The sequence below is a fragment of the Hemiscyllium ocellatum genome, chromosome 23, assembly GCF_020745735.1.
Source record: "Hemiscyllium ocellatum isolate sHemOce1 chromosome 23, sHemOce1.pat.X.cur, whole genome shotgun sequence".
NCBI classification, from domain to species: Eukaryota; Metazoa; Chordata; class Chondrichthyes; order Orectolobiformes; family Hemiscylliidae; genus Hemiscyllium; species Hemiscyllium ocellatum.
Window position 1 is genome coordinate 57,239,572 of NC_083423.1, and position 126,114 is coordinate 57,365,685.

The following is a 126,114-nucleotide window of genomic DNA, read 5'->3' on the forward strand; positions in this document are numbered from 1 at the left end:
CAGTGACTAAAAGCTTCATATGAACATGAGAACAAGGAACAAGAGTAGGCCACCATTTAATAAGTTCATAAATGATCTGATTTTAATCTCAACTCTACATTCCTAGGTATCCCCAATAATCTTTCATCCCCTTGGTCATCAAGAATCTATTGACCCATGCCTTAACCTTACTCTATTCAACCAAACCCATTCTTCCATCACAGACTTTGAATAGACATCCTTCCATCCAAGCTTTCTCACATGGTATTTATGGACACAGTCACAACGTATAACCCTTGGCAACTCCACTGGGTACTGTTCCTGCAGTACATTCCTTTTCCCCAATGACTGCTGAGCAGGAGAGCTGCCAGCCGCTTGGCTAGCAGCTCTTAGTAGACAGGATCCCTGCCCTTGAAGTCCTGATCCCAGGAAGGATCTACTGGTGGCCTGACTGGCATCTGATTTAGGCGACTTGCCCTGAAAGAGGCTGAATCTACAGCCAGAAGACAAGCACTACTAACCCCACAAAACACTGCAGATAACCTCCTGGAACAATCTTATCAGCAGTTGCTGTAAAATAATTTCTCATAAGTGAGTAGAATTAAGAAGACCTACTAATATATGGTGAAAAACCGGTTCTGGATTTATAGCCAAAGTGTTGCACCAAGTGTCATTATTGGCTTCACTTTATAAAAGGCCATGATTTCTGATTGTTGAATATTTGGAATAAAAATATTTTTTGAGCGTAGTTACGATACTCTGGTCAGCATTTCAGTTGTTGAAAATAAGCTAATCTGACGTCTGAAACATCAAAAGCTTTTCCGCACAGAAGACTGCAGCGGATACAGCAGCAAGTCACACTTTGCCAATTTCACTTAAACCCAAGGATGTCCAAAGGGAAGAGGATGGCTGACTGAATCCCCAGCATTGTTCCTTTGTTATTGATGCTTTGTTCCATTCTTTTGTGTGGCAATATAGAAAAGGATGAGGAAGTTCAAAGTTAAACTGGAAATTAAGGGAGGATCTTGTTAATGGACTCAACAAGGGAATAAAAAAAAGGAAAGAAATTATCGTTGTAAATTATACCAGCAGGAACTATTGTATAACAGTCCAATTTTCACTCATATGATTATATTAAGAGAGAAAATACAACTGTGCGTCACCACAGCTGGCACTTAATATTTTTGCCTGCATATAAATGAAAAATACATTTTAGGAAAGCTGTATCAGCGAAATTGTATTAACTCTGACCCTACAATTACACAGAAGTTTATATACAGGGTTTATGTTAATAGTATTCATTAACTGTGTTATCCAAAGAACTGCTAGGTCAAAATACAAATCAATTCAGCTGGAAGTGGTCATAACACTGAGTCAGGCAATTCAGAAAAGAGGCCATTCAGCCCATTGCACTTATGAGAGACTTACTGTATCCAAATAATCCCTTTCTTTCCCCATACCCCTGTAAATTATTCTTTCCAGGCATCAAGATGATATTGATTAAACTGCACTAAACATTTCTGCATTTTTACTTTACATTTCAGTGATTAAAACAAATTCTGTGTCTGAAACTGCATTGAAAGATACCTGAAATTAAATTTTTAATTTAAAATGTATTTTTTTTATCTATTAAATATTTTTTATTCTGCTCTTAGATATGGTTGCTGTTCAAGTCTGAATTTATCACTCATCCCATTGGCTTTGAGGAGGAAGTGATGAGCTACCTTCTTAAATACAACAGTATTTAGTAGGTGTGGATTATTAGTGAAGAATTGACTATTTCACTGTTCTTTTGCCACATTGTTTGAAAATATTGTTCAAAAACAAAGTAGGAATAAAGCAAAACAAAATATTGTGGCCCACCCAGATTAGTCGTGCTGAAATATCTATTGTGGACCTGAGTTTTAGAATGTATCTACTCTCCACCCTACCTCCAATCCTGTATCCTTCCTCTCCTTCCTTAATCAAGAACACATCCGTTTCCTTCTCAAATTGTCCAACTGCCTTTGTGAAAACTTCTGCAAAAACTATGACAAGGCCTAACCTCAACTTACACTCAGCTCACTGACTCACCAAAGCCATGCAGCTGATTCTGGTTCTCTGTAAAATCCTTTCCATATCTTAATCTAGCTTTCTTGTTTTTTTTGAAATAGCCTCTCATCAAAAAGAAGAATTAAAGCCATTTGGGTCCTTCCACCAAACCCTCAGAATGTATGAGGTGAGTTTTAACTCCATGGAATGGGTGGGTTGAAACAAGTAGCCAGTTAAAATAAATAATTTTTAAATCATGATCACAGTTCAGATGCAACAAGCTCATTTCCAGGTTCAGCTGAGGTACATTGATGCCTGTGTGTGCTACTTACTGAATTTGGAGTTTTAAGCAAGTAGATAAATCATTATTGGTAACAATTGGTTGTGCTTATCTGGAGTTAATGTGAATTGGGGGGAACACTTCTGGTTGGACTCATATCTGGCACATAGAAATATGGTTGTAGTTGTTAGAAATCAGTCATCTCAGCTCCAGGATATCTGTGCTGCAGCTCCTCAGGATAGTGTCCAAGGCTAAACCATCTTCAGCTGTTCATCAGTGACATTCCCTTCATCATAAGGTCAGAATTGAGGATATTTGCCAATGATTGCACAATGTTCAGTACCCACTCATGTCTCCTCAGATGCTGAAGCAGTCCATGTTCAAATACATCAATACCCAGTTTTGGGCTGATAAATGGCAAATAACATTGATGCCATACAAGCACCAGTCAATGACTGTCTCCAACAAGAGAGATGGTAACCACCTCCCCTTGACATATGATGGCATCAATATCACCGAATTCCCCACTGTCAATATCCTGAGGCTTACCATTGACCAAAAACTCAACTGGACCCACCATTTCAATATGGTGTCCTCGAGAGCAGGTCAGGGGCTGGGAATACTGCAATGAGTAACTTATCTCCTCACTCCCAGAACCTCCACCATCTACAAGGCACAAGTCAGGAATCTGATGGAATATTCCCCACTTGCCTGGATAAGTAGAGCTCCAACACACTTGAGAAGCTTAACACCATCCAGACAAAACAGCCTGCTTGATTGGCACAACATCCACTCACTCCAGCAGCAATGTTTAGTATCAGCAGAGTATACCATTGACAAGAAACACTGCAGACATACAGCAAGAGGTTGCTTAGACAAGGGCAGCAAATACATAGAAACACCATCACCTGCAATTTTCCTTCCAACCCACTCACCATCCCGAGTTAGAAATATATTGTCATTCCTTCAGTGCTTTTGGTTAAAATCTTGGAATTTTTTCCCTAATAACATTGTTGGTCTACCTACAGCATGTGGACTGCAGCAGTTCATGATCACCATCTCCTCACGGGCAACTTTTTGTTTCGATTGGGAAAGCATTTCCATTTAACTCAATTTTAAATACTTTCTTAACAACAAGATTTAGTTTACATCTGTCTAGCAGTTTCAGTATCTCCATTTAAAGAATACTACTTCCCTTCACTACTTATTTTCCAGTTCTCCAATAAAGAATGGGAGATCACACATCTGGATTCATAGTTCAAACTCCCCAATGTCGTAATGTAGGTAAGTTTTCATGGCATTGTTCGAAATACTCTCCACAAATGAATTGTGTTTCTGCAAGGTCAGAAAAAGGCATTGGCTGTTTAGGGCTGAGATGAAATATTGCTTCATTGTGATGGGCATGATGCTTTGGAATTCCCTGTCCCAGCAGGCCAAGGATACTCAGTCAATGAGAATATTCAAGATCAAGATCAATGTATTGTTGAATACAAAGGGAATCCAAGGTTTTGGTAGTAGGGCAAGAAACTGGGCCATTGCACAATTCTTTCAATGATCTTATTGAATGGTGGAATAATCCTGTTTCTGTTTCACATGTTCTTATTACTGGTTTGTTCAGCAAGTCACCCATTCTCACATCTGAAAGCCTTGATTGAATCTGATCCAACTATACTCTCAGTGCCTTCCCAAACCTAAACACTCAGAGTGAGAATGTTCTCATGTCACTGTTGTTTCTTTTGCCAATGACCTCAAATCTGAAACAAAAACAGAGAATGCTGGAGAAACTCAGCAGGTCTGGCAACATCCATGGAGAGAGAGACTGAGTTAATGTTTCAACTTTAAAACTTTAAATTTGAGTCCTTGGGTTCTCAATCTCCACTACTGATGGCGAGTCATGCAAGGCCATGAGTCAAATACTGAAAAATAGGTTGTGGATGTAGATTTGCTTGCTGAGCTGGAAGGTTCATTTTCAGATATTTCGTCACCATACTAGGTAACACCTTCAGTGAACCTACGAATGAAGCATTGGTGGTGTAGCCCAATTTCTATTTATATGTTTCAGTTTTCTTGGATTGGTGATGTCATTTCCTGTAGTGACATAATTTCCCTATGGTGATATCATTTCCTATTTGTTTTCTCAGAGGGTGGTAGTTGGGATCCAAGTCAGTGTGTTTGTTGATAGAGTTCCGGTTGGAATGCCATGCTTCTAGGAATTCTCAACACACTAAAACAGCAGCTAATGAACTTGAAAGACCTTATACAGACAACAAGCAAAACTAATGTCATCTACAAAATGCCTTGCACGAACTGTAACAAACACTATATTGGACAAACAAGCAGAAACTAGCCACACCAGGATACATGAACACCAACTAGCCACAAAACGACCCACTTTCACTAGTATCCTTACATACAGATAAGGAAGGACACCACTTAGACTGGGACACTACACCCATCCTAGGACAAGCCAAACAGAGACACACACGAGTCATAGAGCTATAGAAATGTACAGCACGGAAACAGATCCTTCGGTCCAACTCATCCATGACGACCAGATATCCCAACCCAATCTAGTCACACCTGCCAGCACCTGGCCTATGTCCCTCCAAACCCTTCCTATTCATATACCCATCCAGATGCCTTTTACATGTTGCAATTGTACCAGCCTCCATACAGCTCAAGCCATACATGTACCACTCTACGTAAAAAAGTTGCCCCTTAGGTCTCTTTTACATCTTTCCCCTCTTCCCCTAAACCTATACCTTGTAGTTCTGGACTCCCCCACCCCAGGGAAAAGACATTGTCTATTTATCCTACTAATGCCTCTCATGATTTTATAAAACTCTATAAGGTCACCCCTCAGCCTCCTACCGTCCAGGGAAAACAGCCCTAGCCTATTCAACCTTTCCCTATAGCTCAAACCCTCTGACCCTGGCAACATCCTTGTAAATCGTTTGCAGAAGAGAATTCCAACATTTAACCACATTGTTTGAGAAAGATTTCCTAAGTTCTCTCCCAAAAGATCTGACTCAATTATTTCAGATCTCCTTAACCTAGACTCCAGAACCAGCAGAAATAAAATCTCTCCAAAAAACCTTCAGTTCGCCTAAATATCATGAAATCTTTGATGAAACCCCCACTTAACTTTCGCAATTCCTGGGAATGCAACCTTATTTGTTTAATCTCTCCTCCCCTAAGGCTTGGATTTTCTCTGAGTTAAGATGACTCAGGAACACTTAAGAGATAAGAGGGAGGTCCCAATTTGAGGAGTTTTGTTCCCATTCCAGGCTTTCCAATTTTTTTTCCTTATAATTTGTAAGGGGTTTGACAGACCAGGCTATGCCTCTCCACTCATCCTATGGCTCCACATGACCCTCTGCCAAACTATCATACTTCCATGCCTATCCACCCACCATACACTGTGTAAAAGAAGCTTATAATGACAGCTGGATGTGTAAGAAAACACTTTAAAGTAATAACTGGTTGAGAACTTCCCATGAAGCTACCAGTGAAAGTGTTAATCTTCCAGACTCTAAAGGTTCATTAGTTGAAATTGCAGGTAGATGGACCTTTTACCCTTGTGTAAATCAACTTGGTGAAACTGGTAAGAGATTAGTCAACCAGAAATGTCACTCCAGCTGAAGTCTAGGGGTTTTGAGATTGTATTGATCAATTGTAATTGATGTCTGGGCAATCAACCAAAGATTTATTAAATATTGCAGGTGAGATAGTGAGGAACTCTATTGATAAAATTCTCAGGAAAGGGCTGGAATATTTTCCTAGCACTGGCTATGTCTTTTTCAGACTTTGACCATGAGCAGATAAAACATTTAGTCCTACGTTGTGGTTCTGTTCGCCGAGCTGGGAGTTTTTTTTTGCAACAAAAACTCCCAGCTTGGCGAACAGAACCACAACAACGAGCACCCGAGCTACAAATCTTCTCACAAACTTTGAATTTAGTGCTATGTAATGTGAAGCAAGAGGTAGAGCTGGTAAGTGGATGAAGCTACTGACCATTAAGCACAAGGCACAGATCATTTTCCACAGTTAAGAATGACAGAGACTGAGGAGCAATTGGGAGGAAGCAGGACAATTTTTGGTTCCATGATAACACAGGAGGAGAGTCCTTGTCCTGGCTGACAAGCACATATTTGGAAATGACCTGAAGATGGTGAAGGCTTAAATAGCTGTTGAATCTTCTGGCCAGACATGAATTAATAAAGGACTCTGGTTCTCTAACTCTTGTCTAGAGTAATGGTTGTGTGGAGCCAGACCTCTGTACCATGCTGCATTAGTCTTTCTCATCATCACTGAATTGTTTAAACCTAATCAGCTGCTGGAGAACATTGTGTCTTTTAGTAATCGTTTTCTGGGCAACATGATATCTTGAAGCATTGCTTCTGAGAAAGACAAGATCTAAAACCTTACCAGAAAAATTAATGAGGATGTGATCTAGGAAAGGGATCAGAAATAAGACATGAATAGGTCAAAGAAATCTCTTTGTTACCAAACCTAGGAAAGAGTTCCAAGATCCATTCTCAAAACTTTATAACCTCATGGAGCGGTCCAGTAGAATGGTTTACATAAAAGAATGACTACATTTGCCAACGTCATGATCTGTCATCAACCTATATACACTACAGGTAGTCAGATCAACTCTACCAGTATAACTTGGAGTGTTTTGCAAGTTCACATAACCAACTATCTGACATGTATCCTCTTTCTGTTACCATAGGCAACATGAGCATTAGTGAAGTTAGTGACTGTTCTAAACTTAGACAAAACACATAAGCTGTACCCAGAAGTGACTTCATGTTTGTTGTTTAGGTTATTTTAATTTAAAATTAGTTTTAAGGGGGATAAATTGTAGAGTTCAGTTATTCTATGTTTGGACTCTTGCTGTTGCTAAGCTCCACCCATATTGATGCTACGTCCTGATTTTCTGAGCCAAGATTCTTTCTTACAATTGTCCTTATGCCATCCTTTACTTATAGGAATATCCTTCATTCTTTGTCAGCCAGCCTGTCTTTTCAAAATCATGGGTATTTTGAATCCTTGGTCACCTTGTAACCAAGTCTGTGTACTAGCAATTAAACCTAGTTATTTATCTCTATTTGTGTCACTAGCCCACTGCAGATGTTTCATAAATTCAGCTAGAGCATCTTCAATTTAGTTTACCACTATTTTAAGAACGGATCTTATTCACTGAGTTATTATTATTGTTAGTCACTTCTTGTTTTCCTCTGCTTGTCCTTATCTGCATCTATATACTGTCCATTGCATTGACATTTTTTTAAAAATTGGGTTTCTAGTTTTTCCCTGAACCATCCTCCATACTCCTCTGTTAAAGTAAAGCCCTGCCCACTGTTCAGGACAGTGGTCTCAAATTGCTTTAGTCAAGTCCATTCCAGTGGAACAATTCCCTCTTTTCTCAGTACAGGTGCCAGTTTCCCATGAACCTAGACTCTCCTTCCCATATCTTCCTTTGAATCACACATTTAATTCTCTAATCTGCTTGCCCTGGTGCCATTTGATGTGTAGTTCATTATAATCCATAGACTTGATTTGACTTGATTATAGTTTGGAAGGATGAGAGGTGAACAGATTGAAATGTACAAAATTTGGGATCATGGATCAAGTGGTATCTCCGCAGCAAGAGCCACTGGCTTCTGAAAATGAACTTGTTCAGTGTACTGTCAGAGTTTATCTGATCTTCCACTTCCTTGGGTCCGATGCCTGTATAAGCTCAAGGATCATGTCACTATGGAAAGAGTTTGCTTCCAGGTGTGAAGATAAAAATTCCTGTCGATTTTTCCTGATTACAGCCTCTATTCAGATGGGATTACTGGTTTCCCTGAGTCCATTTCTGGATAACCCTCACTATGGGCATAACATCCTCCATCCACTCTTTTCTACATCAGTGGATTGTTGGCAAGCACATGAGCCTAAAGCTCCCCAGTGCTTTGTCCATGGCAACACCAACCAATCAGCACCCCATTTCTTCCTGTGGTTTAAATTATTGTGATAGGTTTGAAATTTTGCGGTCTTGTGTTTGTCCTGATGGGTGTAATGTGTCTCCTTCCAGTGAACATCACTACCTGTCCAATAACTAAGGCAGAGAACATCCAACATAAATTCCTTAATTGGGGCTGTTAATTCAGACAATCAGGGAGCCATGGCTGACAGATATAAACAAGAATTTATGTTGTTTTTTTGATATAATAACGGTGGGATTTGAGGTTTGTTCTCTTCCCTGGGAACTGGTTGTATGGTGGGGTTTGGGGATCCGGCCTAGCTGCCCCTTTCCCCTGTAAATTTCTGTTTCTTGTAGACTGATATTCAGTGTTAACTGTTTGTAATTTGTACTGTTAATAAAATGTTTAAAATTAACACAGTGGGGGGAATATATAACCAGGAGTGTCAGAGGTTCTGTTCACTCTGAGAGCTGAATCTAGGGAGCTGGATCAATGGCAAGGACTCTCCATGTGTAAATATAGGACGACTTGGTGGCTGGCTACCAACCACTGTGGAGTTATTGCAGTGATGATGAGAGTGGAATTAATGATGATGCAACCATGCAAAAGTGCCTAATAGCAGAAACCCTACTGGACATCAAACCCACACTACAACTGGCTTTGTCATTGGGAAATGCAGCAAGTGAAGTATATGAGTTGCAGAGCATTCCGATGGAAATGGACACCCTCACCAGCCCAACAGAGGTTGGGGAACACCACTTGAGTGAAGGTAATTGCACAGCCTCAAGACACATCTGAGCGGAGGGACTCTGGACATCCCTCGACAAAACCAAGTCTTGGCCAAATGTTTAAAATTTTCTTAAGGATCCAGACCGGCAAGCCATTGTAGTTGCTGTCAGTGTGCTGACTCAACACAGCAGAAGGGTCCCACTAAATTGAATGAAAGAACTCATTGACTGGTATCCTGGAGAGTGCACCGCCTGGAGTGTCTACCGACATCTGGTTTGGAACAGTTAAATTGTTTAGCAACATCCAAATCAGAACCAATCGAAATAAACATCTGGTTAAATGGTCACCCAATTCCAATGGAGGTCAATACTGGTACAGCCATTTCAGTGATCGCAGAACCAGTCTTAAACAAAATTCACTCTGGGTTCCAATCCTTAATGTGCGCAAACCCTCGGCTAGACTCAATCTATTGGGGAGCCTTTACAGATTAAAGGTACAACTTCAGTTGTGGTCTGTTATGAAAAGCAGTTACCACTGATTGTAGTAAAAAGCTCATGCCCAAGCTTGATGGGGCCAAATTGGCTGAAAAAGATTCACTTAGATTGACTTTACATTCTTTGATTAAAAAATGACTGCCTGAGTGAAGTCCTAATTCAATATCTGGATAGGTCGAGGGCCTATCAAAGGAGCCAAGGCCACCTTGCATGTTAACCAGCAAGCAATTCCTTGATTCTGCAAAGCCTGCCCAGTGCTATTTGCCCTACAGAAAAAGAAGAGTTAAAAATCAGAAGGCTAGAAAGTGAAGGAATCATCAAACCAGTCCATTTTGCAGAATGGGCAGCACAAGCCTGATGGGTCAAATAATCTTTTTGGGGATTTTAAACAAACAGTAAGTCACTTTTTGCAGCTGGATAAACAGCCATACCCCACATAGAGGATTTATATGCAAAGCTGGCAGGAGGGCTGGCCTTCACAAAGCTGGACGTAAGCCATGCGTACCTGCAATTTGCGGTTAGATGTGGATTCCCAGAAATATGCTACAGTTAATACCCATTCGGGTTTGTACTGCCAAGTCTGTCATTTGGAGTATCACTAGCCTGTGCAATTTTTCAGCAGATGATGGAGAACATTTTATAAGTCCACCCCAGGTTGCCGTTTAAGTAGATGATGTGCTAATAACAGAAGACCAATAAGGAGCACTTAGATAACTTGGACATAGTCCTTAGATGTTCCTCTCAGGTGGGCACACACCTTCGAAGGGAAGAATGTGTGCTCCAGGCACTCAAGTAACCTTGGGTGACAGAGTTGACAAGACCGGGTTACACTTGTTGGAAGATAAAGTGAGGGTGATCAAAGGTGCCCCAGATCAGGACTGGAGCTTAGGTTTTTCCTTGGGCTGGTGAACTGTTATGGAAACTTCATGCATAACCTGGTCTCCATCTGGCACCTTAGCATCAACTCTTAAAAAAGAGTCGGCCTTTGAAGTGATTGTGAAGCCAAGCCATTGCTTTCAGAGAACAGCTATCATCCTCTAAAAAGTTGGCACATTATGACCCCAAGCAAGACCTGGTATTGACATGCAATGCCTCCCCATACTGCGTTGGGTTGGTATTAACTCATAGGGGGCCCAATAGAGAGAAACACCTGTATCAAGGTCTTTGGCTAATCCAGAGCATAAGCGTGCCCAGATAGAGAGGAAGGTTTAGCGGCCAAATTTGAAGCCAGGAAGTTTCACCCATACCTTTACAGATTTACATTTATAATAATAATGGACCACAAACCTCTGCTAGGTTTACTTAGAGATTCAGGTCAAATTCAGTGGTGGGCTCTAATACTGAGTGTGTATAATTACATGTTGGAGCACTGCCCAGGAGATCAAGTAATGAATGCGGTTGCATTAAGCTACCACATGCTAGCAGATACACTACTGGTAGTACCATCACTGGAAGAATTCATTATGGTTTTACATTTTCTGGACACACTTCCACTCACAGCAGACAATATCAGACTTTGGATGCAGAAAGATCCAATCCTTGGTAAAACTGAAATAGCCGATGGTGTTGAGGGCAACCAAAGGGCTATCACAACCAGAACTGAAACCTTTTGGTTGCATAGAGACCAGACCACAGTAGAGGAGGGCATATTATTATGGGGAGTAAGAGTGATTATCCCGAGCAAAGGTTGCTGCCAGATAATGGCTGAACTCATCCAGGGTCATACAGGAGTTTTCAAAATGAAGATGTTGGCGAGAAGTTATGTCTGTTGGCCAGAATTTGATGCATATCATTGCTGCATTGGTGGAGCAGTGCCAAAATGCCAACAAGGACAAACAATTACTGCCAGCAGCTCCCCTACATTCACGGGAATGGCCGGGTAAACCCTAGACTTGGTTACACGTCAACTATGCAAGTCCTTTCATGGGCTCAATGAGTTTAGTCATTGTGGACATCCACTCAAAGTGGCTGAATGTGCATAGAGTACATTCATTAAACACAGGGATGACAATATAAATACTGTTAACATCTTTTGCAATAGACAGACTCCTAAAAGGGTTGGTCACAGATAACAGGCCATTGTTTACCATCAGGGAATTTGAGTATTTCCTAAGTTCGGATGGTATTCATCATATAACGATAGCTCCATACTTCCCTTAATCCAATGGCCAGGCATAAAGAGCAGTCAAACTTTGAAGGCTGTCTTAAAGAAACAGCCTACAGCTTCAGTCGATACCAGACTGTCTCGGTTCCCTCACGCAATTACAGGGATAACTCCAGCAGAGTTGTAAATGGGGAGAAGACTCAGCACCAGGTTTAATCGGATAGCCCTGGACTTTTTGGGACGGGGGCATGGAAGGATGAAATAGCATCAGGAGTGTCAATGCTGGATACAAGATTCCACTGAGTGAGAGAGACTGTTCACTTCAGGGGATGAAGTTTGGTGTGGGAACCATGGGAATTGCCCTACATGGGTAAGAGAGATGGTCAGCTTGAAGTCAGGTCCAGTAACGCATGAAGTTCAGGTAGATGTGGTGGATGGGAAAAATTTCTGGCTGTAACAGCTGCTCCTTTCTTTTGAGGTATTTTAGGTGTCGGAGGTAATTTCCTTGAATTCCAGGAGCAGCAATTACTGTTTTAGATGCTGTTGCATTGTTTTGGAACTTTGGGGGAAAAAAGTCAAAATAACAGCAGTTTTAAAAGGGAGAAGAACAGACAAAGGAAGCACATGGTGTGGTCAGTGCAGGAGAGAGAGAGAGAGAGAGAGAGAACCTGCAAGGTTTGCTGATTTTGAATTCATGTATCGCTGGACACCAGAGTGTGTCTTGGAAAATTAACAAACAGTGAATTTTACAACTAACCTTGGAGGAACCTGTTTGGGCGAAGTTCACAACACAGAATCAGATAAGTTAATCGTTGTTTTAAGTGTGTCCAATAGAAAGGCTGCAGTAGCGAGTAGAGTGGGTTCTTTGCTGAAAATGAGTTGCTGGAAAAGCGCAGCAGGTCAGGCAGCATCGAAGGAGCACCAACCCAACCTCCACTCCCGGCACCTTCCCCTGCAACCGCAAGAAATGCAAAACTTGCGCCCATGCCTCCCCCTTTACTTCCCTCCAAGGCCCCAAGGGATCCTTCCATATCTGCCACAAATTCACCTGCACCTCCACACACATCATTTACTGCATCCGCTGCACCTGATGTGGCCTCCTGTATATTGGGGAGACAGGCCGCCTACTTGCGGAACATTTCAGACAACACCTCTGGGACACCTGGACCAACCAACCCAACCACCCCATGGCTCAACACTTCAACTCCCCCTCCCACTCCACCAACGACATGCAGGTCCTTGGACTCCTCCATCGCCAGACCATAGCAACATGACGGCTTGAGGGAGCGCCTCATCTTCTGTCTAGGAACCCTCCAACCACAAGGGATGAATTCAGATTTCTCCAGTTTCCTCATTTCCCCTCTCCTCACCTTGTCTCAGTCAAATCCCTTGAACTCAGCACCGCCTTCCTAACCTGCAATCTTCTTCCTGACCTCTCCGCCCCACCTCCACTCCGGCCTATCACCCTCACCTTGACCTCCTTCCACCTATCGCATTTCCAACCCCCCTAGCCCAAGTCCCTCCTTCCTACCTTTTATCTTAGCCTGCTGGACACACTTTCCTCATTCCTGAAGAAGTGCTCATGCCCGAAATGTCGATTCTCCTGCTCCTTGGATGCTGCCTGACCTGCTGCACTTTTCCAGCAACACATTTTCAGCTCTGATCTTCAGCATCTGCAGTCCTCACTTTCTCCTCGAAGAGTGGGTTCTTTCTTGATTATATGTTTTTGGAGATAAGTCTCTTGATTAAACTTAAAATATAAGCCATAACTATTAATTTAACCTGGGGCAGTGTTTTGTAGAGGAATAAGACGGTATTATTTTCTGGGTCTATAAATTGTGAAGGAGCAAAAATGGCCTTTGCAGTGATATGTACTTCTTCTCAGATGTGGGAGTTTAAAGAGAGTTTAAGGGTTACTGTGGATTATATCTGCCATAAATGCTTTTAAATGTGAATCTTATGGATTGAATGGATGGGTTGGAGAGACAGTTAGAAGTGATGAGGAATTTGCAACAGCAACAGTATGTGATGGATGGCAGTTATAGGAAGGGGGGAAAGTCTCAGATACAGTAACATAGATGGGTTAACTCCAGGAAGGGTGAGAGAGGTCGGCACCTAGGGCAGGAGTCTTTTGTGGATATACCCATTTCAAACAGATATTCTGTTTTGGAAAATGTAGGGGGTGATGGATTCTCAGGGGAATGTAGCACGAACAGCCAAGTTTCTGGTATTGAGACTGGCTCTAATGCAACAAGGGGTATGTTGGCTTCCAAGAGATCAATTGTGTTAGGGGATTCTGTAGTCCGAGGTACAGACAGATGTTTCTGTGGCCAGCAGAGAAAAAACAGCATGGTGTGTTGTTTCCCTGGTGCCAGGATCAAGGATGTCTCAGAGAGGGTGCAGAATGTTCTCATGGGGTAGAGGGGTCAGCAAGAAGTCATTGTCCACATTGGAACCAACGATATAGGAAGGGAAAAGGTTGAGATTCTGAAGGGAGATTTCAGAGAGTTAGGCAGATATTTAAAAAAGGAGGTCCTCAAGGGTAGTAATATCTGGATTACTCCCAGCGCTACGAGCTAGTGAGGGCAGGAATAGAAGGATAGAGCAGATGAATGCATTGCTCAGGAGCTGGTGTATGGGAGAAGGATTCATATTTTTGGATCATTGGAATCTCTTTTGGGGTAGAAATGACCTGCATAAGAAGGACGGATTGCACCTAAATTGGAAGAGGATTAATATACTGGCAGGGAGATTTGGTAGGGCTGCTCAGGAGGATTTAAACTAGTAAGGTGGTGGGTGGGACCCAGGGAACTAGTGAGGAAAGAGATCAATCTGAGACTGGTACAGTTGAGAACAGAAGTGAGTCAAACAGTCAGGGCAGGCAGGGACAAGGTAGGAATAACAAATTAAACTGCATTTATTTCAATGCAAGGGGCCTAATAGGGAAGGCAGATGAACTCAGGGCATGGTTTGGAACATGGGACTGGGATATCATAGCAATTACAGAAACATGGCTCAGGGATGGGCAGGACTGGCAGCTGAATGTTCCAGGATACAAATGCTACAGGAAGGATAGAAAGGGAGGCAAGAGAGAAGGGGGAGTGGCATTTTTGATAAGGGATAGCATTACAGCTGAACTGAGGGAAATACATCCAGGGAAGTTATTTGGGTGGAACTGAGAAATAAGAAAGGGATGATCACCTTATTGGGATTGTAATATAGGCCCCCTAATAGTCGGAAATTGAGAAACAAACTTGTAAGGAGATCTCAGCAATCTGTAAGAATAATAGGGTAGTTATGGTCGGGGATTTTAACTTTCCAAACATCGACGCCAAAGTGTGAAAGGTTTAGATGGAGAGGAATTTCTTAAGTGCGTACAAGACAATTTTCTGATTCAGTATTTGGATGTACCTACTAGAGAAGGTGCAAAACTTGACCTACTCTTGGGAAATAAGGCAGGGCAGATGACTGAGGTGTCAGTGGGGGAGCACTTTGGGGCCAGCAACCATAATTCTATTAGCTTTAAAATAATGATGGAAAAGGATAGACCAGATCTAAAAGTTGAAGTTCTAAATTAAAGAGAGGCCAATTTTAATGGTATTGGGCAAGAACTTTCGAAAGCTGATTGGAGGCAGATGTTCGCAGGCAAAGGGACGGCTGGAAAATGGGAAGCCTTCAGAAATGAGATAACAAGAATCCAGAGAAAGTATATTCCTGTCAGGGTGAAAGGAAAGGCTGGTAGGTATAGGGAATGCTGAATGCTGTTAGGTAAATCAGGAGGGCAAAAAGGGGACATGATATAGATTTGGCAAATAGAATTCAGGAGAATCCAAAGGGTAACTAGGGAGAGAATAGGGCTCCTCAAAGATCAGGAAGGCGGCGTTTGTGTGGAGCCTCAGAAAGTGGGGGAGATACTAAATTAATATTTTATATCAGTATTTATTGTGGAAAGGGATATGGAAGATTTAGATATAAGGAACATGTCCAGATTACAGAGGAGGAAGTGCTGGATGTCTTGAAACAGGAAAAGGTGGATAAATCCCCAGGACCTGATCAAATGTACCCAAGAACTCTGTGGGAAGCTAGAGAAGGGATTGCTGGGTCTCTTGCTGGGATATTTGTATCATTGATAGTCACAGGTGAGATGCCGGAAGACTGGAGGTTGGCAAACATGGTGCTACTGTTTAAGAAGGGCTGTAAAGACAAGCCAGGGAACTATAGACCACTGAGCCTGACCTTGTTGGTGGGCAAGTTGGAGGGAATCCTGAGGGACTGGATGTACATGTATTTGGAAAGGCAAGGACTGATTAGAGATAGTCAGCATGGCTTTGTGTGTGGGAAATCATGTCTCACAAACTTGATTGGGTTTTTTGAAAAAGTAACAAAGAGGATTGATGAGGGCAGAGCAGTAGATGTGATCTATATGGACTTCAGTAAGGCGTTCGACAAGGTTCCCCGTGGGAGACTAATTGGCAAGGTTAGATCTCATGGAATACAGTGAGAACTAGCCATTTGGATACAGAACTGGCTCAAAGGTAGAAGACAGAGGGTGGTGGTGGAGGGTTGTTTTACAGACAGGAGGCCTGTGACCAGTGGAGTGCCACAAGGATTGGTGCTGGGTCCTCTATGTTTTGTCATTTATATAAGTGATTTGGATGCGAGCATGAGAGGTATAATTATTAAGTTTGCAGATGACACCAAAATTGGAGGTGTAATGGACAGCGAAGAGGGTTACCTCAGGTTACAACAGGATCTTGACCAGATGGGCCAATGGGCTGAGAAGTGGCAGATGGAGTTTAATTCAGATAAAAGCGAGGTGCTGCATTTTGGGAAAGTAAATCTTAGCAGGATTTATACACTTAATGGTAAAATCCTAGGGAGTGTTGCTGAACAAAGAGACCTTGGAGTGCAGGTTCATAGCTCCTTGAAAGTGGAGTCGCAGGTAGATAGGATAGTGAAGAAGGTGTTTGGGATGCTTTCCTTTATTGGTCAGAGTATTGAGTACAGGAGTTGGGAGGACATGTTGTGGCTGTACAGGACATTGGTTACCAATATGTAAATATTGAGTGCAGTTCTGGTCTCCTTCCTATCATAGAGATGTTGTGAAACTTGAAAAGGTTCAGAAAAGATTTGCAAGGATGTTGCCAGGGTTGGAGAGGCTGAACAGGCCTCTGTTCTCCCTGGAGTGTTGGAGGCTGAGGGGTGACCTTATAGAAATTTACAAAATTATGAGGGGCACGGATAGGGTAAATAGGCAAAGTCTTTTTCCTGGGTTCGGAGAGTCCAGACTAGAGGGCATAGGTTTAGGGTGAGAGGGGAAACATATAAAAGAGACCTAAGCGGCAACTTTTTCACGCAGAGGGTGGTACGTGTATGGAATGAGCTGCCAGAGGATGTGGTGGAGGCTGGTACAATTGCAAAATTTAAGAGGCATTTGGATGGATATATGAATAGGAAAGGTTTGGAGGGATATGGGCCAGGTGCTGGCAGGTAGGACTAGATTGGGTTGGGATATCTGATCGGCATGGACGGGTTGGACCAAAAGGTCTGTTTCCATGCTGTACATCTCTATGACTCTATGGCTCTATATGACAGTTGCAAACTTGCAAATGGAGCAAACCATGCCCAGGTCCTTAACTTCCTTTTTGACAGTTCCAGAACCCCTGAGTTCTCCCTTCCCATCAAGTATTGAAGATAACCTGGAGTCTGAGATGGACATGTCACCACCTCAATGTCTTTGCCACCTGAAGAGAAGAATGAATTTCTTCTGAGAAACGAAAGGTGAGCTACTGTGTGTTACAGGCTGCCTGTATCAGAGGCAGTGCTACAGGAACTGAAAATGTGTTGCTGGAAAAGTGCAGCAGATCAGGCACCATCCAAGGAGTAGGAGAATCAACATTTCGGGCATGAGCCCTTCTTCATCGATTCTCCTGCTCCTTGGATGCTGCCTGACCTGCTGCGCTTTTCCAGCAACACATTTTCAGCTCTGATCTCCAGCATCTGCAGTCCTCACTTTCTCCTAGCAGTGCTCGAGGAACCGACCTCATGATAAAACACCCCAGGAAGACCTACAAAACAAAACTGGTCTGTGTCCTCAGACTTAGAGAGGGAGGGATATGTTGATTGTAGTCAGTCAGGTGGAACTCAAAAGAATGAGTTCCCTGATTGGACCAGATTAACAGCCCCAATCAAGGAGTCTGAGCTGACAGATATAAACAAGAGTGTCAGAGCTTCCATTCACTGACAGCTTGCTCTGAGGAAACCGGACCAATGTCAAGGACTCTCCACGTGTAAATATAGGGTACTGACCTCTGTAGAGTTATTTCAGCTACTCTAACTGCCTCCCTACCCAACCTGACTGAAGTGAAGGCATTAAACTGAGCTAACTGCTTCATTCAGTGCCCTTAGCCAAATACAGTGTCAGAATCCAATTGCTAATGGTGCCACACATTCTTTTGGAAGTGAGTACTGCATGGAGGGTAGGTTTGAGAGCTGTACAGGAGAGGTCATTCCATTGAGGATCTAGCATGAATGGTCCCATCAAAGAGGTTCTGAAACCAATCCACCTCCAGATTCCCTGGCTTTTTATAGCCTGTGTGGCTTCTACATGGACTTGATGTGAGAGGTTTCTGGCCCCTGACTGACAAGTCACTCCTCCCTTTCAGTCCTATTCCCCAGATTTTTATACAGTTCTGTGCAGGAGAGGCTGCTGCTTTACAGAACATCTCCTAGTATTGGATAAGGTGACCATCCATGGGTTCAAATGATGTACAGTCAAAGGGGTCTGGTCTGTGGCCTTGGAGGCACATAGTGATTACCAACAGTGTAGTGAGGCTTTCTCTAACTAGTGGATACTGGAGCAATAAGTTCTTTTTTGTTCTTTTCTGTGTCTAGGCCAGCATTTGTTGTCCTTTCCTGTTTGCCTTTGAACTGACTGGCTTTCTAGGTCAGTTCAGAGGTCAGTTAAGGGTCATCACATTGCTGTGCGTTTGGAATCATATGTAGGGTAAGATGGCAGATCTCCTTCCCTAAAAGACATTAGTGAACCTGATGGGTTGTTATGACAGTCGATGATAGTTTCATGGCCACTGCTACAAAGCCTATTTTCAATTATAGAAAGAATTAAGTTCCACCATCTGCCATGGCCTCAGAGCTTTAGCCTGGGCCCCTAGATTACTAGTCCAGTGACATTACCACTACATTGCCATCATCCCAAAAATCAAATTTCAATTTAATTAACATTTCCAATATTTTATTTACAAAATTTGTCTTCTTACTATGGTGAAATTTTATGGGATTATTTGCTTTCTTTCTCCCTAATCTTCAAGCACAGTAAGCTGTTTCACATACTCCCCCAATCTTTCATTGTGGATTGGAAGGAATAGGGTTTGGCTGGTTACAAAAGGAGAAAAATCTCGTGTATCATCAGTTGTGTCTTGTGATGCAGTGATAGTGTCCCTACCACTGGAACAGAAAGCTCATGTTCATGTCCCACTGGTCTAGAAGTGTGTTATAACAGGTTGGTTTAAAAGAAATCTTTTATTGTCATTGCACACATCACCTCCAACATTGGGGAAGATGACAATTTGGACACCAGTTGTACATGTGTTGAGCAGTGTCTTGTGCGTCCAACATATTTTGCTGCTGTGTTGTTGGTTCCAGATTTCTACTTGCTGAAAGCCTCTGCATTGAATATATTTTCACAGTCAGATGCAGGAGATGTAGGCAAGGGTCACTACCCAGACTCTAAGTCCACCCTGCATCCTCCAAACCCCAGCTCACTTAGCATCTCAAATGTTCACTTCAAATCAGTGCTTTTACCAAACTCTGAGAGAGAAAAATGCAGATGAAAATAATTTGCCCTGATTAAAATCCCTGAAGCTATGGTCCACAAACTCTTCCTCCCACAAATAGCCTCATTAGGAAAAGAAGATGGAATAAAGCATTTCATCTAACTTTAAATGCATAATAAGGCTTCGGTTGAACAAGCTACGGTTCCCTTCTTTTGTTTGAAAATAATGTTTGATGTAAAATGTGATAAACCTGTTTTGATCATAGTATTTTCCATGGTTCACAATATCAGTTGTAGACAGTAACATTGCTCACAGGAACATTCCTATAGATCGTACAACAGGGGTTAAAATATCAATTTATTAACCATTTGTGAATTTTTAAACATGTACTTTTTGGAATATGTGGGGACAGACAGGAAAGTCCTGTTGAGGGATCATAGTTGTAACAAGTGCACAAGGAAAGAATGAAAAATGGATGTGATGAAAGAAATAAGAAACCAACACAGAACTGATGTTTGGACTCATACCAGAGGATCCACCTTAGATCATGATACTGAATCATTTGTTTCTACATTTGACTAGCCTCCTCAGCTAGAAAATATCAGGATGATAAACCAGAAGATCCCCATAACAGGAGTATGGTCCTTCTGAAAAAAAAGGTCAGACCAGGCTCGAAATGTTAACTCTGTTTCTCCCTGCACAGATGCTGCCAGACCTGCTGAACTTCCCCATGTTCTGTTTTTTCAGATTTCCAGTATTCACAGTATTTTGCTTTCAAGTGACCCCATCTACATCAGTCCAAGAATACAACTAACATTCTTTGTGTTTTAACACTGACTGATTAAGGGCAATAGTATAAGTAATAGCACAAGATGGAAATTCAGCATCACAGCATATAAATGATTGACAAGCAAAGTTGATGGGAGATCTGTCAGAATAGGTTCAAAGCAATAACTGGGGAACAATGGGCTTGGTGTATTATCACTAGACTATTAATCCACAGAGGAGAAAGTGAGGACTGCAGATGCTGGAGATCAGAGCTGAAAATGTGTTGCTGGAAAAGCACAGCAGGTCAATCAGCATCCAAGGAGCAGGAGAATCAACGTTTCAGGCATAAGCCCTTCTTCAGGTGGTTGACTTTTAACTTGCCCTGAAGGCAGTTTGAAATGGATGATAAATGCTGACTAAGCTAGTGATACCCTCATCCTGTGAATGAGAAAAAAGCCTTAAACTTTCTGCCAGCACATGCCATCCATAATGAAGGAGTACTTACCATCTCCTCTCCAACAGAGCTATCCCTAGACCTCCAGTGTGATTTTAACCCTGACCCTAAACCATGAAGGTGTCACTGGACAGTAACACTATCAGATAAAATTGATACTCAGCCATATCTAGAAATATAGGAAGACACCTAGAGCCTGTTTCCAGGTGTGGAAGGGTGAATACATGGGGAGGTTGAAGGAGACAACCTCAGAGTGTCCAGGACTGAGATGTCTGAAGGCATAATCACCATTGAGGGACCAAAGGAGGGGAGTGGGGAGGGGGCCAAGAAGCAGAATTGGAGCAGTGAAGAGTTCGAGAAGGTTATAGGGATGGAGAAAGTCACAGAGACACAGAGGACTGAGGTCATGGAAGGATTTTTAACTATTATAAATCTAAAACTGAGGTGTTGCTACATTGGGAACCCATGCATATTCTGGGTGCGCCTGGAGACTGTTTTAGCTGGTATTGTTGGCTGATCCAGGTGCCCAAGGGGTTAAAGGAAACCTGGTAGAATTCAGCGAAGGCCGTCTGCCCGCTGAGAGGCACCAGGAGTCTCTTCTCAATCTGTGTGTATTCACACGGGGGGTAGCAGTGTAGACAGAGCACGTTATACTGTCTGGCCCTTGTGTCAATCTGTAGTGAGAGAGGAACATCAGGCTGGTATTTAACTCATTTAACTCCTCCCTTGTGATGTTAGGCTTGAGTGGTAAAAGTACTGACGTCAAGTGGAGGTGGGAGTGCTGAGTGTGGACACAGGGCAGAGAGGAGGAGAAGGGGAAAGACTTGTTTACACAGACTGCAAAGAGCCTGGGGAATAATGCGGAAAGGAAGTAATCCGGAGCTCTTGTCTGACTGATCCAGCTTCCTGCTCAGCAGGATCCAGTTACAGCAGCGGAACATTTCAGACCCGTGTGAGCATGGAAAAAAGGAGCAGTTTGCATCGGTGATCGTATCGAAGGGGGCAACGGATCCACAGATATTAGCAAAGGGCTGCAAGTGTCGGGTATGTGAGCACTGACTGTTACCCCGGTCAAGCCTGTTACAATGGGGAGCAAGGGGCCGGATGGCCTGAATAAAGTTACAGCGGTGAGCAGGCTGACTGTCTGGGCGAGTGGCTCACTCTCTCTCAAAGTTTCGCCTGGGCCTGGAGAAGTAGAGGCAGAGTGAGACGGAACAGGGACAGCTTTACTTTCCCCAAATGAGCCTTACAAATGTAAAGGGGAGCCCCAGTGACAGTGTGAGGAGTGTCTGTGGCATGAGTCAGACACGGGCAGTGTGTGAATGCGGGGAAATGATGAATATTGGGGAGGGGGTGGGGGGAGTGAAGTTTAAAGTGTTTGTGGGGTCGAGGGTTGTGTGAGGGGTTTCAAGGGTGTGTGTGTGTGTGTGTGTGTGTGTGAGGGGGTTGAAGGGGTATGTGGGTTTTTGAGAGGGGACGAGTGTGTGGGGTTGAGGGGCTGTGTGGGGTTGAGGGGGTGGATGTGGAAGGGGGTTGAAGGGGTGGGTGTGGAAGGGGGTTGAAGGGGTACGTGGATGTTGGACGTGTGTGGGTGGGTGTTGAGGGTGTGTGTGGGAAGGGGTTGAAGGGGTATGTGAGTGTTTGAGAGAAGAGGTGTATGTGGTTGAAGGGGCATGTGCGTGAGGCTGTAGGGCTATGTGGGGGTGTGTTTGGGAATGTGTGGTAATTTGGGGATGTGAAAGTGGGGGGTTGGGGGTGGGTGTGTGGTGGGTGGATTCGGGTGTGTGTGTGTGGTAGTGTTCGGGGGTGAGTGTTTGGGGGGTGTGGGGTTCAGGATGTGTGTGTGTGGGGGGGGCAAGGGGTTCCCAGAGTGTGTGTGAGAGTGTATATATGTTGGGGCTGTTAGTGGGTTTGAGGGGCTGTGCAGGTTTGAAGGGGTGGTGTGAGGTGGAGGTGGTGCAGAGCTGGTGGATGTGTGTGCTGGGATCAATGTGGGATGAGGGGTGGCTTCAGGGTTTACTGGGTGTGTGGAGTTGACGTGGTGTAGGGCTGAAGGTGATTCAGGGTGAGGGGAATTGCAGGCTGGGATGTCTGCGGGATGAGGGGTGGATACAGTGTGAGGGGAGACTGCTTTCTGCAGTACTCCTTGCCTGTCTAGAAACAGCAATGGCTTAATTGCTTTGAGCTTCCGGTTTAAAACTGGCAGCAAGTAACATACTGGGAGTGAGTCACTGGTGGAAACAAAGACTCTCTTGGTCTCCAAGTTGCAAGGGGCAGTGAGGTTAACTCTTTGCTTGCCAGCTCGTGTCTGCTGCCCAGGGGCAGTAGTTGGGGTAAGATGGGGGTGGGGGAGAAGACGAGGTTTGTGGGTGAGTTTGATGAAGTTTAGAGTCTGTATGTAATGAAACGCTCTGCGCAGGATATGAGTGGCATTCCCTGAATTTTCCATTTGCTGCAGCAGAAAGAGTGATTTAGTCATGATTTAGCAATGTCTGCACACATAACACCTAAATCTCAATAAAGTCTTTCCGCTCTGCAAGACTGTACTGTTCTGTATGGTCATTGGAGAATGTGTGTATACGAAAATAAATGATGCTGGGCTTCCCCCAGGTCTCAGTTTATTATTTATGAAAGGTTGAGAACTACCAGATCCAGACTGGGTTTGTATGGCCTGAAACTTGGAGGAAGCCATTCAGCCTGTCCAGCCTATTCCAGCAATTCTATCAAATACACAAATTATGTCCTGTCTATCCTTGATCATCTCTTACCCCTCGCTTAGGAAAGATCTGTCCACCTTTGCCTTAAAAATCTTCAAAGTCTCTGCTTCTATATCTTTTCACGAAGAGAGTCCCAAAGACTCACGACTCCCTGTGGTGGAAAAAAATTCACCGAATCTTCATCCTAAATGGTGACCATTTATTTTTGAACAGTGACCTCTAGTTCCAAATTCTCCCATAAGATGAACCACCTTCTTCACATCAACTCTGCCAAGACCCCTCAGAATCTTCTAAGGTCCAATTAAGTCACTTCACTTTCCTAAATGCCAGCAGATCCAAGTCCTGTTTGTCCAGCCCTTTCACATAAGGCGACCTTCCCATTTCAAGTAGTAGTTGAGTAAACTTTCTCTGACCCTCCAGGTCCCCCTACATTTTAGACGTCTACAATCTCTCACTAGTTAGATAATATAGTACTTTCTGCCAAAATGGAGACTCTTTTTTGTTTCTTTTTGCAGCTAGTCCAGGGATAGTCCCCTTCTCCTCTGACACCTTCGAGGAGGAGAGTCTCTGCACAGGTGCGCACACTCTCACTGATCCAGCCCAAGTCAAGGGAAAACACCCGAGTGGTCCAGTGACAAGCAGTGCCCTTCACATCAAAAAAAATGGAGACTCTTATATTTTCTCACATTATACTTCATTTGCCAGAATTTTGTCCACTCACTTAAACTACTTATGTCAATTTATACCCGCCTTCTGTTCTCTTCACAGCTTACATTTTCACATATCTTTATATCATCATTATCAAAGCCCATTTAAGAGAGAGATGAAGATTTTTTTTCTCTCAGAAGATTGTTAGTCTTTGGGACTCCCTTCCTCAAAAGGCAATTATGCAGAATCTTGAAAATATTTTTAAGACGAGATTAGATAGATTCTTGATGACCAAGGGGATGAAAGATTATCGGTGATGTGTAGGAACATAGAGTTGAGGTTAAAATCAGATCAGCCGTGATCTTATTGGTTGGCAGGGCAGACTTGAAGGGCCGAGTGACCTACTCTAATTCCTTGTTCCTTTTTTGTATGTTTATAAACTTAGCAATCATACCTTTGGTCCCCTTTGTCCAAGTCATTCATATAAATTAATTCATTAATCAGGCCCTAGCACTGATCCTGTGGCAATCTTGATTACATTTAATTCTACACCCACAACAATGTAGTTCACTTTTAACTGTCCTGTGAGGCTCTTCGTTCAGGGGCAATTTGGGATGGGCAATAAAGACTGGCCTAGCCAGTGATGCCCACACCTCATGACAGAAAAACAGAGACTTGTATTTGCACTTAATCAACTTGTTCATACATATTCTGACACATTATGCAAGATCAGTCTTATGCCAGCCTTTAATTCTGAAGGGGTTCATGTGGTGCAATGGTAGAGTTCCTACCTCTTGAATCAGTCTGGGTTCAAGTCCCACTTGCTTCAAATGTGTCATAACAAGTGTCTGTACAAGTTTACCATCATCTTGCCACTGTACTTTAAGCCCCTATTAATAAAGCTGAGGACATTGTATACTTCATTAACTGCGCTCTCCACCTGTCTGTCACCTTCAGTGATCTTTGCACGTACAGATGCATAAAATCACTGCACTACCCATCATTCTGCACCAACTCTCCGAAGAGCATCCCACCAAATCCCACCCAATCCAAAACGCTGCTAATCCACCTCACCTGTACATCCCTGAACACTATGGACAATTTAGCATGGCCAATCCACCTAACGTGCACATACTTGGACTGTGGGATGAAACTGGAGCACCCGTAGGAAACTCACGCAGACACGGGGAGAATGTGAAAACTCCACCCAGACAATCACCTAAGGCTGGAATTGATCATGGGTCCATGGAGCTATGAGGCAGCATGCCAACATGCAGGTTCCTATGCCTCCTTTAGAACTGTACCCCCAGTTTGTACTGTCTTTACATTTTCTGCTGACCAAAGTGCATCATCTCAGATTTCTTTGTTTTGACCTTCATCTGTCATCTATCCCCCCAACTCCACCAACTTGTCAATATCCTGTTAGATTTCCACACTTTACAATTTACAATTGTAAACTCACAGTTTACAATTCTTCCAAGTTTTGTGTCAGCTTTGAACTCTTGTCCCCTGCAAACTGAGGTCAAGATCATCAATGTACACCAGAAAAAGCAAGTGTCCCAATGCCAACCCAATGTCAGCTTCATCTAACATGTAGAAACTTATGGGTTAGGAATAGAAGTCGACCACTCAGCCCCTCAAGCCTGTTCTACCATTCAATAATATAATTGATCTGATTGTAACCTCATCTTGGCTTTTCTGTCTACGCTTCATAACCTTTCAACCTCTTGCTTATTAAGAATCTATTCACCTCAGTCTTGTAAATCCCCTCAAAAGATAATGAAGACCACGTATTCGAACATTTTTAAGGTCTCATGAATTTTATGAGAAAACAAAACCTAGAGTGGCACGGTTGCTCAGTGGTTAGCACTGCTGCCTCACAGTGACAAGGACTGGGTTTGATACCAGCCTAGGGCAACGGTCTGTGTGGAGTTTACATGTTCTCCCCGTGTCTGTGTGGATTTTGTCTGGGTGCTCCGGTTTCCTCCCACAGTCCAGAGATGTGCAGGTTAGATGAATTGGCCATGCTAAATTGCCCATTGTGTTCAAGGATGTGTAAGTTAGGTGCATTAGGTATGGGAAATGTAGAGTAATAGGGTAGGGGAATGGGACTAGGTGGGAACTCTTCAGAGGTTTGATATGGACTTGTTGGGCTGAATGGCCTGTTCTATGAGAATTCTGTGATTCTAAGGCAAAACTTATTTCTGTTTCAGTGAGAAGCATCTTACTTTGAAACTGTAGTCCTAGCTCTAGATTCTCCCACAGAAGAAAACTCCCTTTTCCCCACCTACCAACAAATCATCTGTTACTCTACTTAACCCAGTGTCCATCCATTGTGAACCTCTGAACTGTTTCCAATGCGTTTGTCATAACATGTGGGAGTAGAAATAGGCCATTCGGCCCATTGAATCTCATCCACCATTCAATGAAATTGTGGCTGATTTGATAATCCTCAACTCCACTTTCCTGTGAGACCATTTATGTCCATCATTAAGTCAGGAACCCATACTATGCACAATACCCCAGTTGTGGTCTATCACTGTCTTGTATAACAGATGCATAACCTCCCTACTTTTGTATTCAAACCCTTTTTGAATAAACAACAACATTTTTTTAGCTTTTTAAGTTACATGCTGGACCTTTTGTGGTTTATGCAGTAGGACACCGAACTCCCTCTGCATCTCACAGGTCTGTAATCCCTCAGTGCTTAGATACTGTAATTTCTCCCCCATCCTGCCAAAGTGGAGACTTTCACATTTGCCAGCATTGTTCTTCATTTTCCAAAATTTTGTCCATTACAAATTTGTCAATTTGTAGCCTCATTATATTATCTTCACAGCTTACGTTTCTGTCTAACTTTGTGTCATCAGCAAATTTTAGTGGTTGTACCTTCAGTCCCCTCATCCAGGGTTTTTATATAAACTGTAAATTGCTACCCCAACTTGTGCCTATCATTATACCTTGTCAAATCAAAAAAATACCCATTTATTCCTATTCTCTGCTTTCTGTTAGCCAGCTAATCTTCTACCATGTCAATATCTTACTCCCAGCACCATGAGCTTTTATTTTCTGCAATAATCTTTGACATAGCATTTTATCAAATGTTTTCTGGAAATCCAAGTACAATTCATCCACAGTTTCCATTCATCCATAGCATATTTTGCTTCCTCGAAGAAGTTCAATACATTGTTTAAACATGATATTTTCTTTCACCAAATCATGTTGACTCTGCCTAGATTCCTTGAACTTTTCTAAGTGCCCTTTCTGAATACTTTTAATAACAACTTCTGGCATCTTCCCTATGACAGAAGCTAACTGGCCTGTAGTTTTCTGCTTTTTCTGCCCTTTCTCACTTTTTGAACACATTTGCTATGTTCCAATCCAAAGGAACCTTCCCTGAATTGAGGGATATTCGCAAAATTAAAACCAACATAACAACAATGTCAGTTTCCATCTCTTGTAAGACCCTGAGTTGAAGTCCACCAGGATCCGGGAATTGTCGTCCACTAGCTCCAATAATTACTTAGTGCTGCTTCCCTGGTAATTTTCCTGACTTCCTTTCTCCCTTCCATTTCCTGATTTAAAGCTATTTGGTTTAATCCTTTACAGTGAAGATTTATCAATTCAGCCATTCACCTGTAGGACCGATGCTTACTTTGTTAACTCTTCTTTCTTTAAATATCTATAGAAACTCTATGTTTTTATAATTCTGGCTAGCTTGATCTCACTCTAATTTTTGCTACCTTCTTAATCTTTTAATCTTATCATCACAACATGAGCGATTTGGTACCTTTCTCAGTAGCTCATTGTCATTTCCATAGGCTGTTCTCTGATCTTTACCAAGGAATTGGAGAGTATTTATTAAATACTAATAGGATTCTGCGGTGTGACAGGAGATGTGTTTTCATGATGAGCAACAAATGTTAATTGCATACTGAAACTGAGCAGTATTAAGTTACTGGAACATTTAAGTTGGAAAGAAAGAGAGATTTTGCATTTATAATGTACCATTCTTGTCCTCATGATATTCCAAAGCGTCACCAAGCAAATGAAGTATATTTGAGGTGTAGTCAGTGTAATGTGGGAAACATAAATTGATGTAGAGCAATTCAGAAGGGTTGCAGTCTTTACTCCAGAGTGGATCTCGTCCCACTTGTTCAGCCTCCAGTCCCTGCAGTGCTGCTCACCTTGGGCAGGCTCAGCTGTCTGTGTCACGCACAATTTTACCAAACAGCTGGTCTCTCCACATTGACCTTTCCTGTTGTGTCCGTGCAGTCATGAGCTCCCAGAGAATCTGGGCTCCCAATTCAACATGCCCATGGGGGAACCCTGCAAAAGCAAACTCTTACTTTCTGCTTGGCAAGACCACATAAGTTGCAATGGGATAATGACAAGACCATGTTTTTGAGAGAGAAAATAATGCTGGGACACTATTAAAATAAATTTACATAATAAATACTGCGCTTACTCAGGGAAGACCATCACAGTGCTCAGTAACCTGTTTAGTGATGCCTAGTTTGGGTTCCGCCAAGGCCACACTGACCTCATTACAGCCTTGGTTCAAATATGGCCAAAATAGCTGAATTCCAGATAGTGACAGCCCTTGACATCAACATCCTATTTGACCGAGTCTAGTATTAAGGAGCCCCAGCAAAACTGGAGTCAATGGGAGTTGGGAGAAAGCTCTCCACTGGTTGGAGTCATACCTGGTAGGAAGATGTTTATTGTTGTTGGCGGTCTGTCATCTCAGCTGCAGGATATCATTGCAGGAGTTCCTCAGGGTAGTGAACGAGGCTCACCAATCTTAAGCTGCTTTATCAATGACCTTCCCTCCATCATAAGGTCCGAAGTGGTGGTGTTAGCTAATGACTGAACAATGTTTACACCATTCACAACTCCTCAGATACTGAAGTAGTCCATTCAGCAAGATCTGGAACAATATCCAGGTTTGGGCTGACAAGTAGCAAATGGCATTCATGCCAGACAGTCAACCATTGCCCACTGTCACTTCAAGGTTACTATCACTGAATTCCCCCACCAGTGACATTTTGGGGGTTACCATTGACCATGAACTCAACTGGACTTGCTCCTGCAACAAGTAACTCACCTCCTGACTTGCCAAAACCTGTCCACCATCTACAAGACACAAGTTCAGGACTGTGATGGAATACTCTGCACTTGTCTAGATGGGTGCAGCACCAACAACACTCAAGATGTTTGACACTATTCTAGGACAAAGCAGCCTATTTGATTGGCACCACAACACAAACAACCACTCCCTCCACCACCAACACTGAGTAGTATCAGTGTATACTATCTCCAAGATGCACTGCAGAAATTTACCAAAGCTCCTTCGACAGCACCTTACAAATCCATAATCACTTCCATCTACAAGACGAGGGAAGCAGATATATAGAAATGTTACTTGAAAGTTCCCCTCTAAGCCACTTACCATCTTGACTTAAAAATATGTCACTGTTCTGAAACTGTCACTAGAACTCCCTCCCCAAGGGTACTATAGGTCAACCTGCAGCACATGGACTGCAGCGGTCCAAGAAGACAGCTCACCACCATTTTTTCAAGGGCAACAAGGGATGATCAATAAATGCTAATCTAGCCAGCAATACCCACAAATGATTTTTAAAAAAATGTTCTTGTGCAACTGGGATTTAGAGTGTAATTAGGTTTGGCTCTGTTTTTGCAGCCATTAGTGTTGTTAAATGATGATTTAGCCCATACTAGTTAACTCTGTGTTAAACATCACCCAGTGAGGCTCAGGAGCCCCACTCTGGTGTGGCAGTCTCTGCTGCATTTGCAGAGGAAGAGCACGATTCCGGTTCAGTGCAAGGGGGTTTGAAAAATGTCAGTATTGCTCTGATAGAGTCATTCCAAACTGCTGAAATGCAAATTAACTAATCTGAACAAGAAATAGCATGAGTGTTATTGAAGGATTTGATCATGGAAATTGTAAAAACATGAAATACTGCAATTTACTTTTCACAAAATTATTGTCTGTCACTTTCCTCTGCGATGTTGTGAAGTATAATGAGAGGAAGTCCACAGTTAGACACTTTCACAGTTTATTGAGTTATTGAGCATGCTACAATCTGCAGGAAGTGCCTTCAGGAAGCTACTACCTAAATCCTGTGAGTGACAAAAACATGCAAAGAAATCAAAAATTCGTAAACAATTGTGGATCACAATGATTTTTTTCCTTAGAAGAACATTTAGTTGTCAAAAATTATTTTATTAATCCTTTCCATTTTTAAAAAAACCCTAAATTACAAATGTAATTAGGGCAGCATAAAAATATAATTGAATAATTCAGTCCAAATGTATTCAGTGGTTTAGCCAAATTTACAAGTATTGGTGGCACATATCCATATCTCTCTGGAATATTGTAAATCTTAAGTCTGTATGCATTTCTATCAACTTTTCTGATTATAAATACTTGTGTTACATATATGAAGGAAATTTCCTATGTCACATTGTGATTACATTTTCCTGGAAATGGTGCTGCTGCAGTCCTACTGAGTGCTGAGATTGGGCTGGTCTTCCTATGTGTAACATGAGAGAAGGTTAATTAATAATATTGGATGAGGCATTATTGACAACATGTTGATAATTCAGCAATGGTAAGCACACTCTACTAATGATCGTAAAAGTGGAAATATTGGAAGTATGGATTTGAGGGATCTCTGGGTAAAACATTAATTTGATTTTGGGGTAAAAAATGAGGTCTGCAGATGCTGGAGATCACAGTTGAAAATGCGTTGCTGGTTAAAGCACAGCAGGTCAGGCAGCATCCAAGGAACAGGAAATTCAACGTTTCGAGCATAAGCCCTTCATCAGGAATGAGGAGAGGGTGGCAGGCAGGTTAAGATAAAAGGTAGGGAGGAGGGACTTGGGGGAGGGGTGATGGAGATGTGATAGGTGGAAGGAGGTCAAGGTGAGGGTGATAGGCCGGAGTGGGGTGGGGGCGGAGAGGTTAGGAAGAAGATTGCAGGTTAGGAGGGCGGTGCTGAGTTGAGGGAACCGACTGAGACAAGGTGGGGGGAGGGGAAATGAGGAAACTGGAGAAATCCGAGTTCATCCCTTGTGGTTGGAGGGTTCCCAGGCGGAAGATGAGGCGTTCTTCCTCCAACCGTCGTGTTGTTATGTTTTGCCGGTGGAGGAGTCCAAGGACCTGCATGTCCTCGGTGGAGTGTGAGGGAGAGTTAAAGTGTTGAGCCACGGGGTGGTTGGGTTGGTTGGTCCGGGCGTCCCTGAGGTGTTCTCTGAAGCGTTCCGCAAGTAAGCGGCCCGTCTCCCCAATGTAGAGGAGGCCACATCAGGTGCAGCGGATAATTTGATTTTGCACATTTCAGATTTCCAGCATGTCCTGTTTGTTCTTTTTAGCATTTCCTGTAGGATGCACTATGCACTTTTTAAATGTTATAACTATAACCTTGTGATTATATGGAGCAAAGTCTCACACCTGTTAGCAAACTGTGCAGTTTAGTCAAAAAGAAATTGTCCAGAATCCACAGACTAATCCAGTTCATTGTAGCAGAGTCTCTCAGAAATGATCAGCTGTTCACACCCTTGTCTAAACTTCATTTACTATTACCCCCCTTGCCCCTGTTCTGCTCTTGGAGACTTTAGGAATCTATCACTTCATTCATCTCATAATGAAAGAGGGTTAAGAGGAAACACAGATACCTAAAACATTGTACAGAAGGAAGGAAGATTTGCACAACATAATATACTGTACAGTTATATTGTGGGACCAGAACTGTTATATTTGTGACTTACTGGTGGTGTTGACTTTTATTTGACAACCCTCCTGTGAAGCACTTTAGTATATAGCTAAAGTGTCATTGGTGCTGTATAAATGTATGTTGTGGTTGTTGTTTTTGGATACTGGCTACATTGTGCCTCTGGGGTTTGGGTATCATATCATAGCCAGTAATACCAGTGTTTTACTCTGCCCTCTTGTGGCAGGAGGAAGCTCTGCCAGCACATACAGCCACGCTAAATAAATATTTCAAAAAATGCTAAACAAATATTTCAAGAGCAGGACTTCTCCTCTGAAAATATTCAAAGTGACTGAGATCCAAACTATGAAATGTCCAGCAGGGACAGATCCAATATTCTCGCCAGTCTTTAGAATTCTGCTCACTGCAAACGTGGATTCACTTCTGTGACCGAACCTTTGTGCCTTTACACTGGCTGGAGGTGGGAGTTTGCTATAAGATTAACAGTTATTCTTGAATTAAAACTTAATGGATCAGAAAACAGGGGAAGTGCCCACTGCAGTCTGGTCGATCCTTGAAGATAGCAGATCTCACACTGTATATTTAAACCTGAAATAATATATATATTTACCAATAGACATACATAATTATAAAGAAACAGAAAAAGTGAGCAGTTACTGATGCTACAGACTCTTGAAAATAATCAGTTCACATGAGGGTAAAGTACTTTTGAAGCTTTTTCTTATACTGTTGCTTGGCAAGACTTTAAGAGGAAATGGTTTTTTGTAGACTTCCTGATTGTATGAAAGTGTATAGGGCAATGGGAGCACTTTGACTTGGCATAACAATCTTGAACGTGTGAGTAACACTCTTGTAATGTCCCTATCCTAGAATTGTGCTGTTACAGGTTGGCTTAAAAATGATATGTTTTGTGTGATAGAGAATCAGAGGCCTCTTTTATATCTCTCTCGGTAACCTCTATCGAAGTAAAACTGGTGAAAGAAATTACATGGGCTGTTTGTATGTTCTTACTTGTTTTACATTATCTCACAAAGGTGAGATTCACCCAACATCATTTGACAGATTCCAAGGGTCAATTCCAGAAACTGACTGGTTGATGACTGAACTAAGGATGTCAGCAATGCACTAACGAAGCTATCGGAAGGAAGAGGTCTCGATCAGTGCAGCAGTTCCTATATGTTGAATAGGCAGCATCTCAATTGACCCTAGGTTTCACATTGAGCAGTTCCAGAAAGGAGGAACTGTCATTTCTGTAGCACCCTTCAACTGCAATACAACAAGATTCATTTTATATAGCTTTATTAATATGATCAATATGAGGGAAGATTTAACATCACACTGTGTAAAATGATGTTAAGGCAGATGGCTAGTATTTTTCGCCGTAGAGGAAGTTTTCACGAACTTGAAGAAGGGAGTTAGAGATAAAGAGGAAAGGGGTTTCTGGTAGTTCCCCAATGGTGGGAGATTAAAATGAGAGATTCTCAAGAGATCGGTGTTTAAAAAGTGCAGATATATCCCTAAAGAGTATAGAACCTGAGGACATTATGGAGCAAGGAGGGGTGAAGCCATGTAAGGATTTGAAAACAAGGGTGAGAATTTTAAATTCGAAGCATTTTGTGACCAGCAACCAGTGTAAATCAGTGAGTACAGGGGGGATTGTGAGGAGGATGCAGAAATGTTTCAATGAGATTTGGACAAGTTATAAGGTGGGTAAATTCCTGGCAGATGAGTATAATGTTTGGTAATTCACTTCGGGAGCAAATCAGGAAGGCAGATTATTACGTGAAGGGTGACAGGTTGGGAAAGGGGGAGCTGCACTGAGAATCTGCTTGGCCTTGTACACCAGTTGCTGTAAGTAAGCATGCAGGTGCAGCAGGTGAAGAAGAAAATTAATGGTATGCTGACCTATATATATATCAAGAGGATTCAAGTAGAGGAGCAGGCATGTTTTGCTGTACTTGTACAGTGCCTTGGTGAGACCACATTTGGTCTCCCTAGCTGAGGAAGGATGTTCTGGCTATGGAGGGAGAGCAACAAAGATGACAGGACTGATATATGAAGAGAGACTGGATCAGTTAGGATGATAAAGAGTTCATAAGAACTGAGGGGGGAATCTCATAGAAATCTATAAAATTCCAACAGCATGAGACAAGGTAAACACAAGAAGGATATTTCCAATGACCAGGGAGTCTAGAACCAAGGGTCACAGTCAAAGGATATAGAGTAGGCCACTTAGGACTGAGAAGAGGAGAATTGATTTCGTCCAGAGAGTAGAGGAATTCCACTAGTCGACTACTAATTTGAAAATGCCTCTGCTTCTGTCCTCCCTTCCAAGTTGTACATTGAGCCTGTCTGTCTGCGTTTCTTCGACTAAAATGCATTACTTCACATTTCTCTGCATTGAAATTGATCTGCCATGTGTCTGCCCATTTGGCCAACTTGTCCCTTTGAAGTTGCTCAGCATCATCCTCATAATTCCCTGTTCTCCCTAGCTTTGGCCTCAATATCCATCTCCCAATTTTTTTATATAAATCAGGAAAAGCAAGAGTCCCAACACTGATTCCTGGGGAAACACCACTTTCAACTCGACTCTAATCTGAGGAATGCCCACCTATACCTACCCTCTGTTTCCTGTCTTCTAGCCAACTTCTAATTTATGCTGCCAAAGACCCATCAATCCCAAACATTTTAATATGCTAACCAAGCTGCCATATGGAACTATATGGATTGCTTTCTGCAAGTCCGAATATACAACATTCATAGCATTATTACCATCATTCACTGCCTCTGTCACTTGGTCATAGTGCTGAATTAATTTATCAGACATGACTTGCCCTTGACAAAGTCTTGTTGGCTGTCTAGTATTAACTTACTTTTCCTCTGTGTATATTCACCTTATTTTCCCATTTATGGCCTCCATTTGTTTTCCCATTATTAATATCAAGCGGCCTGGCAACTTCTCTACCTGGAGAGCTGCCAGCCTTTTTAGCACCTCTTGATCTATTGCTGTACTGCTCAGTTGCTTAATACACACATTTTCAACCAAGCCATTGTCACCATCTTCTAATTTGATAGACAGAAGCAAAATAATGATTTAGTAGTTCTGCTGTGCTCTTTGTTTCAGTGAGCAGCTTACTCTGCTTGATCCTTATGGGCCACACTCTATCATTCACTAATCGTTTACTATTAATATGTTTGAAGAATGTTTTCCTATTTGGTTTAGTGCAGCCTGCCATCCTTTCCTCCTGCTACCTCTTAGCTTTCCTTTTTCTTGCTTTAGCCTCCCCCCTGCATTTGAGATACTCTTCCTGATTTCTTTTGCTATTATTTTTTCAGAGGCATCGTATGATTCCCTTTTTTCTTCCTTATTTTCTCATCAATATCCTTAATCATCCAGGGTATTCTAGGGATCCCCAATTTTATTTCTAATGGGTATGTACCTAGCTTGTGCTCTATTCATCTCTGTTTTGAAATTCTCCTTATTTTTCATCTCTGTTTTATCCACCAAAATGCATTTCCAATCAATCTGCTCCAGTTCAAATTAAGAGCCCTAAAATCTGCCCTTTTTGCTAACCAATCTACTATCCATGCTAAATATTTTACTCCCATGATCCTTTTTCACGTGTACTAATCTTTTGTGTGGTATCTTTATAGAATACAGTTTGTAAATCCAACTATGATACATTTACTTTTTAAAATGTACCCGTGGAATGTGGGGATTGCTGGTTGACCAGCATTTATTGCCTAGTTGCCTTTGTGAAGGTGGTAGCTGCATTCTTGAACCACTGCAATCCATGTGCAGTAGGTTGACCCACAATGCCCTTCGGGAGGGAATTCTAGGATTTTAACTTGGTAACACTGGAGGACATAACCTCAGTCATGTCCTTCTCCTTGGTGAATACCGTTACAAAGTACTCATTAAGGATCTCTCCCACTTCTTGTGGCTCCACACACGACTTCCCTGTTTTGTCCTTGAGTGGGCCTATTCTTTCTCTTGCTACCTTCTTTGAATAAAGCATAAAAAGCTTTGTGATTCTCCTTGACCCTATTTACGAAAGACATTTCTTAGCCCTTTGAAACTTCTTAAGTTCCCTCCTAATTTCTCTGTATTTCTCAAGGGCTTCATCAGTTTGTAGCTACCCAGACCTCTCGTATGCTTCCTTTTTCCTTTTGACTATGCTTACAATTTTCCTTGACATCCATGGTTCCTGAATCCTGCCATTCCTATCCTTTAGTTTTGCAGGGACATGCATGTCCTGCACTTTAATCAACTGGTCTGTAAAAGCCTCCCACATGCCAGAAGTAGATTTGCCCTCAAATAACTGTTTCCAGTCCTGTCTAATTTGGATGTAATTGGCCCTTGCCTAATTAAGCACCCTCACCCAAGGGCCACTCTTGTCTTTGTCCATAATGACTCGAAATCTTATAGAATTATGGTCATTAAGCTCAAAATGCTCTCCTACTGAAACATCAATCACCTGTCCTGGCTAATTCCCTAATACCAAGTCTAGTATGGTCTCCTCTCTGGTTGGATTGTCAACATACTGTCTCAAAATGTCCTCCTGGACACATCTAACAAATTGTTCTCCATCTGAGCCCCTGGCTCTCAGGGAGTTCCAGTCAATATGAGGAAAGTAGAAGTCACCCACCACAACTACCCTACTTTTTTCACACCTTCTGACTATGTATCTGCTGCTTTGTCACCTAAGGGCTGTTGGGAGGTCTATAGAAAACTCCCAACGTTGTGATTTCACCCTTTTCTATTCCTGAGCTCCACCCAATATGCCTCATTGCATGATCCCTCTGATATATCCTCCCTCAATGCAGCTGTGATGTGATCCTTAATCTGCAATGCAACTTCCCCCACCCCTTTTGTTTCCCTTTCTGTCCCATCTAAAACAGTGATATATGGAATGGTGAGCTGCCAGTCATGTTCCTACTTTAACCATATCCTAGAGCTGAGGTGACTGCCCTCTGACAACCTCAACCATCTTCCTTTATGTCAGGTATGATGCCAACCAAAGGGAGAATTTGTCCCCGACTCCCATTGATTCTTATTTTGCCTTGACTCTTTAATACCACACTTAGTTGAAAGTAGACTTGATGTCAAGGGCTGTCATTCTCACCTCCCCTCTGGACTTCAGCTGTTGTCCATGTTTGAACCAAAGCTGTAATGTGGTCAGGAACTGAGTGGCTCTGGCAGAACCCAAATTGGGTATCACTGGGCAGGTGCAGCAGGATAGCACTGTTGTCTAATTATGTCCTCAAAAGACTCAAACAAATTTGTCAAATCGGGATTTCCTTTTTGTCCAACCATATTGACATTATCTGATCATGCAATGCTTTTTGAAGTTCATTGTTAAAGTTTCATTAATAAAATGGATGGTAACAACAAAAGCAAACACTTGCTCAATGATTGATTTCAGGCTATCTGGCCTATAATTGCCCACTTATTCTCTCCCTCTTTGTTTCCTACTATTTGTTTACTGTCATGCTTTTTAGTCTGTACCAGTTCTCCTGTATGCCTATCTGATTGGCTTTAAGCTTAAGATTATTGTATATGATTGGATAATGTCATTTTCAAAATGTGGACGTCAGTTATATTATGATCACTTTCCCAGTGAATCTGTTTTTATGAAATTATCAATTAACATTGCCTCAATTCACAATATTACATCTAAAATAGCTTTATCTCAAATAGTTCCACAATGCATTGTTTGAGGAAACTGTCGTGGAAGCATCCTCATCTTTCACACAGTCTTTGCCAATTTGATTGGTCCAGTCTAAGTGAGGATTAAAGTCACCCATAATTAATACATTGCTTCTGTTATAAGAGCCAATATTTTTGTTTAATACTCTGTCTAGCATGATAATTACTTCTATGGGGATTGAAACTACTCACCCACATTTTCTGATCCTTGCTACTCCTAATCCCCACCCATACTGATTCTACTCCTTAATTTTCTGAGCCGAGATTCTTTCTTACTATCCCAAACTCTCTTTCCATTCTACCTGTTGTTTGGAAATGTTTTCTGCTCTGGAATATTTCCCATTTTGGTGACCTTGTAACTCTCCATAATGGCAATTGGATCTAAGCCATTTATCTTTCTTTTTGCCACTGGTCCATCTATCTTCTCGCAAAGGCTTTGTGAATTCAGATAAAGTGCCTTCTATTGTTTTTTTAAACTACTGTTCCCTGAATAGATCTAACTGTCTGCCCCACCTGGTGTCTTTACTGACATCAGTATACTTTTCTGTTATCTTAACATTTATCTTTGGATTTCAAAAGCTCCTTTTGCCTGAACTCATCTTCCATTATGTTAGTTTGAACCATTTTTCTCTACTCTTGACTGCTGGTGCACTGCTAGCTTTGTACACTGTGTCCCTTACTATCACATTCTGGTTATCTATACCCACGTCATTACCATTACCGCCTTTCTGTATCTATTCCCTGCAGTACTTAGTTTGAAACCCTCACTTTAGCCCTCATTGTATTATTCCTCAGAGCATTGCATCTAGTACAGTTTAGGTATGAATTGAAACCTATTTTCCCCACACTAACCTTTGAAGAATACATTTGATTCTAGTTAAAAATCACAACACCAGGTTATAGTCCTACAGGTTTAATTGGAAGCACACTAGCTTTCAGAGCGACGCTCCTTCATCAGGTGATAGTGGAGGGCTCAATCCTGACACAGAATTTATAGCAAAAATTTACAGTGTGATGTAACTGAAATTATACATTGAAAAATTGATTGTCTGTTAAGCCTTTCATCTGTTAGAATAGAGTGATAGTTTCACTTTTTTCATGTTTAAATCACAAAACCTTTTTTTTAAAAAGGTTGCATTCTCGGGTTAGCTGTTAACAATGGTGATAGCTAGACAATATGCTGAAGGTGTTGGCCCCCTGTGTTCTCTGTCTATGACCTGATGTTTAGATTGATTCTAATCTAAAAAGTGAGAAAACGGAGTTTTACATAAATTCATGCAGTTTTTGAGCTCAGAGTTCTACATGAATGCATGCAGTTTTTGAGCAAAGTACAATATAACACTGCAAGTACAAATTCACCCCACAAAATATGTGCGCGCATGTGGGTCTTTGTCTGTGTGTCTATCTGAGTTGGGGGTTAAGAGTGTGAGAAAGTGTGTGTGTAGTGAGTGCAGAGTGTCTTAAGTCTGTGAGGAGGTGCATGTGGGAGTGTGTGTGTATGCGCGTCTTTGTGTATGTGTGTATAGGAGTGTGTGTGTGTGTAGGTGTATGTTTGTGTATGTGTATAGTGCAATGGTAGTCACCTGTAATGTGACATGAACCCAAGGTCCCGGTTGAGGCCCTCCCTATTGGTACCGAACTTAGCTATCAGCCTTTGCTCGGCCACTTTTCTCTGCTGCCTGTCCCAAAGTCCACCTTGGAGGATGGTCACCCGAAGGTCCGAGGCTGAATGTCCTGGACCACTGAAGTGTTCCCCAACTGGGAGGGAACCCTCCTGCGTGTTGATCGTTGTGCGGTGCCCATTCATCCGTTGTTGTAGCCATTGCTCGGTTTCCCCAATGTACCATGCCTACGTGGATTGTACAGGGGATCTCCAGCTTCTGTCACGACACTATGGATTTCTTACAGAAACTCAGCACCCACGGACCAGTCGAACCGGGAACATTCCTCGTCACAATGGACGTTTCCGCACTCTACACCAGCATCCCCCACAACGATGGCATCGTGGCAACAGCCTCAGTACTCAACACCAACAACTGCCAATCTCCAAACACCATCCTCCAACTCATCCACTTTATCCTTGATCATGCCTTCACCTTTGACAACCAGTTCTTCATCCAGACACATGGAACAGCCATGGGGACCAAATTTGCACCCCAATATGCCAACAGTTTTGTGCCCAGGTTCGAACAAGATTTCTTCTCTATGCAGGGTCTCCAACCAACATTGTACACCATGTACATTGACGACATTTTTTTCCTCTGGACCCATGGCGAGGAGTCACTGATAAAACTACACAGTGACATCAACAAGTTTCATCCCACCATCAAACTCACCATGGACTACTCTCGACTGTCTGTCTCATTCTTGGACATATGCGTCTCCATAGCACCTCAGCACCACACTCTATCGCAAACCCACAGACAACCTCACAATGCTACACTTCTCCAGCTTCCACCCAAAACATATTAAAACAGCCATTCCCTATGGACAAGCCCTACGCATACACTGGATCTGCTCAGATGAGGAGGAACGTGATGGATACCTGGAAGTACTCAAGGTTGCCCTCACAAGAATGGGATACGATGCTCAACTCATCGACCGCTAGTTCCGACGTGCCACAGCAAGGAACCGTAATGACCTCCCCAGGAGACAGACACGTGCTGCAACCGACAGGGTACCCTTCATTGTTCAGTACTTCCCAGGGGCTGAAAAATTACGCCATGTTCTTCGTGACCTGCAACACATTATCAATGAGGATGAGCACCTCACCAAGACCTTCCCCACACCTCCACTGCTTGCCTTTAAACAACTGCCAAGCTTCAAACAGATTGTTGTTCGTAGCAAGCTGCCCGGCTCTCAGGACAACTCAATACAACCCTGTCACGGTGGACACTGCAAGGCGTGTCAGAGTGTGGACATAGATACCACCATTATGCATTCGGGACACCTCCCACCTTGTACATGGCAGGTACTCATGTGACTCAACCAACGTTGTCTATCTCATACGTTGCAGGCAAGGATGCCCTGAGGCAAGGTACATTGGGGAAACCGAGCAAAGACTACGACAATGGATGAATGGACACCGCACAACAATCAACAGACAGGAGGGTTCCCTCCCAGTTGGGGAACACTTCAGTGGTCTAGGACATTCAGCATAGGACCTTCGGGTGACTATCCTCCAAGGTGGACTTTGGGACAGGCAGCAGAGAAAAGTGGCCGAGCAAAGGCTGATAGCTAAGTTCGGTACCCATAGGGAGGGCCTCAACTGGGCCCTTGGGTTCATGTCACATTACAGGTGACCACCATTGCACTATACACACACACAGATACTCCTACACGCACACGCACACGCACACACGCACTCCTATACACACATACATATGGACACACATGCGCACACAGACACCCACACACACTCCCACACTCACACATGCACCCTTTCACAGACTTAAAACTCTCTGCACTCACTACACACACACATACATATACACTTTCTCACACTCAGAACCTCCAACCCAGATAGACACACAGACAAAGACCCCCATGCACACACACATTTTGTGGGGTGAATTTGTACTTGCAGGGTTACATTGTACTTTGCTCAAAAACTGCATGAATTTATGTAAAACTCCATTATCTCACTTTTTAGATTAGAATCAATCTAAACATGGCATAGACAGAGAACACAGGGGGCCAACACCTTCAGCATATTGTCTAGCTATCACCATTGTTAACAGCTAACCCGAGAATGCGACTTTTTAATAAAAAAAGCTTTCATGTGTAAATCGCAAAAAAGTGAAACTATCACTATATTCTAACAGATGAAAGGCTTAACAGACAATCAATTTTTCAATGTATAATTTCAGTTACATCACACTAAATTTTTGCTATAAATGCTGTTAGGATTGAGCCCTCCACTATCACCTGATGAAGGAACGTTGCTCTGAAAGCTTGTGTGCTTCCAATTAAACCTGTTGGACTATAACCTGGTGTTGTGTGATTTTTAACTTTGTACACCCCAATCCAACACTGGCATCTCCAAATTTTGATTCTAGTGGTATTTGCCAATTTACTAATAGCTCAGATAGTAATCCAGAGAATATCATCACTGTTCTGCTTTTTAATCTGCCCCTAGCAGCAGATATTCCTTCAGCAGGACTTCCTTGTTAATAGAACATAGAACATAGAAAAATACAGTGCAGTACAGGCCCTTTGGCCCTCGCTGTTGCGCTGATCCAAGCCCACCTAACCTACACTAGCCCACTATCCTCCATATGCCAATCCAATGTCCGTTTAAATGCCCATAAAGAGGGAGAGTCCACCACTGCTACTGGCAGGGCATTCCATGAACTCACGACTCGCTGAGTAAAGAATGTACCCCTAACATCTGTCCTATACCTACCACCCCTTAATTTAAAGCTATGCGCCCTCGTAATAGCTGACTCCATACGTGGAATAAGGTGCTCATTGTCAACCCTATGTAAACCCCTAATCATCTTGTACGCCTCTATCAAGTCACCCCCAATCCTTCTTTTCTCCAATGAAAACAGCCCGAAGTGCCTCAGCCTTTCCTCATACGATCTTCCTACCATACCAGACAACATCCTGGTAAACCTCCTCTGCACCGGTTCCAGTGCCTCCACATCCTTCCTATAGTATGGCGACCAAAACTGCACACAATACTCCAGATGCGGCCGCACCAGAGTCTTATACAACCGCAACATGACCTCAGGACTCCGGAACTCAATTCCTCTACCAATAAAAGCCAGTACGCCATATGCTTTCTTCACAGCACTATTTACCTGGGTGGCAACTTTCAGAGATCTGTGTACATGGACACCAAGATCCCTCTGTTCATCCACACTACCAAGTATCCGACCATTAGCCCAGTACTCCATCTTCTTGTTACTCTTACCAAAGTGAATCACTTCACACTTAGCTACATTGAACTCCATTTGCCACCTTTCTGCCCAGCTCTGCAGCCTACCTATATCCTGCTGTAACCTGCCACATCCTTCCTCACTGTCAACAACTCTACCAACTTTCGTATCATCTACAAACTTGCTCACCCAACCTTCTAGCCCCTCCTCCAGGTCATTTATAAAAATGACAAACAGCAATGGTCCCAAAACAGATCCTTGGGGAACACCGCTAGTAACTGCACTCCAAAATGAACCTTTACCATTAACTACTACCCTCTGTCTTCTTCCAGCCAATCAATTCCTAATCCAAACCTCTAAAACACCCTCAATGCCATGCCTTCATATTTTTTGTAGTAGCCTACCATGGGGAACCTTACCAAACGCCTTACTAAAATCCATATAAACCACATCTACCCTCTTTACCCTCGTCCACCTCCTTAGTCACCTTCTCAAAGAATTTAATAAGGTTTGTGAGGCCCGACCTGCCCTTCACAAAATCATGCTGACTATCCTTGATCACATTATTACTATCCAGATGTTCATAAATTCTATCCCTTACAATTCTCTCTAAGACTTTGCCCACAACAGAGGTGAGACTCACCGGCCTATAGTTACTAGGGTTATCCCTACTGCCCTGGTTGAACAAGGGACCCACATTTGCTATCCTCTAGTCTTCTGGCACTATTCCTGTAGACAACGAGGACAATAAAAATCAAGGCCAATGGCTCTGCAATCTCCTCCCTTGCTTCCCAGAGAATCCTAGGATAAATGTCATCTGGCCCAGGGGACGTATCTATTTTCACCCTTTCCAGAATTTCCAACACCTCTTCCCTACATACCTCAAAGCCATCCATTCTAATTAATTGTAACTCAATATTCACATTGGCAACAATGTCCTGTTCCTGAGTGAATACTGACGAAAAGTATTCATTCAGTGTCTCCCCAATCTCTTCAGCTTCCACGCACAACTTCCCACTACTATCCTTGACTGGACCTATTCCTACCCTAGTCATTCTTTTATTCCTGACATACCTATAGAAAGCCTTTGGGTTTTCCCTAATCCTACCAGCCAAGGACTTTTCATGTCCCCTCCTTGCTGTTCTTAGCTCTCTCTTTAGATCCTTCTTGGTACCTTATAACTCTCAATCGCCCCAATTGAACCTTCACACCTCATCTTTACATAGGTCGCCCTCTTCCCTTTCACAAGGGATTCCAATTCCTTATTAAACCACGGCTCCCTCATACGACCCTTGCCTCCCTGCCTGACAGGTACATACTTATCAAGGACACTCAATAGCTGCTCATTGAACAAGCTCCACATATTGATTGTGCTCTTCCCTTGAAGCCTACTTTTCCAAGCCACGCATCCTAAGTCATGCCTCACCGCATCATAATTTCCCTGCCCCCAGCTATAACTCTTGCCCTGCAGTGCACACTTATCCCTCTCCATCACTAGAGTAAAAGTCACCGAATTGTGGTCACTGTCCCCAAAGTGCTCACCTACCTCCAATTCTATATTATACGCCCGAAACGTCGAATTTCCTGTTCCTTGGATGCTGCCTGACCTGCTGCGCTTTAACCAGCAACACATTTTCAGCTCTGATCTCCAGCATCTGCAGACCTCATTTTTTTACCTCCAATTCTAACACCTGGTCTGGTTCGTTACCTAGAACCAAATCCAGTATGGCCTCACCTCTTGTTGGCCTGTCTACATATTGTGTCAGGAAACCCTCCTGCACACATTGGACAAACACCGACCCATCTAACGTACTCGAGCTATAATCCTACCAATGCCATTGATATCCACGTGGACCATGAAGTCAGATCCTTTCACTCCTCCATGTTTCTCCACAGCAAGATGTCCTTAACTCTGGCACTGGGCAGACAACACAATTTTCAGGCCTTGTGCTCTCAGCTGCAGAGAGTAGGATTTATGCCAATAATGACATTGCCCTGATACAACCACATTTCATATTATTCATCCCACTTGAATGACTTCCTGTACCATGGTCGGTTTTCTTATTCTCTCTGCAGTCCCTACTCTTGTCCACACAAGCCGCAAAACCTCAGCTTCTTAAGACAGTTGAAAAGGCTAAGGTTCCACCATCGTTACCTTCTGGATTCCCATAGCCCATGGTAATCGCTGCCACTCTCTCTTGTTCCTGACCACAGTTGAATTTAGAAGTACCTGACCTGATATATGTGACTAGCTCCTGCAACTAAGTGTCCAGACTTTTCCCTTCTCTGAAGCTTAGACTCCAGCTTATCAACTCCGAGCTGAAATTGTCCAGGCCGATGATATTTAATGTCGACATGGTTGTCACAGATCATAATGGTGTCCAGCAGTGCCCACCTGCTACAATTGCAACACATCACCTACCCTGGGACTAGATTGGGTTGGGATATCTGGTTGACGTGGACAGGTTGGACTGAAAGGTCTGTTTCCATGCTATACATCTCGATGACTCTAATGAGATTCAAGTTTAGATATATTATAGGAACATAAAAAAAGCAGAGTAGGCCATTTGGCCCTTCAAGCTTTCCCTGCCATCCAATAAAATCATGGCTGATCTGCCACAGGCCTGCACTCCTCTCTCATGCCAGCTCAACTACCTGATATTTCAATAGTCTACTGGTGTTCCTCTTTAAACATATTCCATGATTTCCCCCTCTACAACTCTCTGCGATAGGGAATGCCAGGCATTCGCTCCCCTCAGGGAGAAGAAACTCCTTCACAGCAGTTTTAGAAGAGTGTTATTCTGTAACTATGTTCCTGAGATGGCGATCTTCCCACTAATGGAACCATCCTCTCAATATCGAGCCTGTCAAGCCCCCTCAGAATCTTGTACGTTCCAATAAGATCGGTCCTCATTCTTGTAAACTCTCACGAATAAACACCCAATTTGTTTAGCTCTTTTTGATTAATCAACCCTTTCATCCCAGGAATGAGTTGAGTGAATAGTCTCTTCTGAACCACTTCCAATGCCAGTACATTTTTAAAATTTAAATACAGGGACAAAAACTGTGTACAGTTACTTCAGGTGAAGCCTCACCAATACCCTATAAACTTGTAACAGGACTTTGCTATTTCTAAATTCGAATCCCCTGAGAAAAGTCAAAATTCCATTACTTTCTTAATTACATGCTACACCTACATGCTAACTTCATTCATTATTTGCTGTTTTTTGGAGTGTCTCTCTTTAAATAATGATATAAGTGACTGAACAATTTAATGTATAAATTTAATGCAATAGGTATATCTCCCCATTACCAGGTTTAGAGGGTTAAACTTTCAAACTTGCTGATCGAATTTTGCTGACCTTGAGCTTTCACCAGTTTCTGGAGACTGAATGAAAGCACAGCAGGTGATGCCTCCTTTCCCCAATTTAGCCTTTGTTCATCCATTGGATGATGACGTGAATAGAAATGAATGCAAGGTGTGTGGGGGCTAAACAAGAAAGCTGTACTAAAAAGGTCATAATCTCCAGATTATTACCTGAGCCACAACCAGGTGCTCCAGTTTCCTTCCACAGTCCAAAGATGTGCGGGTCAGGTGAATTGGCCATGCTAAATTGCCCGTCGTGTTAGGTAAGGGGTAAATGTAGGGGTATGGGTGGGTTGCGCTTCGGCGGGTCGGTGTGGACTTGTTGGGCTAAAGGGCCTGTTTCCACACTGTAAGTAATCTAATCTAATCTAATTGGCATAGGGTCAACAAGATTAAAGAGGTAAACATATGGCTCATAGATTGATGTGGGAGAATTTATAGTGATTGGCACCAGTACTGGGGAAAGAGGGAACTGTTTCAGTGGACTCCATATGTATCATGCTGGGACCAGAATCCTGGTGAATTGCAATAACCAGGGCTGTGGAAAAGACTTTAAATTAAATAGTGAGGGGATTGGGGAGGAGCAGTTGCATGGACAGTTATGGAAAAATTTAAAGGTGGAAAGTGGGCAGGCTTAGCAGAGATTATTAAAAAGTTTCCAGAAAAGGTAATAGGACAGAGAATCTTGAAAGAATCAGCAATCTAGGTCCAGGCACAGCAGATAAAAGGACAGTTATGAGAAAGGGGCGGGGGGGGGTCAGTCAATGCAGGATTGAAGGTGTTGTACTCACATGCATGCAGTATATGAAACAAAGTAAACGAGTTGGCAGCGCAGCTTGACATTGGCTGATATGATGTGAGCATCACAGATTTGTAGCTGTAAGGTGATCAAAGAATAGGCATCCTAACGAGAGGGCAGGCAGATAGACCGGTTTTGGGGGGGGGGAGGGGGGGGTTTGCCTTTGTTGATAAGAAATTTAATAAAATTAAATGTTAAGCAAGAAGTAATATAGAGTTGGAAGGTGTAGAATTTGTGCAGGTAGATTTGAGGAATCGAAAAGGGGAAAAGGATACTAATGGGAATGATATACAGGCCTCCTATCAGTGGTCAGGACACATGGGGAAGAATATAACTTGAGAGATAGAAGAGGCATATGTCAAGAAAAAGCACAAAAATCAGGTTGAGAATGAATATTAAGAAAAGGAATTCCTGGAATATCTATGTGATGGTGTTTTGGAACAGTTTGTGGTACAGCTCACAAGGGACAGGCATATCTGGGTTTGGTAGTATGGTGTCATGAGACAGACTTTATTACAGAGCTTAAGATCAAGGAACCGTTAGGGGGCCAGTGACCATAATATGATAGAATTCACCCTGTAGTTTGAGAGGGAGAAGCTGGAATCTGTTGCTCCCGATGCAGTCTCCTCTACAGTGGGGAGACTGGATGCCTCCTAGCAGAGCGCTTTAGGGAACGTCTCTTGGACATCCGCATCAATCAACCACACCGCCCTGTGGCCCAACATTTCAACTCCCCCTCCCACTCAGCCGAGGACATGGAGGTCCTGGGCCTCCTTCACCGCCGCCCCCTCACCACCCGACACCTGGAGGAAGAACGTCTCATCTTCCGCCTCGGAACACTTCAACCTCAGGGAATCAATGTGGAATTCACCAGTTTCCTCATTTCCCCTTCCCCCACCACACCCCATCCACCAAACTTCCAGCTCAGCACAGTCCCCATGACTTGTCCTACCTGCCTATCTTCCTTCCCACCTATCCACTCCACCCTCCACCCTCCTCTCTGACCTATCACCTTCATCCCCACACCCATTCATCTATTGTACTATATTCTACTTTCTCCTCACCCCCACCCTCCTCTCATTTATCTCTCCACCCTGCAGGCACTCTGCCTCTATTCCTGATGAAGGGCTTTTGCCCGAAACGTCGATTTTCCTGCTCCTGAGATGCTGCCTGAACTGCTGTGCTTTTCCAGCACCACTCTAATCAAGAATCTGGTTTCCAGCATCTTGTTTTTACCTAATCATATGTAACAGCATTACAATTGAATAAAGACACGAGGGAGGAGCTGGCCAGAGTTGATCGGGAGGCGGGTCTAATTTGGGGCAGTGGAGCAGCAATGGCAGGGGTTTCTGGGGATAAATCGAGGGAGGCAGTGGGCTTGTGGTTTTATTGCTGGACTGTTAATTCTGGAGACCCAGGTAATGTTTCGGGGACCTGGGTTCAAATCCCACCATGGCAGATATGGAATTTGAATTCATTGAAAATCTGGAATTAAGAGTATAATGCTGACAAAGAAACCATTGTCAATTGTTGGAAAAAGCCATCTGGTTCACTAATATCCCTTTAAGGAAGGTAACTGCCAACCTTACCTGGTCTGGCTTACATGTGACTCCAGGTTCCTAGTAATGTAGGTGACTCATAACTGCCCTCTGGGCAATGAGGGATGGGCAATAAGTGCTAACCCAGCCAGTGTCACCCTCATCCTGTGAATGAATAACAAAAACAATCTGGAGGCACAATAGAAATTCATCCCAAGGAAGAAGCAATGTACTGAGGGGAGGATAAGGCAACTGTGGCCGACGAGGAGTCAGGGCCAGCGTAAAAGTGAAAGACAAAGCAGACAATGTGGTGGAGGTTAGTGGGAAGCTCGAGGTTTGGGAAGCCTTTAAACAGCAGCAGAGGACAGCTTAAAATAAAGACAATCAAGGTGGAAAAGATGAAATATGAGAGTCAGCCAGCTAGTCATATAGAAGAAGATTATAAGGGATTTTTAGATACCTAAAAGATAAAAGAGAGATGAGTGGATATTGGACTTCTGGAAAATAAGGGTGGAGTAGTAGTATTGGGAAATAAATAAGTAGTGGAGGAACTGAATTAGCATCAGTTTCACAGTGAAAGACACGAGTAGGATACCAGAACTTTGAGAGTCAGGGGCAGTGGTGCGTGTGGTAGCCAGCACAAAGGAGAAGGTGCTGGCGAAGCTGACAGGTCTGAAGGTGGATGAATCACCTGAGCTGGAGGCACTACCTCGTAGAAATCTGAAGCAGAGAGCAGAGAAAATTGTAGAAGTGGTGATCTTTCAGGAATCACTAGTCAGGGAGGGTGCCAGAGGACTGGAAAATGACTAATGTAACACCCCTGTTTAAGAAAGGACTGAGGCAGAAGGCAGGAAATTGTTGGCTTAGTTAGCCTGATCTTGGTTGTTGGTAAGATTTTAGGGTCAATTTTTAAGGCTGAGATTGCGGGGTACTTAGAAGTGTATTGTAGAATAAGACTGAGTCAGCACAGCTTCTTCATCAAGGAGAAATCATGCCTTACAAATCTTCGAGAATTCTTTGAGGAGAAAATGAGCAAGTTTAGACAAAGGTGAGCCAGTGGACTTGATCTATTTGGATTTCCAAAAGGCTTCTGACAGGGTATTGCACAGGAAGCTGCTAAATAAGATAAGAGCCCATGGTGTTAGGGGCAATGTACTGGCATAGATAGAGGATTGGCTCTCTGGCAGAAGGCAAAGAGTGGGGATAAAGGGGACTTTTTCAGGATGGCAATTGGTGAATAGTGGAGTTCCGCAGGAGTTAGTGTTGGGACCTCAATGGTTCACGTTGTACATTAACGATCTGAATTAAAGAACTGGCATTGCCCAAAAAGAGGGCATTGTTGCTAAGCTTCCAGAAGACTCAAAGATAGTGGAGGGAGAGGTAGTGTTGGTGGTATATGAAAGTGGGGAGGCTGCAGAAAGACTTGGATAGGACAGTGGGCAAAAAGAGTGGATGGAGAAAGTGTGAGGTTATGTACTTTGGTAGGAAGAATAGAGGTGTGAAGTATTTTCTAATTGGGAAAAAGTTTTGGAAATCTGAAACACAAAGGGACTTAGAGTCACAGTTCAGGATTCTCTTTGGGTTAGTATACAGGTTCACTAGTCAGTTAGGAAGACAAATGCAATGTCACCATTCATTTCAGGAGAGCTAGAATACAAGAGCAGCAATGTATTGTTGAAGATGTGTAAGGTTCTGGCCAGACCACATTTGGAATATTGTGAGCAGTTTTAGGCCTCATAGCTAAGGAAGGAAGTGCTGGCATTGGAGGAGGTTCGGAGGAGGTTGACCAGAATGATTCCAGCAATAAAGGGCTTGGCTTATGAGGAGTAGGTGAGGACTCTGGGTCTGTAGTCAGTGGAGTTTGGAAGGATATGGGAGGGATCTGATTGAAACTTACAGAATACTGAGAGGCCTGGATAGAGTGGATGTGGAGAAAATGTTTCCATTAGTAGGAAAGACTAGGACCTGAGGGCATAGCCTGAGGGTGACCCTTTAGAACTGGGATAAGGAGAAATTTCTTCAGCCAGAGAGAGGCGACCCTGTGGAACAATGCCACAGAGGGCTGTGGAAGCCAAGTTATTGAGTATATATGAGACAGAGATAGATAGATTCTTGATTGCTAAGGAGTTCAAAGTATTATGGGGAGAAGGAAGGAGAACGAGGTTGAGAAGCATGTCAGCCATGATTGAATGGTGGACCAGACTTGATGGGTTGAATGACCTATTATGCAGCTATATCTTATAGTCGTATGGATTGGCACTAGACACTAGGACGGGGCAAAATAACTCCTTCTGCACCATAACAACTTTATGATTCTGTGGTTGATTTTTGTCATTTGTACTCTTTGCTTGGGGTGTAGACTTTGCAGCTCAGGATTGTCTCATCTACAAAACTAGAGACACAGGCTGGATCCCAAAATTACTTTGGGATATACTTCCAAAATACAGAATGGGATTGTATCAGCAGTAGGGGAGAGGGAGATTGGAAGCACAGTACTCTGGAGGAGTTCACAAGCATGGCCTGTATTTAATCATTATTTATAGTTGGGCCATTCTGCTTCAAGCTCTACCCAATCTGATTGTTTTGAGTTTACAGTCTAATCCGTTGGTTGTCCGGTGTCTTTACTGTAGGCTTGAACTATAGTATGAAGTGACCTGAATAACAAGGAGGATTTAGATATTCAAGGGAGCATATGGGCCATGTCAGACTTTTACCTTCACGGTGAGAGAGTGAGGCTCAGGCACTATTGTGGTCAGAGAGTCAGGCTCAGACAACATTGTTATACTTTAGGATCAGTTTTTGTTTTTGCAATGTAATATTATTTGTGAGGGTAAAATTTTAATGCAAAGTTAGATGTCCAACCCCTTTTTACACGCTCGCACATGCGCACACACACATACAATCTTGTAATTGGTGCAGGTTGAAAATCCTGCTTTCCCTGGGAGGTAGTTGGTACCTGACTGAGGCCAGAGGTGAAAGTCTACACCCGAGGCTCAGATCATCATGGGACGTCACTAGGAGTTGCAGGTTGTCTTGTTTAAAATCAGGCTATTCAAATAGAATGATTTATCAAGCATCAGCATCGCAGCCTCTGACTTTTCCACTCCTTCTTAAAATGCATACAGACACATCAGAATTAGGAACAGGAGTAATCCCTTCAGCTCTTTGCGCCTGCTCTGCTATTTAATATGATCATGACTCGTCATCAAAAACCGAGCCCTGTTACCACTTTCTCCCCATACCCTTTGGCCATAAGAATTATATGTAACTCCTTGATTGGTCTCAACAATTTTCAATGGCAGCAAAATCTTCACATTCCTTCCCACAGCCCAAATACATTATCTCCTTGGGAGTTGCCATGGTGACCTACTGCCCACTCACACACTGCCTCATTTTAGGCTAGTTTGAGGCAAATCTGGTCCAATTTTCCCAGCCAATGTACCCAGTCCTTCTGTCTTATTACAAGGAATCAGTATTGTTTCTGACTTTTCAGAACCATTATTTACGAGCTTTTAAATTTCAGAGCTGATTTTTATCCCAACAATACGGCTCAAATCACAGCATTCAACTCTACTTTGAATGTTATTTTGTTTCTCATTCCAGTTTTAGGCAGTCACACATTAGGTGTGGCAGAGTCAAACTTCTTTGTAAGTGTCCAAGGGGATCAATTTTTAAAAAAATGAAATCCTCTGTAAAGGGAAATCTGACAGGATGGGGTGGGAGGTGGATTTTGTAGCTTTTGAAGATCCAACCAGATTTTCCACCTCAGGAATTTAATTGGACAAATAGATAGGGGAGGGTGCTGTGTGCTGGGAGTGCCTTCATCTGCTCAGCAACTTCCCAAATGTGTTGTAAACCCCCTCCCTACCCAGTCTCAGGACATCTCTGTATGTAATGACAGAAGAAGGTGCCGGTTCCTGCACTTATAGCTTTGCTCAATAAGGACCCAATTAAGTGCTAAGCTTTTAAAAAGCCTATTTTACGGAAACATTTTTTACTTTGTGCATTAGTGGCCAAAATTAGCAGACTGAGGGGTGTCCCTGGTTTAGCTGATATACATTGGTACGATTAGGATTACACTTTGTCGAGCATGGTAGATTTGATGCAAGTGAGGCATTTTCTGCACTATGATCAAATTTCAATCTGTATGAACCCTTGTGTTCACTCCATCAACTTGTCACTAGCAAAAGGAAATGAGATGACGCTGTTTCTGCATTCAGGGACTCAGTGACCTCATCCATTCAGCAGTGTACTTCATATTGTAAGATGTTCCTTTTACCTTGGAGGAACTAAATGTACAAACGTTAAGAGGCAAAATCAGCAAGACAGTGGTAGGCAATGCAGTTCCTACCTTACATTCAGGTTGCAGTTATGGTTTCAGCAATTGAACCCCAAATATCAGACTCTATTCATCTGTCTCTGGCCTTCTGGACAATACAAATCATAACTTGCATTTACTTTTCACATACTGTTGGCATCCCTCAATGCTCACAGCACTGGTGTCGACACCCCTCCAATCTTATCCATGTAACACTGCATTTCCCATGGCTAATCCACCTAGCCTGCACATCCCTGGGCCCTACAGCATTGCCAGTCCACCTCACCTGTACGTCTTTGGACAGGGGCAGGAAACCGGATCACCTGGAAGGAAACCCACGCAGACACAATGAGAATGTACAAACTCCACACAGTCGTCTGTCCCTAGCACTACTGAGCCACCAGGTGCTGGTAATGTTTGGTGATGTTGCCCATTTTAGGCAGTGATTTTATTCCTCCCTGCAAAATATTAAGATAAACCATCCCTTTTACTAAAAGTGAATTCCATGGAAGAATTTCATGAGCTTAAATTAATATTTGCACTTGAAGATATAAATGTTTTTGTCTGTAAAGACATCAACACGAGCTTTAACAGGAAGAATCCGAGATTTAGAACCATGAAGAATGGTGCTCTCAATAGAATTGATACAAAATAAGTGTTTTGCTTTTAGTGGATTCAAACATTCATTTTAACCTTTATTTTCTATTTTGAATTAATTCATCGACAGTTGTGGGAATGGATTTTGCAAGAATGTTAGCCTGTATTGTTAAGATCATGAACGATCTGTTCCACGTGCCCATGTACCATGATAACCTTTGATTCTCCAGTCTGGCAAGAATCGATCTTCCTTTATCTTAAAAACATTTATTGACCCTCCTTGTGCTGCCTTTTAATACATAAAATTCCAAAGTGACAAAACTGTCTAAATGAAAAAAAAAATTCCCCTCATCTCTGTCCTGAAATATCCAGGTTTGGGCTGACAAGTGGAAAGTAGCATGTGAAGCATCTCCACTAAGAAAGAATTGAAACATAGTCCTTTGGCGTTCAATGGTGTTACCATCACTGAATTCCCCACTATGAATATCCAACAGGTTACCATTAACTGAACTGGACTAGCTATATAAATATAGTGACTACAAGAGCAAGTCAGAGGCTAGGAACACTATTCTGGATTAGTGGTGCTGGAAGAGCGCAGCAGTTCAGGCAGCATCCGAGGAGCAGTAAAATCGACGTTTGGGCAAAAGCCCTTCATCAGGAATCAGTCTAGGAACACTACACTACTCACCCATCTGATTCCCCTAAGCCTGTCCACCCATTTGCAAGGTAAACGTCCGGAGTGTATTGGGGTACTCCCCACTTGTGTGAATGAGTGAACCTGCAATAAGACTCAAGAAGCTTGACATTATCCAGGAAAAAAACCATTTGATCAACCACCTACAACATTCAGTGCCTCTATCATTACTGCATAGTAGCAGCAGTGTGTACATCTCCAAGATGCAGTGGAGAAGGTCAGTAACTCTTCAGCAGCATTGTCCATAAGATGTAGGAACTGAAGTAGGCCATCCAATCCATTGAGTCTGCTCTTTCCTACCTTTTTCTTATAATTCTTGTTTTCCCTTATTAGTTAAAAACCTGCCATTCAAACCTGTGGCACTTCCATTTAGAAGGACAAGGTCAGCTGATACCACTAACTGCAAATTCTCCTCCAAGACACTCATCATCCTAACTTGGAAATATAGAACGTAGAGTATTACAGCGCAGTACAGGGGCATTAGCCCTCGATGTTGCACCTACCTGTGGAACTAATATGAAGCTACACTATTCCATTTTCATCCATATGTTTTTCTAATGACCGTTCCAATGCCCTTAAAGTTGGCAAGTCTGCTATTGTTGCAGGCAATGCGTTCCACGCCACTACTACTCTGAGTAAAGAAACTACCTCTGACATCTGTCCTACATCCACCACCCCTCAATTTAATCTTCCCTTGTGCTAGTCATCCCCATCTGAGGAAAAAGGCTCTGGCTGTTCACCCTGTCTAAACTTTTGATATCTTATTTGTCTGAATTACGTCACCTCTCAATCTTCTCTCTAATGAAAACAAATTTCAAGTCCTTCAGCCTTTCCTCATAAGACTTCCCCTCCATACCAGGCAGTATCGTAGTAAATCTCCTCTGAACCCTTTCCAAAGCTTCCATATCCTTCCTACAATGCAGTGACCAGAGTTGTATACAATACTCTAAGTGCGGCCACACCAGCTCCAGCATGACCTCTACCAATAAAAACAATAACACACCATATGCCGCCTTAACAACCCTATCAATCTGGGTGGCAACTTTCATTGAACTATGTACATGGACACAGAGATCTCTCTGCTCATCTACACCACCAGGAATCTTACCATTAGCCCAGTACTCTGCATTCTTGTTGCTCCTTCCGAAGTGAAGTACCTCACACTTTTACACATTAAATTCCATTTGCCACCTATCAGCCCAGCTTTGATGCTTATCGATGTCCCTCTGTAACCTGCAACATCCTTCTGCACTATCGTCAACTCACCGACCTTAGTGTCATCCGCAAAACTGCTAACCTATCCTTCTATGCCCTAATCCATGGCACTTATAAAAATTACAAACTACAGTGGCCCCAAAACCAATCCTTGCGATACACCACAGGTAACTGAACTCCAGAATGAATATTTCCCATCAACCACCACCCTCTGTCTTCTTTCAGCTAGCCAATTTCTGATCCGAACCACTAAATCACCCTCAATCCCATGTCTCTGTATTTTGTGCAATAGCCTACCGTGGGGAACTTTATCAAACACCTTACTGAAATCCATATATGCCACATCAATTGCTTTACCCTCATCCACCTGTTTGTTCACCCTCTCAAAGAACTCAATAAGGTTTGTGAGGCATGACCTACCCTTCACAAAACCGTGTTGACTATCTCTAATCAACTTATTCCTTTCTAGATAATTATAAATCTTATCTCTTATAATCTTTTCCAACACTTTACCCATAACCATAGTAAGGCACATTGGTCTGTAATTACCAGGGTTGTCTCTACTCCCATTCTTGGCCAAGGAGACAACATTTGCTAACCTCCAGTCTTCTCGCACTATCCCTGTAGACAATGACGACATAAAGATCAAAGCCAAAGGCTCAGCAATCTCCACCCTGGCTTCCCAGAAAATCCTAGGATAAATCCCATCCAGCCCAGGGGACTTACCTATTTTCACACTTTTCAGAATTGCTAACACCTTCTCCTTGTGAACCTCAATCCTGTCTAGTCTAGTAGTCTGTATCTCCGTATTCTCCTTAACAACATTGTCTTTTTCCAGTGTGAATATTGAAGAAAAATATTCATTTCATGCATTTCACACCTCCCCTATCTCCTTGGACTCCACGCACACATTCCCACTACTGTCCTTGATTGGCCCTAACCTTTCTCTACTCATTCTTTTATTCCTGATATACCTTTAGAAAGCTTTATGATTTTCCTTGATCCTACATGCCAATGACTTCTCATGTCCCCTCCTGACTCTTCTTAGTTCTCTCTTTTGGTCTTTCCTGGCTAACGTGTAATTCTCAAGCACCCTAACTGAGCCTTCACGTCTCATCCTAACATAAGTCTTCTTCTTCCTCTTGACAAGAGATTCAACTTCTTTAATAAACCGCAGCTCCCTTTCTCTACCACTTCCTCCCTGCCTGACAGGTACATACTTATCAAGGACCCACAGTAGCTGTTCCTTGAATAAGCTCCACATTTAATTGTGCACATCCCCTGCAGTTTCCTTCCCCATCCTATGTATCCTAAATCTCGCCTACTTGCACCATAATTGCCTTTCTCCCTGTGGGATATACCTATCCCTTTCTATCACTAAAGTAAACATAACCGAATTGTAGTCACTATCACCAAAGTGCTCACCTACCTTCAAATCTAACACCTGGTCGGGTTCATTAGCCAGTACCAAATCCAATGTGGCCTTTCCCCTTGTTGACCTTTTTACATACTGCATCAGGAAACCATCCTGCACACATTAGGCAAAAACTGACCTATCTAAAGAACTCGAACAATAGTATTTTCAGTCAATACTTGGTAAGTTAAAGTCCACATAACAACTGTCTTGTTACTCTTGCTCCTATCCAGAATTATCTTTGCCTTCCTCCCTCTACATCTCTGGAACGATTTGGAGGCCTATAGAAAACTCCCTTCCTCTCCTTTCCTGTTTCTAACCTCAGCCCATACTACCTCAGTAGACAAGTCCTCAATCATCCTTTCTGCGACTGTAATACTGCCCTTGACTGACAATGCCACACCTCCCCCTCTTTTACCATCTTCTCTGTTCTTACGGAAACATCTAAATCCCAGAACCTGCAACAACATTCCTGTCCCTGCTCTATCCATGTCTCTGAAATGGCTACAACATCGAAGTCCCAGGTACCAACCCCTGCTGCACGTTGACCCACCTTATTCTGGAACCTTGCGGTGTTGGAGTGGCCACACATCAAACCACCTTCCTGCTTGCCGGCGAACTCTTGCGACCTTGAAACCATATTTCTGACCTCGTTATTCTCAACCTCCTGGACACTGGAACTACAATTTCCCCCCCCCCCCACCACGCTGAATTAGTTTAAACCCTTCTAAATGGCATTAGCAAATTCCACCCCCCCCCACCCAGGATATTGGTATCCCTCTGGTTCAGGTGTAGACCATCCTGTTCGTAGAGGTCCCACCTACCCCAGAATGAGCCCCAATTATCTAGGTATCTGAAACCTTCCTTCCTGTACCATTCCTATCGGTATTCCTTCACTGCTGCTGGGTCAGAATCCTGAAACTGCCTTCCTAAGGGCACTGTGGGTCTACCTACAGCACATGATCGCAGCAATTCAAGAAGGCAGATCATTACCATCTTCTCAAGGGCAACTAGGATGGGCAATAAATGCTGGCCAGCCAGCCAGTGATGCCCATGTTCCATGAATAAATTAAAAAAGAAAAATACCCACTCTTCTTCCGTTAACTAGGGCACCATTCCATGACCTTTTGTGTTTATTGAGCCCTGAATGGCCCAGCTCCAATTTTAAAATTATGGTCCCCTTTTCTGGACCTCCCCAACCAGTGATAAAATGTTCTCTAGCGTTTATACGCAAGTGAATATAAGCCTGGCCTGCAACCTCTCCCACCATTTTCCCAGATATTATAGACTACTGCATAGAATACAGCACTATCTTTCTTCAGGTGCATACTTAAAAGTGCATTTACCTCAGATGGGGTTTAATTGAAACTGTACGCATGAATCTAAGTTCCACTTCTTTGTATTTCAGGCCTTTTGGAAGAAAGGCCAACAGTCTTTTAAAATTATTTTTATATTGTCCACTTCTAATGATTTCAATTCCCGGATCTCTGCTTCCCCACAGCCCTGAGCCTCTGACTATTTAAGGAAAGCATTGAATTCCCTTTCTTAGCTCCAAAGAGATAATCTTGTACTTCCCCACATTGAACTCTCCCTGTCAGTGTTTGACATATTTGCTTAATTCTGGTAGCTCAGTGGTTAGCGCTGCTGCCTCACAGTGCCAGGGATCCGGGTTCAATTCCAGCCTCGGGTGACTGTCTGTGTGGAGTTTGCACATTCTCCCTGTGTCTGCGTGGGTTTCCTCCAACAGTCCAAAGACGTGCAGGTCAAGTGAATTGGCCATGTTAAATTGCCCACAGTGTTAGGTGCATTAGTCAGAGGGACATGGATCTTGGTGGGCTATTCTTCGGCGTGTCGGTGTGGACTTGTTGGGCCGAAGGACCTGTTTCCATATTGTAGGGGATCTAATCTAATCTAATCTAATCTAATCTCTGTTCGGTTTCACACAGTTTACTTTTACCCTAGCCCACCTTCAGCAGAAAAGTTGGACATATTGCTGCTTTTTCTTTCAGCAGTCATTAATGAATTGTTAGTATGGATGCTGGAAGATGTGCTGTTGGTTTGAGTAGTATTGTTTTATTCTGAGTTTATGTTCTAGCAGTGAACTAACCTGTACCAACCAATTGGTCAGCTCCAATTCCACGCAGTCTTGTTTTTGCTAAAATATCTCTTACATACGGATAACATTCCTAGGCATTCCACCAATAGAGTCTTAGAGATACACAACACAGAAACTGACTCTTTTTTCCAACTCGTCCATGCCGATCAGATATCCTAAATAAATCTAGTCCCATTTGCCAGGATTTGGCCCATATCCCTCAAAATCCTTCCCAATCATTCTACCCATCCAGATGTTTTTTCAATGGTGTAATTGTACCAGCCTCTGCCACTTCCTCTGGCAGCTCATTCCATGCACGCATCACCCTCTGCTGAAAGTTGCCCCTTAGGTCCCTTTTTAAATCTTTCCCCTCTCACCTTAAACCTAAACAGTCTAGTTTTGGACACCCCCACCCCAGGGAAAAGACCTTGCCTATTTACCCTAATCATGCTCCTCATGATTTTATAAATCTCCATCAGGTCACTCCTCTGTCTCTGAAGCTCCAGGGAAAATAGTCCCAGTCTATTCAGCCTCTCTCTCTATAGCTTAAAGCTTCCAACCCTGGCAACATCCTTGTAAATCTTTCTTGAACGCTTTCAAGTTTGACAACATCCTTCCTATTGCAGGGAGACCAGAATTGCATGCAATATTCCAATAGTGGCCTAACCAATGTCCTGTACAGCTGCAACATGACTCCCAACTCCCATTCAGTGCACTGACCAGTAAAAGAAAGTATTCCAAAAGCTTTCTTCACTATCCTATCTACCTATGACTCCACTTTCAAGGAACTGTGAAACTGCACTCCAAGATCTCTCTGTCCAGCAACACTCACTAGGGCCTTACTAAAAGTCTGTAAGTCCTGCCATGATTTGCCTTTCCAGAGTGGAGCACCTCACATTTATCTAAACCTTCTTCGCTGTCTAGTACGCCTCCAATTTTGGTGTCATCTGCAAACTTAGTAACCAATCCTCCTTTATTTACATCCAAATCATTTATAGAAATGACAAAAACAGTGGACCCAGCACTGATCCTTGTAGCCCACCTCTGGTCTCAGGCCTCCAGTCTGAAAAGCAACCCTCCACCACCACCACCCTCTGTCTTCTATCTTCGAGCCAGTTCTGTATCCAAATAGCTAATTCTCCCTTTATTTCCATGTAATCTAACATTGCTAACCAGACTCCCATGAGGAACCTTGTTGAATGCCTCGAAGATAACGTTCACCACCCTGCCCTCATCAACCCTCTTTGTTACTTCTTCAAAAAACTCAATCATGTTTGTGAGACATAAGTTCCCATGAACAAAACCATGTTGACTATCCCTCATCAGTCCTTGCCTTTCCAAATCCTGTCCCTCAGGATTCCCTCCAACATCTCGACCACCACTGATGTCAGGCTCACTGGTCTATAGTCCAGTCCCTTACCATCCTTCTTAAATAGTGGCACCACGTTAGCCAACTTCCAGTCTTCCGTCACCTCGCCTGTGGCTATCGATGATGCAAATATCTCAGTAAGGGGCCCAGCAATCTTTTCTCTAGCTTCCCACAGAGTTCTAGGGTACACCTGATCAGGCCCCAGGGATTTGTCCACCTTAATGCATTTAGAGACATCCACCGCCTCCTCTCTAATATGGACGTTTTCAAAATGTGGCTATTTATTTCCCACGTTCTCCATCTTCCATATCCTTCTTCACATAAATACTAATGCAGAATACTCATTTAGTATCCCCCATCTCCTGTGGTTGCACACATAGTGGCCTTGCTGATCTTTAAGGGGCCCAATTCTCTCCAGCTAGTCACCTTTTTGTCATTAATGTATTTGCAGAATCCCTTTGAATTTTCCTTAACCCTATTTGCCAAAGCTATTTTATGTCCCCTTTCTGCCCTCTTGATTTCTCTCTTAAGTATACTCCTACTGCTTTTATGCTCTTTTAGTGAATAACTTAATTTCTGATGTATGCTTTTTTTATTCTTGACCAAAATCTCAATTTCTCTAGTCATCCAGCATTCTCTACACCTACCAGCCTTGCCCTTCATCCTAACAGGAATATACTGTCTCCGGACTCTCTATCTTAATTTTGAAGGCTTCCTGTTTTCCAGCCGTCCTTTTACCTGGGGACATCCGCCCCAGTCAACTTTTGAAAGGTCTTGCCTAATACCGTCAAAATTGGCCTTCCTCCAATTGAGAGCTTTAACTTTCAGATCCAGTCTATCTTTTTCCATCACTATTTTAAAACTAATAGAATTATAGTCACTGGCCCCAAAGTGCTCCCCCACTGGCACCTCAGTCACCTGCCATTCATTATTTCCCAAGATTAGGTCAAGTTTTGTGCCTTCTCGAGCAGGTACATCCACATACTGAATCAGAAAATCTTCTTGTACACACCTAACAAATTCCTCTCCATCTAAGCCCTTAACACAATGGCAGTCCCAGTCTCAGTTTGGAAAGTTAAAATCCCCAACCATAACTACCCCTATTATTCTTACAGATAACTGAGATATCTTTACAAATCCCACCCAAGTAACTTCACTGGACATATTCCCAGGAATATCCTCTCTAAATGCAGCCATAATGTTAACCCTTATCAAAAAAGCCACCTCTCCTCCTCTCTTGCTCCCTTTCTATTTCTATAGATCTATACTCGGGAACATTAAGCTGCCAGTTCTGTCCATCCCTGAGCCATGTCGCTGTAATTGCTATGATATCCCAGTCCCATGTTCCTGACCATGCCCTGAGTTCAATGTTCCTTGTTAGTTACTTCCTCAAAAATATCAAGTCATTTCATTAGACATCACTCTGCAAATCCATGTTGTCCCACTGATCAGTTCATATTTATTGAAATGCTTCCCCAATAACAAATTTAACTAACTTCCCAAAAACAGACTACTAATCAACCTATTGTTTCTTGGTTTCTCTCTCTGATCTTTCCTAAATAATGAAGTCTAATTAGCAAGCTCCCCATCCAGGGGAGATTGTTTCCAAATTCAATGAGTTTTGAAAGATCGCGATGATGAATCAACAATTTCTTTTTTTATTACTTTGGGATTGAAACATAGATTTTTGGAGTTTTGTCTACATTTAATCTCATTATATTTATTACTGTTTAATTTTCATTGAATCCAGTCTGTTCCTCCCCTCAGTTTATTTTTCATTTTCTTTGTAAACATGCTATTTTATCCTGAGTGGTCTCCTGCGAAGATTGATGCAGAATTATTATTAAGCAAGACTGCAGTTCCCTGCATCCAGTTACAATATCACTGTCTATTATTAGGGGGCCCAATTGCTCTTAGCCATTCACTGTTAATAGATTTGGAAAACGATTGAGTGCCGTTCCTGATATCCCTTGCATTTGATTTCTGGTATACTTTCTGTAACTCTTCCCATTTTCTTTGTATCTCTTTCCTGTCTTTGTTTTTATCCTGTCCATGGAATCTGTCTGTCTTGTTTCTTTTAAAAGCCCTTTCTTTTAATTTAACACTGATTCTTCTCTTTTTGGCCAAGTTTGTCTAATTGCATGAGTGCCCTTTAGGGATATGTGCAGATCTTATATTCTACCAAATACTTTTGTGAACACCTCACACGATTCATAAGTAGTTTTGTTATTAATAGTACTGCCCAATCTATGTAGTTAATTTCTGTTTCTGGTTCATATTTCCAAATTTGGTCGTCTTGAGTTTTGTGGATTAACCTTCTCCCTGCCAAACCTAATATTGAATTTTATATTCTGGTCACTGGTTACCTCTGTGTTACCTTGCTGATAGATGACTGGGATCATTAGCGGTGGCACTGTGGCTGATAACACCAGAACCTGGGATCGATTCAACTCTTGAGTGATTGGCTATGTGGAGTTAGCACATTCTCCCCATGTCTGCGTGGGTTTCCTCCGGATGCTCTGCTTTCCTCATGGGTTAGGTGGATTGACCATGCTAAATTTCACATGGTGTCCATGGATGTGCAGGCTAGGTGGATTAGCCATGGGAAATGCAGGTAAAAGGGTAGCTCTGGGTGGGCTGTTGTTTGGAGAGTCTATGTGGACTCGATGGGCCAAATGGGCTGCTTTCACACAGTAGGTAAACTATTATCCTACGATCCTATGATTACAAAGTCTAAATTGGATTGCTCTCTTGTTTGTAGTAGGCCAGCCTTAGGACAACCCACAGTGCTTTACAACTAGGGATATTTTGCAACAACTGTATAGGATGTTTGTGAGACCACATTTGGAGCACTGTGTACAGTTTTGGTTCCTTTACCAAAGGAGAGACATACTGTCTTACTTTGGAAGCAGTTCAGTTCACTTAGTTGATTCCACAATGAAAAGGTTGTCTTTTGAGGAAAGGGTGAGCATACTGGGCCTACTCTTATTTAGAAAAATAAGAACTGATCCTATTGGAACACGTGAGATTCTGAAGGGGCTTGACCGGGTAGATGCATGTTAGGATCCCATAAACAACAATGGACAGTTTCTTGTGATGTTGGTTGAAAAATAAATAGAATAAAGAACAGTATAACACAGGAACAGGCCCTTCAATCCACCATGTCTGCGCCGACCATGATGCCATTCTAAACTAATCCCATCTACCCACACATGGCTCATATTCCTCTATTCCCTGCTTTCTCATTGTCTTGTCTAAATGCCTCTTAAACATTGCTAATGTATCTGCTTCTACCACTTCACTTGGCAGCGTGATCTAGGAACCTACCAACTATTGTGTAACAAACATTCCTTGCACATCTCCTTTTAGCTTTCCCCTTCTCACCTTATTTGACATTTCCACCCTGAGAAAGAGACTCTGACTATCCACCCTATCCATGCCTCTCATACTATTATATACTTGTATCTGATTACCCCTACACCTCTGTTGTTCTAGTGAAAACAATCAGGTTTGTCCAATCTTTCCTCATAGCTAATACACTCCAATCCAGGCAACATCCTGGTAAACCTTTTTTGCACCCTCTCTATAGCCTTTTTATCCTTCCTATAGTGTGATGACTGGAACTGCATAGAATACTCCAGATGTGGCCAAAACTAAAGTCATGTACAGTTGCAGCATGATTTGCCAACTTTTATGCTTAATGCCCTGACCGATGATGGCAAGTATGCCATATGCCTTCTTTACTACCTCATCTATTTGTGTTGCCACGTTTGGGGAGCTATGGACTTGTACCCCAAGATCCCTCTGTCCATCAATGCTCCTAAGGGTCCTGTTATTTACTGTATACCTTCCTCTTGCATTTGCCCTCCCAAAATGCATCACCTTACATTTGTCTGGTTTAAACTCCATTTGCCATTTCTCTACTCAACTTTCCAACTGATCTATATTCTGCTGCATTCTTTGGCAACCTTCCTCATTATCCACAAATCCACCAATTTTTGCATCATCTGCAAACTTACCAGTCAGACTACCTGTGTTTTCATATAAGTCATTTATTTATGTATTACAAACAGGAGAGATCTCAGCATTGATCCATCAGAACAGCACTGCTCCAGTCAGAAAAACATCCCTCTACAACTATGTCTCTTCTATGACCAAGCCAATGTTGTTATCCATTTTGCCATGTGACTTAATTTCCTAGACCATAACATTTATCTCAATGCCAAATTATTGTCACAACACCAGGGAGGACTGTCCTTCAGTAATGCCATGGATTCTGCTGCATGTGCCTGACAGAACAGACACTCTGTTGGCCTGAAAACATCTCCAACACTGAAGCACCCAATCAGTGCAGCACTTCAGAAAGTGCTTAACGATGCGAGAGAACTGCTCTTGGATACTGAGAGGTTATGAAACATGCAAAATAGGTTCTTCCTTGGTACTGCATGGGTGTGTAATCCCAGATTGAGAGTGTCTAGAGAGGACATAAAACTTCTCATACATAACTTGAAGTGACATCTCTGAGCTACAGCCAGAGCCATGGGATTGATCTCTTGATGACCTGTTGGATTAGATTCCCTACAGTATGGAAACAGATCCTTCAGCCCAACGAGTCCACACCGACCCTCCGAAGAGTAATCCACCCAGACCCATTCCCCTACCCTATATTTAATCCTAACACTATGGGCAATTTAGCATGGCCAATTCACCTGACTCGCGCATCTTTGGACTGTGGGAGGAAACCGGAGCACCCGAAGAAAAGCCACGCAGACACGGGGAGGACGTGCAAACTCCACACAGTCAGTCGCCTGAGACGGGAATCAAAGCTGGGTCCCTGGCGCTGTGAGGCAGCAGTGCTGACCGCTGAGCCATTGTGCCTCCCTGTTCTAGTGGCTCGGCACAATAGTCAGACTCTTTTAGAATTCATGATCTGCAAGGTTTTCAGTGTAATGTCGGTCCCCTGAAGAGCTTTGCTGAGTTTTACAGCAATCTGCCATTTTATGACCCCAGCTAGTGATATTAAGGAACAGTCAGATTCCAGAATGCAACGTTAGCATTCTGGTGGATTTTAGTGATACAAGATAAGAATTGAAAGTGCTGGAGAAACTTAGCAGGACTGGCAGTGTATGTGGAGAGAGAATCAAAGTTAATATTTGAGTCCTGTAGGACCTTCTTTTGTTTTGATATTACCTTTGGCAGTTTTAGCTAAAACTCTCTACTGTTATACTTTCTTCCCTTTGAAATAAACGATAGCATTCTCTCTGCCTTCCCTCTTACCTGACAAACTTGGATGCTAACGTTTTATGATTCAATCACAAGAACTCCCAAATCCTGTAAATTTCTGCAGTCCTTCTCCATTTAAATAAAGGTCCACCACCTCTATTCAAAGAGGTATTGGTGATACTGTATGAACATGAGCTACTGATGCAGTGTTACCATATGGACACCAGCTAATGTTGCAGAGATACCACATAGATACTAGCTAGTGGTACAGTGATACCAGAGAGACACTAGCTGGTGGTACGATGATGCTACATAGTCTATCGTGAAGCCTATAGTATTATAATGGAGCTGATCAAATGAAGCAAGGATATTTTAAATCAATGACAAAAGAGTATTTCTATATTTGAATCTTCATGAGGTCAGTTTAGGTGTGGCTCTTGATGCATTAAGGAGTGTTTAGAAGAGATTCTTTCGCATAGAGGATTATTAACATATGTAATGCATTCTTGAAGTGGAACTTGAAGTTGAACAATCCAAGAAAGATTTAAATGAACATCTAAAAGAAAGCAGGAATTTTGGGATATGCATTGCTGATGTGGACGCAGCCACAGGTTGAAGTAAAATTTCATGTTTCTCATTCTGACTCTTTAAAGCTGTTTTTCTCATTCTCACAAATTCAATTTGTGAGGTGCTTACATCATGTAATAACAGTACTTTCTATAATGGTGTTAACATAAATCTACACCGGAGCAGAATTAGAAGAATTCATTAATATCCTCAATAATTATCATTCCTCCGTTAAGCTGAAAGTTACATCCACAAGGAAAGACATAGGCGTTGAAGTTGTCAATTATTTTGGGGAAAAGAAAAGTTTTAATTCAACACAAAAGAACATCCACTGCTGCCTCACAGCACCAGAGACCCGGATTCAATTCCTGCCTCAGGTGACTGTCTGTGTGGAGTTTGCACATTCTCCCCGTGTCTGCGTGGGTTTCCTCCGGGTGCTCCGGTTTCCTCCCACAGTCCAAAAATGTGCAGGTGAGGTGAATTGGCCACGCTAAATTGCCCGTAGTGTTAGGTGAAGGGATAAATGTAGGGGAATGGGCCTGGGTGGGTTGCGCTTCGGCTGGTCGGTGTGGACTTGTTGGGCCGAAGGGCCTGTTTCCACTCTGTAAATAATCTAATCTAATCTAATCTAATCTAATCTAATCTAATCTAATCTAATCTAATTCAGAGATAATGCTGACTGATGAGGTCACAGCTAATGCATTTCCAATGTATTTGCGTAAAGTTGGAAGATTTTAAGAAGGGGTTATTAAGCTTTTTACTATTTCTCAGTTCTCAATCTCAGTTTTATATTGAATTATTGAGTTAGTGTTCATATACAATAGCATCCACACACCCTTCCTTCATTATCCTTTAGTGGACCAATCTTTTCTCTAGTTACCCACTTGTTTCTTACATAAGAATAAAAGGCTTTGGGATTCTTCTTAATTCTGCTCGTTAAAGCTATTTCATGACCCTTTTTAGCCGACTTGATTCCTTGTTTAAGACTGGTCCTGCTCTTCTGACATTCCTGTAAGGTCCGTTCTGTCCTTAGCTACCTGGACCTTATGTACGCTTTCCTTTTCCACTTGGCTAGTCATACAATTTCTCCTGTCATCCATGGTTCATGAATCTTGCCTTTCTTATCCTTTGCTTTCAACAGGCCATGCAGTATCTTTAAAAGCTTCCCACATATCAAACGTGGACTTCCCTCCAAATAGCTGTGTCCAATCCACATTTCCCAGCTCCTGCCTAATTTTGATATAATTGACCTTCGCCCAGTTTAATACTGTTCCCTTAGGACCACTCTCATCTTTGTCTACTGTTCCCAAACAAATCCCCCGCCGCAACTTCAACCACCTGGCCTGGCTCATTCCCCAATATCAGGTCGTACTGTTCTAGAAAACTCTCCTAGATGCTTCTTACAAATTCTGCCCCTTCCAGACCTCTGACACTAAGTGTATCCCAGTGAATGTTGGGAAAATAAAAATCTTCCATCACCACTACCCTGTTGCTTCTACATCTCTCCATAATCTATTTACTTATTTGTTCTTCTACCTCACACTCACTGTTGGGAGGCCTGTAATACAGTCCCAACAATGTAACTGCACTCTTCTTATTTCTCAGCTCCACCCATAATACCTCACTGCTCAAGCCCTCCATAGTGTCTTCCTTTAGCACAGCCGTGATATCATCCCTAACAAGCAACTCCTCCCCCACTTTTACTTGCATCCCTGTCTTGTCTGAATTGTCGATATCCTGGAACATTTAGTTGCCAATCCTGCCCTTCCTTCAACCAAGTCTCTGTGATTGCAATAACATCATTCTTCCAGGCACCAATCCAAGCCCTAAGTTCATCTGCCCAATTAATTTGTGAGAAATTAATTGCATCAGTGATTTCAATCTTACCTGGCTGGCAGTTAGTTCAGTATTCTTTTCTGGTAGGCCATCCCACACCTCCTTTCTGTCTTTTTCCCCTGCATCCCATTTTCTTTGGAGCCACCTTCTTCAGCATCGAGACACCTCCTCCCCACTGTTACCATTTCTCCAACACCACTGGCCCCAGCAAAAGACTCCTTGTTGACTCACTCACGAACTACTGCCAATTACTTTCCCAATGTTCACTGCTCCAATCACAGGCTGTTTCTCTCCTGGATTTGAGTCTGATCAACAAGAATGGGAGAGGAACAGCCTGTGATTGGAGGGGCAGCTCCTGACCGATTCTGCCTCTTCCACATGTAGGGCCACCTATTCTCTGATGAATTGCTCCGCGATTGAAATTTCCCTCTGTGTTTTGGAGGTGAATTCATGTAATGCAAAAACAAAAGCAACGTAGTTTAAGGGCAATTAGGGACGGGCAACAAATTTTGGCCTTACCAGTGATGTCCACATCGCTGAATTTTTAGAAAGTGTTGAAAATTTTTAAAAAGTGCTTGAATCATCTAGTAGTTTGAAGTATTTCTGAAGAACTGAGACCCTAACCTCAAAAAAGTATAAATATTTACCAGTATTATTTTAAAAATCATAAACTAATTTCATCTTTCCCTTCTGTTAGGGACATAAGAGGCAACCAGTGCTTGTTTTTAACCTCATTAATGAAACAGAAGTAGTTAAGTGAAAACTTGCATTTCTGTTACATTTCTCACAACCTCAGAATGTACCATAATGCTCTGCAGCCAAGTTTGAAAGACATTAAAGTAGGTAATGCAGTTGTCAGTTTGCACATAGCAAGATCCCATTAACAGAAATGAAATAAATGGCCAAAATCATCTTTTTGATATCTTGTGAAGGATGAGTATTAGCTGGAACCCTGGAGGAACTTGTCATTTCTATTTTTAGTATCTATTATCTCCACCGAAGAGGGCAAACAGGTACTCACTTCAATGAAAAGCGACTTCGGTGACAGTGCAGCACTCCATCCCAGAGCCTGAGGATTATATCAGGGCCCAGAACCTGGGGTCTGAGAGTCGAGAGGCTGCAGTGCTCAGACCTGGGCAAGGAACAGCACCAGAACCTGTGATTTCTGTCACTGCTCCTTCCTTAGCACTGCATTGAAGTGTTAGCCTGGATTAACAGTTCCGGTTTCTGCAGTGGACATGAGCTGACAATGACAACTCAAGGGAGAGAAATATAATTCAGACATGGCTTTCAGCAGACTGCGTTCTCAATGTTCCCATAGCATAGTCCTCTCTTATGTAAAGAAGTAACTGGATGTAATGGGGGAAAGAGTGCTCACATCTTCTATCAGTTCCACCATTGAGTACCAGCTCAGTATTCAGAATCACATCTTCCCCTCTTTCAGGTAGTTAAAAGCATCGAAGAAAATGTATCAGAGAAGTTTAAGGGATCAAAGTCTGATCAATCTTCAGGATCTTCCGGCCTACATCCTAGGATTCTAAAATAAAAAAGGTGCAGAGATAGTGATGCACCTAGAGTCGTAGAGTCATAGAGATGTACAGCATGGAAACAGACCCTTCGATCCAACCCATCCATGCTGACGAGATATCCAAACCCAATCTAGTCCCACCTGCCAGCACCCGGCCCATATCCCTCCAAACCCTTCCTATTCATATACCCATCCAAATGTCTCTTAAATGTTGCAATTGTACCAGCCTCTACCGCATCCTCTGGCAGCTCATTCCATACACATACCACCCTATGCATGAAAAAGTTGCCCCTTAGGTCTCTTTTATATCTTTCCCCTCCCACCCTAAACCTATGCTCTCTAGTTCTGGACTCCCCGACCCCAGACTTTGTCTGTTTATCTATCCATGCTCCTCATAATTTTGTAAACCTCTATAAGATCACCCCTCAGTCTCCGACGCTCCAGGGAAAACAGCCCCAGCCTGTTCAGCCTCTCCCTGTAGCTCAGATCCTCCAATCCTGGCAACATCCTTGTAAATCTGTTCTGAACCCTTTCAAGTTTCACAACATCTTTCCAATAGGAAGGAGACCAGAATTGCACGCAATATTCCAACAGCAGCCTAACCAATGTCCTATACAGCCGTAACCTGACCTCCCAACTCCTGTAGTCAATACTCTGACCAATAAAGGAAAGCATACCAAATGCCTTCTTCACTATCCTATCTACCTGTGACTCCACTTTCAAGGAGCTATGAACCTGCATTCCAAGGTCTCTTTGTGTAGCAACACTCCCTAGGACCTTTTTGATTTTCCAAAATTCCCTAGATTCTAAAACCGTCCTAATGTATTAGAAAGTAGGAAATGCAGTACTGTTTTTCAGGGAGGGAGAGAGAGAGAGAGAAAAAAACCCAGGAATAATAGGCCTGACATCAGTTGTCGTGGAAATTTTTATGAGTAAAATTTTGATACAGTACTGACAAAATTATATAAAGTCATTGTGGTTTTATTGAATAGGGGATTATGTTTGATAAATTTATTTTGAGGATTTAACTAGAAGGGTGGATAAGGGGAACCAGTAGATGTGGTGTAACGTTTCTAAAAGTCATTTTATAAGGTGCCACACAAAAGATTAGTCAACTAAATAAGGGCTAATGGAGTTGAGGCGATATGTTAACGTAAATAGTGGACCACGTAATGAACGTGAAACAGAGAATAGGGATAACTGGAATCTTTTCAAGTTGTCAGGCTGTCATGAGGACAGTGCTGCCAAAATCAGTGCTGGAAATTCGGCTATTAAGAATCATTGAGAATCTATACTCATGACTTTAACAAAGAGACAGAAAGTGATGCATCAACATTTGCTGATGATATAAAATTGGCAGTGAAAACCAGAGTTTGATTAGATTAGATTCCCTACAGTGTGGAAACAGGCCCTTCGGCCCAACAGGTCCACACTGACCCTCCGAAGAGCAACCTACCCAGACCCATTCCCCTCTGACTAATGCACCTAACACTACAGGCAATTTAGCATGGCCAATTCACCTAACCTGCACATTTTTGGACTGTGGGAGGAAACCGGAGCACCCGGAGGAAACCCACGCAGACACTGGGAGAATGTGCAAACTCCACACAGTCAGTTGCCCAAGGCGGAAATTGAACCTGGGTCCCTGGCGCTGTGAGGCAGCAGTGCTAACCACTGAGACACCGTTCCGTCCTAAGGACAGGTGTGAGCAGGACACACGTTGCAAAGAGTTGAAGTGACTGTGAGTGTTTTGTGGAGAATTGTGTTGCTATTCATTTTGGTCATTCTAATAGAAAACCAGAATAACTTTTAGAAAATGCAAAATGTTAATTGCAGCTGCTTTCATACAAAGAACACAGGAAGTAAATTCCTGTATAACAAGCACTTAGGATGAACAAATGGCATGTTGGCCTCTATTCTGAGATGATTGGAGTACAAGAATGAAGAGCTCTTGGGACAAAACTCGCCTGGAATACTGTGCACAGTTTTGATATCCATTTTTGAAAAAGCATAAACTTGTATTGGACACAGTACAGTGAAGATTCATGGGATTGGTTCCTGGGTAGAGGGAATTGACCTTTGACGAGAGGCTGAATAGTTTGCGTCTACATTATTTACAATTTGGAAGAACTAGAGGTGAGCTCATTGAAATATGCAAGATTCTGAAATAATTTGACAGGCTGGACAGTGAGAGGTTGTTTGCACTGATGGAGGACACAGGCACACTGTCTCAGGATAGGGAGTCAACAATTTAGACTGAAATAAGAGAAATCTCTTCACTTAGCACATTGTGAATCTTTGGAATTCTCTGCAATGGATTGCCGAGGTGCTGGGTGATTTTGTTTGGTTAGCTTAGGTGCAGAATAAAGTGAGCAGTGTGGGTTCAATCCCTGCCCCAGCTGTGGTAGTTAATGGAGACCTGTCCCCATACCTTACGCCGAGCTTGCAGAGTGGTTACCTTGAAGCTATAGATAACCAATTGTCTTTTTCCAGGAGGAATACCTGTGATCCTTTGTGGACTCTGGCTTTTTACTTACCCCAGATATTCTATTGTTCAGTATATTTAGGATTAAGATTGAGCTATTTATAATCTCACAGAGTCTCAAGGGGTGAGGAGAGGTGGCAGGAAAGAGAAATTGAGGCAGAATTCAGCACTAATCATCCCGAATGGTGGAGCTGGCTCAATGCTCTACTGTACTCCTGCTGCTGTCTCTCATGTCCTTGTGTTCCCTAGGATATGAACTCAGTTGCTGTATGTTAACTTGTCTTTAATAGTACGATGGAGTTTTGTGGCTATGACACTCTAGAATGTTTCTAATTGTACCAATGCCATCCAAGTGGCAACAAGGATGTCAAAGGGACAGAGTGAGCAATGCAGGGGCAAGTCACCAAGTGGTCGTCATATACACCCGATAGGAAATATAAGGTAACAAAGCAGGAACTACAGGTTTCTTGACTGTTTTCTACCTGGGATGAAAAATGAACTAGAATGAAAAACATTAGTGTGAAAACATTTCAGTAAATCATAAGAATTATTCAATGGAGTGGCTGAGTGATTATGGCCCCTCTGAGTGGGTACCCTTTCTAAGAAACAGACAGACTAAAGCAGGTTCAGAAAACTTACCCAAGGAGATAGTTTGTAGATGTAATGTCACTCGGCTAGTAATCTGGAGAGCTGGGCTACTGCTTTGGGTCTTGGATTCATGGCCCACCTCACTAGCTGATGGAATTTAGATTCATTCAATAAATAAGGAAGATGAAGTTAGTCTCAATTATGGTTACCAGGATGACTATCACGGTTTGATGTTAAAAATGAAGCTGGTCATTAGATGTCCTTCCCTGAAGAGTTTTGTCATCCTGCAGTAATTCTATACCCATAGCAATGCATTGTCTCTTAATTACTCATTGAAATGCCTTAAGAAGCCACTCTATTCCGAGATAGTTAGGGATGGGTAACAAATATTGCCCTATCTGTTGAGTTTCACATTTCACGAACGAATAAAAAAAAACTTCGGTTAATTTACTTGTAAATACACCTTATTTTTTCACTTTTTGCATTTTTGTGTTCACCAAATGTGAGAGGGGAATTGAAGAAGTTAACATGTGTGTACTTATCTGTTTTAGGTATGGAGAGTGCGATCACACTGTGGCAGTTCCTGCTGCAGTTACTGCTTGACCAAAAACATGAACATCTGATCTGCTGGACGTCCAGTGACGGAGAATTTAAACTCCTTAAGGCAGAAGAGGTTGCTAAACTTTGGGGACTAAGGAAAAACAAAACCAACATGAACTATGATAAGCTGAGCCGAGCCCTGCGATATTATTATGATAAGGTATTTATGCTCCTGTGAAGAGAAGAAATTTAAACCATTTTGTTCTGACATAGAAACTGGAGCTGGGAATTAGATTTCACAAAGTAGTGTAAAGAGGGAGGTTGGATAGTAGTGTATTAACAATAGGCTACAGTACAGGAGTGGGGTACTGTGTACTGGGGATGGAGTACAGTGTGTATTTTGTGAATAAAGGTGCAGTATATTGGGAGCAATACCATTGTATTGAAGATTGGGTGCAATATATTGGGAAAGGGGTGAAGTATTTTGAAGACAGTATATTGGGAATGGAAGTACAGTGTCTTACTAATGGCTATAGTATACACGGTATTGATAAAGCAATTAGTAGATTGGGGATCCATTAGTGTGGGATATGAGCTTGTTTCTGCACATGCCTATGGGAATTCAGGCCTAATACTCTGGAGGTGAAGATCCCAATCCCAGTCTCCCAAGGTGATTGATTTATCCCTCCTTTCTTGTGGGAAACAATGTGGGAATCTTTTTCTCCCCAATTATGCATTTTACATTTGATCCTGATTTTAATCTAACTTTGGGAGATTGGGCTAAGATTAGCAACATATCTTGCCCCTGTGTCAGGAAAACCTAAAAATGGAGAGGAGGAAACATCTTGAAGGTGGAGCAGGAGCTCCAAAGGAAAAGAGAATTTGATGGTTTCCTGGTATATAACTGAGATATTTCCTCAGAACTAAGGAATGCAGGAATGCAAGAAATAGGAGCAGAAGTAGCCCTTTCAACCTGTTGAGCATCATTCTCTATTTGAAAATATCCTACTTAGGTTGCACATGAACAACCCCTTCCCACTCAATCACCTTATCCTTAATTCTTTGAGTGTCCAAATGTTGGTTGGTCTCTGTCTTAAATATATCCAGGACTGAGCCCTCTGAGGTTGAGAATTCCAAAGCTTCACATCCCTTTGTGTGAAGAAATCTCTCCTCAGCTCAGTCCTAAATGATCAACCCCATATCCCATGTTCTAGATTCCTCTGTCAAAGAAAACCTTTCAGTGTCTGCCCTGTCAAATCTGTTTTGTTTCTGTGAGAGTTGCTGCCCCCTGCTGGCTGCAGTCACTGTATCACTGGCTGAAAGGTAAACCTGCACATGAGGTGAGTGCATTCAGTATTTATTTTTAAACTGCTGGTTACAACCTTTAAGTCTGCAGACAAACAGAAATCTTTCTTCAGCTGAAATTCTTTCTCTGTTCAAATATCAAAAAATGCCTTTTGTGATGTGCTGCTAAAGATGTTTAATAGTGAGGCAGTTCTGAAGGCAGCTTTTTCTCAGAGAAAGTCAAAACAAAATTATTGACAACGTGATCGATTCATAACTGCACTTCTAATTCACTTCGAATCATTTACAAAATGAGATAACCTGAAAACTAATAATCTGAGGGAAAATTTTCAGTAGCTGGATTAGAACATTGTTCTACAGGCACAGAGAACACATTTTATAATGGTGAGCCTGCTTAAATGTTAAATGGTGTTGGTTTATTCTTTGAGGAGAAAGTGAGGTCTGCGGATGCTGGAGATCAGAGCTGAAAATGTGTTGCTGGAAAAGCGCAGCAGGTCAGGCAGCGTCCAAGGAACAGGAAATTCAACGTTCCGGGCATAAGCCCTTTTTCAGGAAAGAAGGGTTTATGCCCAAAACGTCGAATTTCCTGTTCCTTGGATGCTGCCTGACCTGCACTTTTCCAGCAACACATTTTCAGCTTTGGTTTATTCTTTTACAAGATAAGGGGATCGCTGGCTAGGCCAATGTTTATTACCCATCTCGGATTTCACAGAGGGCTGGGGGATCTGGAGTCACATGTAGACCAGACCAATTAAGGACAGCAGTTACCATCCCTAAAGGACAATAGTAAAACATGTGGATGTTTTGCAACAATTAACAATGGCTTCACGGTCATCATTAGGGTCTAAATTCCAGATTTTTACTGAATTCACATTCCAGCATCTGGCATGACCGGATTCAAATACAGATCCCCAGAATATTCTGCTCTGAAGAAGGGTCACTGGACTTGAATCAATAATTCTGCTTTCTTTCCACAGATACTGCCAGACCTGCTGAGCTTCACCAGCACTTTCTGCTTTTGTCCCCAGACCTTTGTCTAGGTTGCTGGCTTAATAGTCTGTTGATAATACTATCATCATCACCTCCCCCTTTAGAGTGCTGCAGGTTAACTCTGGTTCCAGTGTTGGAACCCAGCTCCAGATCGCAAAGGGTGTCCTCTAGGAGCAGGCTGGATGGATCATTACCTGCACTGGGTTTGATTTTGTCTGTGTATCTTTGCTAATGATAGTCAGAATATAGACTGTCACTTTGTGGGAAATGGAGGAAATAAGCTGGTGCAATTGGAGCCCTCCCAGTGAGTAGGGTTGGCATATATTGAATGGGAGTTTTAATCCTCTCTGCCTGTACTGAACCTCACCTGCAAGTACTTAATGCAGCCATTATTCCTCTCACAGGCCACAATGTGTCCCGCCTGCCTTTCTATTTAAGAATCCGCAACTACTTGCTACAGTTCTTATCCTTTAACAAAATATAGACATCATTGATAAAGTGAGCAATATTGGCCATCACTCAAATTCCTTGTAGAGATCTACAGCACAGAAAAAGGAATATCATGTCCACACCAGTCTTAAATAGCCACCTAACTATTCTAAATCAGTTTTTCAACACTTGGCCCATAATCTTGGTGTCGCAAGTGCACATCGAAATACTTCTTAAATGTTATGAGGGTCTCTGCCTTTACCACCCTTACAGGCAATGAGTTCCAGATTCCCACCACCCTCTGGATGCAAACTTTTTTCCTCTCATCCCCTCTGTCCCTTACCTTAAATCCAATGATCCTGTCACCAAGGAGGAAAGTTCCTTCCTGTCTATCCTATGCTTCTCATAATTTTATATATCTCAATTATAACCCTTCGCAATCTCCTTTGTTTGAAGGAAAACAACTGCAGTCTCTCCAATCCCACTTCATAACTGAAACTCTCCAGGCCCAACAACATCCTGGCAAATCTCCCCTGTGCACTCTCCCAGAGCTATCACATCCCTCCTAGAATATGGATTCCAGAACGGCAGGCGATAGTGGCTCTGTGGGCTGTTTCAGAGGGCAGCTCAGAGTCAATTGCATTGCTGTGTGTATGGAGTCACATGTAGAATAAGGAAGATTTTATTTTTTATTCATTTCTCAGTGGCTAGTTTCATACAACACATTCAAATCCAAATCTGTTTGTTGCATTACCTTTAAAAAAGATGGGCTAAACATATTAGCTTCCTAGAAAGATAGGAGCAGGAATAGGCTATTTGGCCCTTCGAGCCATTCAATCATCCAACTCTGTGGAACCCCACTAGTCACTGCCTGTCACTCAGACAATTACCTGTTTATTTTTACTGTATCCTATCAGCAAGCCAGTTCTCTATCCATGTCAGTACATTAGCCCCCAATCCCTTCCATTTTACCCACCAATCTCTGATATGGGACCATTTTGAAAGTCCAAGTAGCCACATCGACTGGCTCCTTGTTATCGTGTCGATTAGTTAAATCCTCAAAAAATTCCAATAAGTTTGTCGAGCATGATTTCCTCTTTGTAAATCTGTGCTGACTCTGTAACCTCCTGTCACGGTTTTCCAGTTAGCCATTTTTCTTTCATGAACCACAGCAGTCCATCAGATGGAGATACATTCATAGTCCTAAAGGGATATGTAGAACATAGATAGAACGTAGAACAATACAGCACAGAACAGGCCCTTCAGCCCACGATGTTGTGCCGAACATTTGTCCTAGCTTAAGCACCTATCCATGTACCTATCCAATTGCCGCTTAAAAGTCACCAATGATTGTGACTCTGCCTCTCCCACAGGCAGCGCATTCCATGCCCCCACCACTCTCTGGGTAAAGAACCTGCCCCTGACATCCTCCCTATACCTTCCACCCTTCACCTTAAAGTTATGTCCCCTTGTAACACCCTGTTGTACCCGGGGAAAAAGTCTCTGACTGTCTACTCTATCTATTCCCCTGATCATCTTATAAACCTGTATCAAGTCGCCCCTCATCCTTCGCCATTCCAATGAGAAAAGGCTTAACACTCTCAACCTGTCCTCGTACGACCTATTCTCCATTCCAGGCAACATCCTGGTAAATCTCCTCTGCACTCTCTCCAAAGCTTCCACATCTTTCCTAAAGTGAGGCGACCAGAACTGCACACACTACTCCAAATGTGGCCTTACCAAGGTCCTGTACAGCTGCAACATCACCTCACGACTCTTGAATTCAATCCCTCTGCTAATGAACGCTAATACACCATAGGCCTTCTTACAAGCTCTATCCACCTGAGTGGCAACTTTCAAAGAGCTATGAACATAGACCCCAAGATCCCTGTGCTCCTCCACCTTACTAAGAACCCTACCGTTAACCCTGTATTCCGCATTCTTATTTGTCCTTCTAAAATGGACAATCTCACACTTGACAGGGTTAAACTCCATCTGCCACTCCTCAACCCAGCTCTGCGTCATATCTAAGTCCCTTTGCAGCCGACAACAGCCCTCCTCACTATCCACAACGCCACCAAACTTTGTATCGTCTGCAAATTTACTGACTCACCCTTCGACTCCCTCTTCCAAGTCATTAATAATAATTACAAACAGCAGAGGACCCAGAACTGATCCCTGCGGAACTCCACTTGTAACTGGGCTCCAGGCTGAATATTTACCATCTACCACCACTCTCTGACTTCGACCGGTTAGCTAGTTCTCTATCCAACTGGCCAAATTTTCAAACTATCCCATGCCCCCTGACTTTCTGCATAAGCCTACAGTGGGGAACCTTATCAAATGCCTTACGTTTTTCATCAGGATTGGCTTTTAGAATGGACAGGTAACAGATTCTAGAATCTTGGAGGAACTACTCTTGAGACCATAAGACGTAGGAGATGCTGTGCCATTCAATGAGATCATGGCTGATCTGATATAAAAGCAGAAATTGCTGGAGATGCTCAGCAGGTCTGGCAGCATCTGTGGAGAGAAAGCAGAGTTAACATTTTGAGTTCCGAACTGGTTCCAAAACTAGACCCAAAACACTAATTCTGCTTTCTCTCCAAAGATGTTGCCTGACCTGCTGAGATTCTCCACAGGTGCACCACCATCTAAAGAAGAAATTCCTTCTTATCTGTGTCTTAATTGCGTGACCCTTTAATCTTAGATTATGCCATCTGGTCCTCAACTCTTCCCACAAGGGAAAGCAAGTTTTTGGAATTTACCCTGTCAAGCCCCCTAAGAGTCTTGTATGTTTTGATAAGATCATCTCTCACTCTTCTAAGCTACAATGAATACTGGCCCAAGCTACTCAACCTGTTCTCATAAGACAGTTCCTCCATCAGCCTAATTAAGTTTCTATGGACGACCCCCAATGCCAGTATATCTTTCTTAAGAAAAGGGACCCAAAAACTGTTCACAGTATTCTAGCTGTGGTCTGACACGTGCCCTGTATAGTGTTAACAAGACCTGTCTGTTTCTATACTCTATCTCTTCGAAATAAAGGTCAGCATTCCATTTGTCTTCCCTCTTTACTGAACTTGTAAGCTAGGTTTTTTGTGATTTCTTCCTTTATCCCATAGATTTCTACAGTCCTCCATTTAAATAATATTTAGCTCCTCCACTTACCAAAGTATGTAACCATGAGGTTATGTTCAAAGTTTTGCCCGATCGTTTAATCTGTCTCTCCCTCTCTACAGATTCCTTGTGTTATTGTCACAACCTGCCTTCCCATCTGTCTTTGTGTCACGCATAAAGTTGGCTATAGTACATTCATTTTTCTCATCCACATCAGTAATATATTTGTAAATGATTGTGGCTCCAGCACTGATTCTTTTGGCATTCCACTACCATCCTAACAATACTCCCATGATCCCAACTCTGTTTTCCGTTGAGTCTTTTCAAAAAACATTAACTGCTTTCTCGCAACAGACCTGCTGAGTTTCACCAGTAACTTTGTTTCTGCCTCTATCCATACTAATGTATGACCTCCAACACCATGGACTCATATCTTATTAAGTAGCCTAATGTTGGTACCTTATCCAAAGTCTCTGAAACACATGCATTGTGTCCCTTTATCTATGCTGTTTGTTATCTCCTCAAAGAATTCTAATAAATTTGTCACATATTATCTCCCTTTCATGAAGCCATGCTGACTCTGCTTGATCATGTTCTGTGTATTGAAATGCTCTGCTATTACATCCTATGTTAGAAACTCTATATCTCCGAATAGTTCCAGAGATGTAGAGGAAAGGATAGCAAAGATGATTCTGGATAGGATAGCAATAGGATGGTTGTTATGGAGGACTTTGAGCAGGTTTTTCCTGACACAGTATGTAGACAGGCCAATAAGAGGCAAGGCCACATTAGATTTGGTACTGATAATGAACCCAGATTCTGGATTAGTGGAGCTGGAAGGGCATAGCAGTCCAGGCAGCTTCCGAGGAGCAGTAAAATCGACGTTTCAGGCAAAAGCCCTTCATCAGGAATAAAGGTAGAGAGATAAGCTAGAGGAGGGTGGGTAGGGAGAAAGTAGCATAGAGTACAGTAGGTGAGTGGGGGAGGGGATGAAGGTGATAGGTCAGAGAGGAGGGTGGAGTGGATAGGTGGAAAAGAAGATAGGCAGGTAGGACAAGTCATGGGGACAATGCTGAGCTGGAAGTTTGGAACTAGGGTGAGGTGGGGGAAGGGGAAATGAGGAAACTGTTGAAGTCCACATTGATGTCCTGGCGTTGAAGTGTTCCGAGGCGGAAAATGAGGCGTTCTTCCTCCAGGCATCTGGTGGTGAGGGAACAGCGGTGAAGGAGGCCCAGGACATCCATGTCCTTGGCAGAGTGGGAGGGGGAGTTGAAATGTTAGGCCACAGGGCGGTGTGGTTGATTGGTGCGGGTGTCCCGGAGATGTTCCCTAAAGTGCTCTGCTAGGAGGCGGTCTCCTCTACATTGGAGAGACTGGACGCCAGTCCAGAATCTGGTTTCCTGCATCTGCAGTCATTGTTTTTACCTGGTAATGAATCCAGCCAGGTGTGAGATTTGGAGGTAGGTGAGCACTTTGGGATAGTGACCACAATTCAGTTATGTTTACTTTAGTGAAGGAAAGGGATAGGTATATACCGGAGGGCAAGCATTATAGCTGGGGGAAAAGCAGATGGGGAAGGAAACTGCAGGGGATGGGCACAATTGAAATGTGGAGCTTATTCAAGGAACAGCTATGGTGGGTCCTTGATAAGTATGTACCTGTCAGGCAGGGAGGAAATGATCGAGCGAGGAAGCCGTGGTTTACTAAAGTTGAATCGCTTGTCTACAGGAAGAAGAAGGCTTATGTTAGGATGAGATGTGAGGGCTCAGTTAGAGTGGTAGAGAGTTACATATTAGCCAGGAAAGACCTAAAGAAAGAGTTGAGAAAAACCAGGAGGGGATATGAGCAGTCATTACTGGATAGGATCAAGGAAAGCCCTAATGCTTCCTATAAGTATATCAGGAGTAAAGGAATGCCTAGAGTAAGATTACAGCCAGTCAATGATAGTCCGAGGAGATAGGAGAAGCGCGAAATGAATATTTTTCATCAGTATTCACACTGGAAAAAGACAATGTTGGCATGGAGAATACTGAGATACAGGCTATTAGACTAGACTAGATTGAGGTTCACAAGGAAGAGGTGTTAGCAATTCTGGAAAGTGTGAAAATAGATACATCCTCTGAGCCAGATGAGATTTATCCTAGGATTCTCTGGGAAGCAAGGGAGGAGATTGCAGAGCCTTTGGCTCTGATCTTTGTCGTCATTGTCTACAGGAATAATGCCGGAAGACTGGAGGATAGCTAATGTTGCTCCCTTGTTCAAGAAGGGGAGGAGAGACAACCCTGGTAATTATAGACCAGTGAGTCTTACTTCGGTTGTGGGTAAAGTGTTGGAAAAGGTTATAAGAGATATAATCATCTAGAGATTAATAAGTTGATCAGGGATAGTCAACATGATTTTGAAAAGGGTAGGTCATGCCTCACAAACCTTATTGAGTTATTTGAGAGGGTGACCAAACAGCTGGGTGAGGGTAAAGTGGTTGATGTGGTGTATGTGGATTTCAATAAGGCATTTAATAAGGTTCTCCACAGTAAGCTATTGCATAAAATACGGAGGCATGGGATTGAGGGTGATTTAGTGGTTCGGATCAGAATTTGGTTAGCTGAAAGAAGACCGAGGGTGGTGGTTCTTGGGAAATGTTCATCCTGGAGTTCAGTTATGAGTGGAAGGATCTGTTTTGGGGCCACTGCTGTTTGTTATTTTTTTCAACGACCTCGATGAGGGCATAGAAGGATGGGTTAATAAATTTGTAGATGACACTGAGGTCAGTGGAGTTGTGGATAGTGCAGAGGGATGTTGTAGGTTACAGAGGGACATAGGTAAGCTGCAGAGCTAGGCTGAGAGGTGGCAAATGAAGTTTAATGCAGAAAAGTGTGAGGTGATTCATTTTGGAAGGAACAACTGGAATGCAGAGTGCTGGGCTAATGGTAAAATTCTTGGTAGTGTAAATGAGCAGAGGGATTTTGGTGTCCAAGTACATAGATCCCTGAAAATTGCAACCCAGGTTGATAGGGTTGTTAAGAAGGCATACAGTATGTTAGCTTTTATTAGTAGAGGGATTGACTTTTGGAACCATGAGGTCATGCTGCAGCTGTGCAAAACAATTGCACTTGGGTATTGCGTACAGTTCTGGTCACCGCATTATAGGAAGGATGTGGAAGCTTTGGAAAAGGTTCAGAGGACATTTGTTAGGATGTTGCCTGATTTGGAGGTAAGGTCGTAGGAGGAAAGGCTGAGGGACTTGAGGCTGTTTTCGTTGGAGAGAAGATTGAGAGGTGACTTAATTGAGACATATAAGATAATTAGAGGATTAGATCGTGTGGACGGTAAGATTATTTTTCCTTGGATGGTGATAGCTAGCACGTGGGGGTATAGCTTTAAATTGAGGGGTGATAGATATAGGACAGATGTGAGAGGTAGGTTCTTTACTCTGAGTAGAAGGAGCACGGACCACACAGCTTGCAACAGTAGTAGTCTCCCCAACTTTAAGGGCATTTAAATGGTTATTGGATAGATATATGGACAAAAATGGAATAGGTTAGAAGGGCTTCAGATCGGTTTCACAGGTCGGCGCAACATTGAGGGCTGAAGGGCCTATACTGCACTGTAATGTTCTATGTTCTAACGTTTTCCTAATAACAAATGTTAAGCTAACTGGCCTTTAGTTACTGATATTTTTTGTTTTCTGCGCTTTATAAATTAAGATATCACGCTGGCAGTTTTCCAGCCCTCTGTGACTTTTCCAGAATCTAAGCATTCTTGGAACATTACTATGAGTGCATCTTTACCTCTGTAGCTACTTCTTCCAATACTCATAAAGATGCTTCCCATCAGGTCTTATCGCGTTTTAGCCCCATTAGTTTCCGGAGCATCTTTTCCCTGGTGATAGTTATTGCATTTAGAGTCGTACAGCACGAAAATAGGTCCTTTGGCGCAACTCGTCCGTGCCAACCATGTTTCCCAAACTGAACTAGAAGTTTAACAGAAAGTTGCCATTTTGCTCCAGGTGGTACATGGTCAGCTGGAGTCCAACCAGTGGGTAATAACCTTGATGGAGATTTGTATCTATGTCGATCATTGCAAATAACGTGGTTTGCAGTATTCCTCTTGGAGCCTTTCTAAATCAGTTAGAGTAAAACCAAAACTTCCCAATTCAGAAAGTACTAAGTAGTTGTTGAAAAAAAAAGTTGGAAGGCAGAGAAATTATTTCTTAAGTACTGCTTGAGATGTAAATACTGATTTGGGCACAAGGAGAATTTGCTGCTTGTTTTATAAATTGTGCTGCACATACACCTCTGAGGACAGAAGGCATTTGATTTTACATATCATCTAAAAGATGTTACCTGTGATGGTGCAGCACTCTCAGCAGTGCACTCAAATGTCAACTTAAGCTCTGTGCTCAAATCTCTGTATTAGGGTGTGAAAGCCTGAGTGATGGGATATGTCAACAACTTAAAACAAGCTACTACTTTAAAAAGGCTGTCTCAGTATAAAATGTCAGAGCATTTTGAAATAAAATCTGACACCAAGCCACTTGAAGTGTTTTTAGGTCAGATTACCAAAAGCTTGGTCTAAGGACTGTCTTAAAAGATAGACAAAAGAGAAAATTCCAGAGCAATTTTCTCTCTTCTCTCTCCTTGGAGTAATTTAGAGTGTTGAATTTAGTAATTTCAGAGTGACATTAATGTCTTGCAATGTGAAGACTGATGCAAAGTATTTATTCAACTCTTTTGCCATTTCCTCTTGCCTCATTATTATTTCCCCAGCCTCAGTGTCAAAGGGGCCTATAATCAGTTTGGCCTCTCTCTTCCTTTTTTATACATATATTTCTTTGCTGTGAGTAATTAACTATTTTCTTAAATGTCTGCTTTTTTTTCTCAGCCATCTTTGCTACTAACCTCATTTCCCAGTGCACTCCTGTCAGCTCTGCCCTCCTTCTTTTGTAATTGCGCTTAGCATATTTGACTCTGACCAATTTCTTCCCTCTCAAACTGAATGCTAAATTTGACAATGTTATGGTCACTATTTCCCAGAGGGTCTTTTACTTTGACATGATTTATTAAGCCTGCCTCTTTATGCATCATCTAATCCCTGTGTGGATCCACAACATGTTCGAGGAAATAATCCTGAATGTACTCTATGACTTTTTCCTCTGCCAATCTGACTTTCCCCAATGTATTTAAGTTACCCTGATTAATGTTAATTATCCTCATTATCTTCTGATATATTGTTTCCCATCCTATAGCTACTGTTAGGGGACATATAGATGACTGCTGCCAGTGTCTTTCTCCACCCACATGGATTCCATGTCTTCTAATCCAAGATCATTTCTTGAGATCATACTTATACCACCCATCCTAACAATGCTGCCCACCAACATTTCCTTCCTGTCTGTCCTTTTGAGAAGTCACATACTCATGAATATTTAGTTCCCAGCTATGATCTCCTTATAATCACGTAATGACTATAGGCTCATATATATCATTGTAGATTTGTCCCTTTTATTCATTTATTTTGTTCTGAATATTATGTGCATTCAAGGCAAGAACCATTAATTTTGCCATTTTACAATTTTTCCTCCTTTAATCCGATTTACTGCTTTTTCCCCCTGTATTTATACACTCTGTCCCTTCCTGTCTCACTCTGGGCATTGACCATAAGACATAGGAGCAGAAATTAGGCCATTCAGCCCATCGAGTCTGCTCTGCCATTCAAACATGGCTGATAAGTTTCTCAACCCCATTCTCCATTCTCTCCAAAATAGCTGCCCTGCTATCTCCCTCTTGCTTTGTGAGCCTAGATTTCTCCCCTCTCCCCCTTCTCCCCCCGTCCCTCCAACTAATTGGTCCAAAAATGTCTCCATAGCTCTAGTTCCTTGATTCACCAGGACACGTTTTCTCTGATGAGCACTTGAAATGTCATAATGTTCAAGACTGTGGGCCAAGTACTGGAAAGTCAGATTAATGTAGATCGATTCTTTGGATCTGTTCTATATTCTTCCCCCTTCCCACATTTTGAGGAGGTTCTCAAGTTCATATTTTTGGTCAGACTTGATGGACCGAAGGGCTTTTTTGTATTGTCGGACTCCATGACTGGTCCAAGCAAGGATGAAGTGAAGCGTAGCCCACCAGAACAGATCCCTTCTATCCCACGGGTGCCATTGCCCCACAAACTTGAAGCCCATTCCACCCACTCCAGTCCTTGAGCCATGCATTAACTCTTTTTCTTATTTGCTCAGGCAGTAGTCCAAAGATTACCACCTTGTAGGTTCTGACTTTTGACTTATCTCCAAGTTGTTCAAAACTTTTCAGTCGTCAATGATCAACATCAATACTAACTTCACTCACAATATACAAACATGGGTCATCTCACAGAATTGTTACGGTACAGAAAGAGGCCATTCAGCCCATCATGCCCGTTCTATTATCTAGTATCAATCTCCTGCATTTTCCCCATATCCTTGTACACCAAATATTTATCCAATACCGTCCTGAAATTCTCAATTGAACTTGCCACCACCACATTTCCAAGCAATGCAGCCCATACCATAACGACTTGCTGGATGATATTGCCTTTTCTTATGTAACCCTTGCCTATTTTGCATATCACTTTAAATCCCTGTCCACTCATTATTTTCCCTTTACAATAGGAACAGTTTCTCCCTATTTACTCTTTCTAGTCGCTCTTGATTTTGAAAACCTTTATCAGGTCTCCTCTCAGCCTTCTTCTCTTCCTCCTCCTTGTCAGTTTGGAGGAATCATCTGCAAATTTCTGATATCAGAGTGTCCCCTTTCCTACTGTATGGATCTAGTCTACATTCCTACACCTTCCTACATTTTGAGGCAGTTCTCTAATTCTTAGTGTGGCTTTTGCTTGATTTTCTAAACTAGACCCGAGCAATTTTGATGGAACAGGCTCCCACTTCGCACAATGCTAGAGAAAAATTTGGCAGAAATGCCCATTTTAGATACAAACTCCTCTCTGTTAGAATTCCCTCTACTTTTGAAATCAACAGGCCATGTCTGTCCAACAAGTAAGAAACAGGACTGTCACCAACTTGAGCTTCTGAAAATGAGTGATGAGTGGATTACTTGGTGCATAGCTTTAGAACAGTATACAGCAGTTTCCATGGAGGAAACAAGTGGGAGGGTTGCGGTGGTGTAGTGTAATATTACTGGACTAGTAATGTGGAACTCCAAGTAATGTCCTGGTGACACAGTTTCGAATCCCATCAGGCCAGCTGGTAAAATTTGAATTCAATAACAGCTGAATTAAATGTTGGCAGTCAATTCACCAAGTTCACTAATGCCATTTAGGGAATGAGATTTGCCAGTCTGGTTACGTGTGACTCTAGATCCACAGCAATGTGATCAACTCTTAATGCCATCTGAAATGGCTGAGCAAGCCATTCACTTTAACGGTAATGAGGGATGGGCAATAAATGGACATCTATATCCCACAAAAGAATAAAGAAACCTTACTTTTCTCCTTTGACACAGTCATCCTGAAAGCTCAAAGCTCTTCCTTTTGGCAAAATATTTTGACTGTACCAATAGAATATTCATTCCTGGGGTCACTAGCAAGGTTAGAAATTTTGGCCATTCTCCAGTTGCTCTGAATTTGATACTGAGTAGACATTGTAACCTAGTGGATGTTTGAGGTAATGTGTTTGCTGTTGCAGAGGGTGCAATAATTGATGTAATTGTACCTCCCAAAATCACAATTAATCCAACTGCCAAATTTACATTGATTTGTTTTAGGCTTAGAATTGATGTGCAATAAAATAAAACCAGCATTAAAGCACCGACAAATGTGCAGTCAAGATGTTTTGATTACAGTCAAGGTATCCTGAGTCTGACATCCCTCGAAGGCAAGGGTTGAGCTCTTACAAAGAGCAGGGACAAAAAGATGTTATTTTGTTCCCGTGGAACAATTTCGGGAAAACTGAGATTTCAGCTCATCGAAGAGCAGCAAAGCCAGCATAAATGGTGGCTGCGACAAACTTAGCACTTAGTCTCCTGGGAGGTATATTTGTGGGCGGCAGTTTGTGAAATTCTCCAGATATTGCTAGCAGCTCTGTGGAAGGAGATGGCATTGCCGAGTTTCAGGGCTGTGCTAAACCTGGACAGAAGCTCTTCTTTTAAGAGTCTGCAGATGTTTGCACCAACCATCCGCAGAATACAGAACCTCCCGAGGTTATCCTGTAGTGCAGGAAGCTGATTTTCTGTTTCTGTAGGGATTTGTTCTCCTGTGATGTGTTGAGCTTTCTGTCCATGTCCTCTGCCCTGTCAACTGGCATTTGGTGCACTGTAGCTCCTGGTGTTGTTGATGCTTCTGTTCATTGTCAGAGGTCGAAGATGGAGCCGCGTAAGCTCCTCAGTGAACCACACTGCAGGGAATGTTGACAGTGAAGAAGATTAAATTAGTTTAATAACTGTGTCCAAGGTGACAAAAAGGGTCCTTCCTCCCCCCCCCCCCCCCCCCCCCCCAAAGTCTTGGAAATCACTTCCAATGTAATGAAGACACACTCCCAGAACTCATGCTGCAAACAAAAGCCTGTCACTCAGCACCTCTAAGATGACAAGATTTAAATGTTTTATCAGTTTCACATTTTTGCCAATTCTCTGACTTCTCACGTGGTTTGATCTGGTGAAGTCAATTCCCGACTCAGGCGACTGACTGTGTGGAGTTTGCACATTCTCCCCGTGTCTGCGTGGGTTTCCTCCGGGTGCTCCGGTTTCCTCCCACAGTCCAAAGATGTGCGGGTCAGGTGAATTGGCCAAGCTAAATTGCCCGTAGTGTTAGGTAAGGGGTAAATGTAGGGGTATGGGTGGGTTGCGCTTCGGCGGGTCGGTGTGGACTTGTTGGGCCGAAGGGCCTGTTTCCACACTGTAAGTCTAATCTAATCTAAACTTCAGACAATCCAGGAAAGCTCCCCATTGGTCATTAAAGCCAGAATGCAGGGTGAAGTCCGTATTTGAATTTGACTCATAGACCTGTCTGTCCCAGAGGGGTTTCTGGTGCGTGAACAAACACAAGTAAGTTAGATGCAGAGGTTGGAACTAATGGCTATTGATTCTTTAACATGCTGAGCACATAAACCCCCATGGAGCCTTGTGGGTTAAAGTTCAGCCTCTCTGCATTGAAACAGAAGCTTCATGGACCTGTTCCACTGGGAGAAGTGTTACTTGCTCTTAGCAAGGCCATGTTAATGGGCTGCACAGGGCTGTGACTCTGAGTTACAGTGTTCATGGTCAAGTCTCATTCCCAGAGCTTGTGCACAAAATTCCAAGCTGACTCCCAGCACAGCACTGAGGGAGTGTTGCACTGTTGAAGGTGCTGTCTTCCAATTCAGATGTTAAACCGAAGCCCCATTTGCCTGTTCAATGAGTGTGAAAGATCGAGTGGTACTGTTTCAAAGAAGGAATGGGAGAGTTAGCATAGAACAGGACAGCACAGGAATATGCCCTTTGGCGCACTGTGTCTGTGCCAACCATATTATTCTAATCCCATCTGCTTGCTCATAGTCCATATCCTGTATTCCTTTCTTGTTCCGTGGCTGTCTAAGTACGTCTTAAATATGTCGATCAATTCTGTTTTGGCCACCTCTCTTGGCTGCACTTTTCAGGCACCTATCAGCCTCCGTGTAAAGAACTGACCTTTTACATCTCCTTTGAACTTCCCCTGCCTTAAACCTAAACCTAAACACATTTCTACTCTGTGAAAAAGATTGACTGTTGACCCTATCCATACCCATCAAAGTTTTATATACTTCTATCAGGTCACCCATCAGCCTCTGACAATCTTGCCTAAACAATCCATGTTTGTCCAACCTCTCCTTATAGCTAATAAGCTCCAATCCAGGCAACATCCCGTAAACCTCATTTGCACCCTGTTCACAGCCTTCTGGTAGTGTGGTGACTGGAACTGCACAGAATACTTCAAATGTGGTCTGACGAAAGTCTTATACAGCTGCAACATGACTTACCAACTTTTATACTCAGTGCCCTGATTGATGAAGGTCGTCTTTACCAACTAATCCTCCTGTGTTGCCACTTTTAGAGAGCTATGGGATAGCACCCCAAGATCCCTCTGTTTTTCAATGCTCTTAAGGGTCTTGCCATTTACTGTATACTTTCCTCTTGCATTTGACCTCCCAGAATGCATCACCCTATAGTTGTCTGGATTAAACTCCATCTGTAGTTTTGCTGTACAACTTTCCAACTGATCTCTATCCTGCTCTATCCTTTGATAACCTTCCTCACTATTCACAACTCCACCAATTTTCACAAATAACAACAGAAATAGCTGGAAAAGCTCAACAGGTCTGGAAGCATCTGAGGAGAGTAATCTGAAATGACGTTGTTAGTTGAGTGACCCTTCGTCAGAACTGTTTCTGATTTACAGCATTCGCAATTCTTTCAGTTTGCACCAATTTTCATGTTGCCTGCAAACTTACTAATCAGACCACTTACATCTTCACCTACATCCTCTATATATGTATAATATCAAACATCAGAGATCCCAGCACTGATTCTTGTAGAATACCATTGGTTACAGACCTCCAGTCAGAAAAACACCCCTCCACAACGTCTATGACAAAGACAATGTTGTATCCAACTTGCCAAGTCACCATGGATTCAATGTGGCATAATCTTCTGGACCAGCCTACAATGAGGGACCTTGTCAATGGTTTAGTAAAGTCCATGACATTAATATCCACTTTCCTACCCACATCAATGTTCTTTGTCACTTCCTGAAAAATCTTAGTCAAACTGTAAGATAATGCCTCCCCCACATAAAGCTATGCTGACGATACCTAATAAATTCATTCTTCGCCATATGTGAGTGGATGTCGATCTGAGATTTTTCTCCTGTAATTTCCCTACCACTGATGTAAGGCTCACCAGCATATGATTCCCTGGATTATGCCTATTGCCCTTCTTAAACAAAGAAACTACATTGGCTGTCCTTACAGCCCTAATGAGTTTTCTACCAGAGAGTCTGGATGGATATACAAATGGCACAATCTTTGTGATCATTCCTAGTTGCAGTGGGCAGACCTGCTGTATCTGCCAGTACAGTTATTGATAACTCCAAATCTCAATCGTCTATAATGAGGCCCAGGTGACCAGTAACATACACTATTTAAGTGACCCAGAAATGGTTTTCAATGCAAAGTGGAACAAGCTGGTTTGTAAAGTGGCTTTTTATTAGTTGTCACCAGCAGGCAAAAGTCCTGTGTCCGGTATTAAACTAAGTTGCATCTGAAATAATTGTTTTAGTAACCAGGTGAGTGTATGAGCATACCTGCCTGCAAATCCTCAAATGTTCATTCACGAGTCTTATCAAAATACTCTGGTTATTTTGCGAATGTCTGTGCATTAGCTTCTGAAAGTTCCTTGATCTCTCCTCCATAAAAGGTTTGGGTCATATTTGCTGGGACTGTATTCAGAGTAAATATTCACTTTTACATGCACAGGCCCTCACTATTTTTGATCAGGAAATGGTACCAGAATGGGATGATGGGAGATTCTGGAAAACCTGTGTGGTTAACTGGCATAAATAGCCAAAAATTGTGATTTCCATAAAGTAGTCCAAAGTGAAATGGATTTTGTGTTTGATGAATACCCAAAGTGAAGTGCTGCAGGGTCAACCTATTTGTTGCATGGTTAATTCTTCTGTTGCACATAGGCTTCTGTATATTCATATGTACAACAGTTAATAGAGTGCCCTCACTGTTATTGCCAAGTCTGTTGGGTAACAGGTTTTGGGTCATCTGGTGACAGATTCTCTTCTCAAGATGGAAATATTTTTTACACAATCCCTGACACAATGTGTGATCCTACGCACCGCTGTCTTCTCCAGTCCCACACAATGACTTCCCAGAACCAGTCAAGACGAGGTGAATTCTGATATTACGAGGTATGATATTACACCAAGAGTAACCAACATTTTACAAGTTGGTACTCTCCCTATGGACTGGGTGAAAAATATCACAGACGGTGGATTAAAACCAACCAATACAGAAAGAAGTGCTGGGAATTTCACTAGGATTTCTCCAGCTCCATCTGAATTTTATCCATTTGTATCAAATTTCAGCTTATGTTACTTTGGTGGTGTGAGAAAATCTCTAGAAAATCCTGAAGATTGGTTCTTCCTCCGTTGTCCTAAATACCGCAGTTAATCGATTTGCCCCTCTAAGTTTTTTCATTTCTGTAAAGTATATTACCACTTGTTAACTCAAATGTGGTTTAAATTGATCATAGTAGTTCAAAATCTAATGAAAATTATTTTTTTTCCTTTTCTTCCACAGAATATTATTAAGAAGGTGATTGGACAGAAGTTTGTTTACAAATTTGTCTCGTTTCCAGACATTTTAAAAATGGATCCTCACTCGCTGGAATCCAGTCGGGAAAACATTTTGCTCAGGGATAGTGACACTCCAGCAATTTCAGAGAGCAGAGATCACCAGCAAATAACATTATCTAGCGGCAGAAGTCCCAGCCGCAATGATTATATCCACTCTGGGTTATATACTTCTTTCACCATTAACTCTTTGCAGAATAGGTCTGACTTTTTCAAGTCAATCAAAATGGAAAAGCCAGAAGAGAAAATTGCAAGGAAACCCACCTCTGAGGAGGTCAGAACTGTTATAAGATTTGTAACTAATAAAAGTGAAAGGCCAGTTTCCATGCCCATTGGCTCCGTTCCATCATCACATTCTCCGTCCCCAGAAGCTGTAGTCGCATCAACTTTGTTCACTGCTCTCGCCTCTAAAACATCGCCTCCTTTATCATCATGTCATTCCCCTGTTGCCTCGTCATCCTCGAATACCTCCTCCTCAGCAGGGTACCAGAAGGCCTGCATTATCGAACTTGATGCTTATGATTCAGAACAGTCTGTTCAGCCTCTAAACCTCTCCTCAGGCTCGAAGGCCAAATCACCCTGTCCGGCTGAGCAGCGACAAAGCCATCTTCCAAAAGCTAAGAAACCCAAAGGCCTGGAGATTCCAGCTCCTCCTTTAGTCATAACCAACACTGATGCTGGCTCAATTGCCCTCAATAGCCCAGCACTTCCTTCTGGATCCCTCACTCCTGCCTTCTTCACTGCACAGGTTAGTTTATTCATTTTCATCTGGGTTGACGTAAGTGACACTTTCAGCACTGAATCTGATCATTACGCATTGGCTTCTCAAAATGCATTGCATAATGATGTACAGTCATGGCAAGTGAATCAAAAACTTCTCATTTTCTATTCATTAAATTTTTTTTAAAAACTGCGATTTTGGAATGGAACGTGAATACAATTGTAAAATGATATTTTCCATATTGGTTATGAAGCAGGTTATTTTTTAAAGAATGTATTTCATGTCTCTAATGGGATGAATAGGAGTGTTAAGGATTGGAACAATAATTTCACACTCTCAGTAATAGCAGCATAGCCTCCAAGGTTCACCTGAGCACCATTCGATGCAGAGGGAGCTTCCTTGTGCTCACCCTTAACCTCAGAAAACCTTTGCAAACTGCATCACTCTGATCATTGTATCTGACAGCTTGTAGACTGCAGGAGATAGATTAAAAGCTTTTCCCAGCTGATCACTTGCTTCAATTTATTTTTGTAAATATGTGTTATATTTTTTGTTCAGTAGATTCAAATGTTGATATATGTCGGTTCCAACTCTGTGTGTAGCACTTTCAACAGATTCCAAAGCGTTGACCTAGTCCAGACACTTCAGCACATGTTCCAAACTGTCATTTTAATGTGACACTGCATGAATGCTGCATTGTCTTTCAGGTGGGACCACAGAAATGGAAAAGATTCCATCTTAACAATTTGAAACCTTTCCCTCCTCAATCTTATTAAACAGATTATGGGATCATAAATTCAGAGGAGACCCATCTAGCAGTGCAGCTAATCCACTGACCCTCCTGATTCCCTTCTGCCCTGCTGTTTACTATCCCTTGTTACTGGCAAGTAAATTAGACTTCACTCCCCTGTACGGCAGTGCATTCCAGATCACAACCGCTTGCTGTTTGGAAAGGATTTCCTGGTCTCACCTCAAGTTCTCTTGCCACTCACTTCACATTCACGTCCTCTGGTTCTTATCTGTTCTAATAGAAACAGTTCCTCACACTCTACTCTAAACAGACCCTCCCTTGTTTTTAACATCTATATCTCCTCTTAACATTCTGTGCTGAAAGGAGAGCAGTCCCAGTTTCTGCAGTCTGTCATTCTAGCTGAAGTTCTGTACCCGTGGAATCATTCCACAATCTTATACTTTCTCATTCTTTCTAAAGTGAAGAGTCCTGAATTGCACACTTACCTCTGTTGAAGCTAAATCAATGTTTAGTCAAGGTTCATGATAATCTAGCTCTTCTACACTAATAAAGGTACAGAAAAGTATAAGATGCCATAAGCTTCATTCGCTGTTTTCTGAATCTGCCCTGTTACCATCCACATGGCACATTGTGCATAGTTAGGCCCAGCTTCCTCACCTCCTTTACAATGATCTCTTTACTTTATTGCTTCTTTTCATTCTCCCTACCAAATGTATTAAACATATTATACTTCTGTACCTGGAATTTCATCTGCCAGTTTTCTACTCATTTTGACAACCTGTATCCTCTTCAAGATTATTATTATCATCCTAAATTCCCAATACTTATAAGTTTTGTACTATTTCAAAATTTAGAAATTGTACCTTATACATGCCAATTTAAGTCATTAGATAAACATCAGAAAAAGCAGGGTTCCCAGTACCAACCCCTGGCTTCAAAAAAATCCTATCCATCACTACTATCGATAGAAGACTGGATTCCTTTTACGTTAGCTGTATGTCTCTTCTCATATTCACTCTTTGTTTTCTAATCTTTATCACCTTCACTTCTGTACTCTCTATACTCAGCCTGGTTCACACTTGTATTATCAACCTAACATTTGCTGTACACCCAGTTTTTCTGCTACATCTCTCTGTCATTTAAGGAGCTCTAGTTTGGGTTGCCCTACCTTTTCCCCTCTAGGGAATCTGCTTTTCCAATACTTGAACTCCCTCTCCTCCTTAAAGATGTTTATATTTCCGTGTAGTTCACTCTATTTTGGTGCTGTTTGCAGGGTTTTGCTGTGCTCTTATTAGTTGCTGTGTTTCTCTACATTACAATGTTACTTCTTATCTCTCTTGCAGATTGTAACAGCAACAATGCTTCAATATACTTATTCAATTGAATATTTTCTTGGGTAGCTTGAGTTTGTGACAGCCTCTACACATCTGCAAATATTTTCTTTCTTCTTGGTTCCTTCAATAAATCATAATAAATATCAATTTTTAAATGTACAGATAGAGAGCTCAGTTCTAAAATTAAACATGCAGCGCTGGCCCATGCTTTGAAATCTACAGCTTCATTATTTGGGGCAAAGCTGAAAGAATTTGTACACTTATAATTGATGCAGATATCCATAATGGCTGAGACTGGTACATTATATACATTTTCAATATGATGAAAATACAAGAAAATTAATTATTTAATTTGGCTGCACCTAAAGAAAAAGAAGGAACCAGCATTTCTGTAGCGCCTTTCATGATCTCAGGATGTCCCAAACCATGTCATAGGCAATAAGGAATTTTACAACTGTTGGAATATCATTGTCACAGTGATCAATGTATGAACAGCAAGATCCCATAAACATTTAACCTACTCTGATCATGTTTGATCCTCTATCTCAATGCTGTATTCCCGCTTTCTCTTCTTACCCCGTGATGCCTTTTAACGTAGAAATGTATCTCTTTCTTGAGTGACTTGGTCTCCACAGCCTTTTGTGGTAGAGAATTCCACAGGTTCATGACCCTTTGAATGATGAAGTGTCTCCTCATCTCGGCCTGAAATGGCCTCCCCGTATCCTGAGATTGTGTTCTTGGTTTCTAAACTCAACAACCAGGGAAACAAAGCGATAATGACTACGTGGTCTTCCACATCCACCTGAGAGAGTGGGTGGGTCTTTGAATTAACATGTCACCCACAAATTAGCACTTCTAGCATAGTGTGGCATTCCCTCAGTATGGCATAAAGTGTCAGGCCTGGCCTTTGCAAATGATAACCACTCCAAACCTTCAAGCTCCTTGTTGAAAGTGCTGTCACAGAGACATTGCTGAGAAATTGACTTATTGATTAGTCTAATTACATTTTTATTTTATTATTATAGACACCTAATGGCATACTGTTGACTCCAAGCCCCTTACTCTCCAGTATTCATTTCTGGAGTACATTAAGTCCAGTGGCTCCCTTGAGTCCTGCCAGACTCCAGGGGCCAGGGTCTTTATTTCAGGTATGTGTGAATTGTTAAACATTATCAGGGCAATTTCCTCTGATGTTTTAATGAGCTGTGTCTATTACATGTTCATTGTAAGCTTGATTGATGTTGCTGAATGTTCCTATAGAACAGTCCTTCAACAAGAACCTTATGGTTTCTTTGGGGATGGGCTCAGAGGCGGATCGAGTGGTGAAATGATATGAGAAGGCATCAGAATGATGCCCATTGTTTTCAACTACTATTCTATAAGACCATAAGAGCAGAAGTTAGAACATTCGGCCCATTGAGTCTGCTCCATCATTCAATAATGGCTCATAGATTTTTCAACCCCATTTTTCTGCTTTCTCCCCATTACCTTTGATCCCCTTGGCCATCAAGAACTTACCTATCTCTATCTTAACTATACTCAATGAGCTGGCCTCCTCCACAGACCTCTGTGGCAATGAATTCTATAGATTCCCCACTCTCTGGCTAAAGAAGTTTCTCCTTATCTCTGTTCTAAAGGGTCTTCCCTTTACTCTAAGGCTGTGCCTTTGGTATTTGTCTCTCTTGCCAATGGAAACATCTTCCCAATATCCACTCTGTCCAGGCCACTCAGTGTTCTGTAAATTTCAAATTGGATCCCACCCTCATCCTTGAAAACTCCATTGAATATAATCCCAGAGTCCTCAAATGTTTCTCGTATGTTAAGCCTTTAATTCCTGGGATCATTCTCATGAACCTCCCCTGGACTCACTCCAGGGCCACTACATCCTTCCCAAGGTTTGGAGCCCAAAATTGCTCACAATACTCCAAATGTGGTCGGACCAGAGCCTTTTAAAGCCTCAGAAGTACATCCCTGCCTTTAGATTCTAGTGCTGTCGAGATGAATGATGACATTGTATTTGCCCTCTTATCTACCTGCAAGTTTACTTGAAGAGAATCCTGGTCTCGGATTCCCAAGTCCCTTTGTATTCCACATTTTTGAATTTACTTCCCATTTAGAAAATAGTCTATGCTTCTATTCTTTCCACCAAAGTGCATGACCTCACACTTTCCCACGTTGTGTTTCATCTGCCACTTCTTAGCCCACTCTCCTAACCTGTCTAAATCTTTCTGCAGCTTCCCTGCCTCCTCAGTTCTACCTTCCCCTCCATCTATCTTTGTATCATCTGCAAACTTAGCTAGAATGCTCTCAGTTCCTTCATCCAGATCATTAATGCATAAAGTGAAAAGCTGTGATCCCAACACTAACCCATGTGGAATATAACTAGTCATTGGCTTCCATCCTGAGAAAGACCCTTTAATCCCTACTCTCTGCCAGACAGCCAACCTTCTATCCATGCTAGTAACTTGCCTCTAACATCATGGGCCCTTATCTTACTGAGCAGCCTCCTGTATGGCACCTTGTCGAAGGCCTTCTTGAAGTCCAGATAGAACCAATGGATGTTATCTATTTTACCATGCACTTGCAAGTATTCAGAAATCTCATGCTTCACAATGGACTCCAAAATCTTACCAATGACTGATTGTTCGATAATTTCCCATCTTTTGCCTTACTCCCTTCTTAAACAGGGGAGTTACGTTAGCAATTTTCCAGTCCTCTGGGACCCTCCCTGACTCTAGTGATACCAGAAGGATCACTGCTAAAGGCTCCATTACCTCTTCAGCTATCTCCTTCAGAGCTTTAGGGTGTAGCCCATCTGATCCAGATGATTTGTCCACTTTCAGATCTTCCAGTTTTTCTAGCACCTTCTACTCGATGATAGCTACCATACTCATTTCTGCCCCCTAACTCTCTTGAACGTTTGGGGTGTAACTCATGTCTTCCACTGTGACGCAAAGTACTCATTCAGTTCCTCAACCATTTCTTTGTTCCCCATTACTAGCACGGATTTGTGAAGGGTAGGTCTTGCCTTACAAGTCTTATTGAATTCTTTGAGGAGATGACGAAGCATGTGGATGAGGGTAGAGCAGTGGATGTAGTGTACATGGATTTTAGTAAGGCATTTGATAAGGTTCCCCATGGTAGGCTTATGCGGAAAGTCAGGAGGCGTGGGATAGAGGGAAATTTGGCCAATTGGATAGAAAACTGGCTAACCGGTCGAAGTCAGAGAGTGGTGGTAGATGGTAAATATTCAGCCTGGAGCCCAGTTACAAGTGGAGTTCCGCAGGGATCAGTTCTGGGTCCTCTGCTGTTTGTAATTTTTATTAATGACTTGGATAAGGGAATCGAAGGGTGGGTCAGTAAATTTGCAGATGATACGAAGATTGGTGGAGTTGTGGACAGTGAGGAGGGCTGTTGTCGGCTGCAAAGGGACTTAGATATGATGCAGAGCTGGGCTGAGGAGTGGCAGATGGAGTTCAACCCTGCCAAGTGTGAGGTTGTCCATTTTGGAAGAACAAATAAGAATGCGGAATACAGGGTTAACGGTAGGGTTCTTAGTCAGGTGGAGGAACAGAGGGATCTTGGGGTCTATGTACATAGATCTTTGAAAGTTGCCACTCAGGTGGATAGAGCTTGTAAGAAGGCCTATGGTGTATTAGCGTTCATTAGCAGAGGGATTGAATTCAAGAGTCGTGAAGTGATGTTGCAGCTGTACAGGACTTTGGTTAGGCCACATTTGGAGTACTGTGTGCAGTTCTGGTCGCCTCACTTTAGGAAAGATGTGGACGCTTTGGAGAGGGTGCAGAGAAGATTTACCAGGATGTTGCCTGGAATGGAGAATAGGTCGTACGAGGATAGGTTGAGAGTTCTCGGCCTTTTCTCGTTGGAACGGCGAAGGATGAGGGGTGACTTGATAGAGGTTTATAAGATGATCAGAAGAATAGATAGAGTAGACAGTCAGAAACTTTTTCCCCGGGTACAACAGAGTGTTACAAGGGGACATAAATTTAAGGTGAAGGGTGGAAGGTATAGGGGAGATGTCAGGGGTGGGTTCTTTACCCAGAGAGTGGTATGGTGGGGGCATGGAATGCGCTGCCCGTGGGAGTGGTAGAGTCAGAATCATTGGCGACCTTTAAGCGGCAATTGGATAGGTACATGGATGGGTGCTTAATCTAGGATAGATGTTCGGCACAACATCGTGGGCTGAAGGGCCTGTTCTGTGCTGTATTATTCTATTTTCTATGTTCTATGTTCTACTAGTTCTTCAGCATCATTTTCCAGTGGTTCAGTGTCCACTTTTGTCTCTCTTTGGTGGCAGACCAGCTGACCACCAGGAGGCAGATTGGTTAATTCAGGACATCATTGCAGCAGAGGGTTGATTTGATCAATGCACTCATACTTCAGGAGTAGCCACAGCTGACATTGGCAGTGCCTGCCATGTGACTGGGCAGGATCTCTGAAACATGCTGACCTACAGGCGTAGTGATAGCGTAAAAGGGGTGGAGGGGAGTTGTGTGACTGAAGGAGACTGTCATTTTTACACTAAGAGAGAACGTACACTGGAGAGAACATCCAGTGAGGCCATATGGGTGGAAGTTAGGAATAAAAAGGGTGCAGTCACTATGATGGGTTGATATTAAAGGTCTCCATTAGTCAAAGGGAGATAGAGGAACAGATATGTAAGCAGATCAAGGAAAGATGCAAAAACAACAGGGTTGTTGTAATGAGTGCTTTTAACTTTCTCGGTATTGACTCTACTCCTTATGGGACAGAATTTGTTAGGTACATACAGTAGGGTTTCTTGAAGCACTATGGAGATAGTCCAAGTAGAGAAGGGGCCATATTAAACCTGGTGTTGGGGAATGAATCCAGCCAGGTGATCAGTTTCATTGGGGGAACATTTTGGGAACAGTGATTGTAATTCCGTCAGTATTAAAATAGTTCTGGAAAAGGACAAGGCTGGACCTTGGGTGAAAGTGATAAGTTGGGGGAAGATTAATTACAACAGTATTAGGGAAGGAAGTAGACTAAGAACAGCTCTTTGAGGGTAAATCCACATCTGATGTGGGAGTCTTTTAAAGACCAATTGATCAGAGTTCAACGCCAGATGTTCTTGTGAAGACAGAAGAAGATAAAGATGGCAAGATTTGGAAATTTTGAATGACAAGAGATGTTGAAAGTTTAGTCTCAAATAAAAAGAAGCATGTGTAAGGTTTAGGAAACTGCAATCAATCAGGCTCTTGAGGAATATAAAGGAAGCAGAAAAGAGCTTGAACTTAAACAGGAAATTAGGAAGATTAGAAGGGGCTATGAAATGTCTTGGCAAGTAGGATTATGAAGAATCCCAAGGCATTTTAAATGCAAATTAGGAGCAAAAGGGTTATCGAGGGAAAGAGTAGTGTAGTGCTGAGAAAGCACAGCAGGTCAGGCCACATCTGAGTAGCAGGAGAATCAACGTTCCGGGTAAAAGCCCTTCATCAGGGATCATGCCCAAGGGGCTTATGCCCTACATGCTGATCTGCAGTCCTCACTTTCTCCTCGGGAAAGAGTAGGTCTAATCGAGAACAAAGGAAAAAATCTATGCGTGGATCAAGAGCAAGTGACTGAGGCCCTGAATAAGAAATTTACTTTGTTATTCACCAAGCAGAAGGCACTGGACAATGGTAAGATTAGGGAGAGGTATGTTGATATTCTGGGGTATATTAAGAAGAAAATGATGCTGGGTGTCTCAAAGCATTCAGGTAGATACTTCTCCAGGATACTGAGGGAGGCATGTGAGGATAGTCCTGTGGCCTTGACTGAGATCTTTGTATCCTGTTTAGCTGCAGATGAGGTCTCAGAAGACTGGTTGTTTCTTTATTTAAAAAGGGCCACAGAGAAATCCAGGACATTATAGGCCAATGACCCTCACATCAGTGGTCGAGAAGTTATTGGAGAAGGTTCTCAGGGACAGGATTTACCCCCATTTGGAGAAGAATGAATTTATTAAGGCTAATCAGCATGGCTTTGTGCAGGGGAGGTCTTGTCTCACAAACCTGGTTGAGTTTATTGAGGAAGTAATGGAAATGATTGAGGGTGGGGCAGTGGAAGTTGTCTACGTAGACTTTACTAAAGCAGTTGACAAGGTAGGCTGGTCCAGGAGATTAAGTCACATTGAATCCACGGTGATTTGGTGAATTGGACACAAAATTGGTTTCAGAGTGTGGTGCTAGAAAAGCACTGCAGGTCAGGCAGTATCTGAGGAGCAGGAGAATCGATGTTTCAGGTAAAAGCACCTGCTGTGCTTTTCCAGCCCCCATTCTCGAATCTGATCTCCAGCATCTGCAGTCCTCACTTTCTCCTACAAAATTGGTTTGGTCATAGAAGGTAGAGGTTAGTTGTGGAGGGGTGTTTTACTGACTGGAGGTCTGCGTCAAGTGGTATTCCACAAGGATAAGTGCTGGGACTTCTGTTGTTATGAATGTATATAAGTTATGTGGATGAAAATGTAAGTTTGCAGATGACATGAAAATTGGTAGAATTGTGGATAGTGAGGATGGTTATCAAAGAATACAGCAGGATATAGGTCTGTTGGAAAGTTGGGCATAGAAATGCTGGATGGAGTTTAATCCGGACAAATGTGAGGTGATCCATTTTAGCAGGTCAAATACAAATGGGAAAAATATGGTTCATGGCAGGAATGTTAGAAGCATTGGTATTCAGAGGGTTCTTGGGGTCCATAGCTCCCTGAAAATGGCAACACACGTGGGTAAGGTGGTAAAGGTGTACAACATGTTAATAGACAATAGACAATAGGTGCAGGAGTAGGCCATTCTGCCCTTTGAGCCTGCACCACCATTCAATATGATCATGGCTGATTATCCTTAATCAGTATCCTGTTCCTGCCTTATCTCCATAACCCTTGATTCCACTATCCTTGAGAGCTCTATCCAACTCTTTCTTAAATGAATCCAGAGACTGGGCCTCCACTGCCCTCTGGGGCAGAGCATTCCACACAGCCACCACTCTTTGGGTGAAGAAGTTTCTCCTCATCTCTGTCCTAAATGGTCTACCCCGTATTTTTAAGCTGTGTCCTCTGGTTCGGCAATCACCCATCAGCGGAAACATGTTTCTTGCCTCCAGAGTGTCCAATCCTTTAATAATCTTATATGTCTCAATCAGATCCCCTCTCAGTCTTCTAAACTCAAGGGTATGCAAGCCCAGTCGCTCCAGTCTTTCAGCGTAAGGTGGTCCCGCCATTCCAGGAATTGACCTCGTGAACCTACGCTGCACTCCCTCAATAGCCAGAATGTCTTTCCTCAGGTTATCAAACCAGAACTGCACACAGTACTCCAGGTGTGATCTCACCGGGGCCCTGTACAACTGCAGAAGAACCTCTTTGCTTCTATACTCAATCCCTCTTGTTATGAAGGCCAGCATGCTATTAGCCTTCTTCACTACCTGCTGTACCTGCATGCTTACCTTCATTGGTGTACAAGAACACCCTTGTACTGCTCCTTTACCTAAATTGATTCCATTTAGGTAGTAATCTGCCTTTCTATTTTTGCCACCAAAGTGGATAACCATACATTTATCCACATTAAACTGTATCTGCCATGCATCTGACCACTCACCTAACCTGTCCAAGTCGCCCTGTAATCTCCTAACATCCTCATCACATTTCACCCTGCCAACCAGCTTAGTATCATCAACAAATTTGCTAATATTATTACTAATAGCATCTTCTATATCATTAATATATATTGTAAAAAGCTGCGCTCCCAGCACTGATCCCTGCAGTACCCCACTGGTCACTGCCTGCCATTCCGAAATGGAGCCGTTTATCACTACTCTTTGTTTCCTGTCAGCCAATCAACTTTCAATCCAAGTTAGTACTTTGCCCCCAGTACCATGCACCCTAATTTTGCTCACTAACCTCTTATGTGGGACTTTATCAAAAGCTTTCTGAAGGTCCAGGTACACTACATCTACTGGATCTCCCTCATCCATCTTCAGAGTTACATCCTCAAAAAATTTCAGAAGATTAGTCAAGCATGATTTCCCCTTCATAAATCCATGCTGACTGTGACCTATCCTGTTACTACTATCCAGATGTGTCATAATTTCATCCTTTATAATAGACTCCAACAACTTTCCCACCACTGAGGTCAGACTAACTGGTCTATAATTTCCTGCTTTCTCTCTCCCACCTTTCTTAAAAAGTGGTACAACATTAGCCACCCTCCAATCTGCAGGAACTGATCCTGAATCTATCAAACTCTGGAAAATAATCACCAACGCATCCACGATTTCTCGAGCCACCTCCTTCAGTACCCTGGGATGTAGACCATCAGGCCCCGGAGACTTGTCAATCTTCAGACCTAACAGTCTCTCCAACACCAATTCCTGGCAACTATAAATTCCCTTCAGTTCAGGTCCTTCAGCCACTGTTACCTCAGGGAGATTGCTTGTGTCTTCCCCAGTGAACACAGATCTGAAGTACCAATTCAATTCTTCTGCCATTTCTTTGTTACCCGTAATATATTCCCTTGTTTCTGTCTTCAAGGGTCGATTTTAATATTAACCATTTTTTGCCTTTCACATACCTAAAAAAGCTTTTACTATCCTCCTTTATATTATTGGCCAGTTTACCTTCGTACCTCATTTTTTCTCTGCGTATTTCCTTCCTATTAATCCTCTGTTGTTCTTTAAAAGCTTCCCAGTACTCCGATTTCCCATTTATCTTTGCTATGTTATACTTTTTCTCTTTTAACTTTATATGTTTCTTAACTTGCCACGGCCACCCCTGCCTCCTCTTAGGATCTTTCTTCCTTTTTGGAATGAACTGATCCTGCATCTTCTGCATTATACCCAGAAATACCTGCCATTGTTGCTCCACTGTCATCCCTGCTAAGGTATTGCACCATTGAACTTTGGCTCAGAGCTCTGTAGTTTCCTTTTATTCAACTGAAATAGTGTCATTTCCGATTGTACCTCTCAAATTGCAGATTGAAGCTTATTGTACTATGGTCACTACTTCCCAATGGCTCCTTCACTTCGAGGTCTCTGACCAATTCTGGTTCATTACACAATACGAGATCCAGAATTGCCTTCTCCCTGGTCGGCTCCAGCACCAGCTGCTCTAAGAATCTATCTCGGAGGCACTCCACAAAGTCTCTTTCTTGAGGTCCAATACCATCCTGATTCTCCCAGTCTACCTGCATGTTGAAATCCCCCATAACAACTGTAGTAACATCTTTATGACAGGCCAGTTTCAGCTCCTGATTCCACTTCATTGGTTGGAGCATTGAGTATAAAAGTCGGCAAGTCACGTTCCAGCTGTAAATGGCAGGCCACGTTTGGAGTATTATGTGCAGTTCTGGTTGCCGTAGTGTAGGAAGTATGTGGAGAATTTGGAGAAATGCCAGAACAGGTTTATGCCAGGATGTTGCTTGGATTGGAGCATGTTCGCTATAAAGAGAGGTTGGACAAACTTAGATTGTTTTCACAGAGTGTCGGAGGTTCTGGGTCAACCTGATAGAGGCATATAAAATTATGAGAGGCATGGATAGGGTGGAGAGTCGAAGTCTTTTCCCAGAGTAGAAAAGAGGGAGAAGTTTGAAGGAGACGTGCGAGGGTCGATTTTTCTTCACAAAGGATGGTAGGTTTCTGGAATGTGCTGACAGGGGAAGTGGTAGAAGCAGAAATGTTAGCAATGTTTAAGAGTCATTTAATCAGACACCTGGACAAGAGTAGAAGGGTACAGGCCAATTGCAGGCAGATGAGATTAGGTTAGAATGCCACAGACGTAGTGGGCTGAAGGGCCTGTTCCTGTGCTGTATTGTTCTATGTTCTATCAATAGGCCAATAATTCTGAAACCCAGGCTAATCTGCTGGGGGGATGGGTTCAAATACAAACACAGATGCCAATGAAATTTAAACTCAATCATAAAGATTTAGAATTGAAAGCTCCTGTTAATAATAGAGGGCATGACATTGTGATAAAACCCCATCTGGTTCACTCATATTCTTTAAGGAAGAAAAGCTGCCATTCTTACCTGGTCTGGCCTGCACGTGATTCCAGGCCCACAACAAAATGTGGTTGACTCTTATCTGCCATCTGAAATGGTAAGCTTGTCAGTTCAAGGGCGGTTAACAATGGTAAAGAGGTGCTGACTGAAACTCACGTCCTATGAAAGAATAAGACATAAAATTCAGCACTTGGTTGAAATTGTATAATTAGCCTAAGGCTAACGTACTCCATTCCTAGCTGCACAGCAACTTACATTCATGAGCATCTGATACAGAAATGCGAGGTAAAAACAATGACTACAGATGTTGGAAATTGGATTCTGGAAAAGCACAGCAGTTCAGGCAGCATCCGAGGAGCAATAAAATTGACGTTTCGGGCAAAAGCCCTTCATCAGGAATACAGGCAGAGTGCCTGAAAGGTGGAGAGATAAATGAGAGAGAAATGCTGTGCTTTTCCAGCACTTCTAATCCAGATACTGAAGTACTGTTTAGTTACCATGAGTTTTTATCAGTTTTTGACCAAATTGTGAGCTGGGGATCCTCAGGAGAGTTACAGAGAATTGTGTGTAATGTCACATCTCCATCAACAAATCCTCCTTGTCAGTATTGAGTACTGAGCAAGCAATATTGCAAATTTGATTTAAACAATAGAAGAATTTTGCACAAAAGATATGAAGATACAATAGAATAAACCAAACTATGTATGTGTAACACATAGAGTCATAGAGATGTTCAGCACGGAAACAGATCCTTTGGTCCAATTTGTCTAAACTAATCTAGTCCCATTTTCCAGCACTTAGTCCATATCCCTCTCAACCCTTCCTATTCGTTTACACATCTAGATGCCTTTTAAATGTTATATTTATACTAGCCTCCACCACTTCCTCTGGCAGATCATTCCATATATGCACCGCTCTCTGCGTGAAAGATTTGCCCCTTAGGTCCTTTATAAAATCTTTCCCCTCTCACTTAAAACCTCTAGTTCTGGACACTCCCACCCCAGGGAAAAGACCTTGTCTATTTATCCTATCCACGCTCATGATTTTATAAACCTCTATAAGGTCACTCCTCAGCCTCCGACGCTCCAGGCAATACCGCCCCAGCTTGTTCAGCCTCTCCATCAAATCCTCCAACCCTGGCAACATCCTTGTAAATCTTTTCTGAACCTTTTCATGTTTTACAACATCCTTCCTATAGGAAGGAGACCAGAATTGCACACAATATTCCAACAGTGGCCGAACCGACATCTTGTACAGTTGCAATGTGACCTCCTCCCAACTCCCAATTGACTAATAAAGGAAAGCATACCAAACGCCGCCTTCACTATTATATCTACCTGCAAGTCCACCTTCAAGGAGCTACGAACCTGCATTCCAAGGTTTCTTTTTTAAGCAACACTCCCCATGACCTTACCATTAAGTCCTGCAAAGATTTACCTTCCCAAAATGCAACGTCTCACATTTACCTAAACTAAACTCCATAGAGTCATAGAGGTGTACAGCATGGAAACAGACCCTTCGGTCCAACCTATCCATGCCGACCAAATATCCCAACCCAATCTAGTCCCACCTGCCAGCACACAGCCCATATCCCTCCAAACCCTTCCTATTCATATACCCATCCAAATGCTTCTTAAATGTTGCAATTGTACCAGCCCCCACCACTTCCTCTGGCAGCTCATGCTATACACGTACCACCTCTGCGTGAAAAAGTTGCCCCTGAGATCTCTTTTATATCTTTCCCCTCTCACCCTAAACTTATGCCCTCTAGTTCTGGACTCCCCTACCCCAGGGAAAAGACTTTGTCTATTTACCCTATCCATGACCCTCATAATTTTGTAAACCTCTATAAAGTCACCCCTCAGCCTCCGACACTCCAGGGAAAACCGCCCCAGCCTGTTCAGCCTCTCCCTATAGCTCAAATCGTCCAACCCTGGTAAATATCCTTGTAAATCCTTTCTGAACCCTTTCAAGTTTCACAACCTCTTTCCGATAGGAAGGAGACCAGTATTGCACACAATATTCCAACAGTGGCCGAACCAATGTCCTGTACAGCTGCAACATGACCTCCCAACTCCTGTACTCAATACTCTGACCAATAAAAGAAAACATACCAAACACCTTCTTCACTATCCTATCTACCTGTGACTCCACTTTCAAGGAGCTATGAACCTGCACTCCAAGGTCTCTGTTCAGCAACATTCCCTCGGACCTTACTATTAAGTGTATAAGTCCTGCTGAGATTTGCTTTCCCAAAATGCAGTACCTCTCACTTATCTGAATCAAACTCCATCTGCCACTTCTCAGCCCATTGGCCCATCTGTTCCAGATCCTGTTGTAATCTGAGGTAACCCTCTTCGCTGTCCACTACACCTCTAATTTTGGTGTCATCTGTAAACTTACTAACTGTATCTCTTATGCTCACATCCAAATAATTTTTGTAAATGACAAAAAGTAGAAGGCCCAGCACCGATCCTTCTGTGACCCCTCACCCCATTGTCCCATCTGATCAAGATCCTGTTGTACTCTAAGGTGACCTTCTTTGCTGTCCACTATACCTCCAATTTTGGTGTCATCTGCAAACTTACTGACTATACCTCCCATGTTCACATCCAAATCATTTATATAAATGATGAAAAGCAGTTGACTCAGCACACCTCTGGTCGGAGACAGTGAGGTCTGCTCATGCTGGAGGTCAGAGTTGAGAGTGTGTTACTGGAAAAGCACAGTGGGTCAGGCAGCATCTGAGGAGCAGGAAAATCAATGTTTTGGGTTGAATCTTTCCTGATGAAGGGCTCTAGCCCGAACGTCGATTTTCCTGCTCCTTTGATGCTGCTTGACCTGCTGTGCTTTTCCAACAACACACTGTCAACGTATACCTCTGGTCACAGACTTCCAGTCTGAAAAGCAACCCTCCACCACCACCCTTTGTCTTCTACCTTTGAACCAGTCCTGTATCCACATGGTTAGTTCTCCCTGTATTCCATGAGATCTAACCTTGCTAATCAGTCTCCCATGGGGAACCTTGTCGAATGCCTTGCTGAAGTCCATATAGATCACATCTATTGCTCTGCCCTCATCAATCATCTTTGTTACTTCATCAAAAAACCCAGTCCTGTATCCACATGGCTAGTTCTCCCTGTATTCCATGTGATTTGACCTTGCTAACCAGGCTACCGTGAGGAATCTTGTTGAATGCCTTACTGAAGTCCATATAGATCACGTCCACCGATCTGCCCCACATGTTTAAAGATAAAACAGAGCACAGTAAAAATATAATCCCATTAATCCTGAAAACACTCCTTTATGGATCACAAAAGGATCCCTTTATAGGACTCATACCAGAGAGAATCTCATTTTCAATCATTCCTGATAATGACAGCAATTCCTGGTCTGATAGCCTCTTCCTGGAACTTGTAGACACCTGAGCTTCAATTTTCAAATAACACTTTCAGATTTTTACCCAAACACTTCTGGTCTTGATCTATTACTAAACTCCTTACTCAGGTTTTTTTTAAAAACAAATTTAAACTATCTTCTCCCTTTCTTAGAGGCCGACTATTTTACACATCAATTTTCAGCCAGAACCATATTGAACTCTGCAAACCAAAAGTAAAATTGACAGGATTCTCTCCAAGCTTTGGGTGATTTCCCCCAAACTTTAAAAACAAGTTCAGAATCTTTTGTTAGAAATCTAATGTCAGTACACTGTATACCTTGTTCTCCAGCTACCAAAGCTCTCCACAGTACTTTGTTTTTGTCAAAGTAACCTAGATGCTGCCTGATTTGATGAGTGTTTCCAACATTTTAGGATTCTGTAACAGGTTTTTTTAAAAAAAATGATTCTTTGCTGAATTATTTAATCATTACTATTAACCTTATCCAGGATAAACACTCCTATCTTAAAGGAAACACACTCATTATTTTAAAGTTCCTGTTCTTGTAGGCATTTTTCAGTATAATTTGTAAAATGCAAAGATAATAACCTTTATTTGGAAAATAAGTAACATTGCCCAGTTCAAAATTTGCAATATCCCTGGTTGTACAGGAACTATTACTATGTCCACCTATTACATCTGCTGTCCAGGACATTTAATTTAATAGTGACAAAGCAAAACTCCATCATGAATTTTAGGAAATCTCAGGGTGAATTGATTTCATCCTAAATTAAGTGGTGAAAATAGGAAAGGTGATGACTTATAAATTAATGTCTATTCAATTAAAAAGGGATTGGTTAGTTACAGGAGGTTGCTAACAATATTACACCCAGCAACAGATATGAAATGCTTTATATTACCAGCATGTCTCATTTCACGATTGAGTTTTAGGATTGGGAAATCTCAGACAGACCATGGGCTTGTTAGAATGGCAAAACTACATTTTCCTGTCTAAAATTAAAAAAAAATAGGAAATGTTGAAAGCCTTTGCTGTTGAGTAAGAAGTGGATGTAATGTTTCAAGTCAATGTGTGTCAACAGTGACTCAGTTTGGTAGCACCTCTTCCCTCTGAGTCAGAGGTTGTGAGTTTAAGTCTAGCTTCTGGTTTTGAGTACAGCTGTTTGTTCCAGTATAGTGCTGTGAGTGTGCTGCATTATTGGATAATTTTTAAAATCAGTTGAGATGCTAAACCAAGGCCCTTTCTGTTCTCTCGGGTGACTGTATACAATCCCTAAGATTATCTTGAAGAACAGCAAAGTGGTTATCAGCGGTGTTCTGACCTTTATGAATATTATCCATCAATACATTTAGTCACTGTCGTATTACTAGTTTTGGGAGTTTGCTACGTGTACATCAGTTGTTATGTTGCTGACATTACAATAATGATTATACTTGAAAGAATGATGGTTTGAAAATGTTCAAGTAATTCAAGTATTAATTTCTTTCCTTTCCATGACTTTTTACCTGTAAAATGTTAATATGTTTTTAGCAAGTACCGAGACAGGTGTTGGAGAGGAATGAGTGAAAAGAAAGGGTTTGTTGATTTGGGTGGAAAATGAGAGAGGTTGAATGACATTAAGTTTGATGGTGGAAGCCAGAAGGCAGTGGTAATGCAGAATCATTAATAGCCACATTCTGAAAAAAACATTGGACAAACATATGGAAGTACATGGAATAGTGTAGGTTAGATGGGCTTCAGATTGGTATGACAGGTCGGCACAACATCAAGGGCCGAAGGGCCTGTACTGTGCCATAATGTTCTGTGTTCTAAAACATTCTCCCTAATGTAAGACATTACATTGTGAGCAGTGAATGTAATTTATTAGCTTGAACGAAGTACAAGTAAATTATTGTTCCACCCTGTAAGGAGTATTTGAGGCTCTAATGAATAGAAAATGAGGAGGTGAAAGAGCAGATGTCTAGATTAGATTAGATTACTAGATTACTAACAGTGTGGAAACAGGCCCTTCGGCCCAACAAGTCCACACCGACCCGCCGAAGCGCAACCCACCCATACCCCTACATTATCCCTTACCCCTTGCCACTATGGGCAATTTAGAATGGCCAATTCACCTGACCCGCACATCTTTGGACTGTGGGAGGAAACCGGAGCACCCGGAGGAAACCCACGCAGACACGGGGAGAACGTGCAAACTCCACACAGTCAGTCGCCTGAGTCGGGAAATGAACCCGGGTCTCCAGGCGCTGTGAGGCAGCAGTGCTAACCACTGTGCCACCGTGCCGCCCACTAGTGTCTGGTGTCTGCAAGACAAGGCATGGTGGTGAAGAGTCAATCAGAGTCGATCAGTGTGTCACAGTGACAATGGAGGGGAGGGGGACACGTTTTGATGGCAGTATCATTCTGGAGGCAGTGGAAATTGGTCTGTTAAATGTATATGCAGATGAGGTGGTACATAAGATCTAGGGAGCACTGTTGTGATTCTGGGAGTGTGGGGCTTTGGACAGAACTACAAGATTGGGACAGACATAGTTAGAGGGTCTGCTCAACTATGGTGGAGGGGTATCCTTGGTTGAGGATAAGGAAGAAATTGTCAAACTACTGCATTGACAAGTTTATCATCAGAGCACTTGCAATGGAAATGAAGGTACTGGAGAATAGAATAACCCTTCCTGAAGAAGGCTGGTAGGGAGCAAATTCCAAGTAGATGCCCCCCCTCCTGCTGAAATGAAAATAGAGAAGGAAAGGGCATCAAAAACTAAAATTGCTAGAAAAGCTCAGCAGGTCTGGCAGCATCTGTGGAGAGAAATCAGAGTTAATGTTTCAGGTGCAGTGACTTTTTCTCAGAATGGGAAAGGGAATGTCGAGAGGTGCGTTGTGAGAGGGTGAATGAGGCAGAATTGTAAAGTTGATTAATATTTTGAGTTTGATGAGCGAGCAGGAGGTAGCCCTGCTACAGTCACCAGTACATCTGAAAGAAGAGGTGGAGAGGGGATCTCGAGTCAGACTAGAACAAGGTCTGTGTATTCCATGAAAATACAAGCATAGCCAGGACCTATATGGGCTCCCATAACAACACCTTTGCAGAACAGCCAGGAGCCTTATAAACACCCATAAAGTCGAGAGTGTAGTACTGGAAAAGCACGGCAGGTCAGGCAGCATCCAAGGAAAATAAACGTTTCGGGCATAAGCCCTTTATCAGGAATTCCCGATGAAGAGCATATGCCTGAAACATCGATTCTCCTGCTCTTTGGATGCTGCCTGACCTGCTGCGCTTTTCCAGCACCACACTCTTGACTCTGATCTCTAGCATCTGCAGTCCTCACTTTCTCATAGCAACACAAATACAAATTTTTTCCAGCAGGTTGCAGTGAATTCCATCATTGAATTCAGAGCAAACTGGACAGTTTAATGGCAGATTCCTTTGCTCATTCAGCTTAAATTCAAAATTAGATTAGATTACTTACAGTGTGGAAACAGGCCCTTCAGCCCAACAAGTCCACACCGACCCGCCGAAGCGCAACCCACCCAGACCCCCTATATTTACCCCTTTACCTAACACTACGGGCAATTTAGCATGGCCAATTCACCTGACCCGCACATCTTTGGACTGTGGGAGGAAACCGGAGCACCCGGAGGAAACCCACGCAGACACAGGGAGAACGTGCAAACTCCACACAGTTACCTCAAGCAAAAAAGAACTTTCATACAATCCAGAAATTGCTTTAGATGTGCCCCATATATAAACAATTTGGATGTGAATATAGGAGGTATGGTTAGTAAGTTTGCAATTAACACCAAATAGGTGATCAGATTACAACGGGACCATGCTCAGATGGGCCAATGGGCTGAGAAGTGGCAGATGACGTTTAATTTAGATAAATGTGAAGTGTTGCATTTTGGTAAGGCAAATCAGGGCAGGAATTATACAGTTAATGGTATGGCACTGGCAAGTGGTGCCGAACTAAGAGAACTACAGATGCAGGTGTATATCTCCTTGAAAGTGGAGTTGCAGGTAGACAGGGTGATGAAGAAGGCATACTTGCCTTCATTGGTCATAAGTCTGAGTACAGGGATTGGGGTGATGTTGCGGTTTTACAGAATGTTGGTGAGCCACCTTTGGAATACTGTGTACAATTCTGATCACCCTTTTAAAGGAAGGATGTTGTTAAGTTTGAAAGGGTACAGAAAAGATTTACAAAGATGTCACTGAGACTGGGGGGATTTGAGCTATAGGGAGAGGTTGAATAGGCTGGGGCTTTTTTCCTTGGAGTGTCAGAAGTTGAGGGGTGACCTTTATGGAGCTTCATAAAATCATGAGGGGCATGGATAGGATGAATAGCCAGGGTCTTTTTCCGACAGTGGGGAAGTCTAAAACTAGAGGGCATAGGTTTAAAGTGAGAGGGGAGGTATTTAAAAAGGACCTGAGTGATCATTTCTTCACACACAGGGTGGTGCCTGCGTGGAATGAGCTGCCAGAATAAGTGGTGGAGGTTGGTACAGTTACAACATTTAAAAGGCACCTGGATATGAATAGGAAGGGTTTAGAGGGATATGGGTCAAATGCTGGCAAATATTGTAGTGAGAGGGTAGGACATTTGGGGTTCAACAGGCATGTAATAACATTGTTAGGAAAGTTGTAGTTGCTGGAGTTGAAAAGCAATAACTGTACAGATATGAAATGTAGGAAACATTTACAGATTACGAATGACAGGCAGATTCATGGCGATGAAATTTAATGCTGGGTTGACTCTGACTCTGTGAGAGCAAATAATGTATTAGGAGAGGTAGTTTGAACATATTTCCAAAGTGCTGAGAAGACTGTCAAAAAGCCATACAGGATCCTGGTGTTTCTAAACAGAGACCGATAGTAGAAGAGCAAGGAAGATATGTTAAACATTGACAAAACACTGTCTAGGTCTCAGTTGGAGAAATGTGTTTAATTCTGTCCACCACACCTTCTAAAGGATACAAAGAGCTTATAGAGGAGGATTATAACCACTGAGGCATCATGCTATAAAAAAAATTCCAGCTTTCCCAGCCTATCCACATAACTTGAGTTACTCATTCACGGAATCATTTCCATTTCTGACATGGAAATGTAATACTGTTCCTTTGTAGTTGCTAGGTCATTGTAGAGAAAAAAGTCCTGGACTATGACCTAGCAACTACAAAGGAACAGTATTACATTTCCATGTCAGAGTAGAACACAGCTTGGTTGGGAACTTGCAGGTGGAGATGCTCCCATGCATCTTCTGTCCTTGTGCTTCTTCGGAAGCGAGGTCCTGAATTTGGAAGATGATGTTCAAGGAACGGTTTCATTTTTAAGGACAATGTCTTGACCAATCAGAATCAGCATACCTCTTTTAAAATTTTTAAAATTCTGGCAGTCAATAATCAGTCATCACCTGGTGCCTTCTTCATCGCAATGCCTTTGTTAAAACCAACCAACCAATTAACACACACCTCTCGAACAGTATAAATATTATTTTCCCTTTACTCAGATATTCTTGCAAATTGTCCTGATGAGTTCAAGATGAAAAGCTTCAAGAAAATGTCTTTGATTGGATTAGTTTAGATTCCCTACTGTTTGGAAACAGGCCCATCAGCCCAACAAGTCCACACTGACCCTCCGAAGAGTAACCCACCCAGACTCATTCCCCTTCCCTCTATTTACCCCAGACTAATGCACCTAACACTATGGGCAATTCAGAATGGCCAATTCACCTGACCTGCACACCTTTGGACTGTGGGAAGAAACCGGAGCACCACAACCCATAAAAATAGAAAATGGAGGGGACTGGGACTGATGGGATAACTCTGTCAAAGAAATGACAAAGGCACAGGTGTTCTGGAGCCTACTTCTACTGTGCAGTAATCTGATCAATTCTTTGTTTTGCTTCACTTTATTTTACAATGGAAAAAGGATTAGTGGAACAAACAGAAAAGAAGGTCACAGATCATCACTTTCATTTTTTAATGGTGTTACCCAAAGGTAGTGCTGAATAAGTGTATTGAGGTAGAGAATAATTAGACCAAGGACAGCAGATGTAATTCAGTTCCCATTTTAAAGTAATGCCATTGTTTCATTCTATAGTGCTTTTCTCTAAAATGTTAAAAATCACACAACACCAGGTTACGGTCCAACAGGTTTATTTGGAAGCACTAGCTTTCAGAGCGCTGCTCCTTCATCAAGTGGTTGTGGAGGTTAAGATTGTGCTCACAGAACTTAGAGCCACAGGAGTCCAGTGTCATGGAGATGTGATACAGTAAACAATCTTAGATTAAAACTTGCATCTTTTATAATGGGATATGCTGGTTTCTGTTCTTTGATATGTAAATCCCAGAATTTCTTTAAAAATTACATTGTTTAAAAAAAACTGAGCTATCTTGACAATAGGTGTGAAGCCTGTCTGTGCCCCACTGCTGTCAGACTGACAAACCCTCTGTATAGTTTTACGGAGTTTTTCATGGATTAATGCAACTTTTAAGAAAAATCATCAGCCACATCCACAAGGTAGACCAAAACATCACCCAATCACAACGCAACACCATCCAGGCTCTCAAAACCAATTGCAACATCATCATCAAACCAGCAGATAAAGGAGGAGCCATCGTCATTCAGAATATACAGATTACTCTAAGGAAGTATACCAACAACTGAACAACCAGGAACATTACAGGCAACCAATGGCCAATCCGACCAAAGAGGACACCCGTGAATTAAAAACATTGATCAGGACTTTGGATCCAGTCCTTCAGAGTTCCTATGTGCCCTCATTCCACATACTTGTGAAGTAGGCAACTTCCACTGCCTTCTAAAGATACACAAAGATAATACACCAGGATGTTCCATCGTATCAGGTAATGGTACCCTGTGTGAGAATCTCTCTGGCCTGTTGAAGGCATCTTGAAACCCATTGTATAAGGGACCCCCAGCTTCTGTCACAACACTAAGGATTTCTTACAGAAACTCAGCACCCATGAACTAGTCGAACCGGGAACATTCCTCGTCACAATGGACATGTCAGCACTCTACATCATCATCCCCCATGATGACAGTATCACTGCAACAGCCTCAGTATTCAACACCAACAACTGCCAAGCCCTAAGCACTATCCTACAACTCATCTGCTTCATCCTCAACCACAAGGTTTTCACCTTTGACAACCAGTTCTTCATCCAGATGCACAGAACGGCCAAGGAATTCGCACCCCAATATGCCTACATCTTCACGTACAGGTTTGAAGTAGACTTCTTTTCTGCACAGGACCTCCAAACAACACTATTCACTAGATATATTGACAACATTTTATTCCTCTGGACCCATGGTGAGGAGTCACTAAAACAATTACACAGTGATATCAACGAGTTTCATCCCATCAGACTCTCCATGGACTACTCTCTACTATCTGTCTCATTCTTGGACACATCCAGCTCCATCAAGGATGGGTACCTCAGCATCACATTGTACCGCAAACCCACAGATAACCTCACAATGTCACACGTCTCCAGCTTCCACCCAAAACATATTAAAACAGCCATCCCCTACAGACAGGATTCCTGAAGAAGGGCTCATGCCTGAAACGTTGATTCTCCTGCTACTTGGATGCTGCCTGACCTGCTGTGCTTTTCCAGCAACACATTTTCAGCATCCCCTACAGACAAGCCCTCATGTATACATGATCTGTTTCGATGAGGAGGAACGTGACTGATATGCCCTCATAACAACAGGGGACGATGCTCAACTCATCAACTGCCAGTTCTGACATGCCACAGTGAGAAACCGTAATGACCTCCTCAGGAGACAGACACGTGCTGCAACCGACAGGATACTCTTTGTTGTCCAGTACTTCCCAGGGGCTGAAAAACTACGCCGTGTTCTTCGCAGCCTGCAACATATCATCAGTGAGGATGAGCACCTTGCCAAAACCTTCCCTGTGCCTCTACTTGTCACCTTTAAACAACCACCAACCTTTAAACAGATCATGGTTCGTAGCAAACTGCCCAGCTTTGAGGACAACAACACTGTACAACCCTCTACAGCAGCTGCTGCAAAACGTCTCAGAGTATCAACACAGATAATACCATTACCTCCCACCATGTTTGCAGCATGTACTTGAATGAATGGACGGACACCACACAACAATCACCAGGCAGGGGTATTCCCTTCCATTCGGGGAACACTTTAGTGTCTGAGACATTCCGCCTTGGACCTTCAGGTGACCATCCTTCAGGGCAAACTACAAGCAACAATGCAGAGTGGCTGAGCAGAAGCTGGTAACAAAGTTCAGTATCCCTGGGGATGGCCTCAAATGGGACCTTGGGTTCATGTCACACTACAGGTGACCCCACTGCACGATAGACACTCTCTCTCACGCACGCACACACACACACACACGCCGTCTAACATACTCTTACACCCATGCAGACCCTCCCTCATATGTGCACACGTACACCCCACACACTGAGACTGACACACACACCATCTCAGACACCCCCATCACATACACATACACTTAACCAAGTTTACATACACAGACGAAAGGGAGGACTGCAGATGCTGGAGATTAGAGTCAAGGTTAGAGTGGTGCTGGAAAAGCACAGCAGGTCAGGCAGCATCCGAGGAACAGGAAAATCAATGTTTCAGGCAGGATATCTTCATCAGGAATGAGGCTGGAAGCCTCAAGTGTGGAGAATCTGCCCAAAATGTCGATTTTCTTGCTCCTCGGATGCTGCTTGACCTGTGCTTTTCCAGCACCACTCCAATCTTGAATATATACACACACACTCTACCACATACACTCACACCCACACCCACACCCACACTCATATGCACACTCAATCTCTCGCTCCTACATACATACACGTAAGCGCTTATGGGGTGAATTTGTTTTTGCAGAGTTGAGTGTTATTTTGTTTAATAAAATGCATGAATCCATGTAAAAATCTAAAACTAAACAGAGGGTTTGCCAATCAGACATAGCATTGGTACACAGACAGACTTCACACCTATTGTTTAAAAAACAGCTTTCTTGAGAATGTAATTTTAAAGAAATTCTCGGATTTACATATCAAAGAACAGAAACCAGCACATCCCATTATAAAAGATTGCATACTGTATCACATCTCCACGACACTGGACTCCTTTGGCTATAAATTCTGTGAGCATGATCTTAACCCCCACAATCACTTGATGAAGGAGCGGCGCTCTGAAATTTTTAACTTTGTCCACGCCAGAACAGGCATGTCCACATCATCATTTCTCTAAAATGGACTAGATACTGCTTCTGTGAGTGTTTTGTGCCGAAAGTATATTCTTTTGCTAATGATAGTGCTGCAGCATTTTCATAATAAGGATTTTTCATCTTTTTGTGTAAACCACTAACCTTACTGGATTTAGTGGCAACAGATATAGTGGAGCTACACTAAACTTTACCATATATTATTAACAGAATCTAATAAAAATATGCTGGTTCTTTTCTTTGTTTGGTCATTTTTTTTGGTGGTAGTGTGAACTGGGATGATTCAGCTGATCAGTCCTATTACTTGTATTATGTTTCTGCATGTTTTTCAGTTGTTTAATCTTGATCATTGGACATTTTATGTGCTACTGCAGAAAGTTTAATTTTGTTCATTTTTCTGTCTCCAGTTTCCAACTCTAGTGAATGGACATGTGCCGATTCCAATCCCCAGTTTGGATGGGGTTTCACCCTTACTGCTTTCATCCAACGCCCAGAAATCATGATACTGCCTAACTGAAGGAGCAGAAATTAAAGGCACCAATTAAATGCCAAAATGTAGGACAGTGTTCAGCTTTAATTTATATCATTGATCATGCATCATTGATATGAAGTTCTCAGTAATATAATGAAGTAATGTTTAAATATCTTCTTCTTTTGTTGTTTCTCCCCATCATTTTATAATGAAGTTGGCAATAAATATATAACCTTTTCCTGTACCTTGCGTTTTATGCACTGTGCTTTTAATGAATGTTAACCAGCTGTGCCTACTTATGCTTAAGTGTTTTGTGTAACTTGTAAATTTACTGTAAACCTGTTGTAATGGCAGATTATTAGCATTATTAAATAATTGAAACTTTGTATCAGTTTTCAATTATTGGCTCTTAAAGGACATGATACTATGTATTAGTAAGTAAGATTGATGATATTTTCAGTGTAAGTTTTTTTTAAATATAAAGTATTGCAGTTTATATGTATTATAGGCAGGTTTGCCATGTATTTGTACTTTGGCTACAGTTTGTAATTGACATAATTCAATAAATGCGAGTTCTCAGCATACTATTTTCATTTTTTTCAAAATATACAGATAATTATACAATCCCTGGAAGGTACCACTTTAGGGAAAGAGGATAAGAATCAGTAGTTAATATTACACTAACAAAGAAACATGGTACATTGTTTAAAGGAGATGTGAGAAAAACATTTTACACAGAGGTGGTATGTGCCTGGAATGTGCTGGCCAGGGTAGGTGGTAGAAGCAGATATGATAAGTACTTTTTAGAGACATTTAGACAGACATGTGAACAGGTAGAGATTAAAGAGATACAAACCACGTGCAGGCAATGGCATTAGTTTGGAATGGCATTGTAGCTGGGACGCATGGTGGATCAAAGGACTGTATCTGTGCTGTACTTTCCATGTTCTAAGATGACTGTCAGGTTATTGAATACCTCATTATCAAAGCCCTCCTTCATATATGATGGATTCAATCTTAAATCTGTATCCTGAATAGAAGTTGTGTTTTATAGTAAAAGTGTACTTCACAGAAAATCCATTTATCAGTCTTAAAATAAAAGATCCTTTGTAATTTACTGTACACGAACGTGTGACAGTGAGGGCAATACCAATGGGCTGCACTAAGACACAGACATTAGCCGAATTAGCAGACAACTGGCAGAGACAACAATAGACTTAATGACATAATCTTGAAGAGTGTACAGTAACAGAGAAACCCAGGGCTTTACTTACATGAATCTCAACCATATCTCACAAACTTGATTGAGTTTTTTGAAGAAGTAACAAAGAGGAATGATGAGGGCAGAGCAGTAGATGTGATTTATATGGACTTCAGTAAGGTGATCAACAAGGTTCCCTGTGGCAGACTGATTAGCAAGGTTTGATCTCGTGGAATACAGGGAGAACTAGCCATTTGGATACAGAACTGGCTCAAAGGTAGAAGACAGAGGGAGGTGGTGGAGGGTTGTTTTCAGACTGGAGGCCTGTGACCAGTGGAGTGCCACAAGGATCGGTCCTGGGCCCTCTACTTTTTGTCATTTACATAAATGATTTGGATGCGAGCATAAGAGGTACAGTTAGTAAGTTTGCAGATGATACCAAAGGTGGACAGCGAAGAGGGTTACCTCAGATTACAACAGGATCTTGACCAGATGGGCCAATGGGCTGAGAAGTAGCAGATGGAGTTTAATTCAGATAAATGTGAGGTACTGCATTTTGGGAAAGCAAATCTTCGCAGGACTTATCCACTTAATGGTAAGATCCTAGGGAGTGTTGCTGAACAAAGAGACCTTGGAGTGCAGGTTCATAGCTCCTTGAAAGTGGAGTTGCAGGTAGATTGAATAGTGAAGCAGGCGTTTGGTATGCTTTCTTTTATTGGTCAGAGTATTGAGTACAGGAGTTGGGAGGTCATGTTGCGGCTGTACAGGACATTGGTTAGGCCACTGTTGGAATATTGCATGCAAGTCTGGTCTCCTTCCTATCGGAAAGATGTTGTGAAACTTGAAAGGGTTCAGAAAAGATTTAAAAGAATGTTGCCAGGGTTGGAGGATCTGAGCTACAGGGAGAGGCTAAACAGGCTGGGGCTGTTTTCCCTAGAGGCTGAGGGATGACCTTATAGAGGTTTACAAAATTATGAGGGGCATGGATAGGATAAATAGACAAAGTCTTTTCCCTGGGGGGGGGACTCCAGAACATGAGGGTGAGAGGGGAAAGATATAAAAGAGACCCAAGGGCCAATTTTTTCATACAGAGGGTGGTTACGCGTATGGAATGAGCTGCCAGAGGATGTGGTGGAGGCTGGTACAATTGCAATATTTAAGAGGCATTTGGATGGGTATATGAATAGGAAGGGTTTGGAGGGATATGGGCCGGGTGCTGGCAGGTGGGACTAGATTGGTTGGGATATCTGGTCAGCATGGATGGGTTGGACCGAACGGTCTGTTTCCATGCAGTACATCTCTATGACTCTGACTCTGTGGAGACAAATCAGTTAATGTTTCGGGTCAGGTGCTCCTTCCTCCGATCTGAAACGTTAACTCTGATTTGTCTCCATGGATGCCAATAGATCTGCTGAGGTTTTCCAGCAATTTCTGTTTTTATTTCTGATTTGCAGCATCTGAGGGCTTTATGGTAGATTCAGGTACAGATACAATATTTAAAAGACATCTGGACATGAATAGGAAAGATTTAGAGGGATGTGGGCCAAATGCAGGCAAATGGAACAAGTTTAGTTTGGGAAACTTGAGCGGCATGGAGAAGTTGAACCTGAAAGATGGGATAAAAAGGAATATGGGGCATAGTTCTTGTGGTATTATCACCAGTACTGGGGAAGATAGGATTGTTGCCCTTGGCACAATCTAAAGCTACTGCCTACAACAATAGTAGACTCGACAACTTTAACAGAATTTAAATGGTCATTGGATAAACATATGGATCAAAATGGAATAGTATAGATTGGATGGGCTTCAGATTTGTTTCACAGATCAGTGCAACATCGAGGGCTGAAGGGCCTGTACTGCTCTATGTTGTACGTCCTCTGCTGAAACTCGTACTCAAGCCAACTAGAGAAGTGGAGAGAAATTTAAACCGAATACAGAGAAACCTCGATTGTCTGAATACCAATTATCTGAAAATTGGATTATCCAAAGGAGATCTGGAGGTCCCAAGAGAAACATTACATCAAAGACGTGTTTCCAACAGTGATCGTGTCTTTTGTTTACAGTAATTAAATAGGCACCGTCTTCAAATGACTGATCTCCCACCCTCTCTCTCTCCCCACACTCTGGAGTTCTACAGAGGGGCGTACCCTAAACAACACCCCCCTTCCCCAGATAACCTGACCAACATTGTCGTGTACAGGCAGAAGTGGAACCTATCAAAAAGGTGCAGTAAAAAGTTGTGTATGTGCGTGTGCTATTTGAACACTTATCCCACAAAGGCGGCAGCAGCAGTCTTGGTGTACAGTCCGGCTGCCCGGGAGAGGGGGTAGGGGTGGATGGGGGCTGGGGGAGGTGTTGGATGGGGTTTTTTGGGGGTGGGTGCGTGTGTGGGGAGCAATGTTGGAGGGGTTTGGTGGACTGGGGCGGTGGGGGGGGGTGTGAGGTGTTGGACCGAGGTTTATCGCGCTGTGTGTGCTGCTAGTCTCCTGAATAGCGAGCAGACTTTTAAAACTCTGCGCCCCAGAGGAAAGGCATTTTAATCAATTAACCGAATAATTGATTATCCAAACTAAATAGCGTCCTCCTATCCCGTTCAGATAATAGAAGTTCCCCTGTAGTAGAAACAAGGGATCAAATTTGGGAGAGGAGTTCAAACAAAGAGTAGAACCAAGATGTAAGATAAATTAACTTGGGAAATAATAAACAGATGGTGACAGGAAAGAACAGAGTATAAAATCCTTAGAAAAAAAACAACAGATAAGGCCATAAGTTACAAAAATAATATTAGGACAAAACTAAAGGCTTTGTTTAACTGCACATAGCATTCAAAACAAGTGAAATGAGAGTACATATAAAAATAAATATGATCTAATATCCACTACAGTTTGACATGGACTGGAACCTGAATACTGTTTAACATTTGGAAAGACAAGACCACAGGAAAAAGTAAAGTTGGTTGTTAATTAATTATACCAGCACAGTAGACAGGGAAGTCCTATGTTCTAAAAACCAAGATGCGAGAATGGTTGAGAAATAAGAAATGATAGAGGCTAGTGGGCGGCACGGTGGCACAGTGGTTAGCACTGCTGCCTCACAGCGCCTGTAGACCCGGGTTCAATTCCAGACTCAGGCGACTGACTGTGTGGAGTTTGCACGTTCTCCCCGTGTCTGCGTGGGTTTCCTCCGGGTGCTCCGGTTTCCTCCCACAGTCACAAGATGTGCGGGTCAGGTGAATTGGCTAAGCTAAATTGCCCGTAGTGTTAGGTAAGGGGTAAATGTAGGGGTATGGGTGGGTTGCGCTTCGGCGAGTCGGTGTGGACTTGTTGGGCCGAAGGGCCTGTTTCCACACTGTAAGTCTAATCTAATCTAATCTAATCTAAGAAGTCACTTGTGGAATATTGTAACTAAATGCACAGTAGTTCACAGCATAAAGGATCTTGGCAGAAATATACAATGATAATCAAAGCATTTAAATCTATATAGACTGGAAAAGAAGATTGATGAACAGTACTTAAGTGAAGAATTCATAGAATGTTTTCAGAATTGTTTCTTAGAACAACACATTTCAGAGCTGACCAGAGATCAGGCTACAGTAGTTTTGGTATTGTGTTTAATGAATAGCCTCATAGTAAAGGCAACCTGATCTAATACTATATCACTATATTATTGATTTTTACAGTCAGTTTGAAGGAGAGAAAGGTGTGTCTAAGACTATTATTTTAAATTTATTAAGGGAAATTATGAATGAATAAAAGCAGAGCTAGCTGAAGTGAATAGGTCAATAGAGATGCAGTGACAGGCACTTAAGGAATTTCAGAATACACAGAATAGATAAATTCCAATGAGAAAGAAATATTCCAAGTACTAGACTGACCAGCTATGGTGAATTAAAAAAATTTTTTTAAAAGGAATATAATTGCACAAAGATGGATATCAGGACAGAAGAACATAATTATGAAGAACATCAAAGAATGATAAAAAGATTTCTTTTTCATTTATTAGATAGATTAACATTTATCACCCATTTCTAATTGCCATGGGCAAAGTGGAGAAGGTGGTGCGAGATGCTTCCTACTTTATTACTTGTGGTGTGGGAATACCTAGAGTACCGTTAGGAAGAGAGTTTTTGAATGTTGACCAAATAACAGTGAAAGGATAACTATGTTTTTCCAAGTCAGGATGGCCTGTATGCTTTTGAGAGGAACTTGCATGAGGTGGTATTCCCATTCTGAAGGTGCTGCTGGAGAAGAGTCAGTGAATTGCTTCAGAACAAGAGGGAATCAACTATTGAAATGTGATGAACACCATCCCCTTCAGAAATGGGATGGAAGTGTTTGGACATATCTTACCTTGCAATGGTATAGTCAAGAAACATTCTCCAAGATTGTAGGGATAGTGAGGATAGAAGGTGACCAGCAATGATACAGCAGCACAGTAATGTGGGGGCAGTACGGTCTCTGGTAATATTACATTGTTTAGCCTGAATGGTCTGGGCATTAGAGTCACATTCTTAAAAGTCTTAAGTTCTGATCAGTAATGGACTTTGTGGACTGTTATCTTTATTTGGCAAGAATCATGGGATTCCTGATAATTGTTATCAGAAAAGACTCAAGGGGATAGTGTTGACTGGTGACAGGGGCTAAGTGATGAGAGGCATTAAAAGCTGAAGCCACCTGAAAGTGCATCAGTTCCCTGGATATTTTGTGCAGACCTGTAGCATTTAGCTTGTGTGGGCCAACATTGCGATAAAGCCCTTTTTTTGCAGATACTGTTGTTTTTATTTTGGCCAGGATGCTCTTAACACCAGAAGAGTGCAATTAAACACACCTCACACCTGTGGGAAATATACAATGTCAGCAAAACTTACTGCCTTGGCTGCCTGCATCCAAGGGAGAGGCACCCAAATTCATGAACTTAAGCAAAAAACAAATGTTATCAGTCACCTCTCATATAAATTTTTAAAGCCTAACTGCAAAATTCCAGATTGACACAACTTGCTCCTTGAAACCATGCATTTGAATTAAAATTGAGGATTGCTGTTATCTTCAAGGCGCAGGCATCGGATTATCACACAGCCATTGCAACTGCAGGTGTTTGCCTCCTGTATTTGCAAGCTTCTGGATAATGTCCTCAGACCCACTGAAGTGCCTTCTGCATTGCTTACTAGTTGGAGATAGCTGCTATGATGCCTGTGATGCAATTTCGAGCACGTGGTCAGCAATATAGCCCTGGATGTCACACCCTTTCAGGTTGGTCCACAGCCACTGTTGCTAATCCTGTATCCTACAGTGCTGGTTCCTCCTCAGCTGGCATTACGACCAGAATTAATGTAGGTTGATCTGTGCCAATCTGCTGTTGTTTCAGGACATCTGAGAAGTCAGTAGATTGAGGCAAGGGTCATATTTGACTCATCACTTACTCCAGTTTTGCAGAGTTCCATGCGAATCAGAGAGAAAACTCATCACTGGATTGGAGTCATGCCAGCATTAAGGAAAATGCTGGAGGTCAGTCATCTCAGCTCTAGAAATTCCTGAGCGATACTTTTTAATCAACCTATTCAGAGATGTTATTACACATCTCTGGAGTAGGTGGGATTTAAACCTGGGCCCCCAGCTCAGAGTTAGGGATACTACCACTGCACTAGAGCCCCTTAAGTTCCTCAGAGTGGTGTCCTAGCCCCAACCATCTTCAGCTGCTCCAATGACCTTCCCTCTACCATAAACTCAGAAGTGGGAATGTTCTCTGACTGCACAATGTTCAGAACCATTTGTCATTCCTCAGATACTGAAGTAGTCCATGTTCAACTGTAGTAAGATCTTGATGATGCCAGGTTTGGGCCAACAAATGGCAAAGAACAGCCACACCATACAGGTGAAAATCAGTGATCATTTCCAATAAAAGAGAACCTAATCATCACTTCTAGAAATTCAATGGGATCACCATCACTTAATCTCCCAGCAGCAATTCTAGAGGTTGCTATCCGAAAGGCACAAGTCAGGAATGTGATAAAAGAGTCTCCATTTGCCTGGATAAGTGGAGCCCCAATGACACTCAAGAAGCTTGGCACCATCCAAGTCAAAGCAGCCCACTTGATTGGGACTACAAACATTCACTTCCACTAAGATCAACATTCAATATTGTGTAGCATCTATAAGATGCCCTGCAAAATTTAACCACAGCTTCTTAGACAGCAACTTCCAAACCTATCACCACTACCAGCTAGAAGGACAAGAATACCATCACCTGCAATTTTCCCTCTAAACGACTCACCATCCTGACTTTGAACTCTCTCACTATTCCTTCAGTTTCACTGGGTCAAATATCTGGAACTATCTCCCTAATGGGACTGTGGGTCTACCAGCACCAAATGAAGTAGTTCAAGAACACAGTTCACCACCTTAAAGACAACTACAGATGGAGAATAAGCGCTGGCCTAGTCAGCAAAACCCATATCCCACAAATAGAAAAATAAAAATATTCATCATTCTCTTTGAGGTTTGCCAACCAAACCTACTCCAAGCTACCGCAGTTAGGTCCTTCACTGAGCAGCATTGCTCCCCTGGCCTCCTGCCTAACCGCATGTGGACTATAAAAAGGGATATTTTGCGTGGACCCAGAGAACAGTGCCTTATGATTAATGTTCACGTGTATGGAGGTTTTGGCTATGATACTTAAAGCCTGTTAGTGCAATTCCCAGTAATAATAATCAGCTTTCCCTCAGGGAAGCAGCAGAATTATTGTAATTTTGTCTTGGCAGGACCAACCCCAACAAACTGCCCACCTATTCCCATTCCTGCCTAGAGCTTCCAGTCCTTGAGATGGTTACACCATGCCAATCAGTTACTTATGGATTCCATTCATCTCTATTCTTTCATGGTAATCATCTTGTGATGTTAGAGTTATGAATTAGTCCACAATAGATCATGCCTCTAACTTCAAGGAATCCGGTTAGAATATGATATCATGTGCTTAGAAGTATTACTATTTGGAATTGGAACCCAGTTGACCATGATTCTCTATCTACTTGATTGATCACTAATGGGATCAGTTATTCAAAATTTCCATTTTGAGTATGCCTTTTTGCTGCTTTCACTCTAGCCTGCCTTTTCAGCACAGCCATCCTCACCCCTTTCAATTGTAATTCAATGCAAGCGATATTTAAAGCTGTAATTCCATAAGGATAGAGCAGCAAGTATTTACACTGAAGTCCAAGTCGTAAATGCCACCAGGTTGTATGTGGTTAGATATCTGAAGGAAGTAATTCTCTGTGGAGTAAAAATTATTTGGGAATAACCACTTAGTTTCAGTGAATTGTGCTTTTAATAAGACGTAACATAAGACTTTACCCAGCCAGCAAGAATCTGATTGACTGCCACTTGAATATGTTCACCCATGAACCTCCTTTCATCTAGGACAACAAGATTCCATCCAGTGTTTCAGTTCTTCAGCTATTGGAATCATGAAGGATTTGACAGGTTTTGATTTTAAAATTTCCACAGGCAACAATAATGGGAGAACTAAAACTGAAAAGATGCATTAAGCTACAAGTGATAGAAGAAAATAAGCAATTTAGAAAGGTTTTGTAGTAGAATTAGAGAATCTTACAACATGCCAAAGACATTTGACCCTTTCGTCTGTGCCAGTACCTTGAAAGAAATGTATAATTTGTTCTGTACTATCAACATAACCTGCAAATTAATCATTTTCAAAGACACACTCTGTAAAAATAAATAAAAATTCTTAAGTCGCTAAACAGACAACTTTCCCATTTAAAGCATCCATTCAAAAATGTAAACTTACGATAAATAGCATAGATTTCAAAATGACAAGAAAAAACAGAAAAAGGTATTACAGAAATATCTCCAAGTTTTTCTGTTGAAAATTAATGGTCATAGTATATTGGTGAATTAACTCATGGTAAATAATCAAAACCATTGTACAATTAAACTATCTGCCTTCATTACAAATTAATTCTTTTAACAATTTGTTCAATTTATTTGACTTACTGCACTCTATTCATTTCAATTTTAGGTTTCTTCAGTTTGTAGATGTAACAAAATATGTCATTGTACTTAAATAGTAGGAAGGTTCCCATGCAAACTGGACAAATTCTATCAGACTATTAAAAAAATCCCTGTTACCGAAGCGTTGCGAGCATTGACATATTAGCAAACAGCAATTCCAGAATCTTAGAACTATTCCAGCACAGGAGCAAGCTGTTCCACAATAATTTCTGCGCTATCTGTAAAAACAATTTATAAAGTACCATACATCCA

At 42.4% G+C, this 126,114-nt stretch overlaps 1 protein-coding gene across 2 annotated transcripts; it reads left to right on the plus strand.

The window, feature by feature from the left end:
- The first annotated feature begins 21,275 nt into the window (after nucleotides 1–21,275).
- Nucleotides 21,276–117,092, plus strand: elk3 (ETS transcription factor ELK3). Of its 2 annotated transcripts, XM_060843285.1 has the most exons (5): nucleotides 21,280–21,651; nucleotides 72,507–72,715; nucleotides 90,656–91,456; nucleotides 94,540–94,662; nucleotides 116,573–117,088. In XM_060843285.1, the coding sequence occupies exons 2-5, from the start codon at nucleotides 72,509–72,511 to the stop codon at nucleotides 116,666–116,668; spliced, it is 1,227 nt and encodes a 408-aa protein (XP_060699268.1). In that variant the 5' UTR covers nucleotides 21,280–21,651; nucleotides 72,507–72,508; the 3' UTR covers nucleotides 116,669–117,088. The 2 variants fall into 2 exon arrangements, with proteins under 2 accessions (XP_060699269.1, XP_060699268.1); XM_060843286.1 differs by lacking the exon at nucleotides 94,540–94,662 and having other exon boundaries at nucleotides 21,276–21,651; nucleotides 116,573–117,092.
- The last annotated feature ends 9,022 nt before the right edge of the window (nucleotides 117,093–126,114 follow it).

Coding starts and splice junctions, on each gene's coding strand:
- elk3 (XM_060843285.1), top strand. CDS start 72,509: ATGGAGAGTGCGATCACACTGTGGCAGTTCCTGCTGCAGTTACTGCTT. Junction 91,457..94,539: donor CTGCCTTCTTCACTGCACAG/GTTAGTTTATTC, acceptor TTATTATTATAG/ACACCTAATGGCATACTGTT. Junction 94,663..116,572: donor GGCCAGGGTCTTTATTTCAG/GTATGTGTGAAT, acceptor TTCTGTCTCCAG/TTTCCAACTCTAGTGAATGG.